Source organism: Eschrichtius robustus, chromosome 3 (assembly GCF_028021215.1).
Source record: "Eschrichtius robustus isolate mEscRob2 chromosome 3, mEscRob2.pri, whole genome shotgun sequence".
Classification (NCBI taxonomy): Eukaryota; Metazoa; Chordata; class Mammalia; order Artiodactyla; family Eschrichtiidae; genus Eschrichtius; species Eschrichtius robustus.
In genome coordinates this window covers 106,684,197-106,820,530 of record NC_090826.1, presented here as the reverse complement: position 1 = coordinate 106,820,530, position 136,334 = coordinate 106,684,197, and the positions used below count along the sequence as shown (strand labels likewise).

At 41.3% G+C, this 136,334-nt stretch overlaps 1 protein-coding gene, 2 long non-coding RNA genes, 6 other non-coding genes and 1 pseudogene across 14 annotated transcripts; 4 read left to right on the top strand and 6 right to left on the bottom strand.

The window, feature by feature from the left end:
* Nucleotides 1-18,058: 18,058 nt before the first annotated feature.
* LOC137762556 (flavin-containing monooxygenase 5-like) lies at nucleotides 18,059-76,603 on the bottom strand. Of its 6 annotated transcripts, XM_068540619.1 has the most exons (16): nucleotides 76,528-76,603; nucleotides 76,128-76,210; nucleotides 75,700-75,793; nucleotides 75,291-75,381; nucleotides 75,007-75,149; nucleotides 73,891-73,967; nucleotides 61,639-61,694; nucleotides 61,336-61,545; nucleotides 50,314-50,491; nucleotides 40,105-40,293; nucleotides 37,674-37,836; nucleotides 35,957-36,099; nucleotides 32,845-33,044; nucleotides 29,006-29,358; nucleotides 23,284-23,356; nucleotides 18,059-21,685 (listed from the first exon to the last, which is right to left on the bottom strand). In XM_068540619.1, exons 9-16 carry the CDS (start codon nucleotides 50,446-50,448, stop codon nucleotides 21,340-21,342), a joined length of 1,602 nt encoding a protein of 533 aa, XP_068396720.1. In that variant the 5' UTR covers nucleotides 50,449-50,491; nucleotides 61,336-61,545; nucleotides 61,639-61,694; nucleotides 73,891-73,967; nucleotides 75,007-75,149; nucleotides 75,291-75,381; nucleotides 75,700-75,793; nucleotides 76,128-76,210; nucleotides 76,528-76,603; the 3' UTR covers nucleotides 18,059-21,339. The 6 variants fall into 6 exon arrangements, with proteins under 6 accessions (XP_068396720.1, XP_068396719.1, XP_068396721.1 ...); XM_068540618.1 differs by lacking the exon at nucleotides 73,891-73,967; XM_068540620.1 differs by lacking the exon at nucleotides 73,891-73,967 and having other exon boundaries at nucleotides 75,291-75,361.
* A 289-nt stretch (nucleotides 76,604-76,892) lies between these two features.
* On the top strand, nucleotides 76,893-77,056 carry LOC137763148 (U1 spliceosomal RNA). The gene has a single exon (XR_011073712.1). It is a non-coding gene; the product is annotated as a U1 spliceosomal RNA (small nuclear RNA).
* Nucleotides 77,057-79,169: 2,113 nt separating this feature from the next.
* TRNAN-GUU (transfer RNA asparagine (anticodon GUU)) lies at nucleotides 79,170-79,243 on the bottom strand. The gene has a single exon. It is a non-coding gene; the product is annotated as a tRNA-Asn (tRNA).
* A 2,597-nt stretch (nucleotides 79,244-81,840) lies between these two features.
* TRNAN-GUU (transfer RNA asparagine (anticodon GUU)) lies at nucleotides 81,841-81,914 on the top strand. Its single transcript has one exon. It is a non-coding gene; the product is annotated as a tRNA-Asn (tRNA).
* Nucleotides 81,915-84,027: 2,113 nt separating this feature from the next.
* On the bottom strand, nucleotides 84,028-84,191 carry LOC137763159 (U1 spliceosomal RNA). The gene has a single exon (XR_011073721.1). It is a non-coding gene; the product is annotated as a U1 spliceosomal RNA (small nuclear RNA).
* Nucleotides 84,192-84,564: 373 nt separating this feature from the next.
* Nucleotides 84,565-94,708, top strand: LOC137760636 (putative neuroblastoma breakpoint family member 5; annotated as a pseudogene).
* Nucleotides 94,709-96,076: 1,368 nt separating this feature from the next.
* Nucleotides 96,077-97,278, bottom strand: LOC137762555 (uncharacterized). The gene is made up of 2 exons (XR_011073584.1): nucleotides 97,236-97,278; nucleotides 96,077-96,362 (listed from the first exon to the last, which is right to left on the bottom strand). It is a non-coding gene; the product is annotated as an uncharacterized lncRNA (long non-coding RNA).
* TRNAK-CUU (transfer RNA lysine (anticodon CUU)) lies at nucleotides 97,181-97,252 on the bottom strand. The gene has a single exon. It is a non-coding gene; the product is annotated as a tRNA-Lys (tRNA).
* Nucleotides 97,279-98,028: 750 nt separating the features above from the next.
* Nucleotides 98,029-98,192, bottom strand: LOC137763170 (U1 spliceosomal RNA). Its single transcript, XR_011073733.1, has one exon. It is a non-coding gene; the product is annotated as a U1 spliceosomal RNA (small nuclear RNA).
* Nucleotides 98,193-98,532: 340 nt separating this feature from the next.
* Nucleotides 98,533-103,886, top strand: LOC137761253 (uncharacterized). Its single transcript, XR_011073408.1, has 3 exons — nucleotides 98,533-98,555; nucleotides 98,878-98,960; nucleotides 103,643-103,886. It is a non-coding gene; the product is annotated as an uncharacterized lncRNA (long non-coding RNA).
* Nucleotides 103,887-136,334: the final 32,448 nt, after the last annotated feature.

The following is a 136,334-nucleotide window of genomic DNA, read 5'->3' as shown; positions in this document are numbered from 1 at the left end:
CAGACATTTAGGCTATTTTCATATCTTAACTATCATGAATAATGCTGTAATGAATATGGAAGTGCACATATCTCTTCCAGATACTGATTTTGCTTCCTTCAGATACATACTCAGAAGTGAGATTTCTGAATCTTATCACAGTTCTATTTTTAATTTCTTGAGGAACCTTCATACTGTTTTCCACAATAGCAGTACAAATTTACATTCCCACCAACAATGTACAAGTGTTCCCCTTTTCAACGTCGTTGCCAACACTTGTTATTTCTTACATATATTTCTTTTGATAATAGCCATTCTAACAGGTGTGAGGTGATATCTCATTGTGGTTTTGATTTACATTTCCCTGATGATTATTGATGTTGAGCACCTTTTTATGTACCTGTTGGCCATTTGTATATTTTCTTTGGAAAGATGTCTATTTGGGTCCTTTGCCCATTTTTAAAATCAGATTATTTGTTTTCTTGCTATTGAGCTGCCTGAATTTCTCATACATTTAAGATATTAACCCCTTATCCGATATATGGTTTGTAAATATTTTCTCCCATTCTGTAGGTTGTCTTCTCATTTTCTTGATTGTTTCCTTTTCTATACGGAAGCTTTTTGGTTTGATGTAGTCCCTCTTGTTTATTTTTGCTTTTGTTGCTTGTGCTTTTGGATCATCTAAAAAACATCATTGCCAATACCAATGTCAAGGAGTTTTCCCTATGTTTTCTCTTCTAAGAGTTTTATGGTTTCAGGTCTTACATTTCAGTCTTGAATCCATTTCAAGTTAGTTTTGTGAGTGGTGTAAGATAGGGGTCCAATTTCATTCTTTTGCAATGGGGATATCTAGTTTTCCCAACACCATTTATTGAAGATACTATCCTTTTCCCATTTTATGTTCTTGGCACCCATGTCAAAGATTAGTTAACTGTATATGTATGGGTTTATTTCTGGCTCTCGACTCTCTTCCTTTGGTCTATGTGTCTGTTTTTATGCTAATATCATACTGCTTTGATTACTATAGGTTTTTAATGTAGTTTGAAATCAGGATGTGTAATGCCTCCAGCTCTGTTCTTTTTTCTCAAAGTTGTTTTGGGTCTTTGGAGTCTTTTGTGGACACAGACATTTATAGCAGTTTTATTGTAATTGCCAAAACTTGGAAGCAACTTGGATGTCTTTCAGTAGGCGAATGGTACATCTGGACAGCAAAGTATTATTCAGTGTTAGGAAGAAATCAGCTACCAAGCCATGAAAAGATATGGAGGAAACTGAAATGCATCTTACTAAGTGATAGAAACTAAAATGAAAAGGCTACTGTGAGGGTTAATTTTATGTGTCAACTTGACTGGAGTAGGGTATGCCCAGATAGCTGAGTGTGTCTGAGAGGGTGTTGCTAGATGAGATTTAGCATTTGAATTGGCAGACTGAATAAAGAAGATCACCTTCACCAATGTGAGTGGGCATTATCCAGTCCACTGAGGTCCTGAATAGAACAAAAAGGTGAAGGAAGGGCAAATTTGGTCTCTACTTGAGCTGGGACATCCATCTTCTCTTGCCCTCACAAGAACCAGGTCACTCCTGGTTCTTGGGATTTTGGACTGGACTATGACTTAAACCATTGGCTTCCCTGGTTCTCAGGCTTTCAAATTTTGCATTGGAACTATGGCCTTCCTGTACTCCAGCTTGCAGACGGCAGATCATGGGATTTCTCAGATTCTGTAATCAGTGAACCAATCCCTCATAATAAGTCTCTTAATATATCTATATATCCTATTAGTTCTATTTCTCTGGAGAACCTTGACTAATACAGCTACATACTATATGATTCCAACTATATAACATTCTGGGAAATGCAAAACTATGAAGATAGTAAAATGATCAGTGGTTGCCAGGGGTTTGAGGGGAGGGAGGGATGAATAGGTGAAACACAGAGGATTTTTAGGGCAGTGAAAATACTCTGTATGATACTGTAATGGTGGATTCATGTCATTATATATTTGTTCAAGCCCATAGAATATACAACACCAAGAGTGAGCCCTAATGTAAACTATGGACTTTGGGTGATAATGATGTTTCAATGTAGGTTCTTTGATTGTAACAAATGTACCACTCTGGTGGGGGATGTTGATGATTTGGTAGGCTATGCATGTGTAGGGGCTGGGAGTACATGGGAAATCTCTGAACCTCTCAATTTAGCTGTGAAGCTAAAACTGCTCTAAAAAAATAAAGTCTAAAAAAATGGAATCTTAAAAAACATTTTTTTCAATAATTCTCTTCATTAAAAAAAACAAGATGGAAGACTAGCTGTACTAAGCTACAATTGTGTTGTGCTGGTATCATAATAATCAAATGGGGACTTTCCTGGTGGTCCAGCAGTTAAGACTCCATGCTCCCAATGCAGGGGGCCTGGGTTCGATCCCTTGTCAGGGAACTAGATCCCACATGCCTCAACAAAGATTTTGTGTGCTGCAACTAAGGCCCTGTGTAGCCAAGTAAATAAATAAAATATTTTTAAGTAATAACACACAAAAAAGAAGAGTCAAATGGATTAATAGGACACCATAGAGAATCCAGAAACTGGAATCTACACAAAAGCTACTAGAACTTACAAGTGATTAGCAAGGTCACAGTATAAAACAGGTCAACATACAAAAATCAACTTCCATTTCTGTATACTTGTAATAAACAACTGGAATCCAAAAGTTAAAAGCAGTACCAATAGCTTGTCATAAATGAAACACTAGGTATAATTATAATAGGATATGCAGGATCTTTATTTTGAAAATCAAAAAATGTTGATGAAAGAAATCAGAGAAGACCTAAATGAATGGTGAGACATACCCTTTTCACTGATGGAAAAATTCAATATAGTTAAGATGTCAATTCTCCCTAAGTTGATATAAAGATTTAATGCAATCACAATTAAAATCCCAGCAGAATTCTTTGCAAATATAGAAAAGATGATTCTAAAATTCATATGGAAATGTGAAGAAGCTAAAGTAGACAAAACAATTTTGAAGGGCAAGAACCAGTTCGAAGACTCACATTACACATTAAGATATATCATAAAGCTACAGTAAAGAAGACAGTGGTATTGGTGAAATGATAGACACATAGATCAGTGGAACAGAATAGACTCCAGAAATAGATCTTCATAAATTCAGTCTATTGATTTTTAATGAAGGTGCAGAGGCAATTCAATGGAGAAAGGACAGTCTTTTGCACAAATAATCCTGGAAAAATTAGACATCCATATGCAAAAAAAAAAAGTGAACCTTGACCTACATCTCACACTGTATAGAAAATGAATTCAAAATGGATAATAAACCTAAGTGTGAGATGTAAAACTATAAAACTCTTAGAAGAAAATATAGGAGAAAATCTTCATGACCTTGGGTAGGGCAAAGATTTCTTGGATACAAAACCAAAAGCATAATCCATAGAAGAACAAATTGATAAATTAGACTTTGTTAAAACTTCAAACTTTTCTCCTCAAAAGACATTAAGAGAATGAAAAGACAAGCCATGGACTGGGAGAAAAGTTTACTAATCATACATCTGACAAAGTCTACTAATCATACATGACATATATCATGTTTACCTAGAATATGTAAAGAACTCTTAAAACTTGAAAAAAAATACAATTTAAAAAAAGGGGGCAAAAGATTTGAACAGAGACTTCACCAAAGGAGATATATGGATGGCAAAAACACATGACGAACCCATTAGTCATTATGGAAATGAAAATGAAAACCAAATGGGAAACTCTTGGACACATATTATAATGGTTAAAATAAAAAATAATGACAATACCCAGTGCTGGTAAGGATCTAAAGCAACTGGAACTCTCCTACTTAGCTTGTGAGAATGCAAATGGAATGATCATTCAGGAAAATATTTTGATAGTTTCTAATAAAGTTAAACACATACCTACAATGTGACCCAGCAATTCTACTTTCTATGTATTTAGCCTAGAGAAATGAAAACACATGTCCACACAAAAACTTGTACACAAATGTTCATAGCAGTACTATTCATAACTGTCAAAAACTGAAGACAACCCAAAATGGTCCTTCAACAGTTGGATAAACAACTGTGGTGTATTCATACAATGGAGTGCTACTCCTCAGTAAAAAGGAATAAACTATTAATACACAAACAACATGGATGAATCTGAAATGCATTATGCTAAGTGAAAGGAGCCAGTCTCAAAAAGCTACATACCATATATTTCCATTTATGTGACATTCTGGAAAATATAAAACTAAAGTGATGGCGAAGAGATCAATGGTTTCTAGGAGTTAGGGGTGGGTTGAGAGACTGATTAAGGAGTATTAAAATTGTTCTTTACCCTGCTTGTGGTGGTAGTTATACGAATCTATACATTCTTAAAACTCATAAAACAGTAAACCAAAAAAAGAGTGAATTTACTGTATGTAAACTTTAAAATAATTAATAGATAAATAAGTTGAGATATATTAGAAGTTGGACTCATCGTCTTGGGGCAAACTGAAAATCCGCATAGTCTACAATTTTATGGCTGATAGTGCCAAAAATAAGATGGTTGGTATTCATCCTCTCTGACCCCATATATGCCAGTATCTTTTAATGGTTTTCTATGGTTCTGTTACGCATAACCGACTCATTCTCACTCTGAAAACACATTTATTTTACCTTTTAAACCATATACTAAAGGTCACAGTAACATGCAGTAACATTTTTACAGTTGGAAATTTTAAAAATCTAGAAGAATCAACAGAATAACTATTTGTACTAAAAACAGAGTTCAATGAAGGGGCAGAATATAAGATCAACATATGCAAATTGATGTTTTTCCCATATACCAATTTAAAAAAGTAATAGAATAAAAGATCCGATTAACAATAGCAGGAAAAGCTAAACAGTTCCTAAGAATAAACAAAAAAGTAATATGCAAGACCTATTTGAAGAAAACAATAAAACCTGACTAAAAGACATAAAATATGACTTGGATAAATATCTTGTTCCCAGATAGGGAATCTTAGTATTGTACAAATTATTGTTTGCCAGTCTCCCAATATTAATTGGCAATCCAATCAAAATTTCAGTTGAAATTTTTATGGACCTTGATAAGTTGATTCTTAAATTATATTGAATACTGGAAAAGAAAATGCATCAAAAAACTAAAAGGAAGACAAAAATTGAAGAGAAAAATTTAAAAACAAACATTATATTGATTGAAACAGTGTGGTATTGTTGTGTAAAAAGATAGCCTCATTTATATAAAAGAATTCAGTTTGCAATAAAGATGCTATTTCAAATGATTGTAAGAAAGGATGAATTATCAATAAATGATGTTTATTATCTATTTGGGGAAAAAGTTAAAGTTATGTCCTGCCTTTGTACTGCATCAAATTCCAGAGATAGATATAAAAAACAAAACTAGAGAACTACTAGGAGAAAATATAAGAAACTATTTGTATAATCTGTGAGAAAAGGAAGGCATTTATAAGTAAGAGACAAATACAAGAACAGTGAAGGAAAAGTTTTACACATGCAAATTCAAAACTTCTGAATATAAATAATACTAAATAAGGAATTCAACAAAAGATTAACATTTAAAATGTATGAAGAGCTTCACACAACTATTTTAAAAATACAAGACAATAGAAAAATAAGCAAAGATATGAACAGGCCATTCAAAAAAGAAGGACCTAAAAATGGCCAATTAGTTTATAAAATGATCTTCAATCAGACATGTAACCAGAGAAATTTTAGGTAATGTGCTATCTGTTTTCCTCATCAGATTGGAAACAAAACAAAACAAAAAGATTGGTCATATTCAGAATTGGAGAAGTGATGGAAGTGGGCATGCTCATCTACTGTGGGTGGAAGATAAATTGATTAAGCCTTCATGTGGAACAAGTTTATCAAAACTGTGAGTTCCTTTTACCACCAATTCCTTTCCAGGATTTCCTGCAGAAATAGTTACACATGTGTATAAACAAAGATGTTTATTGTAGCATTGTTTGGGGTATAGCTTAGGTGCTGGAGCCGGACTATGTGGACTCTACCACTAACTACTTTTCTGACCTCAGGCAACTTAATATTTTTGTGGCTCAGCTTTCTCATCTGTAAAATGAGGAATAGAATATTACCTGCCCTGTACATTGTTGTGAGGAACAGAGAAAATAATATACATGTAAAGTTCTCAGCACATGGCCTGGCACAACGAGTTCAAGTTATCAGGTGGCATTAATAGTGAAAAATTTGAAATAACTTCATAAAAGTTCATCAAGATGGGGAAGGACTCTATTATGGGATACCATACTATAGACATATATATATATATATATATATATATATATATATATATATATATATAGATAGATAGATAGATAGATAGATAGATATAGATATATGTATATTTTTTAAAATTTATTTTGAATGAGGTGAATTTATTGTACTGACATGGAAAGATTAGCAAAGATTTTAACCAGCACAGCCCCTGTTTGGTTTCTATAGCTCTCATGGCAATGGGTAGGAACAATCTAAGCAAGCACATTTAAAGCTTTAGCTCACATAGAGAACATCACATCCACTTGCATTCCACTGACCAAAGCAAATCATATGGCCCCGGCCTATTGGGAGGCACTGAAGTCATTAGTTAAGGGCATGGATGTACAATCATTTTACAGGGGAGAAAGTGACTAGTTGGGAACAGTAATACCATCTACCAAAACTGGCTATCCACGACCCCATGACCCCACCACTGAGTAGACATCCCACACTCTATGTGTGAGTGTGTGTTTTCTATTTACCTTCAGAATCCGTATCTATGGGCCACACATATGAGAAAAACACTATGGAACATTTGCCTGTGGATTCCCCGAGCAAATGAGGTTACAATGGGACCTCAACAATGAGAGATAATTCCTGATTTCTTGTATCTTCACTGGTAAGATGTAGATACTTAGGTGATCACCAGGCTCATTCCCAACTTAACTTTTTTGTTCCTTCACAATATCCTGGACATTCAAATTTGTGTTTAGTTCCTTGTAAAAAATTATTTCATTTAATTTTAACAACACCATTATAGGGTAGCTATTTTATCCTCATTATAAATTATTGTGTATCATAGGCCTTCCAGAAGCACTCTCTTATTGTTAAAACTCTTTGATTATGAGTATTAATTGTGCATGCCAATTTTGAGTAGTTTGGGAGGATGGAGTTGGGAGAACTCCCTTGTATCAATGTTATAACAGTGTCTCAGGAATACATATCTGTAACAGGTGTGCTCATTTTTCAAACCTAAGACCCAGCTTTGTGGGGTTAGGGTATGAGATGGCTTTGTGCTCTTGTCAGCCACAGCAGAAGGGGGTTCATGGGATTGTAGGCTCTGCTAACAAGTTCACATTGTCTAAATTTATCTCAATGTAGGCTGAGTCATGAGAAACATTTGACTTCATGATTTTATTATTGAGATGTCCTGTTACTTCTGTGGAAATATGTCACAAAGGTTAAATACCAGGGTTGGAAAACTCAAAAGGCTTTGGGGATTAGCTAGGTGGATTGCATAAACAGTATACTGCTGGGTGGAGAACAGAAAGAGTGACATTACATGTGACTAATCTGATGGTAAGGCATGACAGTCAAAAAGCATTTAATTAAGAAGGAAAACAAACACAGTCCTGTCAACAAAAGATCTATGGGCAAATTTTGGTGCATGGGTCAAGTTTATAGTCTCTGAAATTATGCCGTTACCTTTGCCAGTAAAGGCTAGTAGCAAATAGTAAAACACATGAGGAAGTCCAATGCCATGATCTTTAGTCAGAAGACTCTTCAAATGAGAGAATTTGCACCCAAAGAAACAGAGAAAAAGAATGCTCTAAAGAGAGTTTAAAATAAATTTATTTAAAATTCTCGGGACTTCCCTGGTGGTGCAGTGGTTAAGACTCCACGCTCCCAATGCAGGGGGCCCAGGTTCAATCCCTGGTCAGGCAGCTGGATCCCACATGCATGCCACAACTAAGAGTTTGCAGGCTGCAAATAAGGAGACTGCCTGCCACAACTAAGACCCAGTGCAACCAAATAAAGATTTTTTAAAAATAAAAATAAAATTCTCAAGGAAGGGAAGATGCTAGTTTGAATACACCCCAGCTCCACACCAGTCTCATCCCAACTCAGTTTTCAAAAGTCAACATCTGTTGGTTCCGGCAGATAGTGGAGACGTCAGGATCAGTTTGAGGGCTGACAGAAAGAGCAGGTACGCGTCTTCCTCACCTTTTGGCTAAATCAATGTTTCTCAAACTTTACCATGCATCAGAATTACTTGGAGGGCTTACTAAAACACAGATGACTAGTGACCGGAACTTCTGATTCAGTAAGTCTGGGATGGGGTCTGAGAATTTCTATCAAGTTCCAGATGATGCTGATGTTTCTGGATCAAGAACCAAATTTTGAGAAACACTGGGGCAGGCAACAGTCTGTAGACCAGTATGGGAGATCCCTAATAAAATGCAGTGTAAGGAAAGAGTTAGCTGACACTTGGAACCATAATAGTGCTTCCCATATCTCCAAAAATAAAGAATTAAAACCAACCAGAATATGGGGAACAAATCTTCTATACAGAAAAATCCCACATGTATGTATATATTGCCTTCTCAAGGAGGTGGAGCATAACCCCAGGCCTGAGGTTGCTTGTCCTTTGGAAGGCCACCTTGCATCTTTCGCCGATGGCTCGTGTCTGGGAATTTGGATTTTGGGTGGGTTCTTACCACCTAACCGATAAGAGTGGCTTGCTGTGCATACACTGTGTAACCGTGTGGTTTATACTGAACACCTGCTCTCCTTCTGGGAGTCTGGAATTTTGATATGTGCTGACAGAGGGTGCCTGTGTGACTAGCCCTCATTACAGACCTTGGGCACAGAGTGGAAAGCTGTGAAAGTCTTCTGACTGCTTTTACTTTCTTAGAGAAAAAAGAAGCAAGGTTTAGTGGTCATGAATTTAAGACGTCAAGTGTGCATAGTGATATTTTTCTCTTGCCATATTTAAGTGTTTTAGTGCAGGCACATAACCAAAGGTAATGTTTAGCCAAGCAAGTATGGAGGAAAGGGCTAAGGAATTGAGAGTGCATGGTAGGGTATGATTATAATGTTGGACCATGGCTTATAGACCAGGTGGGCTAGGAAGTGAAGATAGAGCAGGTTGATGGAGGGCATGAAGTAGAGTCAAAACACTGTGGAGTTAGAGTACTGGAGTGAATGTGCTGAAAAGATAAGAGAAGGTTTTGGAGAGTGGGTTGCTTGAAATCGAGATTTTGGTGGTAATGACATAGATAGATAATGAAATCATTGGAATGAGAAGGTTATTGAAGTGAGAGGCCAGGTGGTAAAGGTCTACCTCAACACTCATACTCATTCTCCCCTCCTCCTTAATAACAGAACCTTGATTTTACCTGGACACATTGCCTCTCTGTATAAAGACACATTTCCTAGCCTCCCTGGTAGCTAGATATATGTGACTAAATACTTCCAATGAGATCTAAGTGGAAATGTTATATGGAACTTCTAGTAATTTTCCTTAAAAGAAAAGGGGCGTGGCCTTCTATATTTCTCTTTCCTTCTGTGTAGAATGTCCATATAATGGCTGGAGCTCCAGCAGCCATCTTGGACCATAAGGTAGAAGCCACATGCTGATAGTGGAGCAGAAAGAGATGCTGTGGAGCTGTTACACCATTTCAGGACTATCTTCCTCCAGACTTCTTCATATGAGAGGGAAATAAACTTTAACCTTGTTTAATCCATTGTTACTTTGGGTTTTTCTATTATATGCAGTTGAATCTAATCCTAACTAATACACTGTATTGGTGAAAGTATTACCTACACAGATGTGAACTACAGAATAATGCTGCACATCCATGTTCATGGCAGCATTATTCACAACAGCCAAAACATGGAAACAACCTAAGTGTCCATCAGTGGAGAAACAGATAAAGAAAATGTGGTGTATATACAATAGTATATTATTCAGCAAAGAAATGAAGGAAATCCTGCCTTTGCGACAACATGGATGGACCTTGAAGGCATTATGCTAAGTGAAATAAGTAAGACAGAGAAAGAGAAATATTATATGATCTCACTTCTATGTGGAATCTAAAAAACAGAACAAAGCACCTGAACTCATAGATGCACAGAACAGATTGGTGGTTGGCAGAGGCGGGGGGTGGGCAAAATGGGTGAAGGGGGTCAAAAGGTAAATACTTCCAGTTATAAGATAAACAAGTCCTGGGGATATAATGTACAGCATGGTGACTACAGTTTGAAAGTTGCTAAGAGAGTAGATATTTAAAGTTCTCATCACAAGAAAAAAATTTGTTAACTATTTGTGGCCATAGATGTAAACTAGACGTACTTTGGTGATCACTTCATAATATATATAGAAATTATTATATGGTACACCTGAAACTAATATAATGTTATATGTCAATTATATATCAATAAAAAAATTGAGGTTAAAAAAACTGCTGAAAAAATTAACTACAGGAGTAGTTATATATAGAGAGAGGTGGAAAGCTTGGTGCTAAAATCTTCACTGAATGAAGAGGAGTAAATGGGAGGTCCGTAAATAATTTCAAACAGGAGAGGTAGTGGGTGCTTTAAAGAAGCTGGGGAATTTGAGAAAGCAGGGAGAAACAGCAGTGAGGACCAAGGCAGCAAGGAGGATCAAGGAAGACACGCACCCCACCTTCGTTCCTGCACTAAGATATTGCCTTGTTAAATCCTGTGTTTGATTGAGGAAATAAGTTATGGATAGGACATGTCACTTGTGTTTCAAACCAAACAGAATATTAGAGATGACATACTGACTCAGATCAATGATCTATTCCAGAATATTTTCTGGAGGAACATGCTGGCCCCACAGATATTTCAAAATGTTAAGCACCCCATAATCTCCTCAATAACTTTTTAATAAAATAGTGAAGTATTATTCACTATTTTATTTATTCCTTTAAAAACTCATCCATATTTTTATCTCCCATGTTGAACTTAATTAATTAATCATTTAATTAATCATTGATTTACTGAGGTCTTACTGTGTTTCAGGTACTATATTAGGCACTAGGAACATACAGATTAATTACAAAGTATCTTCCTCAAAGAAATTTACTAGTTCAAGGAGGAACTAGGTGACAGAAACAGTTGACATTATATAGTGTGACAAATGATAGTCACCACATATAATTGAGCAATATACCAGGTGCAGTGTGAAGCATAAAGATAGGTCACCTATTTCATCCTGGAGATTTCTAGAACATATAACAGATTACGTGACTCTTGAAGGTGAAATAGGCTGGGCAAGTGGAAACATAAGAATGTATGTAGAAACATGGAAAAACACAGCACTTTGGGAAATTCCAAGTAGGCAGCTTGGAGGATGTTTGTATAGTATTATACATTATATTACTACTGACAAAAGTAACCATGCACAGATCCAGTATTGAGTAAAGTTATCTCATTCATGAATGTACTTGTTATTAATATACCGTACATTTTGCTAGTGGAGACTATTGGCTTAATGTGCTCAGCTATAAGAACTTACCTAAGTATTTTAAGAAAATGTGTCTTTTGAGCTCATATTACCATTTTCTCCTCTCTACAACTGTAGTCTATACTTACTCAACAAAGAAACAAAATTGTTATAGTAAGTAATAGTATGCTTTATTAGAAGAACTTAATTTGTAGAGTAATCAAGGGAAAAGATAGTAATTTAAATGAATGGTACTATCCAATATTCTTCCTCCTCTGAGAAAATTCCACTAGACTATGCCTCTGGGTCAAATCCTGAACCAAAAGAATACATTTTTTTTTAATAATTTAAAAATTTTAGAATAGTTTTAGATTTAAGAAAAATTGGGAAGATAGTACAGAGTTCCTGTATATCCCACACCCAATTTATTTTATTGTTCACATCTTACGTTACAGTGCTACATTTGTCACAACCAATAAACCAATCAGTACATTGTTATTAACCAGAATCCATACTTTATTAATATTTCTTCAATTTTTACTTAATGTCTTTTTATGTTCCAAGATCCCATCCAAGATACATTACATTTAGACATCAGGTCTCCTTAGGCTCCTCTATACTATGACAATTTCTCAGACCTTCCTTTTTTTTTGATGAGCTTCACAGTTTTGAGATGGTCAGGTATTTTGTAAGATATTCTTGAACCTGGGTTTGTCTGATGTTTTCCTCATGGTTAGACTGGGTTATGGTTTTAGGCAGGAAGACCACAGAGGCAAAGTACCCTTCTCATCACATCATATCAAGAGTACATACTATCCACATGACTTTACTATTGATGTTAATCTTGATCACCCAGCTAAGGTAGTGTTTGTCAGATTTCTCCACTGTAAAGTTATTTTTCTCCCTTTACCGCTCTTTGGAAGGAAGTCACTCTATACAGCCTACACTTAAGGAATGGGGAGTTATGCTCCAACTCCTGGAGGGCAGAGTATTTATGTAAATTGTTTCAAATTCTTCCGTATGGGAGTTTTGTCTATTCTACCCCACTTATTATTCAATCACTTATTTATACCATTATGGACTGATGGGTATTTTTTATACTTTATATTATAATCCAATGCTAGGCAATTTATATTGTTGTTCAAATTGTTCCAGCTTTGGCCATTGGGACCATTTTCAGTTGGTTCCTGTGTCCCTGTGACATACCCCCCATCAGTTTGCTTTTTGAGCACTTCCTTACTTTCTGGCACTACAAGAAAGCATTTTTCTGTACAATATAATTGGGAAAATGATACAACCTTTTAATATAATTACAAAAGCAAGATGTGGTAAATTGATGAATATTAATACACATTCACCAGTAGCTAGGGCTTTGTATCTTGAGTTGTTTTGAGTTCACTTTCTTATTCACATCCTACTTTTAGCTTGGATTAGAATTTAACCAATGATTTTTTTGGGGGGGGGGTAACCTTTCATATTATAAGTAAAATGAGAGAGTCAATGAACTTAGAATTACATGCTTTTTATTTAAAGAGGAAACTGGGGTACTTATTGCTGATAACTAGGAATTACATTATCAAAGGACTTTAATTCAACATACTTACATGCTGAAAGAGTCAAATTTATTTGTTAAAAGAAGCAGCTTTCAATTTATTTTTGAACTAGAAGAGTCTGAAGATTAAAAGATACTAGGTCCATTTCAATAGAGGATAAATCCCCAGTATCACAAGGATTATGGAAGAAAAAAGACCTTCTAATTCTCAAAAAGCATTTCCACAGGAGAAATTAGGTGAAATAGCAGGGAATTGTACAAATAGTTACATGATTAGGAGGAAGTTGTTGTTCTCACATTTCCGGTTCTCTTATTTATTGTACATTGGGAAAGATAATGATTTCTAATGTTGTTCTTCCAGTTGTTCAAATTTATTCTTTGGTTAAGCAATAGGTAGCAATCCCAAATGTATTACACCACAGCTTATGAACACACTTGGCTGGTACATCCAGTTCCTTTCTTCATGAAATTAGGTGTGCCAGACATCTAACACTTAGTTAACTACTCTGACAGACAAGAACAGAGCAAAACTTCTAGGGATGAGAAAACAGAATCAACAGCAGCACTTGGACATAAACTGGAGTCCCTGGTTTCATTTCATTTGCTTTGTTTTTCATAACTACAGTGTGTGACATAAGAAGAACTATTATAAGCAGAATACCCCTATATTTAGTTGTTATCAATCCTAATTTATTACATAATTGACCTCTTTGAATACTTATTACTTAGACTCTCTGTGTGGGAGGGTGAGGAGGGGAGAAAGTAGGAGTTGGGGGGAGAAAATCCAATCACATTTGTAGGCCACACCACAGCAGTTGATGGCTACTTATCATAGTTCCTAAGATAAAGTCTTGTATCCTAATACGGGAACTAAGAGATCAAAAAAAGACTGGACAGCTCATTTAAAATCCCAATTTTTCCAGCTAAGTTGGACCTGTTGGCAGCTGCTAGATTGTTAGAATGATCCATGAGCCTAGAAAGTTGAAGGTAGTTTCTTCATTGAGAAAATAGAGATGTTTTGCTTAGAGGAAAAGAGTGAAAATGACAAGGTATCAGACACCCTAGTGAACAGCTAGTGAAACAAAGTGTTTAAGTATCTGTATATCTTATCTTAGATATATATATACAACTGTTATAAATCCATTATTTCCCTTATCTCTCAGGAAAAATACATGTAGTTACAATATTAAAAACAAATAAAAGATTAAACTTCCAGTAGAAAACCAAATACTGTCAGAGGCACAGTTACATGGAGTCACCCATTTCTTATGTAGATATTGGCTTATGCTCCCCACCATAATATTTGATAAATGACAGCAAACATTTATTAAGCACCTACCACAAGGGCAGAGTCAAGGTGATGAACTAGGAGAACGCGGAATTCGCGTCTCTGCACAACTAAGGCACCTCCCAGGTACTGGTGGGGGACCACGGACACCTAAGGGGATGGGAGGAACCCCCAGCCACCGGGTAGGATGTGGGGCATGCGGCGTGTGAGGCGGGAGGAGAAGTGAAGGCAGGATGGGACTGGCACTCCTGAGGGGCAGCTGGGGGAAGGGAAGGGATCCCACTCCTGAAGGGGAAAATTGGTCATTGGGAGGGCAGAGGATCAAAAGGGAGCATGCCCAGGTTTCCCCTGCCCACTTGGGCCCCCGGGAGCCTGCTGAGATCCCGGGCCTGATCCTCTGTGCACCAAGGCCCCCTCCAGCTGTACAGGTCCTGAGGGAGTGGGAGGGAGGGAAAGGGGAGCAAAAGTAAAGGCTGGACCTACAGGACCAGCACCCCTGAAGGTTGGCTGGGGGAGGGGAGGAGTCCTACACCCAGTGGGGCCCACCCACGGTTAGGGGTCCAGCGGGGATGGGGGAGAGCCTGGGGGAGACCAGGGGAGGGGGGCGTGGAGGAATGGAAGGGAACCCGGCCAGTGTTTTCCCTGTGCACTTGGGCACCGGGGAGCTCCCTGGCCTAATCCTCTTCCCTCGGAGCCTCCCTCCTGCCGCACAGAGCCCAAGCCCCGCCCCTACACCCCCACCCAGGGCCCTACCTCTACACTCGGAGACCCCCTCTGAAAGCCCCTCCAACCACGCTGGGCCTAAACCCCATCCACACGCCCTCACCCAGGGCCTTACCTCCAAACTCCGGAACTCCACATTCCGAGGGCCCTCCGTTGGAGGTGCTACCTCTCCCCTTTCACGGGCAGGTCCTAAGCAGGGCTCCGCCCCACGCTTGAACGTCACCCTGACTAGGCCCTGCCCCACGCTCAAAAGTCACCCCCACCACTGCCTAAGTTCCACCCCTGCCTAAACTCTGCCCCCCATAGCCAAGGCTTTTTCTTTTTCCTCTTTTAGATTGGGGTTCTGTTTTACCTTGTTGTTGATTCGTTTATATTTTTATTTTTTCTAATAAATCTTTTATTTTTCTTATTTTATTTTATTCTTTATACTTTGTTATTGTTCTGCTCCTTTTGTCTTCTTCCCCCCCCCCTTTTTTTTCTTTCTTTTTTCTGTTGTGGTTTTGTTTTACCTTGTTGCAGTTGTTTCAATTATATTTTTATTTTTCCTAATACATTTTTTATCTTTCTAATTTTATTTTGTTTTTTATTCATTGTTATTGTACTGTTCCTTCTTTTCTCTTTTTAACCATGCCACGTGGCTTGCGGGATCTTGGTTCCCAGGCCGGAGGTTGGGCCTGAGCTCCTGTGGTGGGAGCTCTGAATCCAAACCACTGGACTAACAAGGATCCTCAGACCCCAGGGAATATTAATCAGAGTGAGGCCTCCCAAAGGTCCTCATCTTGGCACCAAGACCCGGCTCTATCCAACTGCCTGCAAATTCCAGTGCTGGATGCCTCAGGCCAAACAACCAGTGAGAGTGGAATACAGCCCCACCCATAAAAAAAAAAATGACAAAAGATATGCTGCAGACAAAGTAGCAAGGTAAAAACCTACAAGACCAAATGAATGAAGACAAAATAGGCAACCTACCTGAAAAAGAATTCAGAGCAATGATACTAAAGATGATTTAAAATCTCAGAAACAGAATGGAGAAAATACAAGAAACATTTAACAAGGATCTAGAAGAACTAAAGAGCAAACAAACAGTGATGAACAATACAATAACTGAAATTAAAAATACTCTAGAAGGAATCAATAGCAGAATAACTGAGGCAGAAGAACGAATAAGTGAGCTGGAAGATAAAATGGTGGAAATAAATGCAGGGAGCAGAAAAAAGAATGAAAAGAATTGAAGACAGTCTCAGAGACCTCTGGGACAACATTAAACACACCAACATTTGAATTAGAGGGGTCCCAGAAGAAGAAGAGAAAAAGAAAGTGTCTGAGAAAATATTTGAATAGATTATAGTCAAAAACTTCCGTAACATGGGAAAGGAAATAATCAATCAGGTCCAGGAAGCACAGAGAGTTCCATACAGGATGAACCCAAAGAGAAACACGCTGACACGCATATTAATCAAACTATTAAAAATTAAATACAAGAAAAAATATTGAAAGCAACATGGGAAAATCAACAAATAACATACAAAGGAATCCCCACAAGATTAACAGCTGATCTTTCAGCAGAAACTCTGCAAGCCAGAAGGGAGTGGCAGGACATATTTAAAGGGATGAGAGAGAAAAACCGACAACCAAGATTAGTCTACCTGGCAAGGATCTCATTCAGATTTGACGGAGAAATCAAAAGCTTTACAGACAAGCAAAAGCTAAGAGAATGCAGCACCACCAAACCAGCTTTACAACAAACTGCTAAAGGAACTTCTCTAAGCGGGAAACACTAGAGAAGAAAAAGACCCACAAAAACAAACCCACATCAGTTAAGAAAATGGTAATAGGAACATACATATTGATAATAACCTTGAATGTAAATGGATTATATGCTCCAACCAAAAGACACAGACTGGCTGAATGGATACAAAAACAAGACCCTTATATATGCTGTCTACAAGAAACCCACTTCAGATCTAGGGATACATATAGACTGAAAGTGAGGGGAGGGAAAAAGATATTCCATGCCAATGGAAATCAAAAGAAAGCTGGAGTAGCAATACTCATATCAGATAAAATAGTTTTAAAATAAAGACTGTTACAAGAGATAAGGAAGGACACTACATCATGATCAAGGGATCAATCCAAGAAGAAAACGTAACAACTATAAATATTTATGCACCCAACATAGGAGTACCTCAATACATAAGGCAAATATTAACAGCCATAAAAGGGGATATCGACAGTAACACAATAGTAGTGGGGGACTTTAACACCCCACTTACACCAATAGGCAGATCATCCAGAGAGAAAATAAATAAAGAAACACAAGTTTTAAAAGACACAATAGACCAAAGAGACCTAATTGATATTTTTAGGACATTCCACCTGAAAATGGAAAAATACACTTTCTTCTGAGGTGCACATGGATTGCTCTCCAGAATAGATCACAAATCAAGCCTTGGAAAATTTAAGAAAATTGAAATCATATCAAGCATGTTTTCTGACCACAATGCTACGAGATTAGAAATCAATTACAGGAAAAAGAACAGTAAAACACAAATACATGGAGGCTAAACAGTGTGCTGCTAAATAACCAAGAGATCAATGAAGAAATCAAAAAATACCTAGAAACAAATGACAACAAAAACACAATGTTCCAAAACCTATGGGACACAGCTAAAGCAGTTGTAAGAGGGAAGTTCATAGCAATTCAAGCTCACCTCAAGAAACAAGAAAAATCTCAAATAAACAATCTAACCTTACACCTAAAGCAACTAGAAAAAGAACAAAGAAAACCCAAAATTAGTAAAAGGAAAGAAATCATAAGATCAGAGCAAAAATAAATGAAATAGAAACAAAGAAAACAATAGCAAAGATCAATAAAACTAAAAACTGGTTCTTTGAGAAGATAAACAAAATTGATAAACCTTTAGCCAGACTTATCAAGAAAAAAAGGGAGAGGACTCAAATCAATAAAATTAGACACGAAAAATGAGAGATTACAACTGACACCACAGAAATACAAAAGATTATAAGAGACTACTACAAACAACTCTATGCCAATAAAATGGACAACCTGGAAGAAATGGACAAATTCCTGGAAAAGTACAACTTTCCATGATTGAACCAGGAAGAATTAGAAAACATAAACAGACCAATCACAGGTTATGAAATTGAAACTGTAATTAAAAATCTTCCAACAAACAAAAGTCTAGGACCAGATGGCTTCACAGGCGAATTCTATCAAACACTTAGAGAAGAGGTAACACCTATCCTTCTCAAACTCTTCCAAAAAATTGTGGAGGGAGGAACACTCCCAAATTATTCTACGAGGGCCACCATCACCCTGATACCAAAACCAAACAAACATATCACAAAAAAAGAAAATTAGAGACCAATATCACTGATGAACATAGACGCAAAAATCCTCAACAAAATACTAGCAAACAGAATCCAACAGCACATTAAAAGAATCATACACCATGATCAAGTGGGATTTATCCCAGCGATGCAAGGATTCTTCAATATACACAAAACAATCAATGTGATACACCATATTAACAAATTAAGGAATAAAAACCATATGATTATCTCAATAAATGCAGAAAAAGCTTTTGGCAAAATTCAACACCCGTTTATGATAAAAACTCTCCAGAAAGTGGGCATAGAGGGAACCTACCTCAACATAATAAGGGCCATATATGACAAACCCACAGAAAACATCATTCTCAATGGTGAAAAACTGAAAGCATTTCCTCTAAGATCAGGAACAAGACAAGGATGTCCACTCTTGGCACTATTATTCAACATAGTACTGGAAGTCCTAGCCGCAGCAATCAGAGAAGAAAAAGAAATAAAAGGCATACAAATTGGAAAAGAAGTAAAACTGTGACTGTTTGCCGATGACATGATACTATACATAGAAAATCCTAAAGATGTCACCAGAAAACTACTAGAGCTAATCAATGAATTTGGTAAGGTTGCAGGATACAAAATTAATGCACAGAAATCTCTTACATTCCTATACACTAACAACAAAAGATCAGAAAGAGAAATTAAGGAAACAATCCCATTTACCATCACAACAAAAAAAATAAAATACCTAGGAATAAACCTACCTCAGGAGGCAAAAGACCTGAACTCAGAAAACTATAAAACACTGATGAAAGAAATCAAAGATAACATAAACAGATGGAGAGGTATACCATGCTCCTGGATTGGAAGAATCAATATTGTGAAAATGACAATACTACCCAAAGCAATCTACAGATTCAATGCAATCCTTATCAAATTACCAGTGGCATTTTTCACAGAACTAGAACAAAAAATTCCACAATTTTGTATGGAAACACAAAAGACCCCGAATAGCCAAAGCAATCTTGAGAAAGAAAAATGGAACTGGAGGAATCAGGCTCCCCGACTTCAGACTATACTACAAAGCTACAGTAATCAAGATAGTATGGTACTGGCACAAAAACAGAAATATAGATCAATAGAACAGGATAGAAAGCCCAGAGATAAACCCATGCACATATGGTCACCTTGTCTTTGATAAAGGATACAAGAATACACAATGGAGAAAACACAGTCTCTTCAATAAGTGGTGCTGGGAAAACTGGACTCCTACATGTAAAACAATGAAATTAGAACACACCCTAACTCCAGATACAAAAATAAACTCAAAATGCATTAAAGACCTAAATGTAAGGCCAGACACTATAAAACGCTTAGAGGAAAACATAGGGAGAACACTCTATGACATAAATCACAGCAAGATCCTTTTTGACCCACCTCCTAGAATAAGGGAAATAAAAACAAAAATAAACAAATGGGACCTAATGAAACTTAAAAGTTTCTGCACAGCAAAGGAAACTGTAAACAAGATGAAAAGACAACCCTCAGAATGGCAGAAAATATTTGCAAACGAAGCAACTGACAAAGGATTAATCTCCAAAACATACAATCAGCTCATGCAGCTCAATATCATAAAAACAAACAACCCAATCCAAAAATGGGCAGAAGACCTAAATAGACATTTCTCCAAAGAAGACATACAGATGGCCAAGAGGCACATGAAGAGATGCTCAACATCACTAATTATTAGACACATGCAACTCAAAACTACAGTGAGGTATTACCTCACACCCATTAGAATGGGCATCATTAGAAAATCTACAAACAATAAATGCTGGACAGGGTGTGGAGGAAAGGGAACCCTCTTGCACTGTTGGTGGGAATGTAAATTGATACAGCCACTATGGAGAACAGTATGGAGGTTCCTTAAAAAACTAAAAATAGAACTACCATATGAACCAGCAGTCCCACTACTGGGCATATACCCTGAGAAAACCGTAATTCAAAAAGAGTCACGTACCACAATGTTCATTGCAGCACTATTTACAATAGCCAGGACATGGAACCAACCTAAGTGTCCATCAACAGATGAATGGATAAAGAAGATGTGGCACATATATACAATGGAATATTACTCAGCCATAAAAAGGAACGAAGTTGAGTTATTTGTGCTGAGGTGCGTGGACCTAGAATCTGTCATACAGAGTGAAGTAAGTCAGAAAGAGAAAAACAAATACCGTATGTTAACGCATATATATGGGATTTAAAGAAGCGGTACTGATGAACCTAGTGGCAGAGCAGGAATAAAGATGCAGACGTAGAGAACTGACTTGACACCGTGGGGAAGGGGAAGCTGGGATGAAGTGAGAGAGCAGCATTGACGTATATACACTACCAAATGTAAAATGCATGGCTAGTGGGAAGCTGCTGCATAGCATAGGGAGATCAGCTCGGAGCTTTGTGAAGAGGTAGAGGGATGGGATAGGGAAGGTGGGAGCGAGGCTCAAGAGGGAGGGGATATGGGGATATATGTATACATATAGCTGACTCACTTTGTTGTATAGCAGAAACGAACACAATATTGTAAAGCCTTTCTACTCCAATAAAGATGTGAAAAAAAGAAAAGAAAGCACCTACCACATGTCAGGAACTCTGCTAAGGACAAAACAAAGATGACTAAAAGAGTATCTGAGCTCACAGTCCAGGAATGACTGAAAGGAAAAAGTGACGGGTCCTAAGAGTAAGGGCGGTAAGTCAGTACAAATGAAAAGGTGGGATTTCACTGTAGGGAAAAGAGGAAAAAGGATTAATGCTTTGGAAAGAGAAATAAAAGTAGATTTCTGGGCAATGTGAGGCTGAGAGTTGTTCAATCTTGTCAGGTTCTGAAGGCATCTCCAGATCCAGCTTTCAAAGAAAACTGGGACAATGACAATGGAACAGCTAAAAATAGGTCATAATTATAGCAAAGAAAGCCACAGCCAGCATAAACCTGGCCATTGTTATTGTTGAAGTTGTGGAATTGTTGCTTTCAATTACTCTTGTCATTAGCGGCTTCCTGATACGATCTTCTGTGGTGAGGATAGCTTTTCGAGCTCCATCCCACTTTCCAGGGCCCTGTAGCCGATACTGGATTGGAGTACAGGGTCCCCAAAATAACTGTAATGCCAGTTTGGGGTCAGTGAAGGCCAAGGACAGCAGATTGGGCCTGACGCCCACCAGATCAGCAAGCTCATCCATGGTATCTATATAGTCTCCCTGAATGGTATGGCGTTGGCTGTCCACATACCTGAAGCAGAGAAGACAGAAGGCATGCCTATTAACAGTTCAGTCAATCCATCCATTAGTCAATGCTTTCTATCTGCTCTTGGCTCAATATTGGGCTAGCAGCTGTAGAAAATAGAGAAGAAAGAAAAGACATGTCTCTATTCTTAAGGGCCTTATAATCTACTGAACTAGATAAGATAGATACACGTGAAACAGAAGAATGTAAGACTTCACACGAAACAGACAAGAATATAAGACTTATGGTAAATCACGTGGTTTTAGACTGCTAAATAGAAATGTAGAAGTGGGTAGTTAAAATAGAGCTATGATAAGTCCTTGAAGGATGTGGAAGAAATAGATAAGCTGAGAACAAAGAGGAAACTATTACAAGTCAATATATATAATGTAGAATATATATTGTAGAAGTTTGGCAGTGAAAGGAAGGAGGAAAATAGGAGAGCACCTAGAAAGGGTATCAGGGTTAAGTAAAAACTGTCTTTCTCCTCCTTGCAGAAGGGAGAGTTATGCTGGTATAATCAGTTGAAGAAAACCACATCTTTGGGCATGGGATGATTGTGCCTCTGACTTTTCCACAAAAATTTAGGAACTTCATCTACATCAACTTTGTTCAAATAAAGATCACCAAGTGAATAAGCACAAGTTCTGAAATTCAGATTGCTAAATGTGTCCACCCAAGCACTAAAATACTGGCTGATGGTACCACCTTCCCAGATCCTATAGATTACTCATACCAAGAGCCACTGTGACCTGAGTACGCTGTCACATGACAGCCAGCAAAGTGGCCTCTGCAGATTTGTAAATCTACCTACAGATTTTTAATTTAACCATATCTACCTCTCATTAATTCATCGCTACCCTTCCTTCCTCTGGTAGCTCTAACAGCCCTTCAAGTAATCCTTGCCAAAATAATATACCTGGTTTTCTCTCCATGTGCTTTTTCCTACTTGACTTTTCTTTTAGGCCCTAAACATAGAATTTTCTTAAGCTTTTCTCTCCTTTCCCATCCATATTCAAACCACTTGGTGGTAATTCTCTATTCTATTGTCACAAACTATTATTTCCTTTTCCTTCAAAATATAATCTAAATCCTTAAACGAACACAAGGACAATAAATACAGCACAACATTGCTCTTATGAAGAACTAAGTGGGGGGACTTCCCTGGTGGTGCAGTGGTTAAGAATCCGCCTGCCAATGCAGGGGTCACGGGTTTGATCCCTGGTCCAGGAAGATCCCACATGCTGTGTAGCAACTAAGCCTGTGCACCACATCTACTGAGCCCATGTGCCACAACTACTAACACCCGCGTGCCCTAGAGCCCACGCACCACAACTACTGAGCCCATGCACCACAACTACAAGCCTGTGCTCTCTAAGGCCCACATGCTGCAACTACTGAAGCCCGCGTGCCTAGAGCCCATGCTCTGCAACAAGAGAAGCCACCACAATGAGAAGCCCATGCACCACAAAGAAGAGTAGCCTCCTGCTCTCCGCAACTAGAGAAAGCCCACGCATAGCAACAAAGACCCAATGCAGCCCCTGCCAAAAAAAAAGAACTAACTGGGAAAAATTAACCACCTGTCTTCTTGGGAGAACTCTTACCTTTTGGCCATATCCTCTTGAACCTTAGCTATTTCTTTTATCATTTCATTTTGTGAAGGCAATGTCTTTAACCCTAAAGAGGAAAATCAAAATTTTAAGTGTAAAATTACCTCAGTATGAACACTAATCCTATTAACAATTACCATGCTATGGAAAATTCAAAGGAATACAGGCTAGTTGTCTGTACCAAGGAGGTTACACCTTCACTTGATCACCTTAGCCTACCACCACCAGAATATAATCATATTAACCTCAGTAGCTTACTCTTTTCTACTTTGCCTTTGGAAGATATTTCTCCTAATCTGCTTTCCAACCAATACCTGCCTCCTCCCTAACATAGTCTTTCAATTGGGAAATGAAATATGGACATGAGGAAATGATAAATGGCCTTAAAAGTATACGGAAAATGAGGTACAAAGTAAAAGGGTGGTGGGAATATGGGAAACACATCTGTACTTGTACTCTTAATAACAAAGAGGCTTTATACCACAGGGAGAAGGAGGTAAAAGTAAACTCTCAGTCCTGTTTTATGCCTAAAGTTCCATGGAAGATAAGCCTTACCTTCTAAATTTTTTTATTTACTGAGAGTGAGGGGTAAGGTCAAGGGCAACTCATAATACGCAATCTTAACAGATAAATTTAAGCACCAATGAACAGTTCCAGTAGCAGAAATTTAACTCCAAGGACATGGCTAGACAAAGGTAGAATAGTATTTAAGTCGACATAGACAACTCTCAATTTAAATGATTAGCTTTATGCCCGGATTTACAGGCACTATGCCATGTAGAAAACTTTAGCCACACCCAACTCTAAAGTGTTACTCCACAAAATTCTGGAACGTGTAATTTTAGAATGGGAATATATCTTACCTAATACAATCCTTCTCTCTACAAATACATTCAAGGGGTTATCTCATTCCTCCTTAAATATCTCTGGTGATGGGGATCTCATCACCTGAGGAGATGACTTAATTGTTTGGGTGCTCTACTTGCTGGAACATTATTCTTTTCATTGACCCCAGAACCTGGCTCTATGCAACTGGCACTAGTGGACTTAGCTCTGCCTTCTGGGGCCAAGGAGTCTAGTATTAACAAATGACAGCCTTTGAACCATTTGAGAACAACTGTCATAAGTTCTTTAATTCTTTTCATTATCAGCCTTAAAGCCTTAACAGTTCCCCATATAACAGGTTTCACATTCTGCCACATTGGTTATCCTTCTCTGGGCACACTCTAGTAACTATCCTGGTGTGTCCCTCTTAAAACATGAGACTCAAATTCAACACTCAAGAAATAGCCTTCTGTGTTTTGCCATGTGTTCTTTTCATTTTAGCCTTGGGAATTATTACGTATGTTCATAAGTCAATGAGGAATCACTGAAATGCTTCATTTGAAGTTAATCACAGGTCTTAAGATGCTCATGAAACACAGTTTGAGAGTTGATTTCCAAATTATTTCTCATAGAACAACTGTAATTTTTACTTCTCTTAGCTAGAAACATTATGGAGGAGGAGGTCATTTCTTGCCTGTGACGCAGCCAATTCATCCAAAAAACAAAACAAAACAAAAACCCAACCAAACAAAAAATCACTATAAATTAGATAGGTAGATAGATAGGAATATATAAAGATATGTACTGTATCCGGTGGTGCAGTTCTTAATTCAATCGATACTGTTGTTGCAGTGTTTCCTCATTCAGGCACATGTCATTTTTACCATATGTATCTCCCTCCTTCCTATCTTGTTCCTCCTCTTATATTACCAGTTTACATCAATGACCATAGAACCTGAGCAGAATCTTTTTCTCGCTTTCATCTCCAACATACATTCCATCCAAATCTTTTCAAATTCACCAACGAAATTTCATTCAAATTTGTCTCCTTGTATTCCTTTACCTTAGTTTAAAGCCCTCATTACGTCTTTCTTGGACTTTTGTCACAGGCTCGCAACTGACCTATTTCCCATTTCATTTCCCTCTAATACATCTTCTGAATTACAAATCTGATTTGACTCTCCCTCTCCCAGTTAATCCTTCAATTGTTTTCTATTGCCTACATTGAATGTGAACTTCTTGCATGGCACCTAAGGATTTTTCTTGGTTTTGCCTCTATAAATATCTCCAGCTTCATTTTCTTTAATTCCTATAACACTTTGTTTTCCATAATTCTGAACTCCTTATAGTTCTCAGGACTTGGCTTGTTTTGTCATTTTCTCTAACTTTGCATAAATATTACTAATTGTTCTCTTCTCTGTTATGGTCAAGATGGCCTTGTCCTTTTAGTAAACGCTTACTTTTTATGGTTTATTTGCAGTTGTAGGGAGAATTGGGTACTTGTTCCTTCCTGCTCCCATAGCCAGCTCCTCTACATTGTTATTGGACCCTTGTTTAGGATATAGTAAATACCTGCTGAATGAATGAACACATTAAATGTCTGTTTACTTGTCTACCTTGCTTGACTCTGAGTTCCATAAAGATAGGAATTTTCTGTTTGGTCATATTTGCATCTCCAGCACCTAGCAGAGGGTCTGGCATATACTAAGAGGCCAATAAATGTTAGCTGAAGAATGTTGTTGAAGAACAGTGTGGAACTGAAGTTCAGAGATTTCCTAAGGGTTGCAAGACAAGGTTCAAATGGGGTGAGACTGAATTATAACTCTGTGGAACTAAGTCTTTCAGTGGGCTCTCAGGCCTAAGGCAGATTGTATTTATGTAGTCCTGACTAGTCCCTGCACATTAAATGTAAAGATAATGTTACAAGACAAAGGAGGTGTGGCTGTCATTCTGCCCTTTCAGTCCAGTCCAGCCTTTTACCATGACTGGAAATTGAGAAGGTAGTTCACAAGCTGAGATCCTCAGATAAGAACTTTCTACTATAGAGTTTAGAAAACCTCCAAAAATAAATTTGCATTCACTGAATAGAGATGTATTAGCTACCTCCCATGTGCTAGGCACTGGTCTAGTGTTGGAAGACAAAGGCAAATAAACATGATTCTTTTACTTAAAGAGCTTTCAATATACTACAAAGAGAGGGAGGAAATAAACAGGCTTTTTCCACACAAATAATGAGTAAAGGGCAGGCATACCAGGCAGAGAGAACAGCAGAAGCAAAGGCACAGGGTACAAGAGTACCTGCTGTGTTTGCTGTATAGTGGGTAAGTCATTCAGTGCATCTAGAAGATTGTAGGATGGATGGTAAAGATGAGTGAAAGATGGGCCTGAGAAAGCAGCCTGTATCCAATTTGTGGAGGAACTTGAATGCCATGGTATGACATAATGCCTCCTTGTGATCCAGAGAATTGGTATCATTTCATACGGTTTGCAAGGGAAGAAAGCTACTAAATGAAAGTGGAACACTTGCAAGGGCTCTTGAGAGGGCTACAAATGAGACAAAAGAAAACTAGATTTCTGTCAAGGCAAGCAAGTGGGTTCAGTGTTCTATAAAAGAGTGGAATATTTTCTTGACAAGAGAAGAGTAATTGTAGAGGACAAAGGAAGAAGGGAAACGAGGCTTGGTGGGTAAAGGACAGGCCAGGGAAGACGACAGGCTGAGTTGGGCAGGTGTGAAAGAATGGGAGAAACTAGCTGATTCTAAGGTCTTAAAACTGGCACAGTGAAAGCAGAATTCAGAGGTGAGAAAGCAAGGATTTGGTAGGCAGACAGTAGAACAAAAAACTCAGGGTTCCTTTTGGAAACTTGATAAAGTTATAGGGATTCTCTGATGATTCCTTCCTTCCAAGTGTTAGAAGAAAGCTAGAGGGATTAGCATTAAGATTTGCTAGCAGAGGAAACTGGGCTTTTTGTACATTTCCCCTAAGATCCCCTAATCCTATAGCCATAATGCAGAATCTTCCAAATACTCATTTTCCCTAATCCTCTCAATGGTTCACTTGGTCCTGGAAAAGAGTCTCAGTTGTTCAAAGTGTACAAGATGTCGTGGCCTATTTTAATGCAACTTTTTCCTCTTACTTAATTGACCCAATTAAAAGATCCACTTTATATGACTGGAATTAAGCCAACTTAACGGGTTACTTGCATTGGATTGCTGGTCCATTGCTCAAGGAGTACATGATCTACTGGATAGAATTAAAAGGAATTAAGAAATAAAAGAACTTTGGGACTTCCCTGGCAGTCCAGTGGTTAAGACTGCATGCTTCCACTGCAGGGGGCATGGGTTCGATCCCTGGTTGGGGAACTATGATTCCCACATGCCCCATGGCACAGCCAAAAAATTGAAAAAAAAAAAAAAAAAAAAATGAAAGAACTTTGGGGAATTTGGAAAAGTTTTTTATCTATCAACTCTAACATCATTGCTTCTTTTTTCTCTGCTACCATGAGGATCTTCAATAGGTAAGAAGAATCTGTAATTTCAATAAGAACTTTTAAAAAACATGTTTATTTATTTGTTTGGCTGTGCCGGGTCTTAGTTGTGGCACGCAGGATCCTCTTTGCGGCATGCAGGATCTTTAGTTGCAGCATGTGGGATCTAGTTCCCTGACCAGGGATCAAACCCAGGCCCCCTGCATTGGCGATGTGGAGTCTTAGCCACTGGACCACCAGGGAAGTCCCTCAACAAGAACTTTGAATAGTTTTAATTAAACATTAGTAATGGTAGCAAATTTTATTATAGTAACCATAGAATCAAAGGACTTCTTTGTTAGAAGGAACCTTAAAAGTCATCTGATTTCTCCCTATTCTGAGGCTTGAATCTGCTTCATATTGGCCTGGTCAAAGTTTATTTTTAATGTTAAGCTGATACTGTGCAAACTCTCAGAATTTCACTCCTTGCTTCTGGTTCGACCCTTTGAAGTGATACTAAGCAAATATATAAAACCTTCTGCCATGGGGCATCTATTCAGGTATCTGAAGGGAACTTTCATATCTCCCCTAAATCTTATCCTCTCCAGGCCAAACCTCTCCAGCTCCTTTAGTTGTACTTCAAATGGCACATTTTCAAACCCCTTAACCACTCTTGTCTCTCTCCTTTTAACATACTCCAGATTCATTTTTAAAATGTCTGTGGGTGTGGTCTCACCAGTTCAGGGAAGAACAGTTGTAAATTCCAGGACATTATAGTTTTTTAATAATGCCAGATATAGTTAAGTCTTTTGGAAGCCACATCATTCTGCTGATTCATATTGAGCCTGCTATCCCAAACCTCAAAGTTTTTTCTCATGTTTTCCTAGCCAAAACTTTCTGAAAGAGGGAATATAAAGGGGGGGAAAGTAAGACTTTGAGTGGCTGAATCTTCTTCATTCTGGACTAGTCTTTAACCAGCTCTTAATTTTTGTCTGAAATGAAATCACAGCACTTCTATATTTGACTTTCTCTAACTATAATGAAAGAAGATTAAATTCTTTTGCTTCACAAATATGTATCTGTTGTCTAAAATCTAGATGAGTGGATTTTAATCTGGAGTGCACATTGGAATCACCTGGGGAACATTTTCTCAGCAATCTTATGTCAGTCCCACACCAGACTTATTAAATAAACACCATCAGGAAAAGCATGTCTGTTTTAGGGAAACTTCCTAGGAGATTCTGCTATATGTCCATGATTATAAGTTACTACTTTATATTCCCTCAAAAATTAATTTTTGAGCACTAATTTTGTGCCAGGCACTGTTACAATCATACATACTGTCTCAGCTATTTATAAGCAAGAACATAAACATAATTAAACAAACCACTAAGTAATTAGGTAGTCATCTTGCATGGTCACTTACCTTTAAATACTTGAGTGACCCAGCGTCCTTGGAGCTCTGAAATGGGCATAATGGCACCCAAGGGCTGGATCAAGCCTATAATTGCAAGAGTTGGCTTTTCTAGGTTAGGAGGGAAGACCTTTTTATACAGAGATATCTTGTTTTTGACTACTTTGACACAATCTTCAACAAAAGGAAAGGCAAAGCTATAGCCTGTAGCAAAGATAACAGCATCAATGTCATCCTCCCTGGAGCCATCCTCAAATATGGCCGCTGTCTCTGTGAATTCCTTCACGTTTGTTTTCACCTTCACCAAGCCAGAAATTATACAGTTTGGCAGATCATCATTTATGGTTGGTTGCTGACTCAGAGCTCTGTGAAAGATGATAAAGAAGGAAAAACGAGAGAGATCATTGCCATGTAAATAAAATTCTATTTTGATTGAGGTGGTTAATCAATATGCCAATAGTCTCCCTTTATTCATGATATTTGGGAAAGGTCTAATGTATACCAGCTTGATAAAGATAAGGATCTCAGAGTAAAAGTTGGACCCTGGATGGCATTGAAAGAGAAGGTGTTGGAGAAGTGAGGGAAGGATTGTTTTATTTGAAGAGTACATGCATGGTTTCTCAAGGACTAATAATGCTCTCAGTGATATGATAAGGCCACAGTCTAGTAGCTTCTATCCATATGTCAAGAAATCTGCAGAACTGGACTATCAGCATTCTGCTGAGTCTCTTTTCCGCTTCAAAGGCCCAAGAGCTAGGCTTGGACCATCATTTTCCAAACGGTATAATAAATTACATGTGTATACTGACTTAGAGTTATAAACTGTTTTTACATACATTAACGTATTTGAGTCTCACGCAAACCCAACGAAGGAAGCAGGACAGTTGTCATTATCCAGGTCTTATAGATGAGGAAACTGAGGCCTAAAGAAGTTAAGTGGCTTGCCCAAGGTCACACAGCCTAGGATTTTAGGATTTATATCAAAATGTTTTTTTATGAACTCCCTTGAGATACTCTGGGCATGGTAAGTAGTTATTTCCTAGAAATAGCATAGGATAAGGTGCAGAACCTTGGACCTTTCTAAAAGCAGTGTGAATACTTGGATCCTGTGTTAACAGGCTCTGAGAATCCTCAGCCCATCACGTTCAGACAGAGCTGGCCTCTTCTTAGGAACAAGATATGTTGAAACAGTATTACTGGTTTGCTGCATTTAGTAATTCTTTGACGCAAACCTTTAGGTACAGATTTTGTTCTCATTCCAACCTCATCATTTCATCTTTCTCTCCAAACTTACTCCTTTTCACTAACAGTACCATCATCCACATTGTTGCCCAAGCCACAAAACTGTGAGTCTTACATCTGATCACCAAGGCCACCCTTTCTCCTCTTAACATCCCCAGAATAGTTTTACTTATTCTGTTTCACCTGGGCCATTACAGCTGTCTTTAGGGCCTCCTGCTCTATCCCCTTTCAATCTATCTTCTACATCATTTTTGGAGTGATTGTTCCAAAATGTATTTATTATTATGTCACTCACTTGCTTAAAATCTTTCAATGGCTCTGGGCTGTCTTCATTCTAAACTTTTTATTTAGCAGAGCATACAAACATTTTCATGTATCTGCCCAGTGAACCAGGAGATGTACTCAGTCACTCTTCCATCTTCGCCTATAGTCCAGCCAAACCAAACCATGTGCAGCCTCAGAGCATAATGTATTTTTTGCTATTCCAAGACCTTGTATTTATAATTAGAATGCTACTTCCTTCCCCTATTTGTTTGACTCTGTTCTATTATGCCATATAACCTCAATATATTTTGTGATCACCAAAGTTATGGATGCTACAGTTTCCATAATTGGGTGAAATAAATGCCTGAAAGGTTCTTGGCAGACACAGTCTCAAAATATCACCCCACTGATTAATTTCAAAGGAAAAAATATCTTTACAATAAAGAAACCTAGTAGATAACACCTAATCAAAGTGATCAAATTTTACATCATTAATATGCAATAAACTGCTATCATATGGCTCCTGATGTGATCCACCAAGAAGGCACAACATAACATATGAGTATTCACACCAAAATTGTTTAACCTAAATATAATAGAGGAAGAACAACTATGAAAGTCCAAATTTAGAGACTTTCTGCAAAACAAATGGCTTCAATTCTTTAAAAAAATCCATGTCAAAAAAAGAGAGAATTATTTCAGACTGAGAGATTAAAGAGATATGACAACTAAATGCAATGGTGTAATACCTGATAGGATCCTGGATTTAAAAATAAAACAGCTACAGGTAATTCCCTGGCAGTCCAATGGTTAGGACTCTGCACTTTAAGCCACACGGCACGGCTAAAAATTTTAAAAAGCTACAAATATTATTGAAACAATTTGGGAAATTTGAATTTGCAATATATTAGGTAATGGTATTTTTATCAATGTTAAATTTTCTAAGTGTGATAATTATGTTTATGTAGAAGAATGCCCTTTTTCTTAGGCAATATATGCTAAAGAATGTAGGGTAAAATATCTTACTGACTGCAGCTTACTCTCGAATGGTTCAGAAAAAAATTGTATGTATACATGTATGTATATATGGATGCTATATATGTATGAATCTATCTATCTCCAGTGAGGGAGAGGGAAAAAGCAAATATAGTAAACTGTGAATAATAGGTGAATCTAAGTGAAGGGTATACGGGTGCATATTGTACTTACTATTTTATAGCAAGTAAACCTAAACATTGGACTCCCTGTTGGCACAGTGGTTAAGAATCCGCCTGCCAATACAGGGAACACGGGTTCGAGTCCAGGTCCAGGAAGATCCCATATGCTGCGGAGCAACTAAGCATGTGCGCCACAACTACTGAGCCTGCGCTCTGGAGCCCATGAGCCACAATTGCTGAGCCTGCATGCCACAACTACTGAAGCCTGCGCACCTAGAGCCCATGCTCCGCAACAAGAGAAGCCACCGCGATAAGCCCAAGTACCATAACAAAGAGTAGCACCTGTTCGCCACAGGTAGAGAAAGCCGATGTGCAGCAACAAAGACCCAACGCAGCCATAAATAAATAAATTTATTAAAAATAAAATAAAATAAAAGTCAGAAGGGAAAACAGCATTTAAAATCAGCCTTTGGAAATGCTATCACAGTCTACCTTGTAGGCTGTGTGAGGACTCCTATCCTTCATACATACAGGAATCCATGCATTTCCTTATCATATTCTATTGTCTGTCTTCTTGTTAGAGTATTAAAGGAAATATCCATTTCTCCAGCCTGTCATGTATTACTTGTGTGATATTGGGCAAATTAGGTTCTCTAAGTGTCAATTTTTATATTTGCAAAATGGAGATCAAAGTAGTACCAACCTATAGGGCTGTTGTGAGGATTAAATGAGATAATGCGCGTAACTCATTTAGTACCATGCTTGTCTTACATTAAGTCCTCAAAAAGGTAGGGTGTTATTATTACTATTAGTATTACTATTAGGTCTTTAGTCTCAGTATTCTCATGCCAGTGTAATGCTTGGCTCATAACAGATGCTCAGTTTGTTGGATGAATGAATGAATGATGCCCTGCCCTCTACTACCATTTTGTTGTTGCTATTGGGCATCATGTAAAAAGAACTGGTACCTCAGGGAATGATAAAATGGTTAATGCCAAGGAGAATTATAGCCTGAAAATTACAGACCAGTAGATCTTGGACTTCTGTGGGGGAAAGGTAGAAATCTAATCTCAGATTTTGTGGATTTGCTTAAAGTACAGATAGAGGTAGCTATACTATTAGCCTATGTGAACAGTCCTTTTTCTTTGTCTTGGCTGTTACTGCCCACCTCCCAGCCTGGGAACATACCTGTGTTTAGGCTTCAGGCCAAACATTTCATGATCAAACCTTTGGTTCATCTTTTTCTCCAAAAATGTATTTGCTAATGATTGACCACAAATCTTCCTCATAAAATATTGAAATCGAGAAGTCAGCAACACATCAAAAGGATATCCATAGTTTCCGACACGATTGAAGATCCAAGCCCCTCTTCTGGTGCTGAGGAAAACCTGAGGCATGGGAAAAAAATGTTTGTTTTTGCCATTCTCTGACTCATTTCTCTGAAGGAATGGGAATCCAGTTTCTTCAGGATGAAGTTCAAACTCATTAGTCTGGCTTTTTATTCCCTGGCAATATATATATTTTTAAATTTCCTGCCGTTTTCTTCTCAAGCACTAAGCTTACAATTAAATTGGTGTAGTCACTGACCAAGACTATGTCTTGCTCTGAACTACCAGTGCATTTCTGTTTAATGTCATTATGCCTCCCTGAAAAGCCCCCTATCCCCTTCATTCTCCAAAGCCTATTCATTTTTAAGATCCAGATCAAGTCTCCCTCCTCCATGAAGATACCACTGACTGTTCTGGCTGATAATTTTCTCTCCATCTTCTGAACTTCTCTAGCACTTGTCACCTGTCCAACTCATTTAAAATCGTGGAACAGTAAAGCTGAAAGCAACTGGACATCATTTAATCCAAAACCTTCAGTCTTTATTTTGCCTTTGACATTGTTTACATTATTACAAAAAAACTTATTTATATTGATATTTAACATTATATATTCTTATCTTTTATCTTTCCAAATGTGTTTTCTCCAAGGTGGGAGGTAGAGCATATACACCCTTTAGTCCCCAGCCTATCATCAGCATCACTTCCTTTTGTTGAGAATTGTAACCTGTAAGTCACTGTACTAGGTCCTTTATATTTTTATTTAATCAATACAACAACCTCTTGAGGTAGGTACTGTTATGTCCTTTTTATGGATGAGAAGCATGGAGAGGATGAATAACTTGCCTGAGGTCATGTAGCTACTAAATGGTAGAGCTGAATTTCCGACCTAAGTCTGACTGACTCCAAAGCCTGTGCTTAAGTAATGTTTCATCGATTATTTAAGGGAAAAACTGAAGATTGCAAGTAGAACCACAGGAAGCTGGTCTGTCTTTCTGTTATCTGCTGGCTAAAGTCCACATTCAGAGCTGATAAAAGTTTGGTATTCAACTACCTGGCAAAAGCATCACTTTCTCTATATTATAAAACTCTCTGGAGATAGTTTCCACGGTTGTAAGCTATATAAGTGCATTGTTTTATGGTGTTTTGTCTAACCCTTCATGTTAAAAGGTGACCGGTCTATAGAGGGATAATCATGTACTTCATACATATATTCTCACCGATGGTGACCATAACCGCTATCATAAATAAGCACTTTTACGTGTCACAATTGAAAGAGCCTGCGTGATGTTAGAAATCAAATAGTTTTGTGTGCAGTCTATATAACTTTTTCAATATAGGTTATGAGTAATGTAAATGCTCAGAGCTTCAGTTAAAAAGTTCTCTATGTATAAAATAGTGACAAAAATACATACGTCACAAAGCTCTCTCAGACACAACCACCTTACCTCCACCCGCTCTTGCTGCCTCGTTCTTTGGCAATTTACAATTGCTCAGTGCTTGTAAGGCCCAGCTCCTCTATAACTGACCATTTAACAAGCCAATGGTATTAAAGAAAGCTCATGCCTTCGGTCCCCACCACATACCTTGTACATTCTTTTATCATAGCACCCATACCCTTTATTGTTTATATACCTATCTCCTAATAAATGCTTGTTGAATTAATTCATGGAGTAATATATGAAATCAGTTTTGTGGGGATAGATGCGGATAGGCCTGAGAAGTGTTACTGAATGGAGTTTGTGGGTAAAGTTCATTTAACAAAATTGTGGCATTAAATTTCATTTTTTAAAAATAATTTAAAAACAATTTGTGGAGAAGCACAACTTAATTAAAGTTACTGAAGAACAACCAGGCATTTACGTATTGCCAACAAAATTATGATTCAATAAAGACATGAATAACAAAATACATTAATGATGTCTTTTTCTAGGAATTTATAATTAAGATACTTTTTTCCCAGTTCAAAAGCTATGATACAGGGTTTCCCTGGTGGCCCAGTGTTTAAGAATCCGCCTGCCAATGCAGGGGACACGGGTTCGAGCCCTGGTCTGGGAAGATCCCACATGCCATAGAGCAACTAAGCCCGTGGGCCACAACTACTGAGCCCACGTGCCACAACTACTGAAGCCCACGCGCCTAGAGCCCGTGCTCCGCAACAAGAGAAGACACCGAAATGAGAAGCTTGCGCACTGCAACGAAGAGTAGCCCCTGCTCACTGCAACTAGAGAGAAAGCCCGTGCGCAGCAACAAAGACCCAATGCAGCCAAAATAAATAAATAAATACTAAAATAAATAAATTTATTTTTTAAAAAAGCTATGATACAAAAAACAAAACAAGCAAACCAAAAAACGTCAAGGACATAGAGATTGCTTTAGAGTAAATGTAATCCTGTGTTACCTAATTGTATGCAAAGGCTGGGGAGAGCTGCTTGCATGTGCTAGAGTGTGGATGCTTTTCATACTGATATCCATGTTGTCTTTAGAAGGATTAGACTGCTTCTGTTTTCCATTTGGGGAGTGAAGAAGAGTGAAGAGGAAAATTCCCCCACCATCCTATGAGTGAAAAGCTTTCAATGACTGAGTACACTTTCCTTCAGATAAGAGCATAGCACTTCTGCTGGCCAACAGGTGATCCACACTCCGAACGCTGCATTCTAACAAGCTCTCCCAGCAATCACCTGGTCTTCTTAAAAGCCAGAGGCACAATCTGAAGAGACAGCTGAGTGAGATTATGAGCACAGTCTGTGGTCATGACCAAATTCCTTAGTGCGAGGCCAAATGAATGATGGGAATCTAACTTGTAACCTTGGCTCCATCACATCATCAATCATAATGTTGCCAACTGAGGCAGTGAAACCAAGCCCTGCATTTGCCATTGGCACTGATGGGCTGTGTGCAGGTATCCATACACTCTGCTGGGTCCACCTGCAGCTTCCTTGGTGAAGCAAAGTAAATAATTTACTAATTCAAACCTGCTTGGCTGTGTGGCTAATTTCCACAGCCAGATCGCTTCCAGAATTCCCAAGGCCAATTATAATGACTCTCTTTCCAGTGAAACTCTCTGGATTCTTATAATCTCGACTATGAAAGTATTGTCCTTTGAACTTCTCAATTCCTGCAAGAGAAGGGAAAATAATTACTGGGTGATGGTTTATCTGATATCATTTGTTAAATCATTCTTTTTTTTTTGCAGTGTGTAGAGTTTATGCATATATTCTCTGTATGTTCTCCTTTTACTCAGGTGCACTCTTGCCTTTCTGAATATTTTTGCCTGTTTTCTTTTCCCATAGCCTCAGAGTGGAACCTTGTGATTTCCTTATTATAAGTAGTCTGCTTAACTCAGGATCTGTTAGTATTTTAGACCTGTGGACTCACAAATCCAAACTGCTTCCAAAAACCTCCATTCTCTTTTGTCTTTTCATCCTCTTTATTGTTTTTTAAATTGAAGTGTAGTTGACTTATAATATTATATCAGTTTCAGATGTACAGCATAGTAACTTGATATTTTTATAGATTTTGCAACATACAAAGTTATTATAATATTACAGTCTTTTGACTATATTCCTTGTGCTGTATATTACAACCCTGTGACTGATTTATTTTATAACTGGTAGCTTGTATCTCTTAATCCCCTTCACCTATTTTGCCCAGCCCCCACCCCCTCTTTTCATCATCTGTAAATATCTACTTCCATTCCAATTGGAGTATATATGTTCTTATATACTCTAAACTATACATAGAGTGCTTTTTTCCTCTCAGAATGAAAATCCAGGCCAAAGACTGTAATTAAACTCTTTCTTTAAGCTTTATTTTCTTCCTTAGAAACTCAATATTTCTGTTTATTTCCTTGATTGCTAAAAAAGCCCTCATTCAGGTTAAAGAAGATGTGGTAAATATATACAATGGAATACTACTCAGCCATAAAAAAGAATGAAATAATGTCATTTGCAGCAACATGGATGGACCTAGAGATTGTCATACTGAGTGAAGTAAGTCAGAGAAAGACAAATATCATATGATATTGCTTATATGTGGAATCTGAAAAAAAAATGGTACAAATGAACTTATTTAAAAAAGAGAAATAGACTCACAGAGGTAGAAAACAAACTTATGGTTACCAGGGGGGAAAGGTGGGGGGGACACCTAAACTGGTAGACTGGGATTGACATATACACACACTACTATATATAAAATAGATAACTGATAAGTACCTACTGTATAGCACAGGGAACTCTTCTCAGTACTCTGTAATGACCTATATGAGAAAAGAATCTAAAAAAGAGTGGATATATGTATATGAATAACTGACTCACTTTGCTGTATAGCAGAAACTAACACAACATTATAAATCAACTATACTCCAATAAAAATTAAAAAAGAAAAAAATCCCTCATTCAATCTAATGCAGATCAACTTTTATCCTTAAAAAAACTAAAATTATTGTGAAACTAAATATAGAGCCTTCTAATTTTCCTCTAGTCCCCCAAATAACTGTTATCTCTACCTCCTAAATAGCATTAATACAAGTTACCCCATCATCTGGGGTACCCCATACCCCAGAATATGCAGAATTAGGATAAGCCTTATTTCATCCCAAGGTAGGAATCACTCAGACAACAATCCTCCCATTCTTTAGGGATCAGGTCACAGGCATGGTTCAAGTGTCTTCCTTCCTTGTAGGCTACTTACCAGGGAAGCTTTCCAAGGGTAAGTGAGCATTGGTGTGATGGCCAGTGCAAATCATAACTCCATCGAAGACATTCACCTCCTTTTTCCCTTCAGATACCGTGACCACCTCCCATTGGCCTGAAGTAGAGAAATCAGGCTGCTTCTTCACACAGCACACGGTGGTCTGAAAAGAAAAGGGGTAGCCACAGGAGACTATAACCACAGCCTATATAGTGGACATCTTCCCTGACAGGACTCTCCTTGCAGAGGGTTACACAAAGGGCTGATACCACATAACAGGCCTCATGCAGGGATATTTGATTTTCATACTCCACAAATCAGATCTTCTTTGTTTGGGGCTGTGGTCAGAGTGAGAAAACTTCCATGAGGCAAGCTAAATAAAACAGAGTTGGCAGACTAATGTTGCACTCTCCTCTGCTTCTAGAAAAGTGCAGATTACTAGTTCTCTTGGACCATACCCTAAGGCAATGTGATACTTGAATAAAGTTTGGGCTTCTCTTGTGCTTCTGAGACACTCCATGCACTAAATGCCTATTCCTCCCCATATCCCCAGACATCCTGAGACTCTCTGATGCCTCCTTACCTCAAGTCCTGTTCTCACTGTCTGGCCTTAAACTTGTGACTGAGCTAGAGGGCTCCCTTTCCTAACAGAGTAGAAAAACATCTCAGTGGCTCATATTTTACGTAAATGAACCTCTCTTTCACTCCCATAAATGCCCATTTTACAAGTAACTATAAAGAAAGGAGGTGTGAGATGGGATAGTCAGTGGCACAATTTTTAGCTTTAAAAAATAATAATAAATATGGGTTACTCTACCCAGGTTAAGGAAACATTAAGAATGTGTTCCTATGTGCTTCTGGGTTTATGACCATAATGTCTTGGTTGACTAATAGAGATACCCCTCTTGTATACCCGAGCCATCCTATACTATTTATTGTTCTTCTCTATCACGTTCTTACTTTTACACAGGCTGGTGCTTCTGCCTGGATCATCCTTTCATTCTTTCTTCATTTGGAGATACTCACCCTTCAACATTTAGCTTGGTATTATCTCCTCTAAGAAAATTTCCCTGGTGCCTGATGCCTCATGCCCTGATGGGTTAAGTGTCCCTCCTTTGAGCTGCAATGTATAGATTTCAGTGGCATTTATCACTAACTCTTTATTTATTTATTTTTTAATTAATTAATTAATTTATTTATTTATGGCTGTGTTGGGTCTTCGTTTCTCTGCGAGGGCTTTCTCTGGTTGTGGCAAGTGGGGGCCACTCTTAATCGCGGTGCGCGGGCCTTTCACTATCGTGGCCTCTCTTGTTGCGGAGCACAGGCTCCAGACGCGCAGGCTCAGTAATTGTGGCTCACGGGCCCAGCTGCTCCGCGGCATGTGGGATCTTCCCAGACCAGGGCTCGAACCCGCGTCCCCTGCATTGGCAGGCAGATTCTCAACCACGGCACCACCAGGGAAGCCCCTAACTCTTTATTTTTAATAATTATGTTTACAATGAAATTTCTCTTCATTTTTCTATCTCTATAACTAGACTGTGAAATCACTAATTTTTTTTGTTTTTGTGTCTTCAGTGCTTAGTATGGTAACAAACCTGTTCAATAAGTGTTTAAAGAAGTGAAGAGAAGCACCACTAGTCTGTAAATGACTGACTTTGGAAGTCGTCACTGGATATTGCCATTTTAATTTTGTTGTTAAAGAGAAAGAGTCATGATTTAGTAGAATGATCAGAAGGTAGAAGATTTGGGCTTTTTGCCAGCTGTTAGAAATATCGATTATTTTATGGTCGTGGTTTAGAATGATAGGAATATCATGGAAGACTTTACAGCAGGAAGGAACCAATGAAGTGATCTAGTACAATCATCTTGTTTTACAAATAAACTTGAGACACATCAACATTGAGGAACTTACTTGTCTGAAGTCACAAGTTGATTAGTGGTAGAGCAAAGACTAGAACTCAAGTTTTTGCTTCCCAATTCAGTGTTCTTCCCTCTACACCAGAGTTAACTTATTTGCTTCCTCATAACTTTTCAGTACCTACTTCACTGGGTTGTTGTGATCACATAAATAATGCACTGGAAAGTACTTCAGAAACTATGAAAGGGCTAAGCAGCAAGTTGTGGAACAAGTTGTGGAACCAGAAGGTTTTAAAGTTCCCATACCTGTCAGTTCCCTTCATTGTTTTATTGTAATCAAATGATATAGAATGAAGGCAATGAAATGAAGGTGGCTTCCCAGATCTGCAGTCAAAATACATAGAAGAGGGACCTTTCCATGAATATTTTCAGACACAGAGAAGACACAGAGTGGAGTCTGGATAGGATAGATACATGAGCATATCAAACCAATCTAAGCACCGGTAAATGAGACTGGTTATTCATTTACTTGACGAACAACTCAGAACACAGAGATACCCATGAAATCCCCTACCTTAAATCGAATGTACTTTAGAAGGTCAAATTCATTGGCATACATCCTGAAATACTCCAGGACCTGGGAGTTGTGCATGAAGTTAGGATAGTGATCTGGGATGGGATAGTCACTGAAGCACATCATTTCCTTAGAAGTATTGATGATCACTGACTTGTAAATACTGGCCCTTCCTTCTTCAGGTTCTTCCTGCAGTAAATAAAAAGCATTCATAGCAACTTGAGAATTAAGGTCATGGTTTATAAACAGCCAACAAACATTTGAAAATGTTTTCTGAAAGAAATGCCAATTAAAAAAAGTCCCCCCCCCCAAAACCCTTCACATCTCCCAGTATTTGTGCCCTCATGCAGTCTCTTCCCCTTGAATCTACGTTGTCTTTATGACTTGCTTTTGACCAACAGCATGCAGTTGGAATGATACTGAATGGCTTCCAAGACTAAGTGATAGGTAGTCTTGCAACTTCTGTCTGGGTCTCTTAGAAAGCTGGCTCTGGTGGAAGTCAGCAGCCACGTAAGAGGTCCAGCTACCCTGAGACCACCATCCTGTGAGGAAGCCCGAGCTAGCCACATGAAGAGCATGTTTGGGATAGAGAGATGTGCAGCCAGCCCCCAGAAGTTCTAGTTATCCCAGCTGACGTTCTAAATATGTGAGCAGAGAGGTCATAGCACACGTCGTCTCAGCTGTCACCTGATTGCCATGACATAAGACTCCAAGTGAGAACTGCCCATCTGAGTAATAGTCTTTTAAATAGTATATATATTTCAAAGCCTTGGGAAGTTTCAAGAGTTTCATACACTTGCCACATTGTTCTCCAGGAAACACTATACTAACTTACATTCTGTCCACTGTGTGTTCTCATTTTACCTCATTTTTACTAAATTAAAAGACAATTACTCAGTGTTAGCAAAAATGAGGTGAAATGAGATCTTAGTACAATGTTTTCTGGACAGCAATGTGGCAAGAATATGAAACCCTTGCAACATAGCCTTTTAAAGAAAGATTCAGCATTGTAGACAAAGATTTATGTTAAAGGATGTTAACGATAGCATTATTTATAACATAAAAATGAAATAAGTTAAATGCCTACAATATTGTGATTTATAAGAAATATATATTTGGTTATCCAGATGGTCAAAATATATTTCTCATATATATTTGGTCTTTCTCCACAGTTCCTGGCTTAGAGCTCCCAAAACTCTCCTAATTTCCTAAGTGTTGAGAGTGATACAAAGTGTCTTTTGTTATGTTAGTATGGTGACCTTTAGAAAGCAACTAAAGATGGGGGCTGGTTACCAATGGAGCAAACCCTGTGATTAGAGGGTTGTAACTTTCAGTTGCCTATCCCCTGACCTCTGGGGAGGCGACAGGGGCTGTAAGTTGAATCAATAGCCAATGCCCAATGATTTAATCAATCATGCCTATTTCATAAATTCTCTATAAAAACCCAAAAGAGTGGGGTTCAGGGAGCTCCCAGGATGGTGAATGGAAGAGATTAGAGAAGAGCAGTGTGCCTGGAGAGGGCATGGAAGCTCAGTGTCCTTTTCCCTATGTATCTCTTTCATTTGCCTGTTCCTAAATTATATTCTTTTATAACAAACCAGTTACCTAGTGAGTAAATGGGTTTCCTGTATTCTGGAGCTGCTCTAGCAAATTAATCAAACCCAATGGGGGAGGGGTTCGTGGGAATTTCTGATTTATAGTCAGTTGGTCAGAAGTATACGTAACAACCTGGACTTGAGACTGGCAACTGAAGTCCAAATCCAAGGAGGGGGTTGTTGGAACCTCCAATCTGTAGCTGGTTGGTCAGAAGCCCAGGTAATAACCAGGGCTTATGACTGGTGTCTGAAGTGGGGTCGAGGGGGAAGTCTTGTAGGACTGAGCCCTCAATTTGTGGAATCTGATGCTGTCTCTGGGTAGATAGGGATCAGAATTGAGTTTAATTCTTGGACATCCTGCTACTGTTTGAGAATTGTTTGCTGGTGTCTGGGGACCACTCGCCACCCACATACACACACTGGAATTGGTCTCAGAACCATTTAATGCCCAACAAAATTCACTGTAATTTTGAGAACGCACTGCTCCAGATCTGTGCTACCTGAAGTAGGATCTGTGGACTAGCAGCAGGGGCAGCACTTGGGAGATTGTTAGAAACGCAGAATCTCAGGCCCCACCCCAGACCTACTGAATCGGAACGTGCCTTTTAACAAAGTCCTCAAGAGTTTCAGATGCATCTGAAAGCAGAGAGGCATTGCTCTAGCTGACATTTAACCGCAGTTCACTGTTCTTTCCCCATCAAGGTTATCTTCTTTGCTTCCTCAAAAACTTCTAATAACTACCTCACGGGGGTGTTGTAGCGATCACATAAAATAGCGCCATATCTACCCAGATTGTTATATTAGTCTGTCACTGAGATATCACAAACGATGACTTTTCAACTCTACTAGAATTTTTAAAAATTGTTTTGATTATGGAAAATTTCCTTAACCAATTTGGACCCCCTCTTCTCTTTTTATTCCAGAAAAAGATATTTGGATGTTACTGAACATTAAATGGCCACGAAGGAGAGTGTTCACTGGCTTTGCCCACATTAGAGATGATTTTCCTCCCATTTTTAGAGAAGAATTTTTCAATTTCAGAAACCTGAAGAGACCATTTGCATTTCTCTGCCCTATACTTCAAGATCTCGTTCCCTTTGGCTGCTAATGATGTTTTTACAAGTCTCTTCTAATCTATCCTACCTACTTCCACCAAAGTGTTCTTTCTAGGGTATGGTTGTATCTCTGCCCTAATTAAAATTTTGTATACTGCCCCATTTTCTCTAGTTTATATTTTTCAGCTTAGGATTCAAAGACCTCCGTAATGTCTTAGAGTCTATTCTTTATCTCCCCAAGTAGACTGTAAGCCCCTTGACTTGTATTCATGATCCTTCCTACAGCATATAAAATTGTAAATAGCACTTAGTAGATATTTAATAGATGTACGTTGAATTATACTGAGAAAGGTACATATAAAAAAAGGAAATACATTTCACAAAATGCATAACAAAATAATGAAATACATCAAAATTCACTTCAGAAACAGTTGAATAAGATATTTTTATCTTATTCACAAAAGTTTGCTGTAAGGAAAATTGCAAAATAATACAAAATCAAATGCATAGATATATTCATTTTATAGTATTTAAAATAGCTATTAATTAGAAACCACTTAAAATTCCTCCCTCCCCCCATAGGAAAAGGGTTTAATAAATTATGGTATCTCAATATGATGCAGAATTTACATATCACACCACTCCTTAAGTATCCTGCTAAACTCAAAGCAGATCCTGTCATCCCACTGCTTAACAGCGTCAACTGATTCCATTTGGAAAACCAAATTTCTTATTTTGAAACTCAGCATGTTTCACAATTTATCCCAGTCTATCTTTTTATCTTCATTTAGTGCTCTCCTCAGTTAATTTCAAGCTTCTGAGTCATTAAATTGTTGTTGAAACATTCCAGACTCTTTCACAACTTTAAACTTTTGTAACAGTATAGTACTGCTCCTTCATTTGGAAAATTCCTATCTATAATTCAAGAGTCACATCAAATGTCATTTCTTTGGTGAAGTATTTCTTGTTCTCTCCACTGAGTTAAATGCCACAATCAACCTCCAAGCTGCCAAAACTCTCTGCTCAGATTGCCATCAAGGCAAATTAGAACACACAATATTCTGCATTTCTTTCTATGACTGTGAGGTACCCGAAAGTAGGATTTATGTCTTATTTTTTGCATCTCTATCATTAAAACAGTATCTCATATATAGTGGATGCTTAATAAATGCTTTGAAATGAATTAATGAGTGAATTATAGAGATTGAATTTGGAGATACTTAAAACTATGATTTTGAAATCTGTATAGGAACACTGAAAATGGCCTATGATATAACTTTAAGTGGAAAAAGTAATATTACAAAATTAAGGTCACATTCTAATCACCAAATATATAATATTATGTATGCCTAGGGCAATTGTATACCTATGTCTACCCATGTTCATATAATTATACATTGTATAATCTCTCGCCTGTTATATGAGTATATTTTATTTATTTTAAATCAATAAAACTTCAAAGTAGGAAAAAAATTGATTTATTAAGGAGGTAGGATTTTTTCTTTTCTTTTTGTAGAAATGTTGTTTATACTACACCTTGATGATAAAAAACTTCAACAAACTAAGAATAGAGGGAAACATCTTCAATTTAATAAAGAACATCTACAAAATACCTGCAGCTAACAGCATACTTAATAGTGAGAAAATGAACAATTTCCCCCCCATAAAATTGAGAACAAGGCAAGGATATCCTCTCTTACAACTTCTACTCAACACTGTACTAGAAATCCTAACTAATGTAATAAGATAAGAAATGGAAATAAAAGTATACAGCCTGGAAAGGAATAAATAAAATTATTTTTATTCACAGATGATATGACTATGTAGAAAATCTCAAAGGTTTAAAAAACAAATTCCTGGAACTAATAAGCAATTATAGCAGGGTTGCAAGATACAAGGTTAATATACAAAAGTCAATTACTTTCCTATATACCAGAAATGAAAAATTGGACTTTGAAATTTAAAAAAACTACCATTTATAATAACACTCCCCCCAAATTAAGTGCTTAGGTAAAAATCTAACAAAATATGTATGAGACTGATATGCAGATACCATAAAACACAGAAGAAGAAAATCAAAGATATAAATAAATGGAAATATATGCTGTGCTCATAGATTGGAAGACTCAGTATTGTTAAGATGTCAGTTTTCCCAACTTGATCTGTAGATTCAACACAATCCCAATCAACATCCCAGCTAGCTATTTTGTAGATATTGACAAACTGATTCTAAAATATATGTGGAAAGAAAAAAGGCCTAGAATAGCCAACTTTGTCCTTAAATGTGGACTGTGCCTAGTGACTTTCTTGCAAAGAGTATAGTATGACAAGGGAGAAAAAAAAGAGCAACTTTACAGTGGCAAACCCTGATAAACACCATCTCAAGCCAGGTCGTCAAAGTTAACATCAATCAGTGTGATAAGTTTGATAATGTGTACCATTGATATGATGTGATGAGAACAGCACCCTACCTCTAAGGCCTTCCTCTCCAAAATTCATAACTCCGGTCTAACCATGATGAAAACATCAGACAAATCCCAGTTGAGGGACATTCTATAAAATACCTAACCAGTAACCCTCAAAACTGTCAGGGTCATCAAAAACAAGGAAAGTCTGAGAAATTGTCACAGCCAAGAGGAGCCTAAGGAGACATGACAACTACGTGTAATGTGTTGTCCTGGATGGGAACACCTGGAACAGGAAAAGGCCATTAGGGAAAAACCTAAGTAAATCTGAATAAAGCATGGACTTCAATTAATAATAATGTATCAATACTGGTTCATTAATTAGGACAAAGGTATCATACTAATATAAGAGGTTAATAATATCTGGGCATGGGGTATATGGGAACTCTGTACTATCTTCCTAATAATTCTGTAAGTCTAACACAGTTCTAAAATTCAAAGTTTATTTAAACATGTTGTTTTTACATAGTACGCTTTTTTTGAAAAAATTAATGAGTGGTAGGGTCCTTTTGGAACCAAGATGTTTGAGGCAGCAGGGGTAGACACATTCCTAACTATCAAATTTGACTTCATTCATTCATTCAGTAGATATTTCTAAAGTCTCTCTGTAATAAAAACACTATATTAATGCTAAAAAATACAAGTCTGTCCCTGTTTTCCAAGGGTTCAAAGTTTAGTACAAGGGGTAGAGCCATGCTTTCCACAGCAGGTCTGTTGGGGTCACTAAGCTAAATGAATCACAGATCTTACCCCTGTGACAATAATAATATATTTGTATTCTTTTTCAAGCAACTAAGACAACAAAGTGTTATTGTGTGTCAACAAAAACCTTCAAGCCCTTCTAAACACCTGATTGGACCCTACGTAGGGTTCATTACTGTCAACTCACTGCTTTACAAAAGAGAGTGAGGGCAGAGCAGTACTGAGTCAGTGAGTGGAAAAGGAAGATTCTGCTCCTGCATTTTAGTATTTCCTACTATCGGCGAATAATCTGCCCTCTAGAGATATATCTTGATTCTATTTCCTGCCTAAGCACATGACTCGCATTGAGTAGGAAGTTCATATGAGAAAAGAGAGAACCAGGGACGTAGGGTGGTGTAATTGGAACTGAAGGGATTGGAGGCAATAGTAGGGGCAGAAGAAAGGAGCAAAATGACTCCCCGTCAGTGGGAGGAGTGAGAACAGTGTGGCACTTCTGTTCCTTTGACAGACTCTCAGAATCCCGTGGGACAGAAGCTGTTTTAGGACTGTTGTTCTCAGAGTTGTCTTCACATTGGACTCATCTGGGGAACTCTAAAATACTAATGCCTGGTCCCTACTCCCAGAGACCCTGTTTTAATTGCTCCTTGTCTAATGTGTAGACAAGAATGTGTATCTGCTGGTAAGAGGTCGTGTGCTGGCCCCAGAAAGCTCAGGGCACCAGAGTTTATCCCATCCACCTCAGAAGTCTTTTCTCCACACATCCTTAGCTAAACTGCAGAATGCCTGAGGGCAGTGGCAGGAGGTTATATAACTCTGTATCTCCACACCCTCTAACATAGTCTGAGCTTCAGAAATGTTTGTTCAATGAACTGTTATCGATTTTGTTTTAAAGATGCAATGTCATCCTCATTAATCACCTGGGAAAGCTGGGGTAAAAGCTGAAGGGCAAAGGTTTCCATGTTGGCTGCGCATTAGAAATAACTAGTGGAGAGCTTTATTGACACCCCAGGCCAATAAAACCAGAATCTGGATGGACTGATATCAGTATTTGTTAAAGTTTGTTAAAGTTCCCCAGGTGATTGTTCAGTGCTGCAGCCAAAGCTGACAGCCACTGCTCTACAGTTACCCTCTTTTAAATATTTTTGTATCCATTCAGTTGTCTTTTTTTGGGGGTGGTGGTTGATATTTAAGAATTAAAAACACCTATTCATCTAAGGGTGTTTATTACTTAATTTCATACTTTAAATAAATGTATTAAATATGCCTCATTTTACATTATATTGTATCCGTGTGGTACCTTTGTATCACATATACACTTTAGAACCTCACTACGTGAACTGTAGTTATCAGATCAGCAGCATCAACATCACCTGGGGCTTTACCTGAAATATAGAATCTTGGCACCACCCCAGATTAATGAATCGCAATGTACACCTCAGCAAAAGCTCCAGTGATTCATGTGCACATTAAACTTGGAGAAGCACTGCTTTGGTATACTTTAAGGATTTTTAAAATTCAGATTGACTAAAGAATATTAAAAATTATTTTCCAGCATTACATACTTCTTAAAACCTCAGCATTTCATAAGGGATTTATCATTTTAAGCTATTTCGTTCATAAAGTAATATTGTAGTATGAAAATTGAAGTGATATGTCTCACGTTACTACCGACTTTTCACCATCAGTCTGGTCTAACATTAATGAGGAGATCAAGAAGAAAGAAATTTATACTGAGTCCCTGAGACCTGTTAAAAGAAAGAGAAAATGGAAGCCTTGAGTTCCCAGTGGCTTACTGGACACCCGGTAGCAATGGTGGAATTCCAAATCGCTTGGGATGATCCTATATATGAAATCCCCAATGAATTACAGAAAATTTATGGGGTGTAGGATGGGGGACAGGAAGACTCCAAATAACAAGCAAGGGGGTCATAGAAAAGCAGATCTCAGAGGCAATTCTTGAGGAAATCAGCATCAGCATGTAAAACATGTTTAATCCACAATTAATGGATGTTTATAATACCTCAGGCTCCACAACTGTGTAACTGTGGAATATGTGAGAATGAAGGTCTCTATTTCCACAAGCATTCTAAGCAGCCACCCAAGATATTTTGCTTCTCTAGGATTCATTTATAAAATGTAAATATATTTGGTGCCTAATATATGCCAGGCATCACCCGTGGCTCTAGAGATATAGTGGTGTTTGTGTGTGTGTGTGTGTGTATAATATATGTAAAATATATGTATGTTATATATAATATATAGACACAGATGTGGTCTGTCTTAACAGAAGTCAGAATGTTATAATGAAATATAGCACATTTATTTTCAAGGAAGCAGTTTATAAGGTGTTGAAATTTTACCAAGGGTATAATCAGAAAAACTCCAAATTGGGTCTTTAACAGAGAAGAAGTTTAAATCACTTTGGAAATAAAACCTGATAATCAGGTAGGATGGTGGACCCTTCACTAATTTCATGCCTGGTCAGTAGTTGCCAGACCTGGCTAGGATGCTTACCAGACACCAAATGTGTGGGCCACACTCTAGGCCTACTGAATAATAACTGATGTTTAGCAATTATTGTGCCACTGTTATTAGTCATGACATAATTATTCATTCACTTAATCCCCACAATAACTCTATGAAGTGGGTACCAGTTTTTAAGATGACAACACAGAGGTACAGAGAGGTTTAATGGGTTTCCCCAAGGTCACAGTAGGATTTGAACCCAGACAAAGTAGAGGTGCTCTTAACCTCTACACTATGTTGGGCTGGATTTCAAAAGTAAAATTTTCTATTGATTACAAAATATTTATTAACAGTCTTTTCAGCCCATGCCCAAGACTGATTGTGACCGAGGCATGGGTGGTGTGCTAAGGGGTATCCGCCCTAGATCCGAATAAGGACGATTGTCAAATAGAGTTAGTCCCCAAGGCAGAGCCAAGATGCAAAACAACTGTACTGCTCTTCTACTAAGGAATGCTATGAACGAATGAAACCACTTTTAAGTAGCTGGCCAACACCGTGTTCATTTTGTGAAATATGAAACAAATCTGGACACCTTAATACCATTCACTGGCTTAAAAAGTGAGTTGAAAAGCAAACCCAATGGATGTTGCTTTGGAGATCAGTTAAGGAGGGTGATATTCTTTGACATATAATAAGCTTAACTATCATTTAAGTAAGAAGATACCTTAACTGTTAGTAACAAGTTGCAGGGCTGGGTGTGCATATTAAAGCAACTCAACTTTAAAACTGAGTCTATGCAAGGACAAGAAAACCCAGTTGCAGGTGCCCTCTGCCCTTCCCTGAAGACAGGACTACTGCTTTGATTTCTCAAGTGAAGGAAAAGTGCAAAGCAAGGAAGGCAGCCAGATTTTATATCCTATTCAAGCACTAGAATCATTAGAGAATTGTTTAAAGTAAAGAAGGAAGGAAGCAACAAAGGAAGGAAGGTAAGAAAGAAAAGAAAAAAAAACAGTAAGGTTAGAAGAGATTGAAAAGGGGGATTCCTGGAAGGAGTTGTAAGCAGTATTCTAGGTCACTTCCCGATGAACGCAGACCAAGAGCAACCACTTTACATGTCTTCCATTCTGCTACACCCCCCCCCCCAAGATTGTTACCCTTTTCTGGATAGCAGCAAAACTCATTACAGACAGTGCCCAACTTGTGATATTTTGACTTTACAATGGTTCAAAAGTGATACACATTCAATAGAAACCACACTTCGAATTTTGAATTTTGATCTTGTCCCCGGTTAGCGATATTTTGTATCATACTCTGGTGATGCTGGGCAGTGGCAGCTTCCAGTCAGCTGGAAGGATCAGGGCGGTAAACAACTGATAGACTTACAACCATTCTGTACCCAAACAACCATTCTGTTTTTCATGTTCAATACAGCATTCAATAAATTACATGAGCTATTCGACACTTTATTATAAAATAGGCTTTGTGTGAGATGATTTTGCCTGACTGTAGGCTAACGTAATTGTTTTGAGCACGTTTAAGGTAGGCTAGGCTCAGCTATGGTGTTAGGTAGGTTAGGTGTATTAAATACATTTGTAACAGGATATTTTCAATTTACGATGGACTTATCAAGATGTAACCTCATTGTAAATCAAGGAAGATCTGTAAATGAAAATGATCTCTGTGCCATTTTCACAGACATCAGTAAAGGAAAAAACGAGTGATACCTGCGTCCCATTTTGCTGCCAGCGTAGGGAAAGAGGAACATGCATAGAACCTGAGGTGATGGCTGCTGAGAAGAGGTCAGCATGTTGAAGTCTGGCAGGTTTAATCACTGTGAAGCCCGTCATACTTCCTGACACAAGGTAAAATATCTTATGCACCTAGTTACGGCGAGAGTTCCAAGTATTAAGGAACCAGGAGATTTACCTGAAACCTCCACAGCCCTCCGATGTCATCAGTCCCTTCAAAGCAGACGGGCTCCAAGCCTTCTTCCAGGCAGCACTTGATAGACGTGAGCCCACTCACTCCTCCCCCAATCACAGCAATTCTTTTCTTAGTCATGGTCTCCAGAGATCTTCACCGGGCTGGGTCAGTGTAACCTGTCCTAAAGAAAGGATGACAAAAGACAGAAAGCACACATCAGTTAACACCTTTCAAAGAAGAGCTTGAATGTGGCATTTAGATAAATGCTGCAACAGCAGGTGCCTTTGGGGAACCCAGATTCCAGTGTCCTTGTGGACCACCGGGAACTACTACACCTTGGATGGGTAAGCCCTGTGCCTGGAAGACCAAGAGCTGAGACCCAGAGCTGAGAGCTCTGCTGCGGTACCCGACCTCGCTGCCTTTGCCCCAACACTGGCAGATCCTTCAGCTGCGATCTGGAGGGCACTGCACTTTCAGCTCTTTGCAAAGAAATGTAAAGCAACAAAGTACAAACAGCAGCAATAGCCAATGTGGAGGGGCTGTTCAGCTCCACCTCCTTTCAGGCAACACACCACCCACTCAGCAGCACCCATTACTCTCACAGAGGGTATAAAACGTGGGCCAAACCTGCTCTGGGCAGAAAAAATTAACCCTATGACCTCTCTGTTTTTCACCTGCAGTTGCCTGCACTCTCAGCTACTCTCAGGGGAGACCCTAGGGGTCGGAATCTCCATCACCCGCCCTTCCCATTCACTTTTAACTTCCTGGTGTTGTCTTATAGTGACAAACTCCTACTGGTGAAGGGAAACTGTCACCAACAACCCCGAAGCAAGTCTTGCTCCAAAAGCTTAAGTGGAGAACATCTATCTTTCAGGAGATCTGTTAAAACACATCCCGGCCCCTCATCCACCTCTCCAACCCAACCCCCAACCCCACAAATCGGATCTTTGGTTCTGTGCTACGGGAAGAAATTTACTTTAAAATACCCATGCACTGAGCTGTGTGCTGGGGTACAGTGAGGAGTGAGTGGATTAAGTTTCCTACTTAGAGGAGCTTATAGTTTAGTAGAGAAGACTGATACACAAACAGATAATTTCAAAAAGATAAAAATACTGTAAAAAAGCGCTTTCCTCACACAGTTACCTGTGTGATTACAAACACAAAATATCCACTTTTAAAATGTAACAGATTCTTCAAATACAAAATCATGCACGAAATACCAATGTAATGGATATAAGATTTCACACATTGGGTCAGAATCAGGGCTCATTCAACCCAGGAGTCTGTTTTGACAGGTGTAAGGGGTTCTGGGAGAGGTACGTTGTGGCTGATGCTATGCATCTTTGCGCCCCTTATGTTAGGGACAGAGTAAAGGGACAAATTAGGTACTTAAATAGTTAACCCCACTAGGGGATTGTAAGTAAAGAAAATAGTATGAGTGACCCCTGTAAGTTAATGATCATTCAAGAAAGCAGGTTTGCTTAACCACAAAACCAAGCAGGCCTGTTTAGCAACAAAACCCATGCAGCAGAAGCATAAGACAAAACATGTCCCAAAACAATAAAACAATGGTGGTATGAGACCCACATCCTGCCCAGTGAGCTCAGTAAGTTAATGACCCCTAGGACATGCTCTCTGCACACTTAAAAACCAATAATTTATGGAAAGGTGACATTTCAAAGTGAAAGACTCTCATTGTACTGAGACCTGAAATAAGTTTTCCATAGTGCCATGACAGTCATAGCTTGACCATGTAGGGACAAGAAAACTCCCCCGCCCAGCCTGGAGGAGGAGCTGAGATGCAAGCGTGACGTCTACTAAAGAATGAGGAACAAGGTGGTCTTTTCCCCCTCCCTACTTTTCCTTTGATTATAAAACTGTAGTCTGCTAAATTCTCAGGGCATGGCACCCTCTGGCCTGCCCACTCACAAGCTTTGCAAGCATCCTATTCTAATAAATCACTTCTTATCGATCACTTTGCCTCTCACTGAATCCTTTCTGTGTTGAGACATAAAGGACTGCAGCTCCTTGGAGCCCCCCAAAACACCACCTATCAGTTTCACTTTTACTAATGCCTGAGTCAACTTTGCTGAAGGTGATTTGTTGCCAATAATGCCAGCCCTGGGTTTTTTTTAAATTAATAAATAAATAAATTAATTAATTAATTTTTGGCTGCATTGGGTCTTTGTTGCTGTGTGAGGGCTTTCTCTAGTTGTGGCGAGCAGGGGCTACTTTTCGTTGTGGTACGGGCTTCTCATTGTGGTGGCGTCTCTTTGTGGCAGAGCATGGGCTCTAGGCACACAGGCTTCAGTAGTCGGGGCACGTGGGCTCAGTAGTTGTGGCTCATGGGTTCTAGAGCACAGGCTCAGTAGTTGTGGTGCATGGGCTTAGTTGCTCTGCGGCATGTGGGATCTTCCCGGACCAGGACTTGAACCCGTGTCCCCTGCATTGGCAGGCAGATTCTTAACCACTGTGCCACCACGGAAGTCCCCAGCCCTGGGTTTGACTTACTGACTTCACCGCAGAAGTATCCTTCCCAGACCAATGGTTATTTCTCAAGGGTTTACCTTGTAATGGTGCAAAAGGCAGAATAGGAAGGGACACAGGAATTCCTCTCAGCAACCCCATGGAGAAAGTACTATCAAGCACTTCTTCTGCAAGTAAGTGAAAAGGCAGGGAGGTACACCTGGCAGTCTGGCTTCAGGCCTTGGCTTCAAAAACTATATATACTGCTCCTTTATGAGGACATTTTTACGTCTTATTTAGCCACAAGTCCTTTGTCCATTTCTCATCTCTCTATTGCATCCTTATCCTTTGCTTAACTCCTGCCTTTACAGTTTACACTGTAGCTGAACTGCTTTTAGCTGAGCATAGCTTTCCTTATTTCAACTACTTTAAAATATGTTTAAAAATAGATCTTTGGTTTTGGAAATCATTTGGCTCCATCAGGAAGACTCCTGCTCAAAATATGGTCTGGCCACCACCAGAGCCTCCCATCAAGCCTCTTAGATAGCCTCAACCACCAGAGGGCAGACAGCAGAAGCAAGAAGAACTACAATCCTGCAGCCTGTGGACCAAAAACCACAGTTACAGAAAGATAGACAAGATGAAAAGGCAGAGGGCTATGTACCAGATGAAGGAACAAGAAAAAACCCCAGAAAAACAACTAAATGAAGTGGAGATAGGCAACCTTCCAGAAAAAGAATTCAGAATAATGATAGTGAAGATGATCCAGGACCTCGGAATAAGAATGGAGGCAAAGATTGAGAAGATGCAAGAAATGATTAACAAAGACCTAGAAGAATTAAAGAACAAGCAAACAGAGATGACCAATACAATAACTGAAATGAAAACTACACTAGAAGGAATCAATAGCAGAATAACTGAGGCAGAAGAACGGATAAGTGACCTGGAAGACAGAACGGTGGAATTCACTGCTGCGGAACAGACTAAAGAAAAAAGAATGAAAAGAAATGAAGACAGCCTACGAGACCTCTGGGACAACATTAAACGCAACAACATTCGCATTATAGGGGTCCCAGAAGGAGAAGAGAGAGAGAAAGGACCAGAGAAAATATTTGAAGAGATTATAGTCGAAAACTTCCCTAACATGGGAAAGGAAATAGCCACCCAAGTCCAGGAAGCGCAGAGAGTCCCATACAGAATAAACCCAAGGAGAAACACGCCGAGACACATAGTAATCAAAGTGGCAAAAATTAAAGACAAAGAAAAATTATTGAAAGCAGCAAGGGAAAAACGACAAATAACATACAAGGGAACTCCCATAAGGTTAACAGCTGATTTCTCAGCAGAAACTCTGCAAGCCAGAAGGGAGTGGCATGATATACTTAAAGTGATGAAAGGGAAGAACCTACAACCAAGATTACTCTACCCGGCAAGGATCTCATTTAGATTTGATGGAGAAATCAAAAGCTTTACAGACAAGCAAAAGCTAAGAGAATTCAGCACCACCAAACCAGCTGTACAACAAATGCTAAAGGAACTTCTCTAAGTGGGAAACACAAGAGAAGAAAAGGACCTACAAAAACAAACCCAAAACAATTAAGAAAATGGTCAAGGAACATACATAGCGATAATTACCTTAAACGTGAATGGATTAAATGCCCCAACCAAAAGACATAGACTGGCTGAATGGATACAAAAACAAGACCCCTATATATGCTGTCTACAAGAGACCCACTTTAGACCTAGGGACACATACAGACTGAAAGTGAGGGGATGGAAAAAGACATTCCATGCAAATGGAAATCAAAAGAAAGCTGGAGTAGCTATATTCATATCAGATAAAATAGACTTTAAAATAAAGAATGTTACAAGAGACAAGGAAGGACACTACATAATGATCCAGGGATCAATCCAAGAAGAAGATATAACAATTATAAATATATATGCACCCAACATAGGAGCACCTCAATACATAAGGCAACTGCTAACAGCTATAAAAGAGGAAATCGACAGTAACACAATAATAGTGGGGGACTTTAACACCTCACTTACACCAATGGACAGATCATCCAAAATGAAAATAAATAAGGAAACAGAAGCTTTAAATGACACAATAGACCAGATAGATTTAATTGATATATATAGGACATTCCATCCAAAAACAGCAGATTACACGTTCTTCTCAAGTGCGCACGGAACATTCTCCAGGATAGATCACATCTTGGGTCACAAATCAAGCCTCAGTAAATTTAAGAAAATTGAAATCATATCAAGCATCTTTTCTGACCACAACGCTATGAGATTAGAAATGAATTACAGGGAAAAAAACGTAAAAAAGACAAACACATGGAGGCTAAACAATACCTTACTAAATAACCAAGAGATCACTGAAGAAATCAAAGAGGAAATAAAAAAATACCTAGAGACAAATGACAATGAAAACACGACGACCCAAAACCTATGGGATGCAGCAAAAGCAGTTCTAAGAGGGAAGTTTATAGCTATACAAGCCTACCTCAAGAAACAAGAAAAATCTCAAGTAAACAATCTAACCTTACACCTAAAGGAACTAGAGAAAGAAGAACAAACAAAACCCAAAGTTAGCAGAAGGAAAGAAATCATAAAGATCAGAGCAGAAATAAATGAAATAGAAACAAAGAAAACAATAGCAAAGATCAATAAAACTAAAAGTTGGTTCTTTGAGAAGATAAACAAAATTGATAAGCCATTAGCCAGACTCATCAAGAAAAAGAGGGAGAGGACTCAAATCAATAAAATCAGAAATGAAAAAGGAGAATTTAAAACAGACACCGCAGAAATACAAAGCATCCTAAGAGACTACTACAAGCAACTTTATGCCAATAAAATGGACAACCTGGAAGAAATGGACAAATTCTTAGAAAGGTATAAATTTCCAAGACTGAACCAGGAAGAAACAGAAAATATGAACAGACCAATCACAAGTAATGAAATTGAAACTGTGATTAAAAATCTTCCAACAAACAAAAGTCCAGGACCAGATGGCTTCACAGGTGAATTCTATCAAACATTTAGAGAAGAGCTAACACCCATCCTTCTCAAACTCTTCCAAAAAACTGCAGAGGAAGGAACACTCCCAAACTCATTCTATGAGGCCACCATCACCCAGATACCAAAACCAGACAAAGACACTACAAAAAAAGAAAATTACAGACCAATATCACTGATGAATATAGATGCAAAAATCCTCAACAAAATACTAGCAAACAGAATCCAACAACACATTAAAAGGATCATACACCACGATCAAGTGGGATTTATCCCAGGGATGCAAGGATTCTTCAATATACGCAAATCAATCAATGTGATACACCATATTAACAAATTGAAGAATAAAAACCATATGATCATCTCAATAGATGCAGAAAAAGCTTTTGACAAAATTCAACACCCATTTCTGATAAAAACTCTCCAGAAAGTGGGCATAGAGGGAACCTACCTCAACATAATAAAGGCCATATATGACAAACCCACAGCAAACATCATTCTCAATGGTGAAAAACTGCAAGCATTTCCTCTAAGATCAGGAACGAGACAAGGATGTCCACTCTCACCACTATTATTCAACATAGTTCTGGAAGTCCTAGCCACGGCAATCAGAGAAGAAAAAGAAATAAAAGGAATACAAATTGGAAAAGAAGAAGTAAAACTGTCACTGTTTGCGGATGACATGATACTATACATAGAGAATCCTAAAACTGCCACCAGAAAACTGCTAGAGCTAATTAATGACTATGGTAAAGTTGCAGGATACAAAATTAATGCACAGAAATCTCTTGCATTCCTATACACTAATGATGAAAAATCTGAAAGAGAAATTATGGAAACACTCCCATTTACCATTGCAACAAAAAGAATAAAATACCTAGGAATAAACCTACCTAGGGAGACAAAAGACCTGTATGCAGAAAACTATAAGACACTGATGAAAGAAATTAAAGATGATACCAACAGATGGAGAGATATACCATGTTCTTGGATTGGAAGAATCAACATTGTGAAAATGACTCTACTACCCAAAGCAATCTACAGATTCAATGCAATCCCTATCAAATTACCAATGGCATTTTTTACGGAGCTAGAACAAATCATATTAAAATTTGTATGGAGACACAAAAGACCCCGAATAGCCAAAGCAGTCTTGAGGGAAAAAAACGGAGCTGGAGGAATCAGACTCCCTGACTTCAGACTATACTACAAAGCTACAGTAATCAAGACAATATGGTACTGGCACAAAAACAGAAACATAGATCAATGGAACAAGATAGAAAGCCCAGAGATTAACCCACGCACCTATGGTCAACTAATCTATGACAAAGGAGGCAAAGATATACAATGGAGAAAAGACAGTCCCTTCAATAAGTGGTGCTGGGAAAACTGGACAGCTACATGTAAAAGAATGAAATTAGAATACTCCCTAACACCATACACAAAAATAAACTCAAAATGGATTAGAGACCTAAATATAAGACTGGACACTATAAAACTCTTAGAGGAAAACATAGGAAGAACACTCTTTGACATAAATCACAGCAAGATCTCTTTTGATCCACCTCCTAGAGTAATGGAAATAAAAACAAAAATAAACAAGTGGGACCTAAGGAAACTTCAAAGCTTTTGCACAGCAAAGGAAACCATAAACAAGACGAAAAGACAACCCTCAGAATGGGAGAAAATATTTGGAAATGAATCAACGGACAAAGGATTAATCTCCAAAATATATAAACAGCTCATTCAGCTCAATATTAAAGAAACAAACACCCCAATCCAAAAATGGGCAGAAGACCTAAATAGACATTTCTCCAAAGAAGACATACAGACGGCCACGAAGCACATGAAAAGCTGCTCAACATCACTAATTATTAGAGAAATGCAAATCAAAACTACAATGAGGTATCACCTCACTCCTGTTAGAATGGGCATCATCAGAAAATCTACAAACAACAAATGCTGGAGAGGGTGTGGAGAAAAGGGAAACCTCTTGCACTGTTGGTGGGAATGTAAATTGATACAGCCACTATGGAGAACAATATGGAGGTTCCTTAAAAAACTAAAAATAGAATTACCATATGACCCAGCAATCCCACTACTGGGCATATACCCAGAGAAAACCGTAATTCAAAAAGACACATGCACCCGAATGTTCATTGCAGCACTATTTACAATAGCCAGGTCGTGGGAGCAACCTAAATGCCCATCAACAGACGAATGGATAAAGAAGTTGTGGTACATATATACAATGGAATATTACTCAGCCATAAAAAGGAACGAAATTGAGTCATTTGTTGAGACGTGGATGGATCTAAAGACTGTCATACAGAGTGAAGTAAGTCAGAAAGAGAAAAACAAATATCGTATATTAATGCATGTATGTGGAACCTAGAAAAATGGTACAGATGAGCTGGTTTGCAGGGCAGAAGTTGAGACACAGATGTAGAGAATGGACATATGGACACCAAGGGGGGAAAACTGCAGTGGGGTGGGGATGGTGGTGTGCTGAATTGGGCGATTGGGATTGAAACGTATACACTGATGTGTATAAAATTGATGCCTAATAAGAACCTGCAGTATAAAAAAACAAACAAAACAACTAATACTAAACTTTCATTGGGCTATTTGTATGGAAATATGTTAATATAAATGTTTCAGTCATTACATGAAATTTCTAAAAATCTTATATTTGTATTTGTATGGAAATATGTATGGAAATATGTTAATATAAATGTTTCAGACATTACATGAAATTTCTAAAAATCTTATATGTTCTGGTATAATGTTATAAGTAATAATCCTAGTTATTACTTTAAAATGTATATCTCAGAAATAACTAATTTTCTTGTCAACTGCATTATTACAAACTTTCATCAAATCTTTAACTGTGGTCATTTTTAAGTCTTTTGTCATTTACAGACAGTTCTGGGTGTACTCTGATGATTTTGCAAATATGTTCCTATAAAAGGGTTTCATCTTCAAGAAAGTCATGGAAAAGACTCTGACAAGTACAGGTTTCTGGTAACTGACTGTACTGCTGAACTGAATGAATAAGCATTTTCAGAACTCTAATGAAAAACTGATGAACTCATAAAAGTGCTAACAAAAGATCAAGATGAAAAAAAAATTAATTACATGGGACTGAGTGAACTGATGAGGATGAGTATAATTTTTGTGACTTTCTGTCTGAATTAAAAAAAACAAATCCCACAAGGACTCAGAGGCAAAGAATATACAAATCAATTTTCACTGCAAAGTAAAGGAGCTGTTACAGTGGAGGATTGCTGGACTGAATGTCAATATTATGACATAGTATGAGTGTGTTTCATGTTTGGTAATTGCAATCCTTGTTGCTTTTGTTGTGGTCATCCATGTACAATGCTTGGTGTCAGTCTATTTATCTCTTGTAAAAATAAAATACAGTGTGTGTGTGTAAAAAAAAAAAAAAAAAACTCTGACATTTAGTGAACAAAAGGCAAAAAAAAAAAAAAAAAAGAAATGAGATATAAAATCATTGAAATTAACTCAGTGGAGGGTAGGCAGAATAATGGTCCCCCAAAGATGTCCATGTCCTAATCCCTGGAACCTATGAATATGTTATGTTACATGACAGCAGGAATTAAGGTTGCAGATGGAATTAAATTTGATAATCAGATGTCCTTAATATAAAAAGACTAATACTGGATTATCTGGGTGGGCCCAATACAATCACTTGGGTACTTAAAAATTGAAGAGGGAGGCAAAACAGTCAGTGTCAGAGTGATGGATGTGATTTTCAAACTGGAGGAAGCAAACCATCAGCCAACAAATGTGAACAATTTCTAGAAGCTGGAAAGGGCGAAGAAGCAGATTCTTCTCTAGAGCCTCCAGAAAGGAATACAACCTTTGACTTTAGCCTGGAGACCCATTTAGAAATTCTGAACTATAGAACTGTAAGGTCATAAATTTCTATTGTTTTAAACATTGTTTAAATTTGTGGCAATTTGATATGGCTGCAATAGTAAACTACTACAATGGGTTAATCAGATTAGACACAATGAAAAGAGAATTAGTGGAATGGAACATAGATCTAAAGAATGCAGTGAAGAAGGACAAAGAAGGAAAATACAGTAAGTCCCCTACATATGAACGAGTTCCATTCTGAGAGTGTATTCGTAAGTCCAATTTGTTCATAAGTCCAACAAAGTTAGCCTAGGTACCCAACTAACACAATCTGTTATATAGTACTGTACTGTAATAGGTTTATAATACTTTTCACACAAATAATACATAAAAAACAAACACAAAAAATAGAGAAAACATTTTTAATCTTACAGTACACTACTTTGAAAAGTACAGTAGTACAGTATAACAGCTGGCATACAAGGGCACATTCACATCTTTGAAAGTTCACAACTTGAAGGTTTGTATGCAGGGGACTTACTGTATGAAAGAAGAGAATAGGGACAATGGGTGAGATGTAATAGTCAATTCGCTGGAAATTCAATGGGTGAAATTTTCTAAAATTTATGAAATATATTAAAACTTAAGTTTCAGGAAGCAATGATTCCCGAACAGGGAATAAATAAATGAAAAGAAATCCCCATGTAAACATATCATAGTAAAACTTCAGGGCACCAAAGACTAAGAGAAGATCTTAAAATAGACATACAGGAAAAACGAATATAAATAAAAAAACAGAAAAACAAAAATAAACAAAACCAATGAACCAGATAAACTTCAAGGAATAAAATTTATACTGAGAACAAATTTCTCAATAGCAAATGGAAGGGTAAAAATAGTAGAATAATATCTTCAAATTGCTGAAAGAAAATAACCTAGAATTGTTTACTTGGTTAAAATATCACTTAAAAATTAGAACAAAACAGACATTCTCAGGCAAATGAATACCGAAACACCAGGCCCACAACACTTTACAAAAAATTTCTACCAAATAACCCAGAAGGTCATTCCCTTTTTGCATATATACATTCTTCCAGAGGATAGATAAAGAGGTGGTGTCTCTGATTCATTTCATGGGGCCAGTATAACCTTAATAAAACAAAGCCAATACAAGCAAGGAAAATGGTAGGCTATTCTTACTCATGAACATAAGTATAAAAATTCTAAATAACATAAAAACAAATCAAATCTGGCAATGTGTATGGACTAATTCGGTTAAACTGACTTTGTATTTAACAGATTAATATTAAAAATCTATTCTCATAACTTAGCAAGTAAAAGAACTTAAGACTTATCTGCCTACTGAGTGCATTGTCCTACATGTTTTAAAATGATTTTTTCCTCTACTTTTTACAATTATCTTGTCCAAATGTAATTTGACATCAATTTTTTGGTGACTCATCTTTAGTAAATCTTCCAAAAATGTCAACTTTTTCTACACATTTTATCAGTTTATCTGACACTTCTGGCATATAACAGGTGGGAATAAAGGTGCTGATTCTCAGCTAATACTCACTGTACAAGAGCACTACTTGTTAACAATGAAAAACTTCCACACCAGTTAGTAAAGAGGAATTCTCTACTTACTTAGAATACAAGTTGGAAAGCGACATCAGCATGTGGCAGCATAAGATATTCCTCCTTTTTAATCCTCCTCTTCAATCAACAAATTGGACATCCATAACGAACAAGGGCGCCGCAGTGAGGGTTTCCAGATCTTGCACCTTTCCCCGGGGATCCAACGGGAATCTTGCCCACCAGTTCAGCCAGTAGCAGACAGACATACCTCCATACAAACTGTGGAACCAGCAGAGCCAGTGAGACTTCCTGGACGCCTCTTGCTACTGTTGAGCAAGAATTAGGTGAGTGCTGAAGTGGCTAGGTACTCACCCACAAGAGAGAACCTGCAGAGTCCAGCCCTCCTGAAGGGAGAATACAAGACACCGCTGGAGAAAAAGGAAAAAAAATACAATTGGCCTTTGAACAACATGGGGGTTAGGGGCACCCACCCTCTGTGCAGTTGAAAACCTGCATAGAACTTATAGTCAGCCCTCCATATACTCGTGGTTCCTCTGTATCTACAGTTACACATCCATGGATTCAACAGACCTCAGATCATGTAGTACTGTTGTATTTACTATTAAAATAATCCACATATAAGTAAGTGGACCCACATAGTTGAAACTCGTGTTTGAGTCAACTGTGTTTGAGTGTGGTCACAAGGGAAGCAGGAAGAGAAACTTTCCCAGTGCTACGCCCACCAGAAGGCCCTGATTGGGGCTGATTTATCAGGCAGAGGCGACACCTCTCAATCACCTGGCTCTTGTGGCAGTGGGTCTTACATTCAGGGGTCCCATAGGACTGTAACAAATGGAGAAAGAGTTCTTAACCAGCTGCCACTAAGATGAACCCACCATCTTCCTGTGAAAGGGGCCAATTAGCTTATCTTCACAGCTGTGGCCTTAGGGGCAATCTTCTAATTAAACACATTAGTAGAAAGAAGGAACTAAAGACTGGAGTGGAAATAAATAGAGACTAAAAAGAAAATAAAAAAGATGAATGAAACTAAGAGCTTTTTTAAAAAAAAATAAACAAAAGAGAAAAACTTAGACTTACCAAAAAAAGAGAACTCAAGTACAATTACAAAGAACAAGGATATATTACAAATGATAATCACATAAATACAAAGGATCATAAGAGAATACTATGAAAAATTACGTGTCAATAAATTGGACAACTTAGAAGAAATGGATAAATTCCTAGAAATGTATATAACCTCCCAAGACTGAATTATGAAGAAATAAGACCAACTGCTGGTAAGGGGATTGAATCAGTAATTAAAAACCTCCTAACAAACAAAAGTCCAGTACCTGATAGCTTCACTGGCAAATTCTACCAAACATTTAAAGAAGAATTAACATCAATCTTTCTCAAACTCTTCCAAAAATAGAAGACAAGGGAACACTTTCAAACTCATTTTATGAGGCCAGCACTATCCCGATACCAAAACCAGACAAGGACACCACAAGGAAAGAAAATTATAGGCCAATATCCCTGATTAACATAGATGCAAAAATCCTCAATGAAATATTAGCAAAACAAATTCAATAATACATTAAAAGAATCTTACACAATGATCAAGTGGGATTTATCCCAGGGAATGTAAGAACAATTGAATTGTAGATGTTAAATCAATGTGATACACCATATTAACAAAATGAAGGGTAAAAACCATATGATCATCTCATAGACGCAGAAAATTCATGTGACAAAATTCAAATCTATTCATGATAAGAACTCTCAACAAAGTGGGCATGGGGGAACATACCTCAACATAAAAAAGCCACATATGATAAGCCCACAGCTAACATCAATTTCAGTGTTTAAAAGCTGAAAGCTTTTCCACTAAGGTAAGGAGCTAGACAAGGATGCCCAATTTGCCACTTTTATTCAACATAATATTGGAAGTCTTTGCCAGAGTGTGTAAGCAAGAAAAAGAAATAAAAGGCATCCAAACTGGAAAAGAAAAAGTAAAACTGTCTCTATTTGCAGATGACATAATCTTATATACAGAAAACCCTAAAGACTCCACCAAAACACAGTTAAAACTAATAAATTAAGTAAAGTTTCAGGATACAAAAATTAATATACAAAAATCTATTGCATTTCTATACACTGATAACAACTCTCAGAAAAGAGAAATAAAGAAAACACACCCATTTACAATTGCATCAGAAAGAATAAAATACCTGGGAATAAATTTAACCAAGGAGGTGAAAGACCTGTACAGTGAAAACTATAAGACATTGATGAAAGAAATTGAGGAAGACACAAATAAATGGGAAGATATTCTGTGCTCATGGGTTGGAAAATTTAATATTATTACCATGACTATATTACCCAAAGCAATTTACAGATTCAATGCAATCTGTGTGAAAATTCCAATGACATTTTTCACAGAAATAGAAAAATAATCCTTAAATTTGCATGGAACCATGAATAACTAAATAACTGAATAACTAAAGCAATCATAAGAACAAAGCTGGAAGCATCACACTTCCTGATTTCAAACTATATTACAAATCTATAGTAATCAAAAGAGTATGGGATTGACATAAAAACAGATGCACAGGACAATGGAACAGAATAGAGAGCTCAGAAATACGTATATGGCCAATTAATTTACAACAAAGGAGCCCAAAACATACAAAGGGAAGGGAGAATCTCTTCAGTAAATGGTGCTGAGAAAACTGGGCAGTCACATGCAAAAGAATGAAACTGGACCCCTATCTTACACCATATACTAAAATTGATTCAAAATAGATTAACGACTTGAATAAGACCTAAAATCATAAATCTCCTAGAAAACATAGGTGGTAAGGTCATTGACATCAGTCTTGGCAATGATTTTTTTTGGATTTGGCACAAAAAACAAAGGCAACAAAAGCAAAAATAAATAAGTGGGACTATATGAAATTAAAAACTTCTGTACAGGAAATCATCAACAAAATGAAAAGGAACCTACAGAGTAGGGGAAAGTTTTTGCAAGTCATATATCTGATGAGGGATTTATATCCAAAAAATATTTTAAAAACTCATACAACTCAATAGCAAAGAACCACAAACACTACAATTAAAAAGTAGGTTGAGAAACTGAATGGACAGTTTTCTAAAGAAGACATACAAATGGCTAAGTGGTTGATGCAAAAGTGATCAACATCACTAATCATCAGGGAAATGCAAGTCAAAACCACAATGAGATAACACCTCACATCTGTTAGAATGGCTACAGAGATAACAAGTGTTGGAGAGTGTGGAGAACAGGGAACCCTTGGACACTGCTGGTGGGAATGTAAATTGGTGCAGCCACTGTGGAAAACAATATGGAGGTTCCTCAAAAACTTAAAAACAAAATTACCATTTGGCCCAGTGATCCATTTCTGGTTATATTTCCAAATACAAAATATCAAAGAGGAAAAAACGGGAATCTTGACATTTGCAACAACATGGATGGACTGTGAGGGCATTATGGTAAGTGAAATAAGCCTGACAGAGAAAAACTAATACTGCATGTATCACTTATATGTGGAATCTTAAAAGAAAAAGTCAAACTCAGAGAGTAGAAAAATGGAAGCCAGGGATGGAGGCTGGGAGAAATAGGGAGAGGTTGGTAAATGGGTACAAACTTTCAGCTACAAGATGAATAAGGTCTGAAGATCTAATATAAACATGGTGACTATAGTTGATAACACTGTATTATATAATCGAAATTTGCTAAGAGAGTAGAACTTAAATGTTCTCACCAAAAGGAAGAAAAAAAGATAAATATGTGAGGTATTGGTTGTGTTAATTTGGAAGGAATCATTTCATAATGTATGCATGTATCAAATCATCACAATATACCCTTAAAATATCATACAGTTTTATATATTAATTATACCTCGATAAAGCCAAAATTTAAAAGAAAAAAAAAGAGAATAAATGTTAGTCACCTGGAATAAGCTTAAATATATTAGCTGTCTCAATAGATGGGTGATGGGGAGTTAAATAGAATATACAATTATTTTTGTAGTCCTATATAGAGATAAGTAAATGTAACAAAGAAAAAAAAATCACTGATGAAAAATAGAACCAAAGGTAGATGGTAAATGTAGTAGGTTAAATTACTGGTGTTAACACTTACCCTTTACAGTATCCACATCCTCACACCTGGACTTTGGGTGGCTATATCACCTGTTTGGATCAATGGAATGTGGGTAGAAGTGATAGTCTGCCATTCTGAGCCTCAGTCTTGAGGCCTCAATTGTTTATAGTTGCCCTCTTGCCCTGTGCTATCACCATGTGATCTTCCAATGAGTAGCTGTAATCCTGTTAGCCTGTACCTTAGTGGAACACATGTGAAGCAAAGCTATCTCTGGCTGACTTGCAGAACTTAGTGAGAGGCAGGGCTCCCTCAGCTAAAGCAGAGGACTTGCAGATCCACGAGTGAAATAAATGCTTATTGCTGTAGAAAACTTAGAGTGTTTGGTTGTTTGTTATACATCAAAAATTAACTAATACAAACAATGAGAAAACAGCCATTTCATTTTAACAATTGAGATAGTAGGTATGATGAAAATGAAATATCTAGCTCTCTCATAAACTTGATCCCAGAATCATAACATGGTTTGCACATACTTGGAAATAAGTCAACTAACATTTGGGTTGTCACCCAGCAAGAACTGCACAGGTGCCAAACAACACTGTATTAAATGGCAAACTACTTCCCTTTTATAATAAAATAATAATATATGGAAATTTGCCAAGGAAATATTATTTGCCAAGGAAATACTAAGAGCAAGAATCAGAATTGGCAAATGTTAATTTTAAACAAAATAAAGTTCAAGAGAAAGCATCAAAGAAAATTACATCACACCGATAAAAGGTATAAGAAAAATATAACTGTCATTAACTGTTTTGTACTTACAACTATAGTTTTAAATGGTTTCTCTTGCTATATCTATCTAGATATATATCATAGATTTATGTGTCAATTATGCTTCAATAAAGCCAAAATTTAAAAAAAGAAAAGAGAAACTTAAGTCACATGAAATAAGATTAACTATACCAAATTATATATATAGCATAAATTGAGGTAATTTTCTCTGTACTAACATATCGAAGGGGGAAAAAAGGATGAGATTATCACCATAGATGCCACAAAAGTCTTTAACAAACTTCACTAATCATTCTGATTTTTTAAAATACTCAAATTAGGAATTGATGGATACAGCCTAAACATGATAAAATATATACACCTTACTCCTACAGCCAATATTTTACTAAATGGGAAAACACTAAAGCCATTTCTAATGAGGTCAAGAACCAAGAAAGATACCTATTATCTCCTCTACTATTTAACATTGTCCTGGAGGTTTTAGCCAATGTAACTAGAAAGAGAAAACAGAGATATAAGAATTGGAAAGATGATGTAAGACTATCTATGTTAAAAGGTGATATGAGAGTTTAACTAAATAATCAATTATAAACTCAGGCAATTAAAAAAATAAAAACCCTCAGTAAAGTAGCAATATATAAAATTTTAACATACAAATTCAACAGTCTTCATATATACAAATGATATATAATTAGAAAACATCAAGGAAGAAGAACACATTTAAAATTCCAATGAAAATAAACCTATATACTAGAAACTACAAAACACTGATAAAGGAAATTGAATATGATTCAAAGAAATGGAAACATATCCCATGCTCTTGGATTAGAAGAATTAATATTGTAAAATGGCCATACTACCCAAAGCAATCTACAGATTTAATGCAATCCCTATCAAAATACCCATGACATTTTTCGCAGAACTAGAACAAATAATCCTAAAATTTATATGGAAACATAAAAGACCCAGAATTGCCAAAGCAATCCTGAGGAAAAGGAACAAAGCTAGGGGCATAACCCACCCAGACTTCAGACATACCACAAAGCTACAGTAATCAAAACAGCATGGTTTTGGCACAAAAACAGACATATAAATCAATGGGACAGAACAGAGAGCCCAGAAATAAACCCACACACCTACGGTCAATTAATCTTTGACAAAGGAGGCAAGAATATACAATGGGGAAATGACAATCTCTTCAGCAAGTGATGTTGGGAAAGCTGGACAGCCTCATGTAAATCAATGAAGTTAGAACACACCCTCATGCCACACACAAAAATAAACTCAAAATGGCTTAAAGACTTATACATAAGACATGACACCATAACACTCTTAGAAAAGAACACATGCAAAACACTATAGGGCATAAATTGTACCAAAGTTTTCTTAGGTCAGTCTACCAAGGCAATAGAAATAAAAGCAAATATAAACAAGTGGACCTAATCAAACTTAAAAGCTTTTGCACAGCAAAGGAAACCATAAACAAAACAAAAGGATAACCTATGGACTGGGAGAAAATATTTGCAAACGATGTGACTGACAAGGGCTTAATTTCCAAAATATACAAACAGCTCATACAACTCAATATCAAAAACAAACAATTCAATCAAAAAATGAGCAGAAGGGGCTTCCCTGGTGGCACAGTGGTTGAGAATCTGCCTGCCAATGCAGGGGACACGGGTTCGAGCCCAGGTCTGGGAAGATTCCACATGCCGCGGAGCGACTGGGCCCGTGAGCCACAACTACTGAGCCCGCGCGTCTGGAACCTGTGTTCCGCAACGGGAGAGGCCGCGACGGTGAGAGGCCCATGCACCGCGATGAAGAGTGGCCCCCGCTCGCCGCAACTAGAGAAAGCCCTAGCATAGAAACGAAGACCCAATACAGCCAAAAATAAATAAAATAAAAATTTTAAAATTAAAAAAAAAAAAAAATGAGCAGAAGACCTAAATAGACATTTCTCCAAAGAAGACAACAGATGGCCAACAGGTACATGAAAATATGCTCAACATCACTAAATTAGAGAAATACAAATCAAAACCACAATGAGTTATCTCCTCACACCAGTCAGAATAGCCATCATCAAAAAGTTTACAAATAATAAATGCTGGAGAGGATGTGGAGAAAAGAGAACCCCCCTACAGTGCTGGTGGGAATGTAACTTGGTGCAGCCACTATGGAAAACAGCATGGAGATTCCTTACAAACTAAAAATAGAGTTACCATATGATCCAGCAATCCCACTCCTGGGCATAGATACAGAAAAGATGAAAACTCTAATTTGAAAAGATACACACATCCCAGTGTTCACTGAGGCACTATTTACAATAGCCAATACATGGAAAAAAACCCAAGTGCCCATCAACAGATGAGTCGTTCAGGAAGATGTAATATATATATCACACAATGTAATATTACTCAGCCATAAAAAAGAATGAAATATTACCATTTGCAGGAACAGAGATGGACCTAGAGACTATTCTACTAAATGAAGTAAGTCAGACACAGAAAGACAAATATTATATGATATCACTTATATGTGGAAAAATATTTATATGTAAAAACTAATACAAATGAATCTATATACAAAAGAGAAGCGGAGTTACAGACAGGAAACAAACTTATGGTTACTAAAGGGGAAAGGGAGAGAGGGGAGAGATAAATTAGGAGTATGGGATTAACATATAAAAACTACTATACATAAAGTAGATAAGCAACAAGGATTTATTGTATAGCACAGGGAACAATATCCAATATGCTGTAATAACCTATGATGGAAAATTATTTGAAAAAAATAATATATATATATATATAACTGAATCACTTTGCTCTAACCTGAAACTAACACAATATTGTAATCAACTATACTTTAATAAAAAATAAAATAAAATTGCAACAATAAAAATAAAATATTCAAGAATAAAATCAACATGAAATGAGTAAAACCTATACAAGGAAAACTTTAAAATACCCCTGGGGACTTCCCTGGTGGTGTAGTGGTTAAGAATCCACCTGCCAATGCAGGGGACATGGGTTCGATCCCTGGTCCGGTAAGATCCCACATCCTGCGGAGCAAATAAGCCCGTGCACCACAGCTACTGAGCCTGTGCTCTAAAGCCTGCGATCCACAACTACTGAGCTCACATACCACAACTACTGAAGCATGTGTGCCTAGAGCCCATGCTCCGCAACAAGAGAAGCCACCGCAATGAGAAGCCCGCACACCGCAACGAAGAGTAGCACTCACTTACTGCAACTAGAGAAAGCCTGCATGCAGCAACGAAGACCCAATGCAGTCAAAAATAAATTAAATAAATACATTTTTAAAAATCAGGGTAGAAATGACAAAAAATGGACAAAAGATATGAGCAGACAATTAACCAGAATTTTATTATACTTCACTTATGATTAGTGAAACTCAAAACTCCACTTATAAGTCATTTCTCATTTATCAGATTGGCAAAAATTCAAATGTTTGACAAAAAGCTTTTTTAGAGAGGTATAACTAAATAGGCACTATTATTATATTGCTAGTGCGAATACAAATTCCCCTATAGGGGAATAGCTAACAAAACTACATATTCATTTACTCTTTGACCTATTAATCCCACTTATATAAATTTACCCTGAAGATCTATGTCTACTAAGAAAAGATAAATACACATGATCTATTTGAGCATTATTTTTAATTGCAAAATACTGAAGCTACCTAAATATTCATACCTAGGATACGGGCTGGAAAATTATGGCACAACCACACAATGGAGTAATATGCAGCTGTAAAATTTTTAAAAGCTGGTTCAACTAGTGAAGCAGAATGAGCTGAGGGGTTGCTGAACTGGAGCAACTGAGTTCTTTCCACACCCAAGACTGGGAAAGCTTAAGGAAGGGAGGATAGAGAGGCTTCTTCATTGTAACTCCACTGGAACCAGACAACACCCTGCCTCACTGAGCCACAGGAACAGAGGCTCATGCTTTCTACTTGTGAATCCTCCATCACCTAAGGCAGATGAACACAAGCTAGTTTAAGGAGACAAGAGAGGGGCTTCCCTGGTGGCACAGTGGTTAAGAATCCGCCTGCCAATGCAAGGGACACGGGTTTGAGCCCTAGTCCAGGAAGATCCCACATGCCACGGAGCAGCTAAGCCCATGCGCCACAACTACTGAGCCTGCGCTCTAGAGCCCACAAGCCACAACTACTGAGCCCTCATGCCAGAACTACTGAAGCCCGTGCACCTAGAGGCCATGCTCCACAACAAAGAGAAGCCACTGCAATGAGAAACCCGCGCACCACAACGAAGAGTGGCCCCTGCTCGCCACAACTAGAGAAAGCCCACGCGCAACAACGAAGACCCAATGCAGCCATAAATAAATAAATAAATCTGTGACTCTTTTAAAAAAAACTGGACAAAATATAGAAAAAAAGTCTTCAGACATTGGACAATAGGAAGCTCTGAACTGTGAGCCCTAAAAGAAAACAAACAAGGTGAATCCTACCACACCTAAGCTTTCCTCTTGCAGACAATTTCTGGAATATGGCACAGGGAAGGAACGACGACAACAACAACAAAAAAGTGCGGGAAACTTGCTGAGTTAAAGAAAATAAACACAATTCAAGAAATCTTGAATTTTTGCACAGAGTAAATGAGGAGGGAGACACACAGAGAAGTTACTGAAATATACATAATGCGCCCCATGAATCAATAGTTGAATATAAATCTGTGTATGGTAGGGTAAACCTCCATGAGGCTGGGAAAGAACAGATTCCAGGCAAAGAACAGTGACTAGGAAGAAGACAAATAATTCCTAGAGATCACACTGTGCTGGAGATCATTACAGCCAGAGTGGAAAAATGGAGAAATCTCACTGAGTATACAGGGCACCCAATAGAGACATCAAAAAGGCCATGCCTTAGAAGTGGGTCCAAGTCAGCCCTCGAGCAAAGACTACTATAGACTTGCCCTGAATGAATTTTAAAACAAGCCTCAAAAGAATCATACTGAACACAAGTAACTTAACTTCTGGGGAAAATAAAGTTCAACAGTCTTTAAAAACAAAATTCAGTAACCAACAATGTGTAATTCACAATGTCCAGCTTCTAATAAAAAGTATTATACATAGGACAGGAAAATATGACCCATAACCAGGAGAAAAATCAGATAACAGAAACAAACTCAGAAATGAAAGAGATGATGTACTTAGGCAAAAATATTAAAACATATAATTATGCTTATATGTTCAAAAATGAAAAGAAATATGAGCATAAGAAGGAGAGAAATGGAAGATAAAAGTATAAATGGAACTCCTAGAGATAACAAAATATCAGAAATAGAAATATTACTGGATATGGTTAATAGCAGATTAGAGACTGCAGAAGAAATTTTCATTAAACTTGAAGACATAGAAAAAGAATTTATCCAAAATGAATCAAAGAGAAAAAAAGACTGAAAAAAAAAGTTTTAGTGACTTGTGGGATGATGGTAAGTAATATAGTATATCCGAAATTGTTGTCTCAAAAAGAGATGAGAGACAGGGGTAGAAAAATATTTGAAGAAATAAAGGCTCAACATTTTCTAACTTTTTGGAAAAGTATAAACACACAGAATGAAGACTCTCAATGAACTCTTGAGCAAAATAAACCCAAAACTCCAATAGCTATTTTCACTATAGAAAACGTTCTCTCCTTCCTACAAAAGACCATGTCTGCGTGTGCATGTTTCATACTAAGCACTTCTTTTCCTGGGAAATCACAAAAACCATCCTTTCGCTCCAAAGTGAATTGGAGAGTGAACTGGCCCCTGAAGAGGGAGTGGTAGGATCCGGCCACTGGGTGTGCAGTGGCTTTGAGCAGAGATATGACCACGGGAGGTGGTGGGAAGCTTTTCCTCTAACGTGGTGGCCCCAGTTGCTCCTCCAGACCTCAGCGCGTCCCCTCAGCTCATCCTCGTGACAGGCTCTCAGCGTGCTCCCGGCTTCTGTTACCACTCAGCACTCTCTCCAGCCTGTTAGCCACGAGCAGGGCCTGATAATGGAGTCTCACTTTGATAGTGGTATTTTGGCCTCCAGGTGAAATCCCTAAGGGCTCTGCCATGCACTCCAGTCCTGTGACCCTTGCCTTCCAGGAGCCATGCAAGAAGCAAAGCCACCAAAGGTCCTTAAAACTGCAAGAAGGATGGGCCTGCCCCCCTTCTTCACAGCTCCCTGTCTGCTGAGGAGGTTCTGGGCCCCACTCCTCCACACCTGCTGGAGGGTCTGGAAGGAGTCAGAGATGTGGCCTGGTGGGGCAGGGCGAAAGGCAGAGGGCCTCTCCTGCAGTTGTTGAGGAACAACCAGCCAAGGTCCACCGGGCCCAGCACTAAGCAAAACAGGCATCGTTGGTAGAGGACCTTGTGGCACTGCTTCTGAACGCCCCAGGGGCTTGGGAACCAGCAACAGCACATTTCTCGCCTCATCCTCCGAGGGTCAACTCGGGGGAAACGGGACCTGCTTCCTAGCAATGGAGCATGTGGTCCCCACGCTGGAGCTCCACGGCAGATCGAAAAGCTCAGGACTGAGCAGCGGTGCCCCGCAGGACAGTGTCGGCAGGGGCCCGACGACCTGACCCGGGGCCAGCGCGGCTGGGTCACAGTCAGGCTGGGCGTCGGTCTACACTGCAGCACCTGAGTTCTTTGAATCCACGTGGTGAGAGCAGTGATTCCCAGATGCCGTCTCGTGCTTAGCCTAGACCTCCTATTTCTATGCTTTTATGATCTCCAAGGAGTGTACTGACCTCACTCTAAATACACTGTCCGATTTTGTCATCCTAACTTCTCTCTGGGACTTGGGGGCCACTGGCCACACCAAGCCTGTTGAAAGTCTTGTGTAAATGAACCAGTGATCATTTTTAAGTGACATGTGAGCGGCCCCCAGTTGTGCCAAAGCCTAGTCTGTGTCTTCACAGTGCTTTCGAATGTGTGTATGTGTGAATAAATGTATGATATATATTTATACATGCTGCTATAGCGATACGTTAAAGGCCAACATAACTGGTGGACAGGGTCAGTGAGAGGAAATGAAACAATCTTTTCGGTGGCTATTAAAGCAAAATGTGCGTAAAGAAATAAGGTTTTCTTCCCCTACTTTGTTTCTAATTTCTGCACGCGTCCCTAGGCTGAGTGGGGAAGAATAGGAAAGACAAACTGTCAGGAAGAGCTCACCTCGCTGTCCAACGCTTGAAGTCTAACTTTAAAAGAATGATTATTTACCCTCTTGTCATTTTGTAACAATCCCCTTATCTACAAATATTAAAGGGCAGTTCTTACAATTAGAGTGCCTCAGAATCAGCTGTGGAGATTACAGAAGCTCCTTCCTGGGCTCCAACCCCCAGAGGTTTCGTTGGTGTGGGGCCCTAGAGTCTGCATTTTTCACGTACACACAAACCACATGTTTCAGATGCGGGTGGGCTGCGGACCCCAGTTGAAAACCTGTTGTTCTGTAAGACTGATTCGAACCTATAAATAAGTTTGTTTTCCTTTAATTAAGAATCCTTAATTGAAAAAGTGGATAAGTCACACCACAAATTGACATAAAGATCTCAAAGCATTCCTTGGGAAAAGTCCTTAGTTACGTTCTTTTGCTTTCCAGCATTAAAACCAAGCACTTGCTCCACAATTATTTCCTAGTAACAGTTGAAAAATTAAAACAAACAACAACATGAACAAAAAAACTCACGGACTTCCCTGGCGGTCCAGGGTTTAGACTGTGAGCTTCCACTGCAGGGGGCACGGGTTCGATCCGTGGTCGGGGAACTAAGATCCCGCAGGCCCCGCCGGCGTGGCCAAAAAAATAAATAAATAAAATAAAGATAAAAAATAAAATAAAAAATAAAACAACTCAAACATTGTCACCACCGCCGCCACCAGTTACCAAAAGACCCATCAAAAGACTCAGGCCTGAGGTAGACACATGCCCCACTTCCGTAGTAGATGAAGTGACCTCGACTTCTGCTTTTACACTTGGTTGCTTAAGTATTTTCCGTAAGTGCCTTTGGCTGTCACTACAGAGGAACTCACTGGCAGAATCAGCAGAATGGATGAAAAGTCAGCCGAACTATGAAGTATTACTTAAAGATAAAGCAGTAAACTTTGAGGACCTCTTGCCCTGTGGTGATGCAAGCATCCCAGCAATTCTTCCTTCCTCCCTGTGCTGCCAGGGCTGGAAGGTATTGATGATATAACCAGTAATCAATGGAGAACTCAAATAATGCTTTTAAGAACTTCATTTTATGGACGTTAACGTTTATGAAAACAACAGCATATGCATCGTGTAAGTCTCAGACCTGGTCAGGGTTGAAACCGTGTACGAGCCCCCGTGTCCTTGTCTTTTGAAGTAAAGTGCTGCCTCAAGAGTTAATGATTAGGGAATGTGAAGGTGTAGAAACAAAGAACAGCTGTTGGGCTGGGGAACGGGCAACAATTTAGACTCTAAATCCGCCACATGGCAGAATCACCGAACTCCCAGTTCACTGAAGCTACAGATAAAGGCCTGACACACACTCCTAAGTGGTTTTACAGGGAGCAGACCCCCTCCAGATGGAAAGTGCTGCCCATAAGCACATAGACCCTGGACTGGCTGAAACCAGAAACCAGAAAGTTGATGACGCTTGAAACTTCCCCTTGATGCCAGCCGGTCTGAGAACTGTCCGCGAGCTGATCACGCCCTGCTCCTCGGACGCTGTAAGACTCCTCACTACGCCCTCCAGGGTGGGTCACACAGTCTTGAGGGCATTAGCCCGCCGTGGCCCCCTCTGCCTGGCAAAGCAATAAAAGCTACTCTTTTCTACTTCACCCAAAACTCTGTCTCCGCGTTCCTCTTCGGCACCGGTGAACAGAGGCCAAGTTTCGGCAACAGGATCCAGTCACAAATTACTTTGGGGGAAAATTCCTAAAAGCCAGTCTTGTGTTTCACCCTCTGAAAAGTAGTTCTTCACCCTAAAAAAAAGGAAAAAAAAAAAAAAAAGTTGCAAAAAATGTATCTTTGCAATGGAGGATTCTACGGTATTTAACTTTCCATAAATTATATTCTTTCCCTCTACGTGTTAGAACCCATTCTTAAAAGCAAATGAAATCGACCTGTGTCACCACCACTGTCTTCCAATTTGCTGTAATTCCAGTGAGAACCATGTTGGTTGGGTACACCTGTGCTGGAAATAGGGCGAGAGTCCTTTAGGGAAAAAACGGAAAGGAAAAAAGATACCTAATGTAATGCTTTAAACATGTACCAATATCTCTTGACCTGTCAACCTAGGACAGACAGACAACCTGCAGATTTATATAGGGTTCATTAGGTCCCCCATCTTATTACTGCTAAGGTGAATGTGCTAGACACTTAGTGAATTGGTGTTCTATGTCTGCCGTAATAAGTGACCATGAGTTTAGTGGCTTAAAAGAACACACATTTATTATATTACAGTTCTGTAGGTTAGGAGTCCAACAAAGGTCTCACTGGACTAAAATCAAGGGGTCAATAGGGCTGCCTTACCTTCTGGAGGCTCTAGGGGATAATCTGTTTCCTTGTCTTTTCTAGAGATTTTTCTAGAGATCTTTTTCAGAGATTCTCTGAGCTATTACTCTCCCTGGAATAAAGCATATTTCAGATGAAATGAGCCAGAGTTTATTTCTGATGGCTGCAGAGAGAGAAAGGAGGGGAAAGGGGAAAAGCAGGGGGAGGAAAGGAAGCTTCTTCCTGGAAGTTAGCTGGGTGCTGAGTTCCTTTGTTGTCGGCTCCAGGATTCTCCGGAAGAGTCAGCTTCCCCCTTAAGCCAAAGGCACCCTCAAGGATCAAGTTACTCCGCTCCTTGCTCTCTGGTCTGAAAACACAAGTTGGCTGCCTTCTTCAGCCTCCCCTCGCCCCGCCTTCAGGTCTAACCCAGTCTCACCCAGGAAGAGAAGACAAACGAACAAACCAACCTCGCTCTTCAAGCAAACAGGTCATCTTCCTATCCCTTATTCTGGTCATCAGCTTCTTTTTCAGAATCGTCATTTCTTGTATTCTGTATGGTGAGGAAAGGAAAAACACGGTCCCTGGGATACCACGAGATTGAAGTAGGAAGGACGTGCACAGAAAATACACCGAGTAGCACTCTGAGATGTAACCCTGAATCTACATGTCTACACACAAGACACATAGATAAATATACACTTGTATCCATTGTTTTACAACTTCTTCTTAAAAACATTTTGCATCAGCATAACACACGATCCCAGAATTCCTTTCCCCGGCGTGTAACGCAGGACAAAAGGTAAGAAGAATTCGAGGAGGCTGGCAAAATCCGCCGGTATCTCAGATAAAGGGTAAGAGGCGTGTTACCTCGGCTTGGTGGGCTCCCGAAGTGGGCGGGCGTGATGACATCACTTCCCCCCTCAGCAGCCGGCCCGCCCATTGGTCATCTCGGCAGGGCGGGGACAGGGCGGGGGTTAGAGAAGAGGCGCCGCCTTAGAAGTCAGGAATGGGGCTTGGCTTATGTAAATCTTGCAGCGCAGGGGTACAATTCCCCGCGAGCCACTTCCCGGGCTGTGGAAGTTTTCCAGAGAAGTTGCTTGGATTTTATTAGCAGAGTCGTTTGGAGGGGCTGAGAGGCGTGGAAGAGGAGGGGGCGCGGAGGGTGGGTAGGGAGCGTGTGTGTACAGTGTAGGAGACTAAGGCTGTACGGGGGGGCGGGGGCAGAGTGGTTCATACTTACCTGGCAGGGGAGATACCATGATCATGAAGGTGGTTTTCCCAGGGTGAGGCTCACTCATTGCACTGCGAGTGTGCTGACCCCTGCGATTTCCTCAAATGGGGGAAACTCGACTGCGTAATTTGTGGTAGTGGGGGACTGCGTGCGCGCTCTCCCCTGGCAATGAGCGTGCTAACAACAGAGTTAAAATCACCCGCGGGGCCCCGTGCCTATAAAAGAGCGCTTAAGTAAAGGTAATAGCCGGTTTTCTCACGTGCTGTCTGTTGTGTTGTTGTTGTATTTGCTGGTGCTTTTGTGTTCCCAGGCGTAGAGAATACCCCAGCACCCCCCCGGGCCCCGGTACGTGTGAGCCCCCCGGGCGCCGGTACGTGTGAGGGTGGGCGTTAGTTCTTTTTGTTTTTTTTCCTTTCTTTTCTTTTCGTGTGAGTTGAGTATTAGCGTTCTGCGCAAGCGCCGAGAGTTTGTCTTAACTACTTAAGAAGTCGGTCTTCCTTAATCGGTTCCTTGCAAGACTCTTTCAGGAGTTTCCACAGGTTGCGTCCCAGCTTTGAACCTTGCAACCGGGGGGAGGTGAGGGGTCACGCCACACGCAGGCACGGCAACTGCATTTGTTTCTCTGCTTCAAACAACAGTTACGGTACCATGCAGGCAACGTGCAAAAACGTTTTCCCGGGCACTGGTCGTCTCGGCCTCCCTCGTAGTGCAGTGGATAGCAATTAGCCTGCCAAGGCAAGGAGCACGGGTTCACGGTTTCAAGCCCTGATCCGCGAAGATTCCCATACGCTGCAGGACAAGTGAGGCCCTCCTCTGACCACGCCTCAAGCCGGCGCGCCTGGAGCCCGTGCTCCGCAACGAGAAAGGCCACCCCTCCCGCTTTCGACAATCAGGGGATAACCCGGGAGCAGCAACCTCGCCGCAATGCACCCAAAAATGAATAGAATCAATTTGTTAAAAGAAAAAAAAAGGAGAGAGAGGGGGCTTCCGGTGAACGAGGGCAGCGAGTGGTCCCCGAGGGCGGGGAAGCAATGGCTCCAATCTAAGGCCGGGAGAGTTTTCCAACCAAGGCACACGGGGGCCAACGGAGTGGACCTTGTTGAGCTAAGAGTCCAGGAAGGCCGAACGACTTCGCGTCCGCAGGACAAGACTCCCAGGGGGAAGAGAGAAATGCTAAAAGTAAAGCAGCGAGGAATGCAGCACCGGCCTGACCCGTGCAGCTCTGGGAGGAAACTCCCCGAGGTCGGGGGAAATTTTTGACAGCCTCGGAGACTCGCACAGATAATGCTCCTCCCCAGCAGATAGGCTAGAAGGAAAAAAAAAAAAAAAAAAAAAGAAAACAACCGCAACCAGAAAACATCGTAATCCAGGAGGGCATAGGGTGGAGTACTCAGGAATGTCTTGCTTCAGTAGCGGAAGCTAGTTAGCCCCAGACTCATCGCTGCTCGGAACCACTTCGCAAATCCTAGAAGCAAGAGCGGAAACGACCGAACTGTTTGCAAGTAACTTAAATGCATCCATGAACAAAGTTGAGCAGTTACAGGAACACACACACCTTTCCAGCAAGGCACCATTCACCATGCCTGGCCTTCCATCAGAGATTTTGGGGTATCCAATGACCCCCCCTCCATCATGCAGAGACACATCGGTCATTTGCCAGTGACCCAGAGCTGACACAGATGTTAGAATCACCAGAGAAGGACAATTAAAACATTTATTCCAGCTGTATTCCGTAACTTCCAACAGTTAAATGTACACACGGGAACCATTTAAAAAAGACCCACTCTAACGTAAAGAGGTGAAAACTACACTGTCTGAAAGGGAGTGTACTGCAAGGGATTAACAGCGAGCAATTCGAAAACGCAGAAGAAAGAATTTTGAATAGGAATTGCATTGACTCTGCAGATCACTTTGAGTAGAAAGCGGCAGTCCCAAATGCAAGGGCTGAGGCGTCCTGAGATGGGGCGGTGGATACTCCGCGCGGGTGGTGCCATGGAGCGTGATTTCCGACGTCGCAGCTTGAGTAAGGGATTGCCGCCACCCGTGTGCGTGTGCCTTCACCCTCTGGCAGTTGTCCTGGAACGTACAAGGCAGATGACTTAGTGAGGGCAGCCCTCCACGTAGTGCAGAGAGACCAGGGGCACCAGGTAAAAACCGGGAGCAGGCCGAGATCAGCTGGGTGGAGATTCCGGGAGAGGGGCGCTGGGGAGGAACTGAAAGGGCAGACGCATAAAAGCGACAGCTGAGACCTCGCTCATCAGATCCCAAGAGCCAAGTTCGTCCCTGGGTGGGCTCGAACCACCAACCTTTCGGTTAACAGCCGAACGCGCTAACCGATTGCGCCACAGAGACAAGCCGCTGCGAAGCTTTCTTGTAACATCCCGGAATCAGAATGTATTCCCCGTCCCCTCCAACCCCAGCGGAAAAGAGATTCAAATGTCTCTATCTTGTCCAACCTCGCCGGCGCCAGAGACACTGAGTCTCGTGGACCGTGGACACCGAGCCCGAGTGAGCTGGGGGCTCCGACGAAACAAGGCCGGGCCCACGACCATCCTCGCCTGCTCCTGGCCGCCTCGAAAGCGGCCCCTCTACACGAGACGACTGCCGCCTCTCTCGGCCTCAAGTCCTCCATTTCCCACTCGTGATCGGCCTCAGCCGTCGCGCTCACCGCAAGTCCCCCTCCAGGCCCGGCTGGTCGTACGGGGGAAGGACAGCAACCGGCTGTGTCCCCACCGTTCTGCCCCCTCTGGGCGCCTCCAGAGAAGGGCTCCACGAGGCACGACCCGGAGTTTGCTCACCAGGCAGCCCCTCGCCCGGAGCAGGGCCTGGCATCCAGCAGGCGCCCAATAAATGCCTCGCGGAGGATGCATTCCGCCGCCGGGGCCAGGGGTGGGGGGTAGACCAAGAATTCTTATGCCACCTGTAAGGTTTTAGTCCTCGAGGAACCTAGGCTTTTTCAGGTCAGGTGTTCTTCAAAACCTTTCTTCCAGCAGCTGATTTAGAACCAGATAAAAGTCCTGGAAGGGCCAGGAGGGCACCACCACGACCGGCTCTGAACTCCCCACCCGAGACGGTGCGGCGGCCTCAGCCTGCGGGCGCAGGTGTCGGGTCTGAGAGGCGTGAAGGAGGAAAGCTGCAAAGGAGAAAGACGGCTGGGCTAGGTAACCTGGGAGTATGAGGGAGAAAGAAAGAGATAGGTAGAGGCTGTCTTTCCATTGCCTTCGGTATTCTTTAATCACCTGCAGCTATGTTTTGTAGTTTTCAGTCTACAAGTCTTTCACCTCCTTGGATAAGTTAATTCGTAGATATTTTATTCGTTTTGGGTGCTATCGTAAACTGAATTGTTTTCTTAATTTCTTTTACAATTGTTCACTGCTAGTGTATAGAAACACAACTGATTTTTGTCTATCTTGTACCCTGCCATTATACAGAATTCGTTTGTTGACTCTGGTAGTTTTGTGTGGGTTATTGAGAATTTTTCTATGTATAGGAGCACGCCATTCGCAAAAACAACGACAGGAGAGGTTCCCTGTTTTGGGTCGCTGCAGCCCCTGAGTCTTGGATCAGCATGCACAGCCTAGGCCAGGGAAATCGAAATCGGCGGGAGCCTTTCTTTGCAAGCCAAGCTCCAACCGGCAGGAGCACAGTGACCCCTCCAGGCCCATGCAAGGCCGGCGCTAGGCCCTAGGATTTTCCGGGACGTGTGAGGCCCGAAAAGGGCAGATTCCGATCAACCCAGCCAAATGCTCCCAGACAGAGGAGAAGGTTGTTCTTGGAACCGCAGGCGCTCTCCGCAGGGTGGGCGGCACCGGGAGCGTCAGCGAGGGCGCAGCTGGAGGGAATGCTGACTCCAGGCCTTGGGGGTCTCGGGCGGAGTCTGGGCGTCCTCAGAACGTGGAGTCCTCCGGTGAGGTGTGCGCCTCGCCACCTCGCCCGCCTGCTCTGTGGCCAGTAGGGGGCAAGGCACCAAGTCCAAAAGGTAGAACCATACGGTGTTGCCGGTGGTGATCAGGCACGGGAAGCCCATTTTCTGTTAGGATTCGAATTCAGACCCAAGCAGCCAGGCTCCCATCACCGCACCAATCACACCACGACCACTGTGCTCCACCGGGGACCTACGGAGCTGTGGTTGGATCCACGTTAGCCCAGCCGTCTTTCTCCTTTGCAGCTTTCCTCCTTCACGCCTCTCAGACCCGACACCTGCGCCCGCAGGCTGAGGCCGCCGCACCGTCTCGGGTGGGGAGTTCAGAGCCGGTCGTGGTGGTGCCCTCCTGGCCCTTCCAGGACTTTTATCTGGTTCTAAATCAGCTGCTGGAAGAAAGGTTTTGAAGAACACCTGACCTGAAAAAGCCTAGGTTCCTCGAGGACTAAAACCTTACAGGTGGCATAAGAATTCTTGGTCTACCCCCCACCCCTGGCCCCGGCGGCGGAATGCATCCTCCGCGAGGCATTTATTGGGCGCCTGCTGGATGCCAGGCCCTGCTCCGGGCGAGGGGCTGCCTGGTGAGCAAACTCCGGGTCGTGCCTCGTGGAGCCCTTCTCTGGAGGCGCCCAGAGGGGGCAGAACGGTGGGGACACAGCCGGTTGCTGTCCTTCCCCCGTACGACCAGCCGGGCCTGGAGGGGGACTTGCGGTGAGCGCGACGGCTGAGGCCGATCACGAGTGGGAAATGGAGGACTTGAGGCCGAGAGAGGCGGCAGTCGTCTCGTGTAGAGGGGCCGCTTTCGAGGCGGCCAGGAGCAGGCGAGGATGGTCGTGGGCCCGGCCTTGTTTCGTCGGAGCCCCCAGCTCACTCGGGCTCGGTGTCCACGGTCCACGAGACTCAGTGTCTCTGGCGCCGGCGAGGTTGGACAAGATAGAGACATTTGAATCTCTTTTCCGCTGGGGTTGGAGGGGACGGGGAATACATTCTGATTCCGGGATGTTACAAGAAAGCTTCGCAGCGGCTTGTCTCTGTGGCGCAATCGGTTAGCGCGTTCGGCTGTTAACCGAAAGGTTGGTGGTTCGAGCCCACCCAGGGACGAACTTGGCTCTTGGGATCTGATGAGCGAGGTCTCAGCTGTCGCTTTTATGCGTCTGCCCTTTCAGTTCCTCCCCAGCGCCCCTCTCCCGGAATCTCCACCCAGCTGATCTCGGCCTGCTCCCGGTTTTTACCTGGTGCCCCTGGTCTCTCTGCACTACGTGGAGGGCTGCCCTCACTAAGTCATCTGCCTTGTACGTTCCAGGACAACTGCCAGAGGGTGAAGGCACACGCACACGGGTGGCGGCAATCCCTTACTCAAGCTGCGACGTCGGAAATCACGCTCCATGGCACCACCCGCGCGGAGTATCCACCGCCCCATCTCAGGACGCCTCAGCCCTTGCATTTGGGACTGCCGCTTTCTACTCAAAGTGATCTGCAGAGTCAATGCAATTCCTATTCAAAATTCTTTCTTCTGCGTTTTCGAATTGCTCGCTGTTAATCCCTTGCAGTACACTCCCTTTCAGACAGTGTAGTTTTCACCTCTTTACGTTAGAGTGGGTCTTTTTTAAATGGTTCCCGTGTGTACATTTAACTGTTGGAAGTTACGGAATACAGCTGGAATAAATGTTTTAATTGTCCTTCTCTGGTGATTCTAACATCTGTGTCAGCTCTGGGTCACTGGCAAATGACCGATGTGTCTCTGCATGATGGAGGGGGGGTCATTGGATACCCCAAAATCTCTGATGGAAGGCCAGGCATGGTGAATGGTGCCTTGCTGGAAAGGTGTGTGTGTTCCTGTAACTGCTCAACTTTGTTCATGGATGCATTTAAGTTACTTGCAAACAGTTCGGTCGTTTCCGCTCTTGCTTCTAGGATTTGCGAAGTGGTTCCGAGCAGCGATGAGTCTGGGGCTAACTAGCTTCCGCTACTGAAGCAAGACATTCCTGAGTACTCCACCCTATGCCCTCCTGGATTACGATGTTTTCTGGTTGCGGTTGTTTTCTTTTTTTTTTTTTTTTTTTTTCCTTCTAGCCTATCTGCTGGGGAGGAGCATTATCTGTGCGAGTCTCCGAGGCTGTCAAAAATTTCCCCCGACCTCGGGGAGTTTCCTCCCAGAGCTGCACGGGTCAGGCCGGTGCTGCATTCCTCGCTGCTTTACTTTTAGCATTTCTCTCTTCCCCCTGGGAGTCTTGTCCTGCGGACGCGAAGTCGTTCGGCCTTCCTGGACTCTTAGCTCAACAAGGTCCACTCCGTTGGCCCCCGTGTGCCTTGGTTGGAAAACTCTCCCGGCCTTAGATTGGAGCCATTGCTTCCCCGCCCTCGGGGACCACTCGCTGCCCTCGTTCACCGGAAGCCCCCTCTCTCTCCTTTTTTTTTCTTTTAACAAATTGATTCTATTCATTTTTGGGTGCATTGCGGCGAGGTTGCTGCTCCCGGGTTATCCCCTGATTGTCGAAAGCGGGAGGGGTGGCCTTTCTCGTTGCGGAGCACGGGCTCCAGGCGCGCCGGCTTGAGGCGTGGTCAGAGGAGGGCCTCACTTGTCCTGCAGCGTATGGGAATCTTCGCGGATCAGGGCTTGAAACCGTGAACCCGTGCTCCTTGCCTTGGCAGGCTAATTGCTATCCACTGCACTACGAGGGAGGCCGAGACGACCAGTGCCCGGGAAAACGTTTTTGCACGTTGCCTGCATGGTACCGTAACTGTTGTTTGAAGCAGAGAAACAAATGCAGTTGCCGTGCCTGCGTGTGGCGTGACCCCTCACCTCCCCCCGGTTGCAAGGTTCAAAGCTGGGACGCAACCTGTGGAAACTCCTGAAAGAGTCTTGCAAGGAACCGATTAAGGAAGACCGACTTCTTAAGTAGTTAAGACAAACTCTCGGCGCTTGCGCAGAACGCTAATACTCAACTCACACGAAAAGAAAAGAAAGGAAAAAAAACAAAAAGAACTAACGCCCACCCTCACACGTACCGGCGCCCGGGGGGCTCACACGTACCGGGGCCCGGGGGGGTGCTGGGGTATTCTCTACGCCTGGGAACACAAAAGCACCAGCAAATACAACAACAACACAACAGACAGCACGTGAGAAAACCGGCTATTACCTTTACTTAAGCGCTCTTTTATAGGCACGGGGCCCCGCGGGTGATTTTAACTCTGTTGTTAGCACGCTCATTGCCAGGGGAGAGCGCGCACGCAGTCCCCCACTACCACAAATTACGCAGTCGAGTTTCCCCCATTTGAGGAAATCGCAGGGGCCAGCACACTCGCAGTGCAATGAGTGAGCCTCACCCTGGGAAAACCACCTTCATGATCATGGTATCTCCCCTGCCAGGTAAGTATGAACCACTCTGCCCCCGCCCCCCCCGTACAGCCTTAGTCTCCTACACTGTACACACACGCTCCCTACCCACCCTCCGCGCCCCCTCCTCTTCCACGCCTCTCAGCCCCTCCAAACGACTCTGCTAATAAAATCCAAGCAACTTCTCTGGAAAACTTCCACAGCCCGGGAAGTGGCTCGCGGGGAATTGTACCCCTGCGCTGCAAGATTTACATAAGCCAAGCCCCATTCCTGACTTCTAAGGCGGCGCCTCTTCTCTAACCCCCGCCCTGTCCCCGCCCTGCCGAGATGACCAATGGGCGGGCCGGCTGCTGAGGGGGGAAGTGATGTCATCACGCCCGCCCACTTCGGGAGCCCACCAAGCCGAGGTAACACGCCTCTTACCCTTTATCTGAGATACCGGCGGATTTTGCCAGCCTCCTCGAATTCTTCTTACCTTTTGTCCTGCGTTACACGCCGGGGAAAGGAATTCTGGGATCGTGTGTTATGCTGATGCAAAATGTTTTTAAGAAGAAGTTGTAAAACAATGGATACAAGTGTATATTTATCTATGTGTCTTGTGTGTAGACATGTAGATTCAGGGTTACATCTCAGAGTGCTACTCGGTGTATTTTCTGTGCACGTCCTTCCTACTTCAATCTCGTGGTATCCCAGGGACCGTGTTTTTCCTTTCCTCACCATACAGAATACAAGAAATGACGATTCTGAAAAAGAAGCTGATGACCAGAATAAGGGATAGGAAGATGACCTGTTTGCTTGAAGAGCGAGGTTGGTTTGTTCGTTTGTCTTCTCTTCCTGGGTGAGACTGGGTTAGACCTGAAGGCGGGGCGAGGGGAGGCTGAAGAAGGCAGCCAACTTGTGTTTTCAGACCAGAGAGCAAGGAGCGGAGTAACTTGATCCTTGAGGGTGCCTTTGGCTTAAGGGGGAAGCTGACTCTTCCGGAGAATCCTGGAGCCGACAACAAAGGAACTCAGCACCCAGCTAACTTCCAGGAAGAAGCTTCCTTTCCTCCCCCTGCTTTTCCCCTTTCCCCTCCTTTCTCTCTCTGCAGCCATCAGAAATAAACTCTGGCTCATTTCATCTGAAATATGCTTTATTCCAGGGAGAGTAATAGCTCAGAGAATCTCTGAAAAAGATCTCTAGAAAAATCTCTAGAAAAGACAAGGAAACAGATTATCCCCTAGAGCCTCCAGAAGGTAAGGCAGCCCTATTGACCCCTTGATTTTAGTCCAGTGAGACCTTTGTTGGACTCCTAACCTACAGAACTGTAATATAATAAATGTGTGTTCTTTTAAGCCACTAAACTCATGGTCACTTATTACGGCAGACATAGAACACCAATTCACTAAGTGTCTAGCACATTCACCTTAGCAGTAATAAGATGGGGGACCTAATGAACCCTATATAAATCTGCAGGTTGTCTGTCTGTCCTAGGTTGACAGGTCAAGAGATATTGGTACATGTTTAAAGCATTACATTAGGTATCTTTTTTCCTTTCCGTTTTTTCCCTAAAGGACTCTCGCCCTATTTCCAGCACAGGTGTACCCAACCAACATGGTTCTCACTGGAATTACAGCAAATTGGAAGACAGTGGTGGTGACACAGGTCGATTTCATTTGCTTTTAAGAATGGGTTCTAACACGTAGAGGGAAAGAATATAATTTATGGAAAGTTAAATACCGTAGAATCCTCCATTGCAAAGATACATTTTTTGCAACTTTTTTTTTTTTTTTTCCTTTTTTTTAGGGTGAAGAACTACTTTTCAGAGGGTGAAACACAAGACTGGCTTTTAGGAATTTTCCCCCAAAGTAATTTGTGACTGGATCCTGTTGCCGAAACTTGGCCTCTGTTCACCGGTGCCGAAGAGGAACTCGGAGACAGAGTTTTGGGTGAAGTAGAAAAGAGTAGCTTTTATTGCTTTGCCAGGCAGAGGGGGCCACGGCGGGCTAATGCCCTCAAGACTGTGTGACCCACCCTGGAGGGCGTAGTGAGGAGTCTTACAGCGTCCGAGGAGCAGGGCGTGATCAGCTCGCGGACAGTTCTCAGACCGGCTGGCATCAAGGGGAAGTTTCAAGCGTCATCAACTTTCTGGTTTCTGGTTTCAGCCAGTCCAGGGTCTATGTGCTTATGGGCAGCACTTTCCATCTGGAGGGGGTCTGCTCCCTGTAAAACCACTTAGGAGTGTGTGTCAGGCCTTTATCTGTAGCTTCAGTGAACTGGGAGTTCGGTGATTCTGCCATGTGGCGGATTTAGAGTCTAAATTGTTGCCCGTTCCCCAGCCCAACAGCTGTTCTTTGTTTCTACACCTTCACATTCCCTAATCATTAACTCTTGAGGCAGCACTTTACTTCAAAAGACAAGGACACGGGGGCTCGTACACGGTTTCAACCCTGACCAGGTCTGAGACTTACACGATGCATATGCTGTTGTTTTCATAAACGTTAACGTCCATAAAATGAAGTTCTTAAAAGCATTATTTGAGTTCTCCATTGATTACTGGTTATATCATCAATACCTTCCAGCCCTGGCAGCACAGGGAGGAAGGAAGAATTGCTGGGATGCTTGCATCACCACAGGGCAAGAGGTCCTCAAAGTTTACTGCTTTATCTTTAAGTAATACTTCATAGTTCGGCTGACTTTTCATCCATTCTGCTGATTCTGCCAGTGAGTTCCTCTGTAGTGACAGCCAAAGGCACTTACGGAAAATACTTAAGCAACCAAGTGTAAAAGCAGAAGTCGAGGTCACTTCATCTACTACGGAAGTGGGGCATGTGTCTACCTCAGGCCTGAGTCTTTTGATGGGTCTTTTGGTAACTGGTGGCGGCGGTGGTGACAATGTTTGAGTTGTTTTATTTTTTATTTTATTTTTTATCTTTATTTTATTTATTTATTTTTTTGGCCACGCCGGCGGGGCCTGCGGGATCTTAGTTCCCCGACCACGGATCGAACCCGTGCCCCCTGCAGTGGAAGCTCACAGTCTAAACCCTGGACCGCCAGGGAAGTCCGTGAGTTTTTTTGTTCATGTTGTTGTTTGTTTTAATTTTTCAACTGTTACTAGGAAATAATTGTGGAGCAAGTGCTTGGTTTTAATGCTGGAAAGCAAAAGAACGTAACTAAGGACTTTTCCCAAGGAATGCTTTGAGATCTTTATGTCAATTTGTGGTGTGACTTATCCACTTTTTCAATTAAGGATTCTTAATTAAAGGAAAACAAACTTATTTATAGGTTCGAATCAGTCTTACAGAACAACAGGTTTTCAACTGGGGTCCGCAGCCCACCCGCATCTGAAACATGTGGTTTGTGTGTACGTGAAAAATGCAGACTCTAGGGCCCCACACCAACGAAACCTCTGGGGGTTGGAGCCCAGGAAGGAGCTTCTGTAATCTCCACAGCTGATTCTGAGGCACTCTAATTGTAAGAACTGCCCTTTAATATTTGTAGATAAGGGGATTGTTACAAAATGACAAGAGGGTAAATAATCATTCTTTTAAAGTTAGACTTCAAGCGTTGGACAGCGAGGTGAGCTCTTCCTGACAGTTTGTCTTTCCTATTCTTCCCCACTCAGCCTAGGGACGCGTGCAGAAATTAGAAACAAAGTAGGGGAAGAAAACCTTATTTCTTTACGCACATTTTGCTTTAATAGCCACCGAAAAGATTGTTTCATTTCCTCTCACTGACCCTGTCCACCAGTTATGTTGGCCTTTAACGTATCGCTATAGCAGCATGTATAAATATATATCATACATTTATTCACACATACACACATTCGAAAGCACTGTGAAGACACAGACTAGGCTTTGGCACAACTGGGGGCCGCTCACATGTCACTTAAAAATGATCACTGGTTCATTTACACAAGACTTTCAACAGGCTTGGTGTGGCCAGTGGCCCCCAAGTCCCAGAGAGAAGTTAGGATGACAAAATCGGACAGTGTATTTAGAGTGAGGTCAGTACACTCCTTGGAGATCATAAAAGCATAGAAATAGGAGGTCTAGGCTAAGCACGAGACGGCATCTGGGAATCACTGCTCTCACCACGTGGATTCAAAGAACTCAGGTGCTGCAGTGTAGACCGACGCCCAGCCTGACTGTGACCCAGCCGCGCTGGCCCCGGGTCAGGTCGTCGGGCCCCTGCCGACACTGTCCTGCGGGGCACCGCTGCTCAGTCCTGAGCTTTTCGATCTGCCGTGGAGCTCCAGCGTGGGGACCACATGCTCCATTGCTAGGAAGCAGGTCCCGTTTCCCCCGAGTTGACCCTCGGAGGATGAGGCGAGAAATGTGCTGTTGCTGGTTCCCAAGCCCCTGGGGCGTTCAGAAGCAGTGCCACAAGGTCCTCTACCAACGATGCCTGTTTTGCTTAGTGCTGGGCCCGGTGGACCTTGGCTGGTTGTTCCTCAACAACTGCAGGAGAGGCCCTCTGCCTTTCGCCCTGCCCCACCAGGCCACATCTCTGACTCCTTCCAGACCCTCCAGCAGGGTCGAAGAACGTCATGACAGTCTATAAGTTTGAGGTCTCTCACTTGTGGCAAAGCCTTAAGATCTGTTTAAAGAGAAGGTGGGGTGACTTCATGATAGCCCTACAGAAATTAAGACCTGTGGAGAAACTATTTCTCCTGTGAATTTTTTTATACACAAAAGAATGAACAATGAGAACTCCGCTTAGATATTTTTTGGAAGGAGGTAGGTAAGTGGTATCAGGACATGTGTAGACAACTTAAGAGTGACTGCTGAGGGGTTGGTTGCTATCAGTGGTGACCTTCACAAGCCCCCAGGCAGCCTTGTGCATTAGCATGGCCTAGGCAACTGGAAGGCAGGTGTCCCCAAGGTTCCATGACCGCCCCCACACCTACCAGTTCTGTTATTGCAACTCCAAACGGTAACCTAGCATGCTGGGTCCCCCTCTGTCATTCCTGTCTGAGTGTGAGCTACAGACGGTGCCTTTGGCTCTGAGCGCTGGCATAATGAACCTTGTTTTTGCAGTTGCAAACCCTCAAGTTTCTCCCAACAGTAAGTTAAGAATTCCAGTTTCTGTCATCCCTCAGTCCTGATTAAACTTATGTGATTTCACATGTTTTCAATCCATCATATGTTTGGGTTTCTTCTCCCCAGTCCCTGGCTCTACCTTTTCTCCCACATGTCACCATGGCAGTATCTCTTGGCCCTTTATCTGATCCAAGGGTAGAATTTACACTCACGGAAATCAACCAGGAGCTTCAGTTGTAGCTGGCAAAGAACAAGCAGAACTTCCAAGACCTCCCAGAGAAATTCCTTGTATCCCAAGCTACTGCCTACTCCCTGGCCAACCAGCTGCAGAGATACAGTTAAGTCCTAGGGGTCGTGGTCACCAAAGTGATGAATGGTCACTGTCTTCCCTCTGAGAAACAAAAACTCTCCAGACTTTGTCTCCTAATCCCTTTGTCATTTTGAATTTCATTCTGACCACAATCCAGGAAAGGTGGAAGTGGCTATTTTACCCTCAGTTCCCTGAGGATGGGAAAACCCAGGCACAAAGAGTTGAGCCACTTTTCCAGGTTTGCGGTGAGTTGTAGGGTGAGATTAGAGTTAAAATCCCAGATATTGATTCTTGGTTCAGGCACTGAACTGCCTGGTTCTCTCAGGAACAAAGCTAAACTGTGTCAATTGGAATCTGTTCTGTTCTGTATCTGATCCTGCATCACTGTTGGCTAAACGACTGGAAATTGGATGGAGTTCATCAGTCCAAGTTTCCCTGAGGTCCCATTGGCAAAGCCCTGTGCTAGCTACACTGGGCTAATGTGGTGGTTATACATGGGATAGCAGGGGATAGTACCTGCTCAAAAGGAGCTTAAGGGTGAGACTGCCCCTCACTGAAACCATGGCTACCTGTTTGAGTTGTAATGAATAATGAGTCACTTCTGACAAAGCTCTGACAATAGTCCCTGGCACAGTGTAACACAGTAAGTTCAAGTTCTACTATGTCTAATAACACAAACTTTCATAGTATTTGGGCACATTGTTTTCCAGGTCCTTACGGTTTCATGTATTCTCTTTCACACAAGTGTATCCAGGTGAGTTTTTTACCTTTGAGATACTTGTTCATTACTGAAATCCCAGCACAAGGGAACCATCCGTCCTATGGTCCTAGGGGTCTTCCCAACCACACAGGAATCACCAGGAATGCCCCTGCTCAGCGTTTCACCTAAGAGGCTGCAAATATTGGTAAGTGGCCCAGGATTCAGTGTCAGTTTGCCAAACACCAGTTCATCTTGTCTAGTTACTTTCTGTGCCTTGGAGCTTCTGTTTCCTCAGCTCTAAAACAGGGAGTAACCGAATGCCATGCAGGTGGGAGGCTGAGGAATCAGATGTGGAAATCCCTGCGTGGAGCCTGGCACCGAGGTTACATCTGTCCCCGGGATGGACCCTGCCTCCTCCCTTGAAGGCGGTGACCGCAGCAGCCTGTCCAGCTTTCCCCTGAGGCAGCGTCTCTGTTTCCCCAGAGTGTGAAGCATTTAAGGACATCACTGAATCTGTGCTGGGGGAGAAGCTGCTGTTTGAGGCGCTGAGGCTAGCAGAGAAGCTGGCAGAGAAGCCCACGCAAGCTGAGAGGTGAGGTAAGGAGGGCAGAGATGTTCATGGCAGGCACATGGCACAATATTTATAAACCAGCAGGAGAACACCAATTGGTGAATTGCGGACTCCAGTTGTTATTCAGAGCCTCATTTACTCCGCTTTTAGAAACACTATTGACTTAAAATCACATATCATGAAATTCACCAAATTCAAGTGAACAACTCAGTGGCATTTGGTACCATCACAATGTTGTGCATTCAATACCTCATTTACCTTTACATCACAACCCCCTCCTGACTGACTACACCTTATCATCTATTCTTGACCCTGTCATTCTCATGTTTTTTTCCAATTCACACCGGCTGTATCTGTCCACACTCCTTGGGGGTGTTCTCACAGAAATCCCTAATAGTCTGTCATCTTTGCATTTTAAAATTGTATCTTCTGTCCCACCTTAGGACATGTGATATCCTAACTCGAAGTCAGGCACGAAAGCTGACCCAGTTACGGCGGACATTACAGGAAGTGAAAGATGACTGTCCTACTCCAGCAGCACCTCAAGGACTTCCTCATCCACAACGACCTTGACAACCACCAGGGGCAGGGCTTCCAAGAGCGGCTGACGGAGGGACACAGGCTGGCAGAGCACCTTGCCCACAAGCTCAGCCCAGGTAAGGGGGCCACAGTACTTGATAGCACTGAGCTGCTCCAAGGTCCCCTGCTCACAAGAGACTCCACACCTGCACTAGGAATGTTTTTTATCAGCCTTCCTGTTTCATGTCCCGTTTGGGGCTATGATAGGAGCAGGACTGGCTGAGTGGGAGAACAGAGGAGAAATGCGCAGGGTGGAGGGCATAGTATTCCAACTGTCTGATTCCTCCCTGATAGACCATGGCCTTTGGGGCAGGAGGCAGCATCCGCCCAGTGTTAAAGCACAGAAAGGACGATGTGACAGGAGGCAGCTTGTTAGAGTGAAAAGAGCCCTGGACTAAGCATGAAAGTTCCCAGGGTCCAGCCTGAGGGCTGCCTTTAGTAACAGTGAGTGAGTGAGTGATTTTTTTCCTATCCCAGTATCTGTTTCCTCTTTTGTAAAATGGATCAAATAATCTGTTGATGGTAGCTATAGTGATGAAATGGGGAAATATTTACGAATGCACTGCAGAAAAAAGAAAGCCCTTCACTGTGTGGTGCCAGATAAGGTACTTGATGTAGTCAGACTCGGTGTTGGGAAAGTTGTTTAGAATGGACCACTTTCCATAGAGAGACTTTCCCTTGATAACCAAGAGAAGCCACCTTGAAGAGCCCAGGGATGTGGGACATGGTTCTTCTCCTTAGAGAAAGGAGGGGATCTTGTGAGAGCTGTGAAGATGTATAGAGCCTGTGTCTTTGGCAGAATTTGTGGCAGGATGGATGATCCAGTTGTAGAAGTCAAGATGGAAGGTGGACAAGTATGCAGTGATATAAGGAAGAAAGGACACTTTAAATGTTTGTCCAATTTCAGGCAGAAGGTGTCATGATGGTGATCCTCTGGTTTAGAGTCAGACTGCCTGATGGATCAGAAATCCATGCTCGGGCAATTGTTTAAAGACAATGCATTAGAACTTCCATACGGTACTAATTCATACATAGGTATTTATGACGCTATGACCATGTGAGTTGCTGTGTTTGTAGTGAGTGAAGTGGCAAGAAGCTGACTGGATATTTCTGAATTTGTCTGCAGAAATTCATGAAGATGAGGAGGATGAACAAGCACAAGAGACACTCACACCCAGGTAACAGTGAACTATCAGGAGCTGGTAATGGGTAATGCGTAGGTAAATTATGGACAGGGTCAGAGAGAGTCAAGATACCAGATGCAAGGATAAGCAAAGCTGCAGATTGTATTGATTTACTTTACTCAACCCACATGGAAATGGCCCTGTTAACTTGGTTGTCTGTTGTCTCCGTGCTACTTGTATGTATGACCCAAGGTGAATGCACCACCCTTAGGATTTCCTGCACACACAGAGAATATCTATTCTCTCCTAAAGGAACTCCAAGGTGAGATAAATAACTACTCCTACACAGTTGTTTTAGGTCCTTGGGAGGAAGGTACCTAGCAAAGGAATTAGTAGAGAAGTAACCAGAAAAATTAAGCATCAGGACAACTATCTAGAAAAAAGATTGTTTGTCATGTGACAGTAGTAAGTTCTATTCCTAAAAAGAAGGCATAATATCTCTGGGAGTCTATAATGCCTTAATAGCCATATTCACTTGACTATTTATCTTAAATTGAACATGGCTTAGGACCCCGGGGGTAGCATCTGGTATGGAAGTTCATGTGTGTTTCATGTTCCTGAAGGTACCATACTGGGATGGTTGAGTCTCACTCCTCATCAGACGTTGTGTGGCCAGTGCACAGAGCACCTGCTGGCCTCCCTCTCCTGCCCCGTGGCAGCCACACTCCACTTCACATACGGGAGGATAGTTCCTTCCCTCTTTAGGGGACTGCCCTTTTGGTTTCTCTGACACTCCCGATGCCTCCCATCAAAACCAGCCAGGGCAGCTTGGGGTCGGATCCCCTTCGTTTAATTTTCTGTCATCCCTCTCCCACCTGGCACAGTGTGGAGCTGCAGGAGGTTGAAAAGAAGGAAGTGCCTCAGGAATCCCAGGATGAATGTGTTTTGACTCCTTCAATTCTCCAAGGAAGTTCTGACTGCAACCAGCCTTACAGTGATGGCAAATTTGCATTTGATGAATCAGAAGTGGGCCCTGCTCCGGATGGAGCCTGTGGTTGCTCCCATGCTAAAGAGGATGAAATTCCAACCGATCTCCCAGGTAGCCTCCATATTCTTTGTTCCCCACACCTGTGTAGACTGAGGAAGGTCATCTCTGAAGATAGTCCCTATAGACGCATCTTTGTTAAATCAGGGAAAAGGATCTATTATGAAACACAGACATCAGGTGGCTCAGGGAGCCTTTATCCCTTTCTAGGCCCCAGTCATGCCTTTGTCACCCTGGCACCAGTGTCAGGCATTTGGACCCAAATCAGGTGTGACAAACTCTCATCCACCTTGGGTGGAAATCCACAGGAGGTGTTTGTCAGACCTAGTTTGGATCAAATGTGTCTTGTCACCTGCAGTGATCTAATTTTTGGTTTTTTGTACAATGTCCCTGGCCTTTCTCTCCCTATCCAGACACAATGGCAGACTTGCATATACATTAGGAGAGGTTGTTTCCCTGCTCTCAGTCCCAGTCTCCATCTTCTCTATGTTGGCTTCTGTTAACTAAGCAGTCATCCGAAAACCAGGACAGACACAGCTGTACCACTGCCTTGTTTGGATGTTTCCATGAAGCAAGGCTGGGCTCTGGCAGTCCCTTCAGCCTTGAATGGCCATGGTTTCTGTGTCGCACCAAAGATTCTTTTTGGTTTGAGGGTTTATACAATTCATCCATCACTCTAGTCTCAAGTATAAATTCCTCTAAACCATCAGCAACCACATAATCTGATGGGACTAACCAATATTGTAGAAACAATTCTAGAAAATAACTCAGCTCATTTTCTAGGATCACTGGGGAAAATATATTATTAACTATTTATACAGGCTCAGAACAAAGGATATTGGGAGAGCGCTCTACCAGATCAATAAGAGAATTTCCCTGATGGGTCTGGGGTCCAGTCTAATTCTAAGACTTAAGTGTCCTGGAATGTCTCTGCTAATGTATTATGTTCTTGCACTGAGAATATTAATGTCCTTGTGGTGTGTTCACTGAGTAGGTATGTGTGAGGCGTGATTTGCTTATTGTGACCCACTGTCTCTGAATTTCTTACTAGACAATCAAAATGATCATAAGCAAGTGGATGGACAAGAGCCAATGTCCATACTTTCTTTTTGGTGGTAGAATCTACAGCAGTGCTGTAATGTAATAAAAATGCAAGCCACATATGTAATTAAAATTTTTCTAGTAGCCACAATGAAAATTAAAAAGTATAAGCAGACAATAATACAAATATAATCTTCTACATAGCTAATTAACGCTACACATTAAAGGAAATATAATTCCAGCAAAGTTTTAAAGTTGTGTTTAATAGAAAAATATTGTGCATGTCTTCAGCTTTTAAGTTTACATTCACATGAATTATAAATTAAATATAATTAAAATCCACTTCCTCAGTCCTACTAGCCACATTCTAAGTATTCAATAGCCATATGTGTCTAGTGGCCCCTATTTTGGACCTGGCAGATATAGAGACTGATGAGATTCACATTTGCTATCTTGGCAAGACTACCTCAGAAGTGGTGTGTGCTCTCTGATCAGGAGGCACATCAAGTTCTGTGTGTCTCTTCTAATAATAGTAGCAGCCCTCGGAGTTCAAGGCCTAGATCCATTAACTGATTATGTGGAGTAAAATGGTGATATTCCATGGTCATGTATTATTTAACTGGAACACTTGTATAAAAAGAAACTTCCCTTAAATACTAAATACTGTTTAGTTACTTAGTGGTACCCTCTGTAAAGAAAACTGCAGCTTAATGAGCAGTTCCCCAAGCATCCTCTGTGGTCACCAGTTAGTTTCTTTTATTTCTTTTTTTTTTTTTCCCCTGTGCTAATATGAATTCAAAGTTTCAAACACATTGAAGTATTTCAATTCATTGCAATATAGTCTTTACTGATACTCCAATTATCCTCTCTTTCAGCAGTGAAAGTGACTTTAAGCTGGCTCCTTCATCCTTTTGATAAGATTCTAATAGTCTTTGAGACCTTTCTTGATATCAGTATGACAAGGTGCTTCTGTCTCATACTGAATATTTTCTGCCCCTGACCTGGACTCAGTCATTTCTCTAAGAATCTCTGGTTTCTTTTTATGCAAAACGTTATTCCCAGATCAAATTGTGTAACCTAAAGATACTCATTGGAATTGGTTTCTTTCTAGGCCTTTCCAGTGGACAGAGCTAGAAAATACATACTCATATTTGTATGTATGTATTCACATATATTCACATTCATAATTCAAATTCAGAACTACAGGCTTTTTATTGAACGTCTTTCATCTGAAACTCTTTTCTCTAACACCAATATTTTTGTCTTTAAGGACACTGGGAGTAATAGAAATACAATATCTTTTACAGTCTCCTTTGCTTCTTCCCGCATTATATAGACAAAAGAATAAAGAAATACCAACAATGCCAATAATAACACAATTGAGGAAAGCAGTTTTTTAAATTTTGTCATGGTCCTGGGGTATATATATTGTGTTTTATGGTCTCTTCGGAGAGTTCTTATCCAATATGGTTGTTCCACAAAAGACATACACAGGTTCATTTGTTACATTGTGTTTTCAATGTCTAGAGGTGACATTTATAAATTTATTTATTATATTTGGCTGTGTTGGGTCTTCGTTTCTGTGCGAGGGCCTTCTCCAGTTCCGGAGAGCAGCGGCCAGTCTTCATCGCGGTGCGCGGGCCTCTCACTATCGCGGCCTCTCCCATTGCGGAACACAGGCTCCAGACGCGCAGGCTCAGTAGTCGTGGCTCACGGGCCTAGCCGCTCCACGGCATGTGGGATCCTCCCAGACCAGGGCTCGAACCCTTGTTCCCTGCATTGGCAGGCAGACTCCCAACCACTGCGCCACCAGGGAAGCCCCTAGAGGTGATATTTAAAAGATAAATTTTATAATGATTAAAAAAAATGAATGTGGTTCCCAACTCAAATCAAACCAAACAAGCATATTCACTACAGTCTAGCCTTGACTATAAGATCTGCACGTGTCTCAAAGGCCTGGGTGGAGGTGGGTCAGGGATCCCTGCTCTCCTCAGACGCCGGAATCCTTGGCCTTCCTCCTCCTTCTGGCTGAGCTTGGGACGAAAGGACGAGGTTTCCTGGAGTCAAGGTTCAAATCTTAGCCTAACAGCGGCTTTTCTTGTCCAATTTAGACTTAGGAGTGAGAAATTCTGAATAAAATCGGAACAAAGTGGAATAGGATCAATTAAAATTCAGAATAAAGTAGGGCACCTGAACACAATTCAGTACTTCCCATCCAGGTCTGGAACCATAAGACGCTGTTACCCTGGCTGCTCAGCGACGTCACAGCCCCGCCCCGCGACCATTTACTCACAGGGACAACCGCGCAGTTAGTTACAAGACGTGCGGGGCAAAGCCCCCTCGCGGGGCAGGACTCAGTGGGCGCAGCCTCTGCCTTCCGCCCCCGAGACCCAGGGTGACCCGACGAGCGGGTGGCACTGGCTCGGTCGCTGCGCCCCAGGGCGGCGGGGCCGGGGACTCCGATGGCCCGCGACGGGCAGAGTCGCCAGGGTCCAGCGGGGACGCCGCGGGCTCGTCCCCCCGCCTGCCCGCCACGTCCGCGTGGAGCGCGCGAACCGCGCCTCTCCGGGAACTGGGAGAGGGAAAGCACGTCCCATCTGAGAAGTAAAAAATCCCCTTCTTCTGACTGAACACAGGAAAGGTCCCACCGAGATTTGAACTCGGATCGCTGGATTAAGAGTCCAGAGTGCTCACCATTACACCATGGAACCCTCCGCTGGCTGATTCGCTGCTCCCGCTACTGAGCCAGGCCGCGCCCAGCTCCGCGGGCGCAGGAGCGGCGTCGCGTCGGGGGCTCTCATCACCCCGCCCCGAGCCCGCTTCCTCCGCGACGCCAGGAGGAACCTGACGCGCCTTCCCTCCGCCGTCTCTTCAGCTTTCTACCTGGTGGAAAGAGACGAAATCTATTCTGGCTGAGCGATAAGAAATGTTTTTGGGGCTTCTCCCCAATCCACCTGCGCTGTGAGCAACCCTAGTGTGTCCCTCTGATGTAGAATCCCTGCCAGAAAAAATAAAACTTTTTTCCGTTTTTTCGCAGTTGTTCTTTTCCCGCTGTTCTGGGAGTTTTGGAACATCGTCAAACAGCCTTTGGGACTTAGGGGGTGATGATCTTCTCTTGCGATCGTAGGTTGCTGCCGGCTTCTTTGGGGCACAAAGTGTGTTTTTTTTTGTGGGCAATTGGATCAGACCCGAAGAAATCTTGATTACATGGTAACACCACCGCTATGTGTGCGTTGAAAACGCACTGAAAACAAATTTCATACAGAAAAACGTTTATCACACGGCGGAGTACGATAACATCCTTCTTCAAATCGCCACAGTTCAAGAAGTCAGAAACGGGGGCAGATACAGAAAACTACACACAAAAAAACCCCGCAAAAACCACTACTGCAATGCAAGCACGTAAATACAAGACAGTCACAGTCTACATATTTTCACTCTTTTTATTTTCCGCAACTACTTAGCTCTACTATTAAACACCAACTGCTGGGGGAAAGCGCGCACGCAGTCCCCCACTACCACAAATTATGCAGTCGAGTTTCTCCCATTTGGAGAAATCGCAGGCGTCAGCACACTCGTAGTGCAATGAGTGAGCCTCGTCCTGGGAAAACCACCTTCATGATCATGGTATCTCCCCTGCCAGGTAAGTATGAGCTATGTTTTCCCCGCCCCCGTACAGCCTTAGACTCCTACACTGTACACACACGCTCCCCACCCACCCTCCGCGCCCCCTCCTCTTCCACGCATCTCAGCCCCTCCAAACGACTCTGCTAATAAAATCCAAGCAACTTCTCTGGAAAACTTCCACAGCCCGGGAAGTGGCTCGCGGGGAATTGTACCCCTGCGCTGCAAGATTTACATAAGCCAAGCCCCATTCCTGACCTCTAAGGCGGCTCCTCTCCTCCAACCCCCGCCCTGTCCCCGCCCTGCCGAGATGACCAATGGGCGGGCCGGCTGCTGAAGGGGGAAGTGACGTCATAACGTCCGCCCACTTCGGGAGCCCACCAAGCCGAGGTAACACGCCTCTTACCCTTTATCTGAGATACCGGCGGATTTTGCCAGCCTCCTCGAATTCTTCTTACCTTTTGTCCTGCGTTACACGCCGGGGAAAGGAATTCTGGGATCGTGTGTTACGCTGATCCAAAAATTTTTTAAGTAGTAAAGAAGTTGTAAAACAATGGATACAAGTATATATTTATGTATGTGTCTTGTGTATAAACATACAGATTTAGGGTTACATCTCAGAGTGCTACTCGGTGTATTTTCTGTGCACGTCCTTCCTACTTCATTCTCATGGTATCCCAGGGACCATGTTTTTCCTTTCCTCACCATACAGAATACAAGAAATGACGATTCTGAAAAAGAAGCTGATGACCAAGATAAGGGATAGAAAGATGACGTGTTTGCTTGAAGAGTGAGGTTTGTTTGTTTGTTTGTTTGTTTTCTCTTACTGGGTAAGACTGGGTTAGACCTGAGGGCGGGGAGCGGGGAGACCGCCGAAAGCAGCCAACTTGTGTTTTCAGACCAGAGAGCAAGGAGTGGAGTAACTTGATCCTTGAGGGTGCCTTTGGCTTAAGGGGGAAGCTGACTCTTCCGGAGAATCCTGGAGCTGACAGCAAAGGAACTCAGCACCCAGCCAACTTCCAGGAAGAGGCTTCCTTTCTTCCTCCCTGCTTTCCCTCTTTCCCCTCCTTTTCCTCTCTGCAGCCATCAGAAATAAACTCTGGCTCGTTTCATCTGAAACATACTTTATTCAAGGGATAGTAATAGCTCAGAGAATCTCCAGCAAACTGGAGAACCAGACTATACAAACAGGGAGGAATAAAGAAGGCCAATGGAAGGGAGCCCACAGACCAAATGGAAAGGACACTAGTGCCTCCTGCTGAGTGACAGACCCTGTAGCTTTGCACAGGTGACACTACTGGCCCTGGACACTAGACACTGCCAATGGCCCTATGACTTCTGCTGCACCTGGTCGGTGTTAAACTAAGGATCTTGAGGTGGGGAGATTCTTCTGTTGCAGAAAAAATATCCCCAGGGCCTGCTCCTTGTGTCTCTCAACTTCTGTCAAATGCTGGAGTAGTTGTTGCTGATGGGGATTTGCCAGCTCTTGGTAATAGACCCACATCTTAGCCCCTAGAAAAACTAAGACAGCAAGTGCATGATCCTTAAAAGTTTCAGAATGTGGGAAGTTTCTCATACAAACAAAGGGGGCTCAGATACTAGATGGCCTAGATATGACAAAAGACTCTCCTGTGCCCAACACCCTGCAGCCAGCCCTGTGGGGAGCATTGTAAATCCAGTTCTGAAGCCCCTGCTACCCTGTCCCAAACATACACCCGTGCACACCCAATTTTGGATGATGTTAGACGTTTACCCTGAGCACAGGGTGAGGGTTTTGACTCCTTATATGGTGATGGTTGGTATATCACTCAGTATTATTTACATTACCTACACTGAGAATTGAAAAGTTTGAAAGTTCACATTTCTGGGGATAGAGTAATTGTTCTAAAGCCATGGTAACAAATAGCCACCAGAACTGGGTTTTTTTTTTTTTAAATTAATTAATTAATTAATTAATTTATTATTTTGGCTGGGTTGGGTCTTCGTTTCTGTGCGAGGGCTTTCTCTAGTTGCGGCGAGCGGGGGCCACTCTTCATCGCGGTGCGCGGGCCTCTCACTATCGCGGCAGAACTGGTTTTTAAATCCTCTCTATCTACCAATGTCCACTGTAGGAGTTTCCTGTTGCTATTGTAACACATTACCACACACTTAGTGGCTTAAAACAACGCACATTTATTATCTTATGGTTCTGGAGATCAGAAGTCCAAGATGCATCTCACTGGGCTAAAATCAATCTGACAGTGGAGGTGAGGTTCTTTCTGGAGGCTCTAGGGGAGAATCTCTTTCTTTGCATTTTCCAGCCTCTTGAAGATGCCCACATTCTACTCTCATAGCCCCCTTCCATCTTCATAGCCAGTCACAGCTGATCAGGTTATTCTCACAATGCATTATTCTGACACCAAATCTTCTTCCTCCCTCTTTCACTTATATGGACCCTTGTGATTCCATTGGACCCTCCAGGATCATCTCCCCATCTCAAGGTCCTTAATTTAATCACACCTGCAAAGTGTCCTTTGCCATGTCAAGTAACATGTTCACAAATTCCAGGGACCAGGATGTGGACATCTTTGGGGAAGCATTATTCTGCCACCACAGCCAGTCTCCTCAGTGAATACATTTCTGCAAACGTATCAGTCAGTGGTGGCCCCTCTCTTCTGAAAGTCAGCCAGGTGAAAGCAACTCAGTCCACTGCCTTTGAGTGTCAGCCAGTCAACAGCTGTGCCCAGTGTTGAGTCATTTGAGTCAGAGAGAGAGAAGGGGAAAGTCTGTGGGGAGAGGAATCTGAGGACCCAGTGCCTGGGAAGTTCCCAGGGACCAGAGCTGAGAGCTGCAAATGCCTTCATGGGAGGAAGAGGCTGGGGAGGGTGTTAGGAACTGAATGTATGTGTCCCACCACCCACCCCCCAATTCGTATCTTGAACCCTAATCCCTGTGGGGCTGTATTTGGAGAAGGGGCCTTTAAGGAAGTAATTAAGATTAAATGAGGTCATAAGCTTGGAGCCCTGATCTGACAGGATTAGTGTCCTTAAATGAAGAGAGCTTGGGCTCCTGCCCTACCCCAGCTCAAGCAAGGAGAAAAGGCCATGTGAGGACCCAGTGAGGCATCTGCTATCTACAAGCTAGGAAGAGAGCTCGCGTCGGAAACTGAATTGGCAGGAACTTCCAATCTTGATCTTGGACTACCAGTCTCCAGAATGTGTGAAAACAGATTTCTGGTTAAGGCACCCGGTCTATAGTAGTTTTTTCTGGAAACCCAAGCTGACTAATACAGATGGTTACTTAGCCATTGGCCTAAGCACCTTCTACATGGTCCTTTCTGGGATCTGCCCCTGTTTTGTTCATTTCCTGTAATTAGCACTCACCACCTGCTTTGCCCTTCTTAAGGCTGATTCATGACTTTGGAATGAAGATTGATCACCTGGTTTAGGATTTCAATAGCATAATTTGCTACATGTAACAATGACCTGCACCAAGGATCTTCTTAGAGTTTCTTTTGAACGAGTTTGACAGCTTCCCAAATGTCAACCTAGTGTGACTTGGACAGCTGGACTGAGATTCTGCAGAGTGACCCCATGACCCCATGTGGCCTGCATTTCCTTTTCTCACGAGAGATTTCCGTGCTTTGGACTCTCCAGAACCACAGACCAGGGTTTGGCTGCTGGTGAGGAATCTGTGCCTAGCTCTGGGGAAACCTAGGGAAAAAGGAAACAATCCCCAGAATCAGGGCACGGGAGGGGGCAGGGGCTGAGAGGCTGTTCTTCTGTGAATAAAGGAGTTTGGATGATGAGAGAGGAGGCTGGGGTGTGTGTGTGTCCAGCATGAGGTCAGGGGAAGTTCAAGAGAGGGCAGCTGCCATTCTGGGACCAGAGACTAGAACCTCCATGGCATTCACGCTCTGGTCATCGTCCTCCTTATTCTTCCTCAGCTTCCGCCTTCTCCTTCCTCGCCGTCCTCCCCTATCCTCTCCCCAGGCTTACTTTGTTCCCATTCCTCCTCCTTGTCCCCGCTCCTCTTGCTCCCATCCTCCCCATCCCTTCCCCCCACAAAGCAGGCCAACATGGGAAGGGGCTGCCCCAGTCCGAGAGGACGATGAGGGAGTATTTTCCACCAGCCTGAGAAACACGAATACTTTTCTCTCTGGTCAGAACCTGGTTTGGAGGAGACAGAGCAAGATGCTGCCTCAGGAGCTCATCCTCCACAGCCAACCCAGGCAGCACGGGCCTTAGGCCGACCCCGGGGATGTGTGACCAAAAGTCAGGAACCTCTGGACATGGATTGCTGACATCTAGTCCACAAGATTCCAAACAAGTTAATATCTTGGTGCCTGCCTTCTTTACAAGGCAAGTTCCAAGGGAAGGACTGTGGCTCCCCTTCCTAGCCGCCTGGCGAAGGCGCACAAGGATCCCTCTGTTCATGCAAGGGTAGGTCTGAGAAAACCCTCCCATCTGTTCCATGGAGATCAGCTGAAGGTTCATAGTCAGACGTTAGTGGGGTCCCAGGTGCACCGACTCCACCACCACCTTCACCTCCTCCACCACGTACTCTTTGTCTTGGATGAGATTTCTACCATCAGAGTCAGGCTTGGAGGGGGGAAAATGCTACATTTTGGAAAAAAAAAAATCTAAAGAGACTAGTACTTGTGCAATTTTATGGACAGCAGTGAAGCACTTCTAGGGTTCTAAGCTGACTTTATCTTGATTCACTGGTCTAGATTGTGCCTTCAGGTAGTGTCTTATTTTAACTAAACTTTGTTGAAATTAGAGAAGTTCTTTTTTTCATAGTTCCAATATTAGTTGGCATCTGAGTTAATAGTTTCGTGACCAGCAGAATAATACTGTCTCCCCCAGGATGTCCCTGCTGTAATTCCCCCAACCTGTTCATATATTACACCACATAGGAAAGGAAACTTTGCAGATGTGATTAGGGTAAAGACCTTGTGATGAGATTATCTTGGACCATTCAGGTGGGCCCCGTGAAATTACATGGGGCCTTAGACTTGAGAGACAGAAAAGGTCAAAATGGTGTGAAATTAGAAGGACTTTACCTGCTGTTCTGGTTTTGAAGTTGTAGGAAGGAGTCAAAAGCCAGGGAATGTGGGAGGCCTCTAAAAACTTTTTAGGAAAGCAAGGAAAGAGATTATCCCTTAGAGCCTCCAGAAGGTAAGGCAGTTGTGTTGACTCCTTGATTTTAGTCCAGTGAGATCTTTGTTGGACTCCTAACCTACAGAAGTGTAATATAATAAAAGTGTGTTCTTTTAAGACACTAAAGTTATGGTCACTTGTTACAGCAGAAATAGAAAACCAATTCAGTAAGTGCCTAGCATATTCACTTTAGCAGTAATAAGATCTGGAGGATATAATAAACCCTGTATAAATTCTGCAGGTTGTTTGCCTGTCTTAGGTTGACAGATCAAGAGATAGTTGTACGTTTGGGCTTCCCTGGTGGCACAGTGGTTAAGAATCTGCCTGCCAATGCAGGGAACACCGGTTCGAGCCCTGGTCCGGGAAGATCCCACATGCCGCGGAGCAAATAAGTTCGTGTGCCACAACTAATGAGCCTGTGCTCTAGAGCCCGCAAGCCACAACTACTGAAGCCTGTGCACCTAGAGCCCATGCTCTGCAACAAGAGAAGCCACCGCATTGAGAAGTCCTGGCACCGCAATGAAGAGTAGCCCCTGCTCGCCGCAACTAGAGAAAGCCTGCGTGTAGCGACGAAGACCCAATGCAGCCAAAAATAAATAAGTAAAATAAATAAATAAAATAAATTTATTAAAAGAAGAGATGTTTGTACATGTTTGAAGCATTACATTAGGTACCTGCCGTCTTTCTTCCTTTCCATTTTTTTCCTAAAGTGCTCTCACCCTATTTCCTGCACAGAACCCAACATGGTTCTCATTTGAATTATGGCAAATTGGAAGACATTGGTGGTCATGCAGGTTGATTTATTTTTAAGAATGAGTTCTGTTTCTGACATATAGAGGAAAAGAATGTAATTTATGGAAAGTTGAATATTGGAGAATCCATTCCAAAGATACATTTTTTGCAACTTTTTTAATAGGGTAAAGAACTACATTTCAAAGGGTGAAACACAAGAATGGCTATTGGGAATTTTCCCCCATAAGTAATTTGTGACTTGATCCTGACCAGCTCTGAGATCTGTATGATTCATGTTGTTGCTTTCATAAATGTTATGTCCATAAAATGAAGTTCTTAGAAGCAATGTTTGAGTTCTCCAGTGGATTTAGGAAGAATTGCTGGGATGCTTGAATAACCGTGGAGCAAGAGGCCCTCAAATTTTCCTACTTTGTCTTTAAGTAATACTCCATAGTTTGGCCAACTTTTCATCCATTCTGCTGATTCTGTCAGTGAGTTCCTCTTTATTGACAGCCAAAGGCACTCATGGAAAATGCTTAAACAACCAAGTGTAAAAGCAGAAGTTGAGGTCACTCCATCTACTGTGAAAGTGGGGCATGTCTCTATCTCAGACCTGAGTCTGTTGATGAATACGTTTGTTATTGTTGTTGGTGGTTGTGATCATGGTTGAATTTGTTGTGTTGTTGTTTGTTTTAATTTACTACTGCCTCTAGGGTATAATTGTGGAATGATAGCTTTATTTTAATTCTGGAATGCAAAAGAACATAACTAAGGTCTTTTCCCAAAGGAAGATCTTAAGATCATTATGTCAACATTTACGGTGTGACTTAAACACTTTTCAATTAAAGCTTCTTTTTTTTTTTTTTTTTTAATGTCTGAAACATTTATATTAACATATTTCCATACAAATAACCCAATGAAAGTTTAGTATTAGTTGTTTTGTTTCTTTTTTTATATTGCAGGTTCTTATTAGGCATCAATTTTATACACATCGCTGTATACATGTCAATCCCAATCGCCCAATTCAGCACACCACCATCCCCACCTCACCGCAGTTTTCCCCCCTTGGTGTCCATATGTCCATTCTCTACATCTGTGTCTCAACTTCTGCCCTGCAAACTGGCTCATCTGTACCATTTTTCTAGGTTCCACATACATGCATTAATATACGATATTTGTTTTTCTCTTTCTGACTTACTTCACTCTGTATGACAGTCTCTAGATCCATCCACGTCTCAACAAATGACTCAATTTCATTCCTTTTTATGGCTGAGTAATATTCCATTGTATATATGTACCACAACTTCTTTATCCATTCGTATGCTGATGGGCATTTAGGTTGCTTCCATGACCTGGCTATTGTAATTAGTGCTGCAATGAACATTCGGGTGCATGTGTCTTTTTGAATTACGGTTTTCTCTGGGTATATGCCCAGTAGTGGGATTGCTGGGTCATATGGTAATTCTATTTTTAGTTTTTTAAGGAACCTCCATATTGTTCTCCATAGTGGCTGTATCAATTTACATTCCCACCAACAGTGCAAGAGGGTTCCCTTTTCTCCACACCCTCTCCAGCGTTTGTTGTTTGTAGATTTTCTGATGATGCCCATTCTAACGGGAGTGAGGTGATACCTCATTGTAGTTTTGATTTGCATTTCTCTAATAATTAGTGATGTTGAGCATCTTTTCATGTGCTTCGTGGCCGTCTGTATGTCTTCTTTGGAGAAATGTCTATTTAGGTCTTCTGCCCATTTTTGGATTGGGGTGTTTGTTTCTCTGATATTGAGCTGCATGAGCTGTTTATATATTTTGGAGATTAATCCTTTGTCCGTTGATTCGTTTGCAAATATTTTCTCCCATTCTGAGGGTTGTCTTTTCGTCTTGTTTATGGTTTCCTTTGCTGTGCAAAAGCTTTGAAGTTTCATTAGGTCCCACTTGTTTATTTTTGTTTTTATTTCCATTACTCTAGGAGGTGGATCAAAAAAGATCTTGCTGTGATTTATGTCAAAGAGTGTTCTTCCTATGTTTTCCTCTAAGAGTTTTATAGTGTCCAGTCTTATATTTAGGTCTCTAATCCATTTTGAGTTTATTTTTGTGTATGGTGTTAGGGAGTATTCTAATTTCATTCTTTTACATGTAGCTGTCCAGTTTTCCCAGCACCACTTATTGAAGAGACTGTCTTTTCTCCATTGTATATCTTTGCCTCCTTTGTCATAGATTAGTTGACCATAGGTGCGTGGGTTAATCTCTGGGCTTTCTATCTTGTTCCATTGATCTATGTTTCTGTTTTTGTGCCAGTACCATATTGTCTTGATTACTGTAGCTTTGTAGTATAGTCTGAAGTCAGGGAGTCTGATTCCTCCAGCTCCATTTTTTTGCCTCAAGACTGCTTTGGCTATTCGGGGTCTTTTGTGTCTCCATACAAATTTTAAGATGATTTGTTCTAGCTCCGTAAAAAATGCCATTGGTAATTTGATAGGGATTGCATTGAATCTGTAGATTGCTTTGGGTAGTATACTCATTTTCACAATGTTGATTCTTCCAATCCAAGAACATGGTATATCTCTCCATCTGTTGGTATCATCTTTAATTTCTTTCATCAGTGTCTTATAGTTTTCTGCATACAGGTCTTTTGTCTCCCTAGGTAGGTTTATTCCTAGGTATTTTATTCTTTTTGTTGCAATGGTAAATGGGAGTGTTTCCATAATTTCTCTTTCAGATTTTTCATCATTAGTGTATAGGAATGCAAGAGATTTCTGTGCATTAATTTTGTATCCTGCAACTTTACCATATTCATTAATTAGCTCTAGCAGTTTTCTGGTGGCAGTTTTAGGATTCTCTATGTATAGTATCATGTCATCCGCAAACAGTGACAGTTTTACTTCTTCTTTTCCAATTTGTATTCCTTTTATTTCTTTTTCTTCTCTGATTGCCGTGGCTAGGACTTCCAGAACTATGTTGAATAATAGTGGTGAGAGTGGACATCCTTGTCTCGTTCCTGATCTTAGAGGAAATGCTTTCAGTTTTTCACCATTGAGAATGATGTTTGCTGTGGGTTTGTCATATATGGCCTTTATTATGTTGAGGTAGGTTCCCTCTATGCCCACTTTCTGGAGAGTTTTTATCAGAAATGGGTGTTGAATTTTTTCAAAAGCTTTTTCTGCATCTATTGAGATGATCATATGGTTTTTATTCTTCAATTTGTTAATATAGTGTATCACATTGATTGATTTGCATATATTGAAGAATCCTTGCATCCCTGGGATAAATCCCACTTGATCGTGGTGTATGATCCTTTTAACGTGTTGTTGGATTCTGTTTGCTAGTATTTTGTTGAGGATTTTTGCATCTATATTCATCAGTGATATTGGTCTGTAATTTTCTTTTTTTGTAGTGTCTTTGTCTGGTTTTGGTATCTGGGTGATGGTGGCCTCATAGAATGAGTTTGGGAGTGTTCCTTCCTCTGCAATTTTTTGGAAGAGTTTGAGAAGGATGGGTGTTAGCTCTTCTCTAAATGTTTGATAGAATTCACCTGTGAAGCCATCTGGTCCTGGACTTTTGTTTGTTGGAAGATTTTTAATCACAGTTTCAATTTCATTACTTGTGATTGGTCTGTTCATATTTTCTGTTTCTTCCTGGTTCAGTCTTGGAAGGTTATACCTTTCTAAAAATTTGTCCATTTCTTCCAGGTTGTCCATTTTGTTGGCATAAAGTTGCTTGTAGTAGTCTCTTAGGATGCTTTGTATTTCTGCGGTGTCTGTTGTAACTTCTCCTTTTTCATTTCTGATTTTATTGATTTGAGTCCTCTCCCTCTTTTTCTTGATGAGTCTGGCTAATGGCTTATCAATTTTGTTTATCTTCTCAAAGAACCAACTTTTAGTTTTATTGATCTTTGCTATTGTTTTCTTTGTTTCTATTTCATTTATTTCTGCTCTGATCTTTATGATTTCTTTCCTTCTGCTAACTTTGGGTTTTGTTTGTTCTTCTTTCTCTAGTTTCTTTAGGTGTAAGGTTAGATTGTTTACTTGAGATTTTTCTTGTTTCTTTAGGTAGGCTTGTATAACTATAAACTTCCCTCTTAGAACCGCTTTTGCTGCATCCCATAGGTTTTGGGTCGTCGTGTTTTCATTGTCATTTGTCTCTAGGTATTTTTTGATTTCCTCTTTGATTTCTTCAGTGATCTCTTGGTTATTTAGTAACGTATTGTTTAGCCTCCATGTGTTTGTCTTTTTTACGTTTTTTTCCCTGTAATTCATTTCTAATCTCATAGCGTTGTGGTCAGAAAAGATGCTTGATATGATTTCAATTTTCTTAAATTTACTGAGGCTTGATTTGTGACCCAAGATGTGATCTATCCTGGAGAATATTCCGTGCGCACTTGAGAAGAACGTGTAATCTGCTGTTTTTGGATGGAATGTCCTATATATATCAATTAAATCTATCTGGTCTATTGTGTCATTTAAAGCTTCTGTTTCCTTATTTATTTTCATTTTGGATGATCTGTCCATTGGTGTAAGTGAAGTGTTAAAGTCCCCCACTATGATTGTGTTACTGTCGATTTCCTCTTTTATGGCTGTTAGCAGTTGCCTTATGTATTGAGGTGCTCCTATGTTGGGTGCATATATATTTATAATTGTTATATCTTCTTCTTGGATTGATCCCTGGATCATTATGTAGTGTCCTTCCTTGTCTCTTGTAACATTCTTTATTTTAAAGTCTATTTTATCTGATATGAGTATAGCTACTCCAGCTTTCTTTTGATTTCCATTTGCATGGAATGTCTTTTTCCATCCCCTCACTTTCAGTCTGTATGTGTCCCTAGGTCTAAAGTGGGTCTCTTGTAGACAGCATATATAGGGGTCTTGTTTTTGTTTCCATTCAGCCAGTCTATGTCTTTTGGTTGGGGCATTTAATCCATTCACGTTTAAGGTAATTATCGATATGTATGTTCCTATGACCATTTTCTTAATTGTTTTGGGTTTGTTTTTGTAGGTCCTTTTCTTCTCTTGTGTTTCCCACTTAGAGAAGTTCCATTAGCATTTGTTGTAGAGCTGGTTTGGTGGTGCTGAATTCTCTTAGCTTTTGCTTGTCTGTAAAGCTTTTGATTTCTCCATCAAATCTAAATGAGATCCTTGCCGGGTAGAGTAATCTTGGTTGTAGGTTCTTCCCTTTCATCACTTTAAGTATATCATGCCACTCCCTTCTGGCTTGCAGAGTTTCTGCTGAGAAATCAGCTGTTAACCTTATGGGAGTTCCCTTGTATGTTATTTGTCGTTTTTCCCTTGCTGCTTTCAATAATTTTTCTTTGTCTTTAATTTTTGCCACTTTGATTACTATGTGTCTCGGCGTGTTTCTCCTTGGGTTTATTCTGTATGGGACTCTGCGCTTCCTGGACTTGGGTGGCTATTTCCTTTCCCATGTTAGGGAAGTTTTCGACTATAATCTCTTCAAATATTTTCTCTGGTCCTTTCTCTCTCTCTTCTCCTTCTGGGACCCCTATAATGCGAATGTTGTTGCGTTTAATGTTGTCCCAGAGGTCTCTTAGGCTGTCTTCATTTCTTTTCATTCTTTTTTCTTTAGTCTGTTCCACAGCAGTGAATTCCACCATTCTGTCTTCCAGGTCACTTATCCGTTCTTCTGCCTCAGTTATTCTGCTATTGATTCCTTCTAGTGTAGTTTTCATTTCAGTTATTGTATTGGTCATCTCTGTTTGTTTGTTCTTTAATTCTTCTAGGTCTTTGTTAATCATTTCTTGCATCTTCTCAATCTTTGCCTCCATTCTTATTCCGAGGTCCTGGATCATCTTCACTATCATTATTCTGAATTCTTTTTCTGGAAGGTTGCCTATCTCCACTTCATTTAGTTGTTTTTCTGGGGTTTTTTCTTGTTCCTTCATCTGGTACATAGCCCTCTGCCTTTTCATCTTCTCTATCTTTCTGTAACTCTTAAAGCTTCTTAATTAAAGGAAAAGAAATGAATTTATAATTTTGAATGAATTTATAATTCAGTGTTATAGAGCAATGTGTTTTAAACTGTGACCTGTCGCCACCTGCATCAGAAACATCTGCTTGTGTTTATATGAAATATGTAGACTCTAGAGCCCCACACCAATGAAATCTCTTGGGATTGGAGCCCAGGAAGTAGCTTCTATAATCTCCACAGCTGATTCTAAGGCACTCTAAATGTAAGAACTACCCTTTTATATTTTTAGACTGGAGATTTTTACAAAATGACAGAGTAAATCATTCTTTTAAACTTACACTTCAAGCATTAGACAGTGAGGTGAGCTCTTAGTGCCAGTTTGTCTTTCCTATTCTCACCCACTAAGGACTGGTGCAGAAATGGGAAACAAAACAGGCAGTGAAAACTTTTTATTTCTTTATGTACATTTCCCTTTAATAGCCACCAGAAAGACTTTCATTTCCTCACACTGATCCTGTCTGTCAGTTATGTTGGCCTTTAACATATCACTATAGCAACACATATAAATATATATTATACATTTATACACACATAAGCTCATTCTAAGCACTGTGAAGACACAGATTAGGCTTTAGCACAACTGGGGACCTCACACATGTCACTTAAAAATGATCACTGGTTTGCTTTACACAAGACTTCCAATGAGCTTGTTGTGGCCGTTAGTCCCAAATCCCAGAGTGAAGTTAGGATGACAAAATCGGACAGTATATTTAGAGTGAGGTCAGTACACTTCTTGGAGATCATAAAAGCATAGAAATAGGAGGTCTAGGCTAAGCACGAGACGGCATCTGGGAATCACTGCTCTCACCACGTGGATTCAAAGAACTCAGGTGCTGCAGTGTAGACCGACGCCCAGCCTGACTGTGACCCAGCCGCGCTGGCCCCGGGTCAGGTCGTCGGGCCCCTGCCGACACTGTCCTGCAGGGCACCGCTGCTCAGTCCTGAGCTTTTCGATCTGCCGTGGAGCTCCAGCGTGGGGACCACATGCTCCATTGCTAGGAAGCAGGTCCCGTTTCCCCCGAGTTGACCCTCGGAGGATGAGGCGAGAAATGTGCTGTTGCTGGTTCCCAAGCCCCTGGGGCGTTCAGAAGCAGTGCCACAAGGTCCTCTATCAACGATGCCTGTTTTGCTTAGTGCTGGGCCCAGTGGACCTTGGCTGGTTGTTCCTCAACAACTGCAGGAGAGGCCCTCTGCCTTTCGCCCTGCCCCACCAGGCCACATCTCTGACTCCTTCCAGACCCTCCAGCAGGTGTGGAGGAGTGGGGCCCAGATCCTCCTCAGCAGACAGGGAGCTGTGAAGAAGGGGGCAGCCCATCCTTCCTGCAGTTTTAAGGACCTCTGGTGGCTTTGCTTCTTGCATGGCTCCTGGAAGGCAAGGGTCACAGGACTGGAGTGCATGGCAGAGCTCTTAGCGGTTTCACCTGGAGGCCAAAATACCACAATCAAAGTAAGAGTCCATTATCAGGACCTGCTGATGGCTAACTGAGGCTGGAGAGAGTGCTGAGTGGTGACAGAAGCCGGGAGCACGCTGAGAGCCTGTCACGAGGATGAGCTGAGGGGACGCGCTGAGGTTTGCAGGAGCAACTGGGGCCACCAGGTTAGAGGAAAAGCTTCCCACCACCTCCCGTGATCATATCTCTGCTCAAAGCCACTGCACACCAGGTGGCCGGATCCTACCACTCCCTCGTCAGGGGTCAGTTCACTCTCCAATTCACTTTGGAGCGAAAGGATGGCTTTTGTGATTTCCCAGGAAAAGAAATGCTTAGTATGAAACAGGCATATATAGAAGCAGCCTGTTGTAGGAAGGAGAGAACATTTTGCAGGGACGTTCTCCTATTAAAGTTTATGTTCCGTTTACTTGATGAGGAGAGGGAGGGGCCAGGTCAGCAGGGACCTCAGAGATCATCTAAGTCTAGTGCGGCCTCTTACAGATGAGGGTCAGCAGGCTCACAGAGACTGGGGCCAGCCAAAGCCACACAGCCAGTTAATCACAAGCCTGGGATTAGATCCCAGGCTTGGGGCCTTTCCAGTGGTCTAGGGAAAGTAGAGAGGAAACTTCCAAACTGGTGAAGCCAGCGAGTATGAGAGATTGTTGGGTTACCTTTGCTGGGAGAGGAATAAGGCTTTATAGAGGCAATGTTGAGTGTTCTTCTAAAAAGGCTCAGGAAAGAAAGGAATCATCAGAGGAAAACATAAGGAATTACCAAAAATAAAAAAATAAATAAATCATGGCCCAGCCCCTATTCACACTGTGGGCTCCACATTCTCTGAGGAACATTTAGGAACATTCTTACGAATATGCTCAATAGCTTATGGCAAAGCTTTAAAGTCCAAGGTAAAAGTTTTATTTTCTGATTTTTTAATTTTTTCTTTTATTTTTTATTGAAGTATAGTTGATATACAATGTTATGTTAGTTTCTGGTGTACAGCACAGTGATTCAGTGATATATATTCCTTTTCATATTCTTTTCAATTATGGTTTATAACAGGAGATTGAATAATGTTCCCTGTACTATACAGTAGGACCTTATTTTTTAACTATTTTTCTGCTTTATTTATAGTTTGTATCTGCTAATCCCAAATTTCTAATTTATCCATCCCCCACCCCCTTTCCCCTTTGGTAACCATAAGTTTGTTTTCTATGTCTGTGAGCCTATTTCTCTTTTGTAAATAAGTTAATTTGTGTCATATCTTAGATTCCATATATAAGTGATATGATATTTGTCTTTCCCTTTCTGACTTACTTCATTTAGTATGATAATCTCTAGGTCCATCCATGTTGCTGCAAATGGCATTATTTCATTCTTTTTTATGGCTGAGTAATATTCCATTGTGTATATCTACCACATCTTCTTTATCCATTCATCTGTTGATGCACCTTTAGGTTGCTTCCATGTCTTGGCTATTGTAAATAGTACTGCTGTGAACCTTAGGGTGCATGTATCTTTTCAAATTATAGTTTTCTCTGAATATATTCCTGGGAGTGGGATCACTGGATCATATGGCAACACTGTTTTTAGTTTTTTAAGGATCCTCCTTACTGTTTTCCATAGTGGCCGCACCAATTTACATTTCCAACAACAGTGTAAGAGGGTTCCCTTTTCTCCACATCCTCTTCAGCATTTGTTATTTGTAGACTTTTTAATGATGGCCATCCCGACTGGTGTGAGATGGTACCTCATTGTAATTTTGATTTGCAATTCTCTAATAATTAGTGATGTTGAGCATCTTTTCATGTGCCTATTAGCAATCTGTTTGTCTTCTTTGGAGAAATGTCTGTTTTGGTCTTCTGCCCATTTTGTTTGGTTTTTTTTGTTATTGAGTCTTATGAGCTGTTTGTGTATTTTGGAAATTAAGCCCTTGTCAGTTGCATCATTTGGAAATATTTTCTCCCAGTCCATAGGTTGATTTTTTGGTTTGCTTATGGTTTCCTTTGCTGTGCAAAAGCTTATAAATTGGATTGGGTCCCATTTGTTTATTTTTGCTTTTATTTCTATTGCCTTGGGAGATTGATCTATGAAAACATTGGTATGATTTATGTCAGAGAATGTTTTGCCTATCTTCTCTTCTTGGAGTTTTATGGTGCGATGTCTTATATTTAAGTCTTTAAGCCATTTTGAGTTTATTTTTGTATATGGTGTGAGGGTGTGTTTTAACTTCATTGATTTACATGTGGCTATCCAGCTTTCCCAGTACCATTTGCTGAAGAGAGTGTCTTTTCTCCATTGTATATTGTAGCCTCCTTTGTTGAAGATTAATTGATTGTAAGTGTTTGGGTTTATTTCTGGGCTCTCTATTCTGTTCCACTTCTCCATATGTCTGTTTTTGTGCCAGTCGCATGCTGTTTTGATTTCTGTTGGTTTGTAGTATTGTCTGAAGTCTGGGAGGGTTATGCCTCCAGCTTTGTTCTTTTCCCTCATGACTGCTTTGGCAATTCTGGGTCTTTTGTGGTTCCATATAAATTTTAGGATTACTTGTCCTCGTTATAATGAAAAATGTCATGGGTAATTTGATATGGATCACATTAAATCTGTAGTTTGCTTTGGGTAGTATGGCCATTTTAACAATATTAATTCTTCCAATCCCAGGGAATGGGATATCTTTCCATTTCTTTGAATTACCTTCAGTTTCCTATATCAATGTTCTATAGTTCTCAGCATATGAGTCTTTCACTTCCTTGGTCAGGTTTATTCCTAAGGTTTTTTTTAATGTGATTTTAAAAGGGATTGTTTTTTTACTTTCCTTTTCCGATATTTCATTGTTAGTGTAAAGAAATGCAACAGATCTGTATGTTAATCTTGTATCTTGCTACCTTGCTGAATTCATTTATCAGTTCTAGTAGTTTTTCTGTGGAGTCTTCAGGGTTTTCTATATACAGTATTATGTCATCTGCATATAATGATAATTTCACCTTTCTCTTCCAATTTGGATATCTTTTCTTTTCCTTGTCTGATTGCTGTGGTTAGGATTCCAATACTATATTGAATAGAAGTGGTGACAGTGACCATCCTTGTCTTATTCTGGAATTTAGTGGGAAGGCTTTCAGGTTTTTACCATTGAATATTATGTTGGCTGTGGGTTTCTCATAAATGGCTTTTATTATGTTGAGATATGTTCTCTCTGTACCCACTTCGGTGAGTTTTTATCATGAATGAATGTTGAATTTTGTCAAATGCTTTTTCTGAATCTTTTGAGATGATCAAGTGGTTTTTGTCTTTTCTTTTGTTGATGTGGTGTATCACATTGATTGAATTGCACATGTTGAACGATCCTTGTGACCCTGGGATAAATCCAACTTGATCATGGTGTATGATCTTTTTTATGTGTTGTTGGATTTGCTTTGCTAATATTTTATTGAGAATTTTTTCATCTATATTCATCAAAGATATTGACCTGTAATTTTCTTTTTTGGTATTGTCTTTGTCTGGTTTTGGGGTCAGGATAATGGTGGCTTCATAGAATGATTTTGGGAGTGTTCCCTCCTTTTCAGTCTTTTGGAAGAGTTTGAGAAGGATCAGTATAAGTTCTTCTTTGTATGTTTGGAGGAATTCCTTAGTGAAGCCATCTGGTCCTGGACTTTTCTTGGCAGGGAGTTTTTTTAAATTATTATTACAGATTCTATTTCACTTCTAGTAATCAGTCTGTTCAGATCATCTGTTCTTCCTGATTTGGTTTTGGTGGGCTGTCTGTTTTTTGGAGACTTGTCCATTTCTTCTAGGTTGTCCAATTTATTGGCATATAATTGTTCACAGTACTCTTTTACAATATTTCACAGTATCAGTTGTTTTTCTTCTCTTATTTTCTTATTTGTTTATTTTGATCTTCTCTCTTTTCTTCTTGGTAAGCCTGGCCAGAAGTTTGATTTGGTTTATGGTTTCAAAGAAGTAGGTTTAGGTTTTATTGATTTTTTTCTACTTTTTAATCTCTATTTTATTTATTTCCTCTCTGATCTTTATTATTTCCTTCCTTCTGCTGACTTTAGGTTTTATTTGTTCTTCTTTTTCTAATTCTTCTAGGTGGTATGTTAAGTTGTTTATGTCAGATTTTTCTTGTTTTTGAGGAAGGCCTGTATTGCTATGAACTTTCCTCTAAGAACTGCTTTTGCTGCATCCCATAGATTTTGTATGGTTGTGTTTTCATTGTCATTTGTCTCAAGGTATTTTTAAAATTTTCTCTTTGCTTTCATCGTTCACCCATTGGTTTTTTTAGCACCATGTTGTTTAGTCTCCATGTAATCGTTTTCTCATTTCTCTTTCTGTGGTTAATTTGTAGTTTCATCCCATTGTGGTCAGAAAACATGCTTGAAATAATTTCTATCCTAATAAATTTGTTGAGGATTGTTTTGTGTCCTAGTATGTGGTCAATCATAGAGAATGTTCCATATGCACTTGAAAAGAATGTGTATTCTGGGCTTTTTTTTTTTGATGTAATGTTCTGAAAATATCAATTAAGCCTAAGTGTTCTATTGTGTCATGTAGGATCTCTGTTGCCTTATTGATTTTTCTGTGTAGAAGATCTGTCCATTGATGTCAGCAGAGTGTTAATGTCTCTTATTGTATTCCCATCATTATCTTTTCTTTTCTTTATTTATTTGTATACAGCAGGTTCTTATTAGTAATCTATTTTATATATATTAGTGTATATATGTCAGTCCCAATCTCCCAATTCATCCCACCACCGTCAATGCACCCCGCCACTTTCCCACCTTGCTGTCCATATGTTTGTTCTCTACATCTGTGTCTCTATTTCTGCCTTGCAAACCTGTTCATCTGTACCATTTTTCTGGATTCCATATATATGCGTTAATATACGATATTTGTTTTTCTCTTTCTGACTTACTTCACTCTGTATGACAGTCTCTAGGTCCATCCACGTCTCTACAAATGACCTAATTTCGTTCCTTTTTATGGCTGAGTAATACTTCATTGTATATATGTACCACATCTTCTTTATCCATTCATCTGTCGATGGGCATTTATGTTGCTTCCCTGACCTCGCTATTGTAAATAGTGCTGCAGTGAACATTGGGGTGCATGTGTCTTTTTGAATTATGGTTTTCTCTGGGTATATGCCCAGTAGTGGGATTGCTGGGTCACACGGTAATTCTATTTTTAGTTTTTTAAGGAACCTCCATACCATCCTCCAAAGTGGCTGTATCAATTTACATTCCCACCAACAGTGCAAGAGGGTTCCCTTTTCTCCACCCCTCTCCAGCATTTATTGTTTGTAGATTTTCTGATGATGCCCATTCTAATGGGTATGAGGTGATACCTCATTGTAGTTTTGATTTGCATTTCTCTAATAATTAGTGATGTTGAGCAGCCTTTCATGTGTTTTTTAGCCATCTGTATGTCTTTTTTTTAATATATAAATTTGTTTATTTATTTATTTATTTTTGGCTGTGTTTGGTCTTCGTTTCTGTGTGAGGGCTTTCTCCAGTTGTGGCGAGCGGGGGCCACTCTTCATCGCGGTGTGCAGGCCTCTCACTATCGTGGCCTCTCTTGTTGCGGAGCACAGGCTCCAGACGCGCAGGCTCAGTAGTTGTGGCTCACGGGCCCAGTTGCTCCGCGGCATGTGGGATCCTCCCAGACAAGGGCTCAAACCCGTGTCCCCTGCATCAGCAGGCAGATTCCCAACCACTGTGCCACCAGGGAAGCCCCATCTGTATGTCTTCTTTGGAGAAATCTCTATTTAGGTCTTCCGTCCATTTTTTGATTGATTGGGTTGTTTGTTTTTTTGATATTGAGCTGCACGAGCTGTTTGTATATTTTGTAGATTAATCCCTTGTCCGTTTCTTCATTTGCAAATATTTTCTCCCATTCTGAAGGTTGTCCTTTCGTTTTGTTTATGGTTTCCTTTGCTGTGCAAAACTTTTAAGTTTCATTAGGTCACATTTGTTTATTTTTGTTTTTATTTTCATTACTCTAGGAGGTGGGTCAAAAAAGATCTTGCTGTGATTTATGTCAAAGAGTGTTCTTCCTATGTTTTCCTCTCAGAGTTTTATAGTGTCTGGTATTACATTTAGGTCTTTAATCCATCTTGAGTTTATTTTTGTGTGTGGTGTGAGGGAGTGTTTTAATTTCATTCTTTTACATGTAGCTGTCCAGTTTTCCTAGCACCGCTTATTGAAGTAACTACCTTTTATCCATTGTATAGGCTTGCCTCCTTTGTTGTTGATTAATTGACCATAGGCGCATAGGTTTATATGTAGGATTTCTACCCTGTTCCATTGATCTATAAGTCTGTTTTTGTGCCAGTACCATACTGCTTTGATTACTGTAGCTTTGTATTATAGTCTCAAGATGGGGAGCCTGATTCCTCCAGCTTCGTTTTTCTTTCTCGAGATTGCTTTGGCTATTTGGGGTCTTTTGTGTTTCCATACAAATTACAAAAATTTTTGTTCTAATTCTGTGAAAAATGGCATTGGTAATTTGATAGCAATTGCATTAAATCTGCAGATTGCTTTGGGTAGTACAGTAATTTTGACAATATTGATTCTTCCAGTCCAAGAACATGGAATATCTTTCTATCTGTTTGTGTCATCTTTGATTTCTTTCATCAGAGTCATAGATATCAGAGTACAGGTCTTTTGCCTCCTTAGGTAGGTTTATACCTAGGTATTTTATTCTTTTTGATGTGATGGTAGATGGGGTTGTTTTCTTAATTTCTCTTTCTGATCTTTTGTTGTGAGTGTATAGAAGTGCAAGAGATTTCTCTGTGTTAATTTTGTATCCTGAAGCTTTACCAAATTCATTGAAGAGCTCTAGGAGTTTTCTGGAAGCATCTTTAGGATTTTCTATGTGTAGAATCATGTCATCTGCAAACAGTGACAGTTTTACTTCTTCTTTTCCAATTTGTATTCCTTTTATTACTTCTTCTTCTCTGATTGCCATGCCTAGGACCTCCAAATCTATGTTGAATAACAGTGGTGAGAGTGGACATCCTTGTCTTGTTCCTGATCTTAGAGGAAATGCTTTCAGGTTTTCACCATTGAGAATGATGTTTGCTGTGGGTTTGTCATATATGGCCCTTATGATGTTGAGGTAGGTTCCCTCTATGCCCACTTTCTGGCGAGTTTTTGTCATAAATGGGTGTTGAATTTTGTGAAAAACTTTTTCTGCATCTATTGAGATGATCATATGGTTTTTATTCTTCAATTTGTTAATATGGTGTATCACATTGTTTGATTTGCGTATACTGAGGAATCCTTGCATCCCTGGGAAAAATCCCACTTGATCGTGGTGTATGATCCTTTTAATGTGTTGTTGGATTCTGTTTGATAGTATTTTGTTGAAGATTTTTGCATCTATGTTCATCAGTGATATTGGTCTGTAATTTTCTTTTGTTGTAGTCTCTCTGTCTGGTTTCGGTGTCAGGGTGATGGTGACCTCCTAGAATGAGTTTGGGAGTGTTCCTTCCTCTGCAATTTTTTGGAAGAGTCTGAGAAGGATCGGTGTTAGCTCTTCCCTAAATGTTTGATAGAATTCACCTGTGAAGCCATCTGGTCCTGGACTTTTCTTTGTTGGAAGATTTTTAATCACAGTTTCAATTTCATTACTTGTGATTGGTCTGTTCATATTTTCTGTTTCTTCCTGGTTCAGTCTTTGAAGGTTATACCTTTCTAAGAATTTGTCCATTTCTTCCAGGTTGTCCATTTTATTGTCATAGAGTTGCTTGTAGTAGTCTCTTAGGATGCTTTGTATTTCTGCAGTGTCTGTTGTAACTTCTCCTTTTTCATTTCTAATTTTATTGATTTGAGTCCTCTCCCTCTTTTTCTTGATGAGTCTAGCTAATGGTTTATCAATTTTGTTTATCTTCTCAAAGAACCAGCTTTTAGTTTTATTGATCTTTTCTATTGTTTTCTTTGTTTCTATTTCATTTATTTCTGCTCTGATCTTTATGATTTCTTTCCTTCTACTACCTTTGGGTTTTCTTTGTTCTTCTTTCTCTACTTCCTTTAGGTGTAAGGTTAGATTTCTTATTTGCTTAGTTGCTCCATGACATGTGGTATCTCCCTGGACCAGGGCTCGAACCCATGTCCCCGGCATTGGCAGGCGGATTCTTAACCACTCTGCCACCAGGGAAGCCCCTTCTTTGATTTCTTCAATGCTCTCTTGGTCATTTAGTAACTTATTGTTTAGCCTCCTTGTGTTTGTGTTTTTTATGTTTTTTCCCCCTGTAATTGACTTCTAATCTCATCACGTTGTGGTCAGAAAAGATTCTTGATATGAATTTCAATTTTCTTAAATTTACTGAGGCTTGATTTGTGACCCATGTTGTGATCTATTCTGGAGAATGTTCCATGTGCACTTGAGAAGAAAGTGTAATCTGCTGTTTTTGGATGGAATGTCCTATAAATATCAATTAAATCTATCTAATCTATTGTGTCATTTTAAGCTTGTGTTTCCTTATTTATTTTCATTTTGGATGATCTGTCCATTGGTGTAAGTGAGGTGTTAAAGTCCTCCACTATTATTGTGTTACTGTCGATTTCCTCTTTCATAGCTGTTAGCAGTTGCCTTATGTATTGAGGTGCTCCTATGTTGTGTTCATATATATTTATAATTGTTATATCTTCTTCTTGGATTGATTCCTTGATCATTCTGTAGTGTCCTTCCTTGTCTCTTGTAACATTCTTTATTTCAAAGTCTATTTTGTCTGATATGAGAATTGCTACTCCAGCTTTCTTTGGATTTCCATTTGCATGGAATATCTTTTTCCATCCCCTCACTTTCATTCTTTATGTGTCCCTAGATCTGAAGTGGGTCTCTTGTAGATAGCATATACATGGGTCTGGTTTTAATATCCATTCAGTGAGCCTGTGTCTTTTAGTTGGAGCATTTAATCCATTCACATTTAAGGTAATTATCAATATGTACGTTCGTATTACCATTTTCTAAATTGTTTTGGGTTTGTTTTTGTAGGTCCTTTCTTCTCTTGTGTTTCCCACTTAGAGAAGTTCCTTTAGCATTTGTTGTACAGCTGGTTTGGTGGTGCTGAATTCTCTTAGCTTTGGCTTGTCTGTAAAGCTTTTGATTTCTCTGTTGAATCTGAATGAGATCCTTGCTGGGTAGAGTAATCTTCGTTGTAGGATCTTTCCTTCCATCACTTTAAATATATCGTGCCACTCCCTTCTGGCTTGCAGAGTTTCTGCTGAGAAATCAGCTGTTAACCTTATGGGAGTTCCCTTGTATGTTATTTGTCATTTTTCCCTTGTTGCTTTTGATAATTTTTCTTTGTCTATAATTTTTGTCAATTTGATTACTATGTGTCTTGGCGTGTTTCTCCTTGGCTGTATCCTGCCTGGAACTCTCTGTGCTTCCTGGACTTGGATGGCTATTTCCTTTCCCATGTTAGGGAAGTTTTCAACTATAATCTCTTCAAATATTTTCTTTGGTCCTTTCTCTTTCTCTTCTCCTTCTCAGACCCCTATAATGCAAATGTTGTGTTTAATGTTGTCCCACAAGTCTCTTAGGCTGTCTTCATTTCTTTTCATTCTTTTTCTTTATTCTGTTCCATGGCAGTGAATTCTACCATTCTGTCTTCCAGGTCACTTATTCGTTCTTCTGCCTTCATTATTCTGCAATTGATTCCTTCTAGTGTATTTTTCATTTCAGTTACTGTATTGTTCATCTCTGTTTGTTCTGTAATTCTTCTAGGTGTTTGTTCTTTAATTCTTCTAGGTCTTTGTTAAGCATCTTCTAGATCTTTGCCTCCATTCTTTTTCCGAGGTCCTGGATCATCTTCACTATCATTATTCCCAATTCTTTTTCTGGAAGAATTATTTTTCTGCCTATCTCCACTTCATTTAGTTGTTTTTCTGGGGTTTTATCTTGTCCCTTCATCTGGTACATAGTCTTCTGACTTTTTATTTTGTCTATCTTTCTGCAAATGTGTTTTTTGTTCCACAGCCTGTAGAGTTGTGGTTCTTCTTGCTTCTGCTGTCTGCCCTCTGGTGGATGAGACTATCTAAGAGGCTTGTGCAAGCTTCCTGATGGGAGGGATGTGTGGTGGGTAGAGCTGGGTGTTGCTCTGGTGGGCAGAGCTCAGTAAAACTTTAATCTGCTTGTCTGCTGATGGGTGGGGCTGGGTTCCCTCCATGTTGGTTGTTTGGCCTGAGGCAACCCAGCTCTGGAGGCTACGGGCTCTTTGGTGGGGCTAATGGCAGACTCCGGGAGGGCTCACACCAAGGAGTACTTCCCAGAAGTTATGCTGCCAGTGTCCTTGTCCCTGTGGTGAGCCACTGCCACCCCCCGCCTCTGCAGGAGACCCTCCAACAGTAGCAGGTAGGTCCAGTTCAGTCTCCCATGGGGTTACTGCTCCCTCCCTGGGTCCTGATGCACACACTACTTTGTACATGTCCTCCAAGAGTGGAGTCTCTTCTTCCCCCAGTCCTGTTGAAATCCTGCAGTCAAATCCCACCAGCCTTCAAAGTCTGATTCTCTAGGAATTCCTCCTCCCGTTGCTGGACCCCCTGGTTGGGAAGCCTGATGTGGGGCTCAGAACCTTCACTCCAGTGAGTGGACCTCTGTGCTGTAAGTTCTCCAGTTTGAGAATCAACCACCCAGCAGCCATGGGATTTGATTTTATTGTGATTGCACCCCGCTACCGTTTCACTGTGGCTTCTCCCCTGTCCTTGGATGTGGGGCTTCTTTTTTGGTGAGTTCCAGTGTCCTCCTGTTGATGATTGTTCAGCAGTTAGTTGTGATTCTGGTGCTCTTGCAAGAGGGAGTGAGCACACGTCCTTCTACTCCGCCATCTTCTCATCATTTTCTCCCTTTATATTTGTTAGTATTTTTTAGTGTATTTAGGTGCTCCTGTATTGGGTACATATATGTTAACGAGTGTAATATCCTCTTTTTGTATTGATCCTTTTATCATTTTACAGTGTCCTTCTTTATCTTTCTTTATGGCTTTTGTTTTAAAGTCTATTTTGTCTGATATAGTATTCTTATCCTCACTTTCCTGTCATTTCCATTTGCATGAAATATTTTTTTCCATCCCCTTACTTTCAATCTATGTGTGTTCTTCATCCTAAAGTGGGTCTCTTGTATGCAGCATATTGTTTTTTTAATCAAATGTGCCACTCTATGTCTTTTGATTGGAGCATTTAGTCCTTTGACATTTAAGGTGATTATTGATAGATGGGTATTTATTGCTATTTTAAACCTTGTTTTCCATTTGATTTTGTATTTCTTCTTTGTTGTTTTTCCGTTTGCTCTTTGATGATTGTCTTATGTATTATGCTTGTCTTCTTTTTGATTGTTGTGAATCTATTGTACGTTTTTGATTTGTGGTTACCCTGTTTTTCAAGTATATTAACCCATTACTATATCTACTTGCTTTAGACCTGTAGTCATATAGGCTCGAACACATTCTAAAAAAAGATCTACGTTTTCTTACTCTCCTCCCCCGCATTTTACGATTTTGATGTCCTCTTTTACATCTTCGTGTTTATCCCTTTTGCTGTTCACTGTAGTTATCATCACTTTCACAAAAATTTTTTTTGATGTTTTAAAAATCTGTGTACTAGCTTATTTAAGTGATTTACTTTCCAGTTGTGATTTTCTTTCCTATAGATTGCTGCTTTTTTTCTATTTAGAGAAGGTCTTTCAATAGTTTTTGGGGAGGTAAGCTTAGTATTGCTGAATTCTTTTAGTTTTTGCTTGTCTGAGAAATTCGTTATCTCTTCTTCTATTCTAAATGATAATCTTGCTGTGTAGAGTATCCTAGGTTGCAGGTTTCCCTTTCAGGACTTTGAGTATATCTTGCACTCCCTTCTGTCCTGCTACGTTTCTGTAGAGAAATCAGCTGATAGCTCTATATGGGGGTTCCCTTTTAATTAGCTCTTTGTTTTTCTTTGATATGTTTAGAATCCTCTCTTTAACTTCCGCCATTTTAATTATAATATGTCTTGGCATAGGTCTGTTTGGGTTCATCTCTTTGGGACCCTCTGTTCTTCCTGTAACTGGATATCTGTTTCCTTCTTTAGGTTTGGGAAATTTTCAGCCATAATTTCTTACATTTTGATCCCCTTTTCTCTTTCTTTTCCTTCTGGGATGCCAATTATGCATAGCTTGGCACACTTTATATTATCCCACCAGTCTAGCATATTGCTTTCATTTTTTAAAATTTGTCTTTCTGTCTGCTGTTCTGATTGGGTGATTTTCATTATTCTGTCTTCCAGATCACTTATTTGTTCTTCTTATCCAGTTTGCTATTTATTGCCTTTAGCTCAGCTTTTGTCTCAGCAAATGAGTTTTCTAATTTTGATTGGCTCCTCTTTATAGTTTCTAGTTCCTTCTTACAGTAATCTGCATTTCTGTCAATAGTTTTCCTTAATTCCTTCAGCATTTTCATTACCTCCTTTTTGAACTCAGGGTCTAGTAGACTGGAGAGGTCACTTTCATTGTTCTTTCAGAGGAATTCTCTTGATCTTTTAATTGGGAGTGGATCCTCTGCTTCTTCATTTCATTTATATTTCTCTGACTCTACGAGTTTAGGAGAAACAGCTATCTACTGTGGTCTTTTTTTTTTTTTAACATCTTTATTGGAGTATAATTACTTTACATTGTTTTGTTAGTTGCTTCTGTATAAGAAAGTGAATCAGCTATACATATACATATATCCCCATATCCCCTCCCTCTTGCATCTCCCTCCCACCCTCCCTATCCCACCTCTCTAGCTGGTCACAAAGCACGAGCTTATCTCCCTGAGCTATGAGGCTGCTTCCCACTAGCTATCTATTTTACATTTGGTAGTGTATATATGTCAATGCCACTCTCTCACTTCGTCTCAGCTTACCCTTCCCCCTCCATGTGTCCTCAAGTCCATTCTCTACATCTGAGTCTTTATTCCTGTCCTGCCCCTAGGTTCGTCAGAACCTTTTTTTTTTTTAAATTAGATCCCATATATACGTGTTAACATATGGTATTTGGTTTTCTCTTTCTGACTTACTTCACTCTGTATGACAGACTCTAGGACCATCCACCTCACTACAAATAACTCGATTTCGTTTCTTTTTATGGCTGAGTAATATTCCATTATACATATGTGCCACATCTTCTTCATCCACTCATCCGTCAATGGACACTTAGATTGCTTCCATGTCCTGGCTATCGTAAATAGTGCTGCAATGAACATTGTGGTACATGACTCTTTTTGAATTATGGTTTTCTCAGGGTATATGCCCAGTAGCGGGATTGCTGGGTCATATGGTAGTGCTATCTCCTGTGGTCTTGAAGGGCTGTTTTTATGTGGGAGCATCCCTGTGTAGCCTTTGTGAGTCTAATATTTTTGGTGCAAGGGCTATTTTTAGTATGGATTCCTGCCTTGTCTTTCCTCAGTGTGTGCTGGCCATTATCCCCTTGATAGGGAATGTAATTGTTGTGGTGACCAGAGCTTGCACTGGATGTTTAGTGTGGCCTCCTCTTTGCTCTGTGGTTGTCACAGCCCTGTTCGACACAGGGTCTCCTCCCCAGTTGTTGAAGTGGACACCCCCAGATCCATTTCTGAACTGTGGTGTGAGGTACGTGGGACTGGAGCACTCCTGCTGAGAGAGGAGCCACTGAGTATTCATCCTTAGAGGCTTTCCACTGGAAAGTGCACTCTGTGGTGTTGCCTGTCACCTCTTGTGTGGGCTCACAAAGTACACTGTTTTTGACACTGCCCTCAGCTTTGCCTCAACCATGGGGATTCAGGCAATTGGCCCAGGTGTCTGTCAGTCACTGTGCTGACAAAGCCACTAGCACAGATCCATTGGCACAGAACCGCTGAAGTCAGGCACCAGGACTACTATAGTTGTGTGCCTGGACCCGCTGTGGGAGCTGCTGAGTCAGCCCAGATCCTGGCTCCATCTCCACATATATGTGCCAGAAGAGCCTGCAGCCAGCCCATATCACAACACCCACCCTAGCCATGGGATAACCAGTAAACTTCTCAGATGTCCTGCAGGCACTGAGTTTATAAAGCCACCTGCAGCAGGTCAATCTGTGAATTGCACAGCCACAGGGAGAAGACTTAGATTTCAGCCCTACTTCTGAATTCCCACTTGGGTCGGCTTGGATTTCAGCCCTGACTCCATGTGTGGGCCAACCTACCAGTGTTTGTGTGCTCCCAGAACTCTTAGAGGTGGAGCTGCACCCACTGTGAGCACACCAGAATGAGGCTGCCATGGCAGGCCCCGCCCATCCCTTAGGGAACGTGTTAACAGTGGGGCTGCAATGCTGGACCCTGGGCATCTTCCTGCCCATACTGCTGGTTGTGGCTTGGACCACACGCCAGCCCCTTCAGACTGTCTTTACACAGCCAACCCCAGTCCTCTCTCTGGGTCTGTCCCCTGAAGCCCGAGTTTCAGCCCTCTGCCTCTGTGTATACCAGCCAGTGCATGTCTTGGGCTGGGGAGTGCAGGGAGGTGGCACGGCCCCTCTGTGCTGGTCTGTCTCTGTTTTGCCCGCTGCAAACTGGCTGCTGCACTCTTCTCTGAGCCTCTGAAGCTTCCTTTCTGTCCTGGCTGATCTCCCTGCCGATGAACGGTCTTCCTAGGGTGACGGACTATTTCCTCTTTCACAGCTCCCTCCCAGGGACGCAGGTCCTGTCCTGATTCCTTTTTTTTTTTCCCCTTTTGTCCTACCCAGTGATGTGGTGATCTTTCTTGCAATTTTGGTTTTATGAGATCTTCTGCCAGCATTCAGCAAGCATTCTGTGAGAACTGTTCCACATGTAGATGTATTTTTGATGTATCTGTGGGACGTGAGCTCCACATCCTTTTATTCTGCCATCTTGACCTGGCCCCACTAGCTTCTGATTTTTAAGCCATTTTTAACACCTCAAGTTCTCTTCAAAGAGCTTGCTAGAGAATATGTTACTGTTTTAAATAAACATTGAGAATGTCTGCCATATATATAAGATCTTTCTCTTTAAGTTTTAGTCTTTATTATTACCATATTCTCTTTTAGATCAATAAGACCCAACAATTTTCTTTTGTGTTATTGCTAACAGAAAAAGATATGTCCAAATCAAATTGCTTTCTTCACCATGATAGTATGCATTGAAATCAATTTAAAAAGTTATATCTTGCTGTTATTTTTTCATAAGGTGGTATAGGAAACCCTAGAACACATGACTGGACTCAGGATCCCTTTACTGAAAGCTCCTTCAGAGGCAGACCCCATATGTCCTCTGACCTCGAGAATCAACTGAACTGCATTTCTCCCCACTCCTGACCTGGCGTAAAGGAGACAGAATTGGAATAAAGAGAGAAGATGATGACAAAGTAAGAGTCAACCGAGAGGTCGAGGGAGGTTGCTGATTGGGGTGGAGGGCTGATGGGGATGGAATCTAGAGGGATGCTCATTGAGGACCTGAGCTCCCACAGATGGACCAGACATCGCCTCCTGGAAGGTCAGAGCAGGTCAAGGATCACCTGCACACTCTGACGACAGACGGTGATAAGTTTGGAGTGGGCTCTATGGCTCTGACTGGTGCAGTAGTTTCCTTACCTCCAAATTCGTCCTTGCCTTCTTCAAAACATCGTGTGTCCTGGTCACTGAAACAAGAAAGCAGCCCCAAAGGCAGAAATTACCAGTGGGCCCACGCTTGCATTGGGTTTGTGTTCTAAAGCTTGTCTTTCTGCACACTCAGCTCGGGGTCTCCTGCTGCACCCCCTACCCCGTGTCCACTCCTCTGCCTCCACGATTACTGATGGCACAGGAGGTTTAGAGACGTCACATCAGTCTCCCCCGTCCCCTAACCTCTCTGGTCTCTGTCCATTCACAGCACAGGTGGGGGACCTGGAAGGACCCCCATTTCCTGTCCCATTCCCTGGCTGGGGGCACCCACACTGGCTGAAGATGAACTGTTCCATGCTCTCCTTCTGCTGGTTGGCGGTCTTCAAATGTTCAGCTGTGCTCTGAAGGAGACTCTCCTGTTTGGATAGTTTGGTTCTCAGTTCCAGAAGCTCCCTTTTCATGGACTCACCCTGGGAAGAAAAACAGGCTCTCTGTCAATGGTCAGAAGGCCTAAAGCACCCTGTGTTTTGTGGCTCTTTACAACTCCAAATAGGATTCTACAGTCTTCTCAAGTATTTTTGGAGCAGATTTCCCTCGTTAAAGCCTCTCAATCCCTCCAGCAGGTAATGGCTCAGGATGGGCTATGCGGTGGGAACACTGAGGACCTGGAAGCCCCCGTGCAGATTAGCACAGGCTACACTCCTGTTGCTGCAGAGAACCTGACTCCAGGCCACACTGAAACTCCCAGCTGTGAACAAGAGCTCAGATTTCGTGCTGACATAGTTATATCACTTGGACATCACAAGTAAGACTTGGTCGTTAGGAATATTATACCTGGATATCATGCCTGGGGAGACAGGGCTGGCCTGAGACAGTAAGTTTGTAAATATATCTGCCAACCACAAGATGGCAAAATGCTCCCTCCTTGGAATTAACATAATTGGGGCCCCTAAAGTGTCAGTGATCTTAGTCTGGAGTTGGAACCCCTGGGAGGGATCCTGAAACCTGCCTATCCAAGGTCACCAACCAGAAAGCAGTCCGAGATCTGAGAGCACCTCGGGGAGGCTGACTCTCCCCAGGCCTGACCCTGAGACGCAGATGTAAGTGATCTTCTGGGATTCCAGGGGGGGCTACAAGAGGCTGGGTGACTCCTGGTGACATTCTGTGATCCTGCCTGACTATGTGGACCTGGAGGTGGGGGTGGGCTAGGAAGGGAAAGGAGAGGTTGATGTTTTAACATGGCCCTGAACTTCAGCACAGCCAAACTTCAGAAAGTTAAAGAAACGGAACATTTATGGGTTACCAGGGCTCTCGTGTCTCTGCCTCCTCCATGTCCTTTCCTTCTGCTCTTTGATTACTTATCCTGGGGGTCAGGGCCGGGGGGAGAGGGGATGGAGTCAGAGCTGCACTGAAAGCAGCCACCGTGGAGGAGAGGTCTGCCTCCATCCTGACAAAAGAACCAAGGCAAAAGGAAGGCCAGCTTATGCTACCAGGGGAGGAAAAGCGAGTATCTGTTCACCACATGCACACGCTCTGGGGAATGGGAACCTCTATCTGTGCAATGCCCTTGATCCTCTGATTTAATATGGCCCACCTTGGTTTTAGGGAAAACACTGCTTCCTGACACTCACTGTTTTCTAAGTCCTCACATACTTTCTGCACAGTAATCCATTCTTGAATTTTGCCAAGGATCCACATCAAAATTTCTTGTCTACAGTTTTTAGTATATATTATTTCCATCATATTGCAAATAGAGCCAACTGTTCTTTCCTGGTCTGCAGCATCCCTCTGATCTTCATGGTTTCTCAAAGACTATTGACAGGGATTCTGAGAATAAGGCCCCGGTGCTGTCAGTCGTCTGGGGTGGACCTGGCAGATTGCGCTCATTAAGGTCTGTCTGGTCTTTCCAGGCATGCAATGGTAGTTTAGAAGTTCTGCCTTCTCCCTTATCTATGGCTTTTGTTATCTTCCCAAGCAGTGACCTTTCCTCTCACATCTCTTTCTCTGAGGAGGCTAATTTAGAAATAACTCTTGATGTCTCTTTCCTTTTCCACAAGCATTCTTTCATTCTGGGCTTAATCCTTTGGACAATACTCTTAGTCTTTTATGATATTCAATAAATATTTATAAGTAAAAATAATTTGTGAATTATGATATATTAATTTGATTCAATCAATCAACACTTAGGTCGGACTTAGGTCGGCTCCCCAATCCCCCCTCAGCCCACAGAGGAAACGATGCCCACCTGTGGATGCCCCCTGAATAGTGTTGGGAAAGCTCTCGAGGATGTTTTGCTGGCACCTCCAGACACAACTGTATGGTCAGACCATTCAAGATGGCTGTTCTCTTGCTCTCTGTCCATTCTCTGCTGACCAGCCCCTCCTTCACCTACATGACTATCCAATCTGCTTAATTATAGGGCTTAATCAGTAACCACCTACATGCTTGCCCCCACCCCCAGGCTCTGGTTTCCCTGGTGATTGGTGAGCCAACTTGACGTCAATTCTCCCTATAAATGGTTGCCTCCCTCACCCTTGAGTAGTGAAGATTGCTGCCTTGTTCTGCCTGCTGTTTGCCGAACACTGTGGAGTGTCGCTCCAGGACCCTTTGTTTAGGACTTGTAAGATTCTGTATCCTTTGAACGTTGTTGTTTCTGTCACTGTCTATGGACTGTTTCTTTGGTGTTGCAGCTGGGGAATTACAAGGCTTGCAGACCTGCACGGTGCAGCCCAACAATAATCGTGAGAATTAGTAACCAATGAGGAGCCCTGAGTGTATGAGTAGGGAGGTGGTGAGGAGATATGGGGACAGCAGATCAGCATGGGAGGGATACACAGAGCTGCAGCAAAGTCTGGAGAAACCTGAGAGAGTGTATAGGCCTCATGTTCCTTCCTTTCCTAGGTCCAAACTAGCTGTGAGTTGTGGGCAGGTAGAACAGGCACTAACTGGAATCTAGTTTGATAACTAATGACAGTATCTGCAGGGGGGTTGCACAGAAGTGGTGGATTTCCTAGAGCCCTTGTCCTTGGAGCCTAGGAGTCTGAGGGCCCGTGGTTGGGAATTGTCAGAAAGTAGCCCTTTCTTTTTTTTTAAATTTTATTTATTTATTTATCTATTTTTGACTGTGTTGGGTCTTCGTTTCCGTGCTAGGGCTTTCTCTAGTTGCGGCAAGTGGGGGCCACTCTTCATCGCGGTGCACGGGCCTCTCACTATCGCGGCCTCTCTTGTTGCGGAGCACAGGCTCCAGACGCGCAGGCTCAGTAGTTGTGGCTCACGGGCCTAGTTGCTCCGCGGCATGTGGGATCTTCCCAAACCAGGGCTTGAACCCGTGTCCCCTGCATTGGCAGGCAGATTCTCAACTGCTGCGCCACCAGGGAAGCCCCAGAAAGTAGCCTTTTTTAGACTGAGAATAGCTATGGGAGTTTAGGGTTGCTGGGTCTGGGTAGCTCTGTTCTCTCCACCTTCTCTCTTGGCTTCTCTAATTGGTGACTGGTGTGGCCAGGGAGGAAAGGGATCTGGGAGTGACCACCGACCTCTGGAAGCATGACTGAGCTGAGCCTGAAGCCTCTGGTTTTCTTCCCTAAGGACTCTGTTCTCATTGTAGAGCTGAGGTGTGGACTCCAGACCCAGACTGTAGAAGTTAGAGGTGGGTCCTGTTCCAGAAAGTGCAAGCAGGCAAGTTACACATTTGGGTAACAGACGCTCTCTGTGTTGCTCATTCTGTATCTCCAAAGATACTATCCCAACCCAGCAGAAAACCCAGAGAACTCGCATCCTGGGCCTAAAGCCTGATGGGCCGAATGCCTGGCTTTTGTGCGGCTCCTCTGTGTGGGTTCTTTGCGTGCTTTATCACGTGCCCTGGCTGTAGCTGTTCAGGAGGCCCTTTCCCCTAAATAGCTGCTGCTGCGGTGTGGGCAGGACAAGGGCGTGTGGAAGGGACGGCCTCCAAGTGTCAGCAGCCTGGGCGAGAGTGTGGGGAGGAAGGCCACCTCGGTAAGAGGCTGGAGGAGGCCCTGCAGACCTGGCTCTACCACTTGCCGATCACAGGACCAGGGCACAGAAGTCAGCAGGCAGATATGAGCAGATTAGGATGGATGAGAAGTCAGAGGATTCTGGGGACCAGACCTGGTTAGATCTGCCGTGAGGAAAGTTATTCTCTGAGCTCAGGTACAGCTGCAACGGGAGAATAGTACTTGCCCCCCTGCCTTGCTGACAGTAAGGAGCGAATACAGAAAAGCAGACCTCAGTGCTTTGAAGTCTGCAAAGCTCTGCCTAGGGCTTGCCCTTCCACAGCTCCCTAATGACACAGAAGCAGGAAGCCCTGGGCCTCTCCTACCGCTTCCGTGGGCGGTGGAGCTGAGCCTGTGTTCCAGCTGCTCGCGCAGGCGGTCGTTAATGCAGATGGACTCCTCCAGGCGCTGGCGCAGGCTCCGGATCTCACCAAGGTGCTCCTCTAGCAGCTCAGCCCCTGCAGTCACCCAGCAGGGCGGGAGGAGGTGGGAGGTGGAGAATCCCGGTCACTAGTGGGGGCCGTGTGGGGGGTGGGGCTGGGCCAGTAAGATCCCTAAACGTGGCTGTCCTCTCACATGGGCATGCAGGAGCTCAGCTGACTTCGTTTAAATTGGCATCAGGACAGCTGATGCTAAGCAAGCCCCATGGGCCTCCTCATACAGGGGTACGTGTAAGGGAGTTGCAAGTGTACATGTACAGCTACCAGTGTAACTGGTAAGTGTAAGGGGTTTCACATGGCTTAGAAAAATCACTGAAGACTGTGGATTTCAGTCTAGGACCTAGACAGGTGTGGCCATTTCCTGAGTTGACTTCGAGTATAATAGGGAAGGCCTCACTCTACCCTAATACCTTTCCTCTTACTGACCCTTGACTGAACATTCGTTAGCAAGGGACAGAGCCCTTCCTCCACCCTTAGAGAGAAGGCCTAAGTTAAAAGTTAGTACCTCATGTCAACTCATCCTATGTGATTAATGACTAGTACCCGACGCTTCCCTCAAATTACTTTTAGTCTGGAAAAAAGAAACAGTCTGCGCTGATCCAGGGATCTGAAGGCTGATGAGAGATTTGGAGAAAACACCCTCAAGAAAACAAAAAAGATGTGGAAAAGAGCAGTGGGTGGGATGCTAATGACCAACTACATCAACTGCCTCATTTTGCTTTGGACGCAGCCTTTTTCTGAAAATCACAATTCTCTTGCTGTTGGAACTGGGCTGCATCCCAGCATTCACCTGTACAGCTATACCTCTCCAGCTGGTAAGATGTCTCTCAGGCCTGACCAGGAGAGTTTGGAGGGAGAGGGAGAGTTTGAATTGGGTTTTGTACACAGGATTTATGTAAGGGGTAGGGATCTGTGTAGAAATAGCACCACCACCACCCCCCTTTCTGTAACAACTCCTGATTGATGGAAGAATGTTCTGTGACTGTTCATCCCTGGCATTCTGGAAGGGTCTGAGAGTGGGCTGCGAGGGGACCAGGATGCAGGGACAGAGAAGAATGAATGTGACAGCACAGAGGTAGCCGTTGACTTTCTCATACCCTTGCTCAGCACCGAGGCCCTGGGCACAGAGGATAACGGATGCACTTAGGAAGGACTGAGCACTGCTGGGGCCCTTTCCTTTTATCCCCACTCTGTGAGCCAGAGACTAGAGGAGAAATGGAAAACACTACCCAGATAGGAAAGGCATGGATCCTAACCGAGATTTCATTTCACTGGCTGACATGCTCGGCTTTGTGCTTTACCTGTGGGTTTGGAGTTAAGCTGGTACATGGGGGAGCCTGAAGACGGTTCCCCAGATATGCTCCCTTTCTGAGGCCTCATCATGTCCCACTGGCCTCTGCTGCCCAAGTACCCAGGCTCGAGGATGCTGCCTAGTTCTATGGTGCCCCTCAGAGGAGAGAGGGGCTGGGCAGGGTTGAGGTAGTGGGAAGAGCTGGCTTCTAAATGGTTGGTCGGCAATGTGGCTGGGGAAGCACAGGATGAACATTGCTGACACCTGGGCAGGAAGAAACATGAATGAGAAGCAGTATCAGAACAGAAGGATCGGCAAGGAAGCATGTGATTGCTAAGAACAGACACTAAAGGGGACACGTGGGCTATCAGAGGTCCCAGTCTGCTGTGAAATACCAATTAGATGCGGATTCCCATCCTAGAGGCTATAACTTTTCACCCCTTGTATTTGCTAGCATGAGACACCAAGAGGTAGGAGATGAATAATGTATCAGAAAGTCACCAGTGTACACAAAAGGGAAGTCCAGTGGCCCTAATCCTGGCTCCTGTGATAATTCCTCATGATAGAACCAGGGAAGTTCCAGAAGTAGAAGTCACTGGGAAAGTCAGAGGTTAAGAGTGTGATGGGCCATAGCATTGAGCACACCTGTGAACGCGAATATTTGTGTCCCTATGAGTACTTGCTGTACCCAGAAACTAAACTGCCAGTTTTTCGGTTTTCCTTTGGGATTGTCAGAAGAGAAAGGGGGTATAAATCCAGCTAGACGTGGTGGCCCCAGTTACTCCAGAGTGAGGAACTTCTTTGCTGAGGCTGGGGGAGGTTCTAGGTAAGGCAAGAGGTGATTTCATTCTTACCCAACATGATTCCAGGAACTGAAATATGTCATCACTCATGTCTGAAGAGTCATGAACACTCTTCCTTGGGGGAGGGAGGACCTTTCATTTCATAGGCTGATGCTTTCATAGATCCTATGAAATCATGGGCCTTCCCATTATCTCTGCTTCTGTGTAAAAAGAAGCCCAACTTGGTGGAGAGAGGGAAAGAGGTGAACAGGGCCATAGTTTAGGATATTCACATTGAGAAAACTGCTTTCTTCCAGGGATTATCAATATGGGCAGCAGAGTAAACAGGTAGCTCCACCTAAGAAATAGGAGTGAGGAGTGAGGAGTGAAGTCATGGATTAAGTGTTCAGTGGCTTTTATGGCCAAATATGTTGCTAAGGTTTCTTCCAAAATAATATATCCTTATGCATTTGCTCATTTGCAACTCCAAAGGCCCAAAGCCATATTTCCCTGTTGCCTTGTGGTCCTTGTCATCATCTTCAGTCAATTTAACCTGTAAATTGAAGGTCTCTATATCATTACATAATCTTAGAGACAGAAATATATGTACAGCTTGTTTACCTGAAAAGACTCCTGTTTCTCTGTGGACCAGTGGAGTTGAGCAGCGCTCTTTTGTTCTCAACAAGTCATCTCAGATTTTTTTTCTAGACAATGATGATTTTTCTATTCATGGTAACATTTTTATAAAGAACATATACTACCTTAGTTGAGACCTATTGAGAAAATGGTTCCCATTGTACAAGTAGTACAAAATAAATCATCACTCTCAACTAGCTTTTCCCCACTGAGCAAGTTCTGGCCAACACTTCAGAGGTTTGTTTTTTTTTTTTTTATAAAGCAGGTAGGCTTTTTCTTTTCTTTTTTTTAAATTAATTAATTAATTTATTTTTGGCTGTGTTGGGTCTTCGTTTCTGTGCGAGGGCTTTCTCTAGTTGTGGCAAGCGGGGGCCACTCTTCATCGCAGTGCGTGGGCCTCTCACTATCACGGCCTCTCTTGTTGCGGAGCACAGGCTCCAGACGCGCAGGCTCAGTAGTTGTGGCTCACGGGCCCAGTTGCTCCGTGGCATGTGGGATCTTCCCAGACCAGGGCTCGAACCCGTGTCCCCTGCATTGGCAGGCAGATTCTCAACCACTGGGCCACCAGGGAAGCCCCAGAGGTTTTTAATAAGTTTGGTAATAATTGCTTAATATATGGTCTTAAGGTTATTTTTAATAACACTTCAAATAGATTAGTGCAATGTGACTTTGGGCAAGTCACTTAAATTTTTTTAGGTTTCAATGATCTCAGTTTAGGAAGAATTTGGTTAACTGTTTTTTTCTGCTACAGATACACTTTTGAGTTTCCCCACACAGCAGTATCATCCCTCAGTTTATATGGGAGTTGTGATGGAGGTGGGGCCCCAACTTTGAAAAGCAATCTGCTCACTCCTTCCTTCACTTAGTCATGAATGCTTAGTGGAACACTTGGAAATTGTGGCCATTGCCACCCTTGTGAAACCACCAGCCTAGCCAATCCCAGCAGAGTTATAGTGAACACATATCAGGGGAACTTCCCACATTTCAGGCTCACAAACCATGGGATGATGTAAGTTAGAAGATGACTCTCTGTCTTGCCCCCATCTCTCTTCCTGACCCCAGCTGCTGTGCCTCTAAACATTATTGTAACTGTGTGGAATATATCCTTTCCACCCCTGATCATGGCTTATATTTCCCCATGTACATCTGAAACACAACCACAGGTTCCTGGCATGTGCCAATCCAGGTAGATCCAGCACCTGTTGCATAGAAACTGCCCTTGCATCTTCTCCTGTTGAATATACCGGTTGTCCAAAGGCAGATAAAAGTAACATCAGATTTACTACATGTATTCAAGGAGACATATGTGAAACTTTTAAATGCCTTTGACAAGTAGGAAAGAGATCCTATGGAATTGTAATGAAATTCATAAGTTACGTATAGAGTTTAATTCTCATAGAAACTTAAAAAAAAAAACTACAGTCAACAGAAGAGGAAGTAGGGGGTTAGGCATGCCAAAACCGACTTCAAGTTGTATGAAACCCAATATGTTGCCAGGGAGGGAATTTGAGTCAACATTATAATGGGATATATCAAGAATAATAAAGTTGGGAGAAATATACCCTTGCTTAATTAACTAGTCATGAGCTTAAGCGAAGTAGAGTATTATTCTCAAATTGTCTCCACACTCAGAAGTATATGAAAGATTGGTACAGACTAAAAGAAGAATGTGTAAAATTTTACATTTTTCTTTGAGGAAAAGCACCAAGGACAGTTCAAATAGAAACAGACTGATGAATGACCTGAATATAGCCCTCAATAAATGAAAGCTACTGGGAAATATTGCTGCCTTGTTGGTTTTCTCTGTACACACAAGACTGAACAAGGAGAAATTCTCAGATTTTAGAGTGTTTGCAAGGATCAGAAATTGCAGGAAGCCAGAAATTGCAAGGGGCTGTAGGGAAGGATGGTCTCCTTCATTGGAGACCTTCAGAGAGGAGCTAAAGAGCCTTTACTCTGACTTATTGAGCCTTGTTCTCTGCGGCCAGCATTCTAAGGTGATGTGGGGTCTGATAAAACTTCCTGACTTACAAGGTGTATCTCAGGGGGCTGCATTTAAACCAGAAGAATCACAGCCTTTTCATTTCCAGCATGATTCAAAAACACCTTTGTTTTCATTAGAGTTATTCACTGTTGCTTGTTTCTTT

Coding starts and splice junctions, on each gene's coding strand:
- LOC137762556 (XM_068540619.1), bottom strand. CDS start 50,448: ATGACTAAGAAAAGAATTGCTGTGATTGGGGGAGGAGTGAGTGGGCTC. Junction 36,100..37,673: donor ACCCTTGGAAAGCTTCCCTG/GTAAGTAGCCTA, acceptor CTTCTCTTGCAG/GAATTGAGAAGTTCAAAGGA. Junction 33,045..35,956: donor TTAGCCACACAGCCAAGCAG/GTTTGAATTAGT, acceptor CCCATGCCTCAG/GTTTTCCTCAGCACCAGAAG.